The sequence below is a fragment of the Pygocentrus nattereri genome, chromosome 16 (genome assembly GCF_015220715.1).
Source record: "Pygocentrus nattereri isolate fPygNat1 chromosome 16, fPygNat1.pri, whole genome shotgun sequence".
Taxonomy (NCBI): domain Eukaryota; kingdom Metazoa; phylum Chordata; class Actinopteri; order Characiformes; family Serrasalmidae; genus Pygocentrus; species Pygocentrus nattereri.
In genome coordinates, this window is record NC_051226.1 from 8,425,913 (window position 1) to 8,553,700 (window position 127,788).

A 127,788-nucleotide genomic window follows, 5' to 3' on the forward strand; every position below is an offset into this window, starting at 1 on the left:
GGAACGGGGAAATTTGAGCATGAAGCTGGCGAATATCTGACTTCAGCATGGTATCACCAAAGAATTAGCGGTGGGCGATGGTGAATAATTGTCTTATAGCCCCTCTTTGAAGGCCTATGATGCCCTAAATGTAACTAAAGCCCAGCAGTGAGGAGCTGAACTTTACCCTCCTCTGCTGTCACTGAAGACGGACCCGGTCGCCTACAGAGCAGCGCTAGTAGCTGTTAATGAAGTGATGTTTCTTTTTGTTTTGTTTTGGTTTTTTGAGGGTCGTGCCATTTCGTAGGGCAAGATTTTAAGCAGCAACCTTTGCAACCCAGTTCCAAGGGTTTATGGTGACATGAAAACATGGGGTGGGAGTAAAAAGAAGAAATGGGATTGGACCTTAGTGTTCACTCTTTGTCTTTAATACAGCTTCCATTCTTTTTGGGGATCTTGCTTTCAGTTTTTCTGAGAAATCTGCAGGGATGTTTTTACAAATCGGTTGCAACTTCTGCTTCTCATGAGCTGAGTAATCTCAAACACAGTCAGTGAGGTCTGCACTCTGGAGTGGCCAGTCCATTTTTACTTCTTTTTACAAAAAATTCCATACTTTTTTTTTTTTTACAGGATTTGAAAATGCCCCGTGTCCAAATTCCATGTTGACCAATAGAAATGTTCTAAAATTACCAAAAAAAGACATACAAGGTTTAAAACAAGAAAGACTTGTACTTAATTCCGTTGTGTCTGGAAACTGAATAAATAAAAGGTGGACTCTGTACTTTTATGTGGGTGTGCACAGTCATTGTGCACACTCAAGACACACGAAGATCATGGCTTTCTGTTGTGTCTTATTTTTCTTTTACTCTCCCTTCTGAAAAGTTTACTCAGCTTTAGAATCACATCTTGCAGATGGCCAGTCTATTCGGGAAAGAGTCGTAGTCGCTCAGGGAAAATATTATTGCAGGCCTGACCTTTGTTTGAAAGAGCTCCCATCGAGTGTTTTGGTGATTCCTGTAGAAATAACCCCCCTGAGAAATTATCGATCTCATCAAAGTGGACCCCTGAGCTTCGCAAACCGCAACAACTAAGCATGACAGTACGCTTCATTATCTGTCTGTACTGATAACAAAACCAGCTAAATCATGCGCATTTTATGGAATGCAGAACCAATAAGCAAACAGAAACATCTCTGTAAAATGCACAGGGCCAACAAACGCACCGCCGTTAACTTAATGTCGTTAAGGGACGTCTAAAATGGAAAATATGTTCTTGTTAAACCTGTAATTGCTCACTATTTTATGCAGCCTCCGATAACAAAGAGCCTGCATTTGTCAAGTCCTTTCAACCAGGCTTTGTCCTGAAATACAAAAATGTCCATGTTTTGGCATTAGCAGATAAATGAACTGTCCTATTTGAGGACATGAAAGAGCCTGTGATGTTTGCTCAGAGAGGAAAATGTCCACTCGTGTTTGCTTAAGGCTCTGCTCAAGTGATGAACATCCGCTCACAAATTTACATCAAAGTGAGTTTTCAGATCGAGGGGCTTGGGAAGTATATTTCATTACTCCAGTGTGACAATCCTCTCTGTCTCAGAACAGAGGCTGGTGCGTGTAAGAGGAGGGGGGTTTGCTGTATTTTCTGGCGAAGCTCTAATTGGGCCTTCATTGTTTGTTATTACCACTCTTTGGTCCACATGTGAGTGGCCGGCAGCGCGACAGAGTGCTTTTATGATTTTCTCAGTAGTGTCTGTGACAGCCACTGCTGGCTGGGATTAAATGATTGATCCATCTTTGCACTGTGCCATTCCAGGTCTGAAGGGCTGAGCGTACGAGGTTGTGAGACGCTTTCTAAACGTCCCAGAAGGAAGGAGTCATTTTGTGCTGTCAGTGTAGCGTCTACAGGAACTACACGGTGCATTTTAAGATAACCTAAAAACGATCATCAGTTCAATAAAGGTTAACACAGCATGTGTGTTCAAAAATGGTTCCGGTGCAGTACAGCTGAATTGTGTATAGTAAACATATTATTGTAACTAAAACCTGTATCCAGAAATAGCTCTCCAAAGGAAAAAATGCTCTTTTTCAATGTTAACAGAAAGAGATTGTATTAGTAATGTTGGAAAATGTTCGCCAGGAAATCTGCACACATTAAGGGTGACTAGAGTTGCTGTCACATAAAATATACAAAAATAAATACACACACACACACACACACACACACACATTTTCTAAGCCGCCTCTCCCTCAGGGTCGTGAAAATAAACACATATTCAGTAAATATAAAGCCAGAAGAAATGACAGTGATTAGATTAAGTACAATATAATTGAAGACAATATTACACACTTACCACTGTATTTTTTTTACCACTAGTGATAGAAAATCTAAGGGAAGAGGTTCTGATGCGACTTCAGAAAAATGCTAGAACATAAGGAATTAGGAGAGTATAATAAGCATTATATACAGTTTCCTCCACAGTCAACAGCAAACAATATCAACACTGCCTGATGTACACAACCACGTCCACACTAATGTCTTTCTCTATTCAGCACGTTACGTTCTTTAGGCTCTTCTTCAGTCAGTCTGATTAGCTTAGTAAGGGAATTTATCCTCAACGCCAGCAGTGCTTCAGGATCTGCCCTGTCCTTACAGGTTCAATTGATCAACATGGCTCGGACCTTAAGTCATGCAATTTGGTCTGCTGTCACATGCAATCATCTTATGAGTCTCTAAACGCAGAGCAAATCGCCACATGTTCTAGCATGACATCTTCCCACAGTGCACACAGCCAGGTCAGAGGTTTACACAAATTGAGGAATAAACAGCTAAATATAAGCCTGGAGAAAACAAAGGCAACAATTTAAACAAATGAAGGCTGTTCTTTCTAATAACACTAATAACAATAATCATAATCATAGTGTCAAAACACCTATTATTAACATATTTTATATATATCCTCACAAATCAGTCATTTATCAATATAGTAGGAGTTTTACAGGAGACAGAAAAACATTCCTTTCTTTAATGTAAATGAATTTTATATTAATTAGTTTTATGTCAATTAAATTTGTCATACATATATTAGTATATTGATCATGAAATGTTGAAATGTAAAGGGCAGTTGTCATTTTTTGGACATGCTTAATCATGTCATGTTTAAACTGGACACAGTAAAACCCTTGATCAAAGCAAAAAAACGTTTTTGGTTAGAATAACTGCAATTAAATAGGAATACAATTCAAAATATTGAAATATTGAAAATATTGAAATTCTATCACCAGTGCACTTGATTTAACATGTCTACAAGTACTTGTTAGACAAACCAGGTACTGACTGATATCTACAATTAATACTGGACTGCCTCTGTGAAAATCTACATTATAATAATAATAATAATAATAATAATAATGCTGTATCTATTATCAGTAATTAAGAGCAATTTTTCAAACTCTAATGTGATGCACTGCACTACAACAAACTGTGTTTTACACAGATTTGCATTTCCAGTGGCATGGATGCATCTTTTCATTCGCCTTTGCTGGCTAAGCCATCCACACACTCAGAAAACTAGTGATTTACGTGCAGCAGTAGAATTCCAGAGTGTCCACACCTTACTGATAAGGTGTCAGAGAAGAAGGCAAAGAAGAAGTTGGTTTAACTGTAATACAGTTTAATGCTTTAATATGACTAGGCACTCATGATAATGCACACAGAGAAATGTAGAACAGGCTAAATATAAGGGATGTCTGACGTCTTGTAGTTTCTTATATATCCTATAGATGGCAGTGTAAGAAGTTGGTTCATAGGTGGTAGAGCTGTGGACATCAGAGCCACCACAGGCACGCCACTCAAGCCTGCGTCCATCAGCATCAGTATACAGCGTAATAGTGTAATCTGGCTCTTCTCTAGGCCTGCAGCCAAGGCACACCGATTTGAAACGCATAACACAGAAATATGCGGAGACAATAAAGAGCACGGTTATTTCAAGGAAATTCATTTCTCACATTCAGTGTCAGAAGTAAAATTGATTTAGAGTAGTTATATTAGAGAAGATTGCATTAAATTTGACCTACAATAAATGTAGCTGAAATATGCAGTGATAATTCTGCAATGCATAATTTAAAAACACTATTATCTCCTCTGTTATTACTTGGAACAACATACCTCTTTGACTATATTGTATTACAAAATCTTTGTTTTCTATTATATTAATTTTGTTTTGCAAAGGTGTTTAGTTTCAGCGCTGCTCTTTCCTTTTAAACAGTTTGATTGGTTTATGATTGTTTTATATGTATATGTAGATAGACACATATGAGTGGAATACACTGGAAACATCTGTATAACAGTCTAAATAAAATATATAATAATCAATATAAAAATAGTAGAGCCTAATAGACAGCCTAACAGACACTAGAGACCAAATCACACGTTTTCAAAAAATTCAATGTGTGCATTAATACACATTAGTGAATGAGCAGCCCTTAAACGAGCAGCACATATTCAATATGAAAAATGCATCTGAAATATGTATTCAAAATATTTTACTGTAATACTTTCATAGAACCCATCAGTGACTGTACATTGATTATATTGACTAAATCTCATTCTGAACACTACTCCTAATAACACCTACTGTGAAAAATAACCTGCTGTTGGCAGCAGTTGTGCTGCATATAGACATTGCGGGGGCCTATTAACCTCCATTTAAATTCTCTTTACCCTCCCCTTTGAAAAGGCTCATGCAATTGATTTAACTTCCATGCATGCATTGCTTACCCTGCGTGGTTAAATAAATGGCTAACAGTTTAAGACTTAATTGATTTTCCTAGCCCCCCACCGCCCCCATCCCCACACCCCCTGCGCGCACACTCTTCACTAAGGTGGTATTGTACGTAAATCCTATTTCAGAAATGTAATAAATGAATTAAAATGCAAGGTGACTTATATGAGTTTAAGTGTCTGGCCAGAATGAGACTTAAGTATAATTAGTCACATGTTTAGACTAATGATATTAGGGGCAATCCATCAGGGGAACTGGAGGGCGTTTCTAGGGGAGGGCGTATGAATGGGCAGAAGGGGATATGTATGGGGAGGGAGAGCAGCTGCTGTGCCATGGGTTGACTTAACCTCTGTCACTTTGATGGCCTTTGTGTTCGCTGCCAAGCCAAAGGAAGAGCAGATGTCTCCGAGCCCCCCGTCCACACCCCTACAGACCTGAGGTCCACCCAGACGCGCACACTCATACACTACTGACACATTATAAAATCCTAACGCATCTTCTACCGCTCCATCACTCCGTCTGATTTTCAACCAAATTATGTGAAAGTACATCGAGAGAGAGAGAGAGAGAGAGAGAGAATGAGAGGGAGCGCAAAGAGAAAGGAGGAGAAGAGAGAAGAAAGAATGAGAAGAGGGGGAGGACAGAGAGGAGAAGAGAGAAAAAGAAGAGATGGTGGAGAGAGAGAGAGAGAGAGAGAGAGAGAGAGAGAGAAAGAGAGAGAGAGAGAGAGAAGAAAGAAGAAAGAATGACAAGGGGGGAGGACAGAGAGAAGAAGAGAGAGAAAAAGAAGAGATGGTGAAAAGAGAGAGATAAGGAACGAGAGGTTAGAAATAAAGAAAAAAAAACATAAATAAAGAGAAAAAGGAGGAAAAAGGAGTGAGACAGAGCGAGAAAGAGACAGAGAAAAAGAGAGAGAGAGAAAGCTGTTTATGCCTGTTAGGAAGCAGAGTGAGCTAGGTCCATCGATATAGCCCTTTAAATGAAGTCTGGGTCTCTGGAGTCCACAGACATTGTATGTTATTTCTTTGGCTAAATTAAGAGTGTGTAATGAATAGGGCACATTAAACCCCCCCCCCCACCACCCCACCGCCCCTCCTCCTCAACCCCCCTCTCTCCCCCACATCCATCAGCAAAAGAGAATCCCCGCTCTAATGAATGTTAACTAGTCATGAAATGATCGGATCTAAACAGTGGCTAAACCGTAAGCCAGGGCCGACTCGTGTTGAGACCCACTCAGGCAGGCTGTCATTTGATGGAAAAGTTTTTAATAGCCTTTTGGATATGCTCCGCAAACAGACTGGATCCAGACACATGTGCCAACTCTCAGCACAGCAAAGCAGCTGTATTCACACGCTTAAAAATAAAGGTTCCTAAAGGGCTATTGGCTTTAACTTTTGAACTTTAAAAAGATTTGTTACACTCAAACACCCACATTTAGCAAAATTATTCTTTACAGCCACAACAATCACTGAGGGAAAGGTTCTTTGGGGAACGAAAAAAAAACACTCCTCTATTTAGAATGAAAAATATAAACGTGTATTTTTTAAAAAGCAAGTCAGGCGTTCAGAGGTAGTGTGACATTTACAGAATGAAACATTGCAAAGCCGAGGCTAAAAACAAAGCTAATCAACTGATGTTTCTAATAAACTGCAACTGAAATCCTAAAGAATTAGGCTTTAAATGAACAGGAAACCAAAGTTTTAAAGTCAGTTTTCAGTAAAGTCTGCCGTTTGCTCAAACAAAGAATTAAATATGCCTACACACTTCAAAAAAAAAGATGAAAAATGGTTATTTGGTGTGATTCTGCAGAAGAAACTCTTTTGTTTCCCTAAAGAACCTTGACATTTCTTTAATGAACCAATTGTGGAAATGAGACTGAGTGAGTGAGCATAGAGAACTTTTTTTTAAACTTTGGAAAAATGTGAACAAAATCTAAAGATTCTGTAGCAATCTCCTCGAACCATGCATCTGAACCAAGAACCACTTAAGAACCCTTATTTTAAAAGTGTCTTATTTTTGACTGTGATTTGATTTTGACTTCTAATTTTTCCTGGATCAAGACAGAACTGCACAGGCCTACACTCTTTAAAAATGAAGGCGCAAAAACTACTAACCGATCAGGAATTTAGCCAATCCCAGAACCTCACTTTCTGGCTTCAAAGTCAAGAAAGGTACTAGACATGCCCAGATGGAACACGTTATTCTAATTCTCTTGATGATGCTTCAAAAAAGCCTCTGTCATTATACTTTCATGACACTCGTCTAAAGAATACGTTCAGTCAACCAGCTCTGAAGGGATAGTGCGAACTTATGAACCCCAGACAATGCCGGTGTACCTGACTTCACAGCCCTCTTGGGTGGTCTTCACACCAGGCAAGGGGGTGTGCACAGGGGAGGATGCCTAAGACAAAGGGGAGGGAAGCATTCATTAAGCAAATCAGCCTTACAGTAAAGACATTTGAACAGCTAATTTCTTTCTTTCTCTCTTTCACGCCGTCCCTCTGATAAGCAGGAAATGTCATTTGCATTATTTCCTGTGTCTCATTGGCCGCTGCACTCGCTCATGGATGAGGACCATCTTCTGCTCTCTCAGTCAGGACTGCCATGGATTGAGTGCGCTTACTGCCCATTGGCTTGTAAATGATTTCTGCTGAAGAGGACGGCAATGATAATTTGTAACTCTGAGAGCTATAATGGATTCCTTTGTGAAGTGTAATGTCCCACACTTGCCATTTGAAACTCAGGGAATCCAACACTTTAAAGCTTACATTTGCTCCTACACGTGAACAGAAAGCACTCAGAGGTTCATTCTGGTTTATTGCTGTAGGAGGGAGCTTGTTTTTATTTTAAAACTGGCATTGTTTGTGTCATTTACACAGTGAATCATCTTAAAGCTGAATATGCAGCTGGCTAGGATTTCAAATAACACTACAAGACTACATCCACTTAATTCTCACTCTTTAACTCTTTCATTTGAACGTACCGATCTTTACAGTGGTGGTGGTCACAATGTCTACAATATAAATATAGCTTTTTTTTTTTTTTTTACTATGCAAAATGACCAGAAAATCTACACGCTTTTATATGCAACCCTAGTAATAGTAAAATAATAATTAAACAATAAAGAATGAATCTCCAAGCATGAAGTGGAGTGGCCAGTGGAAGACTCAGGGTGTCCTTTCCAACTCTAAACACATTTTCCAAGACAACCTTATCGCAGAAAGTGTCTCAGAACATCAGGTTGCATGTAACCATTTTGTTCATCAGCTTTTGATAAAGTAGCTTTTAGAGGCACTATACACTCTGGATGTCTGGTTCCCATCATCATCACTGTGAACAATTCTGACACGGTATATTTCTCTAGAACAGACCTTTTCACATCAAACCACTCTGTTTAACACTTTGTTTACATTGTGACAATTTCATTATGCAGAATTTTTCATGTTTATGTAACTTTCAAAGTGGGCTACTTTTTAAAATCTCAATCATGCACCGTGCAGCTAGCAGCCCAGTATTTTGTACTGTGACAGGGCTTTGCAAAAACCCTCTTAAAAATGAAGGTTCTCAAATGGTTCTTGGCTTAGACATAATTCTAGGGGAAAAAAACTGACTGGCATAGAAATACTGTATGTAGAAATTCTTTCACGTTTAAAAAGATTCTTCACACTTACACATTTTTACACATTTACTGCTGCTGTAAGAGGAAAACCTTGTATCCCCAAAATGAGAACTTTACAGGAGAAGGAAAAAACCTACGTAACTTTAATGTAAGTCTATGAAACCAGATGGTTTTTTTTGGGTGATTCATTATGAAATGTACACACAACGTCAAGGAAAACAGGCATGTTCAAATTATGTCAAAACCTAAAAAAAAAGGACAAAAATAGAGATTGAAGGTTTCCTTCCGACAGCAGTGTTTTGAAGATGATTTCCTTCACAGAACCAGCCACTGAAAGATTAATAAACAAACCAAAAGGTGTTCGTCTGTGGCATGGCATCTTTCCAAAAAACACTTTCTAATAGCTTTATTTTTGAGAGTGTAAGGCTGGAAGACCACGAAATGCATATTTTACCATGATGGTAAACTCATAACTGGTCATCACTGGCTGTCTTTGGTGACATTTAAGTCCTGAAAGGGGTTTTAAAGTAATTTCAGTATTTGTATTAAATAACTACTAGATACAGTTTTAATTAATATTGTAGCACCATTGACAATGTAACAAAGGCCACTATAACTGCTGCATTTAACAGATTCATGTCTCACTTTTTATTTTATTTTTTTCAAGGTCAATTTGTAATATCTGTGTGGGTTTATGTACCAAAAAATGAAATTTTGGATCAAAAATGGCCAAAATTTCTTTTGCATTTAAATGTCAAATTATCACACATATGAGTAGCCTAGGTGTCCTGAAAAAAAAAACAACATATGACATGTGTCTCTCAGGTAGATGCTATTGTCCAAAGTAAAAAGAGTTAGAATTAAACTGTCTTTGTTACTGTGCCTTCAAAACTGACAATAAATATACTAGGTACTGACTGGCCGACATGCATTGTGCCCAATTCAAATAGCAGTTTGGGCTGAAACACTCCATATAACTTCAGCATAAATGGATGAAGTAAACTGCTGTAGTACATACGTGCAGATACAGTTTATATGGTGAATATATGTAGAAGTGTTTTTTTTGTGACATCACAAAAAAACCTCAAAACATGCTGTTTTGAGGATCTGTATTTTGTGTATATTTCACTATATTTTGCGTATATTTTCTCTAGACGTGTATATATTTAATATATTTAAATGTTTAATTTATATATATATATATATTTTTTTTTTTTTTTTTTTTTTTTTAACTTACTTATTTTATTTTATGCATTTCAATGCATAAATGTCTTGACATGTTCTGCAAATGACAAATAAACTTGAAACCTTTGCAGCTTAGTTTTTATATAAGGATTTCATGCACAGGCACAGGCCCTTTAAATCTAATGTACATGAATATTTGCAAAGACAAGCATAAAGCCTCTGTACATGACAGGTCTGAATATCCACCACAGAATAACAAATATCTGCAGGATTACTGCCAGCGCTGCCCACGATAAACTAAAATTCTGACGTGGAGACTGGACCATATCAGACACGTGTCTTTGTAATTGCTATTGTTATGTATGAGCTGATGCACAGTTTTGATAAAATACAATGGAGATCTGCAGAACGTGAGCTTTACAAAACAAATGGATGGTGGTGATATCACTGCTACTAATAATTTTTATTATTATTATTATTATGATTATTATTGGTTTTATTACTATTAATAATTTTAAAAATCTTTACCAAATAAATAGAGAAATATAGACAGGATGACTCCTTTGAGGTTGGGTGTTCTGTGGTGGCTGAGTTCTGTATCGACACAGCAGTATAGCATGTGAAAAAATTAAGTAATAAATTATCTGGCTGCCACCTATGATTAATAGTTGCTTTAACATAAGAGTTAAATGCAATAATAAAAGAGCCCATCATTCACTTTTCATATGGCCTCCTCATAAAATTAGTCAGGACATAAATCATCATAAGAAACCCATTTTGAATTGATATCAATTACTTTTGCAGGTACACAAATATGTACAGAGGAAAACTGAGCCTTAGACTGTAACATGACATTTGTGTCTATATGTAGGTGTTTTTTTTTTATTTATTTTTATGAATGACTCAAGAAATAAATTAACTGATCATTTTAAATAATCAGAGGCTTCACTGCATTAACATAAATAGCAGCTTCATGAGGCTTCTTGAGAGAATATCTGCTTTTAAATGCTCAGAGAGAATTTGGCTTTTTGCTGAGGGAGGCTGGCTGGGCATTTTGCTAAAGTGGCCCTATAAAATTGACCTAGTAAAAGGTTCCCAGACAGCAGGTCAATCTGAATGGACTGAACAAAAAAATTCTTTCATTCATTTAACTGTGTCAACAAGCCTATCTGCACAGTTTTCAAAGTTACCTTGTTATAACCAGAAATTCAAGATTATTCTTTGCTTAGTTTACATTGGCTTCTGCGAGGTCAAGGTCTTGCTTATAACACTTTAAACTGTTAATGCCCTAGATGTAACATGATTTATCTGTTGAAGCACTATAGCTCGTCCAGAACACTTCTCTCCGCTGAGATAGGTTTACTCAAACCTCGTAAAAACCTAGTATCACTGATAGCTCAGCTGGTGGACAATCATTTTTATACAGCTCATAAACTCTTGAATATCATTCCACAGACTATTAGGAATGCAAGCTCCACAGGTGTTTTTAAATCCAGATTAAAAATATGTTTGGGCTAGCAGGTCTCACATTCTTTAGGCAAAACAAGCTGTACTGAAACATGAATGAATATCCATCCATTTTCTAAGCCGCTTCTCCGTCAGGGTCGTGGGGGGGTGCTGGAGCCTATCCCAGCAGTCTTCGGGCGGAAGACAGGATACACCCTGGACAGGTCGCCAGTCCATCGCAGGGCAGACAGACAGACGCAGACAGTCACTCACACCTAGGGGCAATTTAGCATGTCCAATTGGCCTGACTGCATGTCTATGGACTGTGGGAGGAAACCAGAGAATCCGGAGGAAACCCACGCAGACACGGGGAGAACATGCAAACTCCACACAGAGAGGACCCTGGTCGCCCGGCCGGGGAATCAAACCCAGGCCCTCCTTGCTGTGAGGCGACAGCGCTACCCACCACGCCACCATGCCGCCCTATGAATGAATATTATTTTCCAAATTCAAGCACTGTGAGATGGTCATAGAAACAAGTATGTGGCCACATATATAAGACAAATCTGACGTTGGCTTCTATTCAAATTTCAGTATTTAGAATTTGATGTCAGCTTCAAACATTTGGAACAGGGTCAACAGAAGAGTCTCCCAGAGATGCTGAGTCTTTCAGAAGTAAAGATGGGGAGGGGTAAATAGTGCAACAATTCAAGAATAACGTTTCTCAACGTAAAATGGCAAAGAACTCATCATCTATGGTAGAGAACAGCATTAAAAGAGTCAAAGAATTCCAAGAAATTAGTAAAACAAGCACGATTCTCTAGTGGAAATCACTGCATGGGCTCAGGAACACTTCCGAAAACCATTGTCTGTGAACAGAGTTCAACTGCATCCACAAATACAAGCAAAAATCTACCACACAAAAGAAGAAACCAGTATCCAGAAACGCTGAGCTTGAGCTCATATAAGATGGACCAAGGCAAAGCAGAAAAGTGTCTTGTGGTCCAGCATATCAAAATTTTGGAAATCATGGACGCTGCATTCTCCAGGCTAAAGAGGAGAGGAACCATCCAGCTTGTGATCAGTATAGAGGTCAAGTAGTGGGGGTACATTAGTGCTCATCTGTGAAGGCACCATTAAAGCTGAATGACATATAGATTTTGGAACAAGACATGCTGCCATTCATATGATGTCTTTTTCAGGAAAGGCCTTGCTTATTTCAGAAAGACAATGCCAAACCAGATTCGGAACAGATTACAGCAGCATGAATCTGCAGTAAAAGAGTCCAGGCACTGAACTGGCCTGACTGCAGTCCAGATCTGTTTCCCATTAAAAACTTTTGGCACATTATGGGGGAAAAAAAATATGAAAAAAGGAGACCCTGAGCAGTTGAAATCCTATATCAAGCAAGAATACATTTTTGCCCATACCGCCCACTACTAGCAAACACATATCTAAAAGCACAGTAGCTCGTTGCAAGCTCTTGCTGCTTGCAATTGTACTTTTATTTTTATTTTCATTCTGAGTGTAGTGTTTTTATCTTTTAACGTTCCTCCGTTTTGCATTTAGAGATTTGAGATTTTGTAACTACAGTAAAAAGTGCTACGTAAACATTTATCATATCTTTTATCCTAACACATTATCTTATTTATTACAGCTGTAATGTTTAAAGATTATTCTTAAATAATTAATGCTGTAGCTTAGATAACCATTTGACTACACTCAAACGTGTGAATGCAGAATTGTGAACACAAATCTCTGGGGAAATGTCTCTTCCACTCATTCACACCTGCAGTTGGATGGGATAAGGATTTGATGAGGATTCCACATGTCAAACCTACACTCCGTGACTCCATGAATTTATACAAGGATTCTCCCACTAACACGGAAACTCCTTATAGTAACAGCCGTCCTGTATGGTGTGTGACTCAGTTGGATGCGAGGGATATCTCAACACTCTAACACCTCATTAAAATAGCAGCCACACTCACAGCAATAAACTGTGCAGTTTGTGTTAGGTGATAAGGCTCAATAGACTGGAATAACTTCAACTGAATATCTTAACTACTTGAACTAATATTATTGCAAGGCATTATTGTTATGTGACAAGTTGGTTATGGAAGAAATAATGGCATGTCAACCTCCCTCACTCATCTTAGAAACAAAAGCCTGCATGCACTAATAATCCATCAGCACACCAGGCAAAAGCACAAAAAATAACTAATTTGCAATTTCAATGCAAGAACCATTTAAAGTTCCCTAAAGAACCTCTTTGTAAATGAGAGATCCTAAGGTTTAAAGCACCCCAATATAATGTGAAGGTTCTATAGAAGTTAAATGTTTCTCCTTGAGCCAGTCCAACCCATTTAGCAACCATTATTTTTTAGAATGTAGAGCATATTAGAACAGATATTTTTCAACGATATTTCAACAACTACTTTAAGATGCGCAATGATATTAGAATAATATCAACATCAGAAAGACATTTAACATGATCAATATTTCAAACTGATATGTAGTGATGTATTTACTGCAGGGCTGCCTCCAGCTTTTTGGGGGCCCTAAGCAGATTTTTTGGGGCCTCCATCTTGCTAGATGATTGTATTGTATTTATAACTGGCTAATTGTAACATGTAACATTTTACACTATGCAAAATTTGGAAATGTGTGGAAATGTGTAATTGCACTCATATGTGCAGCATCAGTTGTGCTTCAGATCCCCACAAGCAGACGAATCTCATGACTGCAAGCAAGTTGAAAGAGTATTCAAACAGAAGGTCGTGTCCTTTCAGGATGTGAGTGAATTATCTACTACTATCATCTTGTATAATGATGATTTTGCATTTGAAACCTAAGCATTGAGCCAGATGTTCCTTTTGAGTCTGTGCTTCAAATCAAATCAAATCGTCACGCATTTATTGTCACGTCATATTTACGCACGTGGAAAGTGAGTGAAAATCTTAGGTGTGTATGAAGTTAATATGTAAAGACATATGGTATGGTTTGAAAAACTCCTGCAAAATCTGTCGACTCACTAATTCTACTTTTTTCAGTTTTAAGAAATCTTCAAAAAATTGATTCTAAAAGTCGATTCTGAGATCCTAATTCTCACATTTTATAAACAATTACATAACAGCACCGGCTGATATGAACAAGTCTATAATGTTTGGAAAATTTTGGAAAAATAGAAAGATTTCTATTGCTTTTTTGAAATGAAAGAGTATGTAAGCATTATTTAAGTTATTATTCAAGTCCATACAGCCCATATATGAACATTACACTGCAAAAACAGCTTGTGTTGAATTCATTGTTGATGTGAAGTCACAAAAACCAAGACATCTACATATATCCACTTGTTCATCTTGCAGCAACTTAGCCTACACTCAAGTCATACACAGTATCTCAGCTCAGATTGCTTTTTGAATGAGCCACAATATAATGCAGGCAGTCAGCTTGTTAATTCTAAGGGATAAAGAAAGACTGGAAATAATCAATTCCATACATTTTCAAAGCATATGAACAGGTAAGTTGTTCTTGCATGGAAAGAGTTCCATAATGCAATGTTACAATATACTTGTGAGAACTTGGAAAAAGACCCACAGAAAGTGAAATGACTCAATTAGGTTACAAAATACAAATTCGTTGAGCTTGAGAATTAATTGCCTAAGTGCTCATTAAGCATTCCATCTGGGCAATTAGATTCCCTTTAGTGAGACAGAATAAATGACTTCCTGGTAATAGGAGTTAGCGGCCAGCTAGTACCTGAAATGAACTACATTGTGATGTCTCATTATAATAAAAGCATCAAATAAAAATTAAAAGGAGCATGAATTAGCTGGAAGATGTGATTGTTATCTTAAATGTGTTGCTCTGACTTTTTAAATGAATTCAATTATCTGGCTCTAAACGAGATTAAGACAAGAAGAAGGTTCTCTCTACAGTGATGTTTCTTTAAACTCTTGTCCATGCACTGAATTAAAAAGGTAAAAAATGTCAAATAATTGTTGCCCTTTTTAAATTAATTCCTACAACATATGTTGCATTTTTGCTTGATGCAGTGGATGGATGAAAGCTGTCCAGACTGGCAGATAACACAGGGAGATATTCTGTACTTTAATAAATGCCCAATGAAGATCTGAATTTGGCTGAGAACAGAAAATCCCTTTTTCTTTTACCTTGAACTATGTAAAAGAACATGCAGTTGAAGCATTTTCCAGTGAATTGATAGTGAACTGATTTATGGCCCTTATTGCACGGTATAATTAATTTTATGCATATGACTTCCGTTACAATTACCATGTGGGGCGATTGGAGAAGTTCACTGCTTATATGAAGCCATCAATAATTGTGAATTCATCACTAAGAAGCCTGAATGTCGTCATGGAGAGAAAATGGGGGGAAAAATCCTTTTTCAGGACATAAAAGAATCTGTTAAAGGGCAATTGTCTTGGGTTGACTACATCCCTTAATGAAGTGAACGTCACAATTTTGAAGGACTTTTTAAAGTCTGTGATATGGGTACAGGGAAACAAATCTTTCCACAAGCTCTTTTCTACAGAAAGCTAAATATTCTGCATCTATCAAATGAAGCATGTCATGGAAAAAAAAAATTTACTTGATTTGTTTTTAGAATAAAAAACTTTTACGTGATATGTAAACATTGTTCAAGTCAAGTCAGAAAGTGTGATTTATTTAGACATCAATAAATTAATTAGATGTATAACTGATTTTATCTTGCACACCAAACATAATTTTGTGAAAATACACAATTTTATTCACCCCCCATTTGATTTTTGCAAACTTTCCCACGCGACAAGTACTCAGTCAAACAATCAGGGTTGCCTCCAGCGCTGACATGGCAACAACAAAGCTGACAGATCAGCTGTGTCCCAGCAAGTAGAATATTTCAGTTTTTTCCTCTTGGCCAAATGTGGACTTATAGATAAAAGATAGAGTCACTAACCTACATAAATGTGAATTGTCATGAGACTTGTAATGGGAATGTAACCCGTGCTGTTGGCAAAATTACTGCTAAAGCACAATTCCAAAGCTTTGTGCTGGGTCAGCTGTGCATAGTTTAACTGTGACAAAATTGCATTGGAATATTTCACATTGCCATGTTATTTATTTGCTTCACATTTGGTACGTAACAGCCTTCATTCTCCAGTCTACACAAACTATATAAGGAAACATATATAGTTTCTCAGAAAAAAAACTCGACATGATTGAATGTTTTTGGCACATCAAAACACACGTAGGTACCATTTTCTTTTACAGTTCTAGGTAAACTGGGTAAGTGTGAAAACTTCATCATACTATGTGATTCCTGTTGGGTAACATGTAGATAAGGTCCAAGATTACCCTGAAATCCCAAGGCAGCCTTACTAATTACACTGAAATGCTTTACAAGTTCTAGCACATAATGGACATACTAAAATATCTCAGAATCCCTAAGTAAATGGTAAGGACCTGTGGTAAGTGAAACTATAGTAAGAATCACTGCTTTCTGTTACAGCACAGATTTGGTTTCATTTCTTGGTAAGAAACAGGTACCTACTATGTAAGACCTGCCATCTTTGTGGCAACTTTTCACCCCATATAACAACCTGGTACTAAGAGGCGTTTCCAATGTACTTTCCTGGTTAAACTTTGCCGTGAAATTTAATACGGGTTTGTTCATACTTGCCACTTTATTACTTGAAATAATTAACCAAATGAGAGATATTTTTGGAATATCCTTTACCAGCTTAATAGCTAGAACCTGTTAGTCATGTTACTGCAATTTAGTTAAACTGTCTTAGAACTCATTATTTTACCTAAAATAATTTCCATGTTTGTACCCTTACACTTACATATCTAGAAGAGAAGGGACTATAACAAACGTTACACGAGGTTGTAAGTGTACTTCAGAGAATAAAAACAGCTTAAACTGGAGATAAATAGTAGCATTATTAATATTTGTTTCTAATGATCAATACAATACAAGCTAACGACTAGACCACATTCAATTTTAGCTTAGCATATGATGTAGAAAAGTGGAGCGGTCTAGGGAAAATGCTCTCTCATTCTGTGAGATAAAGTGAGAGAGGCAGAAAGAGAGAGACAGGGCTGTAGAGAGAGTGGACAGGTGAGAGTGATGCGTTGAGTTTCCCCATCAGGTGTGTGTCAGGCTCACAGGGCAGATGATTGGAGCTGAAGCACATCACCCACACAACTGAAGTAGCCCAGTCACGACCAATTCTGGGCTTGTTTTACTAAGTGACTGATGACCAAACTGGGGTCAGGAGTAATGAAGACTACTGAAAGCACAGCTAGAGGCTGGAAGGCACAGAGAGAGAGAGAGACCCAGGACAGGTCTGAACAGGTCTGTCCATGGGGAGACGCCTCAGAAGGGACAAAAGGGACAAAGGTGTGAGAAGCTTGCTCTGACACCAGCAGTAGATTCAAACAGATCTATTAAGCTGTAGGGTACAGGGCTGGGTGACATGAATGACACGTATGTGAAGCTGCACTGGCAAGCCTGGAAACACTTGTTTAAAGCCAATAAGACACAATAATGATCTAATCTACCTTCTCTTCAGAAATTCGTGGAGTCTAACGCATTTCTTTCATGATTAACATCAAAGTGCCAGAAAAAAGAGCTTTCTGAATCTCTCTTGCAGAAATATCATGACCTACCTTAGACTGTCATCTGCAGTACAGATATTAATAAACATCCAGTGTTCTGTGCTTTGTTCCTGTCACTTTGGCCTTGAATCAATTGAAAAAAAAAAATAGTAATAAAACAAAATAGAATTAAAAAGTGAGCCATATTTATTACCACTGGGACAACATTAATGAATTTAGACACAATAACCTTAAAGTATGTCATTTCTTTCTAGAATAAATACATACAAAAGCATGCACATTTACAGACTAAAGTCAAACTAGTAATTAATTGGACGCCCTCTATTTCTTTATTCCAATATGTCAACATAAAGCCAGAGGTCGACTTATTTTATTGGTTTAGATACCAAAAGAGTCATAATTTACTGTTACATGACCATTTCCCAATCTCTCTTTTTGTTGCTATGACTGATATATGTAAATGGTCTCTGTTTTCATTGGCTGCCCAGACCGAAACACTATTACAAGCAATGTAAAGGGCCACAGTTCAAAGGTTGGCTTCAAATAATTAGTACGACACTTGGAAGCTGTAAATAAAAGAAATATTCAGTGTGTCCAGATGTGGTAAAAGGTGCTTTAGAGGACAGACAGAGGATGCTGTATAACATTGAGAATGAAGTCATAATAAAACTAATATGCAGAATTCATTATATTTGTGTGGAGATAAGTTGACAAGAAAGAATGTAAATAGTAGATACAGTAGCAGTACAGTGTTGTTCACAGAATTCTTTAAGTACTCAATAAAATACCTAAATATACTTTTTGGTAAACAGCATGTAATATTTCATTGCACTTTATATAAGTTATAATTGTATCTAAAATAGCAAAAATTGTGTAAAAACATCCTTGCAGTTTCGTTTCCATATGCTACATTTGATTATATCCTAAATCAAACTCTTTTATTAAATCCTAGAAAAGTCAAATGTCCCTTATATGGGCCCTTTAATCTAAATACAAACATGAAAATCTGACTCCATACGTTTCTTCATTACATTGCATTATTCACACATTACTCCTGTGTATGAACTGCGGTCACCCCCTCCTGCGGCTTACACACAGCACAAAATGAGATACTTATACCACTTAGATCTGTTCTGTAAACAAAGCTTCTGCTTGACATATGCCATCGTCATGTCTATCAAACATAATTGAAAACCCTTAAGGCCTTTTCTGCGCTCAACAGCTCATCACCTTTGTATGTCTGTAAAACAGTGACATATAGCGTATACCAATGCATTAATGTCAACACATCAGCATGTCATTGAAAAGCAGTCTCTGCCAGCTTCCAGGCCTGGGCTCAGAGATCTATATTAAAGTGAAATGAATGCAGAGGAAAACCCCTGTTAGATGTATGACCTCCGCCAGAGAACACATTTTGACTGAATTGATCTGGATGATATGAATAATTTAGGAGACACTAAAGGAGGCAATATAAATGCACACATATATTCTAATCTTTCAAGCAGTGTTCCGTAAATGCTCTGTTTTCAGCTCCCTCCATCTCGCGGGCATGGAGCGCCCGTTGGCTGCCCCGGGGCTAAATTAATCCCGAAATGTATCCTCTCCTCTATTCCACATTCAAAGTTATTCACATATGGATGCATAATAATTATTTTGAGATTAAATCCAGCCTGGAATTTGTGTCCACTCTCTTTTTGCGGAGAAGCAACTTTTTTTTTCTTCTTTTTTTGCTCCTGACCTTTAGCTTGCCTGCAAGAACATTTTGTGGGTAATTCGCACAGACGTGCCTCTACTGCTGTTGTCTACAGCTAATCCTGCTGACAGGCCCAACTTCCTTGTTAGACCTAGTTACCTACTGCTTGAAAATGTGCCCTCTTAAAAGAGCCAAGAACCACAGCAACGCTTACAGGGGCCCAGAAACACAGCACTACAGTTTTACTTGTTTTGCTAGAAGCTTTTTTTTTTTTTTTGGTTTTGTTTAGGTTTTAAACGCATTTCTGTAACACTCTTTTTACAAAATCAAATGGTTTAGTTGAGATGGTTCACTATTTCAGTCCATAACATGGAGAAACCTTGACGGTAACATATAAAGACCAGTATCAAAGAAAAGAACACTATTTTTTTAAATAATCAAATACCATTAAGTTGTCAATAGTGCAAAGAGATACCACTTCTTTTCAGACACTAATTCCGAAAGCTTGAGTATAAGACAATACGAGAGCAAAATTAAAATCTAAATCTAAACAAAATATCTCCAAAATAGCAACTTTACAAGAGAAGGCAAAACATTTCACTCCAAGTTATTGTAAAATGTTTCATTCCAAGTCCATTTGGAGCATTTCTACTGGTTTATTTATCTCGAAATGTTCTCACAATGTTAAGAACAGGTGTTCTGTTCAAATGATGTAGAAAAATAAACATTTGAATAAACGAAGATACATTCCTTTTTTTTGGAGAGTAACAAAATGCATTCACACTCTTTAAAAAGGCATTTGAACTGTATTAATAACATTAGGAAAGATCACAATATTCAAATGCCAAAAGGGAAACAGTGGTTCTCAGCTGCACACGCATTCCAAGCCGACTGAATTTATCTATAACCTGTAAAAGCGAGGCCACATCATGCTAAGCAGAAAAGCCTTTAACTTAAAAATGAGAAAATGTTATAGAACATGTGGCAAAGTATGTTCAAACTCTGTGAAAGTTAAAAAGCCGACAACATTACATTGTTTCACCTTATCTGCTAAAGTAAGAACAGATATAAACTCTTCAGGTTTCACGGCGTTTCCGCTTTATGTGCTGTAGTCGCGCCCTGATGGGTTACAACTTATACACAAGCGTTTAAAATGTAAACATTTTGATTTACACTGCAATTCCTTTAGCCGATTACTGTAGGAGCACCGATCAGAACTGCATTTTTAGCCAACTATCAACAGAACCACAATACATTGCCCTCAAAAATTAAACTGGTAACTAAACAGTGATGATGAAGAGACAGAGCCGGGCTGCATAAGGGTCAATACAATGGACCGAGGAGAAAATAGACAGGACGCTAGTAACAGATGGTCCATAGTAGTGCGTTCATTTGGTCACAAACAAAGACCATGGCAGTGATTTAATCATCATTCTGAACCCCAGCAATGATTTAATGATCATTCTGGCCTCACCTATTATTTATATAGACATATAATCAAGTGAAAAACCATCTTTCAGCCACAAACAACAAATGCCAAATCCAGACCTCATCAGTCATGTAGCTTTGTCAACACCAGTCATAAATAGAAACCGCAATGCTAGGTTTGTGTGGCGCCTCCATTCCTTTTATTACAGTTTTACTTTTACAATATTCATGAAGTAGCTAATAAGAATTCATTGAGAGTGGTTTTATTCAACATAAAATACACAACTTCAATTAAACTTCTCATAAAAATTCAACCCTCTGACAGGTATCTGCCTGCTGCTCGATTCACACATTTAATCTGCATGGTTGACCGGCATTGCGCAATAAAAATTTACGATCAACCCCTCAGTGAGTTCTTGTACAATGCCTAAAACACACTTTAGCCTTGTTTGTTGTGATAGGAGACGATGACAACTACAAGCACCCAAACTGCGAGATAACGAGAGGCCTGCGCATCATGGAGCGTGGCGCGTGGCATAGGGGGAGCCCAGGATCGACCTGAGATGCAGGTTAATTACTGAACTGATCCAGGCCAAGATAAAACGACATGAGGTACCAGTCCAACTGGAGCAGCAGGTCGCAACACTGACAGATGCCCTATTACAATGTTAATGATACCAGAGCCCTGGACAAATAATTACATTCAAAGCTTTTCCTTGTAAAGCCACAATGAGCAGCACGTCAAAGATGGCTTTCTTAGATGAGGGGCTAACGCAGCTGGGAACATATGTGGCACAAGCCAGGGGAGTCCCTCAGCACCACCTAAGCCGCCTTTGTCCCTAGCCACTGTACGGAGGAGGCGCGTGTCCCTGACAAACAGGCAGATTTGAGAGACTGATAGGAGAGAGATTGCTCCATTTAGCTCTTCAGCATGTGCCTTGCACGCTCATCAAGGGACCATCTCAAGCCTTTTAATTTTCCCCAGGCTCTGAAACATCCACTCCTCCTATTGTTCTGCTCTAGCATGGTTATCTTCTGCTTAGGTGGTACCAGGTGGTGCATTAAGATCTAACTCAGGATAGCGCACAAATTCCAAACAGACCTTACAATGGTTAAAACAGTAATGTCCTTTAAAGCAATGCCATAAAAAAACATTTGTTTCTTTGAAGAGGAAGAGAGAAGGTTTTTTTTTAATGTTTTTGAACACTAGATGTGTAACTCTTTTTAAAGTTTAAAGAACTTTTACACAATAAATCTCTACGCCAGTGGTCACCAACCAATGCTACTCCTGGATATGCACCTTCCTATAGACTTTAGCTCCAACCATCCACTACCTGATCCATCTAATTATTATCTTCAGAAGTCACTGATAGGCTGAAGGTAGTGTTTAAGATGTGTTTTGTAGGTAAATGTGCAGGAAGGTAGATCCCCAGGATTGGTGACCACCGGTGTACACCAGTTATTCCTTGAACTGTATGTTCAAGCCAAAAACTACTTTGAGACCTGTATTTTTAAAAATGTGAAGTGCCACTCCAGCCACTCCAAATGAAAAATGTTTACCATCTGTTTACACCTGTAATAATCATGTCTACTCATCTCTTGCAGCAGTGTTGCAATACTAGGAAAAGACTCTTCTAATGGTATATATTGAAGGTGGGAGAACATTGTAAAAGGCTAGGAAGGCTACTTAGGGACCATGCAGTTTGATTTTTTAAATTGTTTCTTTTGTTTTTACGTGGGTGATGTCACTGGGCTAGTGCAGAAAAAAGCCAGAGAGCTAATGTTATTGCTACAAAATCACATTTAATTAACATGGAAAGTTTTTCATTCACAATCTACCTTGGTGGATATGCAAGTCATTGAATTTTCTGATCCTTCTGGTATCCCCTGCGGGTTTAAATGCTGGATGCACAATCATAAACAATGCTTTTCTGTGACATATTAACATCTTTTCCAATGATCGCCAACCACTTTCTGCAAAATCCAACATGTTGAGGATATGGTAAAGCATATTTATCATACACTTCTACCCAGACAGATTATAGTGCTGCAAGAATAAAGTATCCATGGCATTCCTGTCTGGATATGGAAGTGAGCCCAGTCTCCCATGTGACAGGTGTGGGTGTTATCCACTACATTAGCCAACAACTTTAGCTTTAGCATTCACTACACTTTGTATTTTCCACACCTTAGGATGCTGGACTCTGAGATTGGAGCTTCACCATTAATGTTTGGAAGTACCATGGATGTGTTTATTAGCCGACGGTCAGGGGCTTGGCTAGCAGTTAGGATTGGTTGAGTGCCCTAGCAATTCTTAATGTCTGAATAACCTATTTGTGTAATGTGAGAGTTAAAATGAGAGTAATGGATGAAACATGAAACAATACAAAACTGTGAATTCTTTCAGGCTGATAAGGGTAAGTGCTACACTACAAAACAGTATGAAACATGTATGGAACAGTGCAACACTACAAAATAGTATGGAACAAGACAAAAACATGTTAAATGGTCATTTTTGCTGCTATGCTCTTTTAAGAGAGTAAAGAAATAATCACATTCCACTGGAATCATATTCAACAGCAGTGTAATAGTATAAATCTCTATTTCCAGGAGGCTCATATTTCAAATGTACATTAGGAATGATTTTGGTCATACATCGGCCGAAAAATCATTTGGAAATCACATAATCATATTTCCTTACCAAATCTCTACAAAACACTAATGCTTCATGTAGAAACTTGAAATTCCATCCACCACAAATCACTGACAGACACCGAGTTTGAGAGCTGAAAGAGAAATGATATGAAATATTCCAGTCTCTCTCTGATGATATAGAGACATATCAAATAGGCACTGAGATGAAGGCATGAGAGCCCAAAAGCTCATTAGAGCATGCTGATGGGAAAGAAAAGTGCTCCACATGTAGATCACAGTAACTGTGTGTGGGGGGGTCACCTCTGAAAGGCTACCGTCATAATTCAACTGACCTCTCCATGCTGTCACCTCACATCCTGAGAGAACTAATCAACAAAAGGTAAAGAATGGGGTGGGGAGGCCAATGGCCCAAGATGGGGAAAAATGAAGAGAGCAAAGGAAACCAAAGAGCCAGAACGTGCGGGAAATTTATTTTTTAACCCCTGTCCTTGCAGCGTATTAATCTTCCAATGACCTCCTGTTCAGTGAAGTGTCTGAGAGTGATATTCTCCATCTTGCGCTGCTCACTCCCTCTCACTCTCACCCAAAACATTAAATATCACCTGCCGTGATTAATCCCAACTTAATTAAACCCATCAGTGAAACAATGGCAAGGCAATGAGCTATGTAATCATTGAAATAGTAAATTAAATGATGTAAGGGGCCCTTAGCTTGCCTTATTGACAGTGATGGAGGGGACGTAGGGGGGCCCGGAGAAGCAGAGAGCCGGAGGTTCCGCCTGACCACGCTGGCCCGGCCCCCGCTGCACGCTGGGGAACTTTCCAATCTGCCGCTCCACACCGGACACATTTGAATTATTCGGAGCCCTCTCCTGGCCTTCCCCAATGGCCCCCGGTTTCTTATGGATGACTTCCATTTAAAAGCTGTTATTACTAGTGTGTGGAGAGCGTATCTGTGTCACTGAGCTAATCACATGGATGCTGTTCACACGTGTCTCGGAAACACTCCAGAGCTGTCCCCTATCTATACAATCTTAAAAATAAAGTTGCCAAAAACGGTGATAGAAGAACTACTTTTGGTTCCTATAACTATATATATCCAAGCCAAGACGCATTAAGGAACCTTTATGTTTAACAAGGTGTTGAATATACTCTTAAAAAAGGTGCCAAAATGGGTTCTTTGCATGACGCCACAGGAGAACCAAATGGTCCCAACTTTCAATGGTAGCAAATTAGATATTTAGGACGGAGAATTGGTCTTTAATGTTTAAAGGACCCCCACATAATGGAAGGGTTCTATGTCAGTCTTTTTTTTTCTTGAAACTGTATGTCCATACCAAGAAACATTTAGCAACCACTGTTGTTAAGAGTGGATGCATGTTATTCAAAAATGCCAAGAAGTGTTCTCATGCCATAAAAGAATCTTTTTTTCAGTCCCTAAAGAACCTTTTTAGTGAACGGTTCTTCAGAAAACTATTTTCCTAAATGAGACGAGCTGGTGTGAAGAATCTTTATGTTCTTTAAACGTTTAAAAGGTTGTTCGGTAGACTTTTTTTTTTTAAAGAGCACCGATTTGTAAAGGAAATCTTTATGAACATTCGAACTGGGAAACCAAAAGCCAGTTCAATATTACAGTGGGAAACACAAACCATAAAAACTGATCATACTCATGTTATTAGTAGGTTTACTTTTTCTGTTAAGATGTATGCTGACCATTAGAAGTGCTTTGAGATTAAAGATTATTCTGACTAAAGCATTAGTGTATATATAAAAAGTTCTCAATGACTTGACAAGTAAACATCCCTTCCTGCGCTCTGGTATAAACAGGGTCAACACTCAACCTTTCCTGGCTCTAGAACCACAAGGTAAACAGCTGTTCAAAGAAAGAACATCTCTCATTGATCAGTATGCAGGTGCTGAACTCAAATGGTTGACATCAACCTGTGTGCACTTCCAATTACTATGTATGCGAGCGCACACACACATTGTCATAATGGGCAAACATCAGCCACAGCTGGGATGTTAATGCCAGCAAACAGGATTATCCCCAGAAAGGATTTCTCAACTAAGCATTTCCCCTTAATTAGATTTCTTCATCTCTGGAATGAATTGCTTTTTAGCAGCAGAAGCTGTCACAAAGCGAGCTGTTAGCTCCTTATAACTGAATTAAATGCATAATTAGTGATACAATTATATTAGCGGGGAGGGAGGGGATTCTGTGTTTGGGCATGTGAGAGAAGAAGAAGGAAGGAGGAGAAAATGTAGAAACAATTTGCTTTGTGAGTCCACAGTCAATGGTTTGTATGTGCTCATCTTCAAATGACATTCAACTAAATACCACTTAAAAGCAACTAAACAATAAACTGAATGTAACAGATTGTCATCTGGAGATGATATCTCCAAAATGGTAACTTCACAGGAGAAGGAAAAAACATACTTTACTTTTAATGCAAGTCAATGGAACCAGACTTTTGGACTGTTTCTTTTGGTCCACTCAATTTACACACAATATAAAGGCAAACCGGCATTTTCAAATTATGTTAAAAAACTGAAAAATGACAAAAATTGAGATACAAGGTTTTGCTCGGACAGCAAGACTTCTAAATTCAAGTCTTATCCATTCTTAACATGGGCCATATAGGGGTCTAGTAGGACTACTAGATGCAAAACATCAATGGAAAACCATGACGGTCACAGCTACGTCTTCAGTTTGGGCCATAAATTCCCATAGACAAGGGAAAAGGGAATCTACAATAATGCTAATTTCTGGGATTTCAGTTGCATGTTAGAACTAAGCTAATGCCAATTCACACAATGATTTTTTTGGCCATTCTAAATTAAACTCAAATATTTGTGAAAGACTTGTTCCATGTTTTACTTGAAGCTTGCAAAAGTTCCATTAACAACTATTTTACCTTGAAGCAGTTTCACAGTTCATACAGAGCCCTAAAACACACCAGGCTACCCTTCACATTCATAGCTAGAAAGGCCAGGGCGGCCTTTTTTCCTTACAAAATCAAAACCTGACTGGTTGATTCCTGTTTCAGTTCTTAATTATGCTGGTAGTTAATTTTATCCTTAAGGCATTCAGTTCAGCTCCTGAAGTTCTATCCAGTGGGAGAACTACCTTGGCTTTTTTCCCATGGAGGGAAAAAAATCCTGATTGGACAATTTTCCAATAGGCCTCTCTGCAGGCCTTGCAGGGTATTTTAGTCAATATATTGAGTATTTCTTATTTGGAAAGTGTTCTAAAAATCTTATAAGATTATATAACTGTTTTCTGAATGGTTTTCTTTTTAATTTTAAGCAATTTTATTATATAAAATCTCATTCCAATGGCAGATGATAAAAGGTAACTGTTTGATAAAACAGGTGTTTTCAGTACAAGCAAAATTACTTGTGATTAGAAATACACAATTTCACTAGTTAAATTTACTTAAATATATAGAACTTAAAAAAGTCACATTCTTATAACAGTCAAAATGAGAAATATTAGATATAGTAACAAGATTTACAATCATTTAACTTGCCAAGATATCATTTTTTGCAGTGTGTCATGCAAAGGTATGTGAGGACAGTAGAGACAGAGCTCCAGGCCATGTAGAAGCAGCATGCAGTGCAGTAGCCCAGTGGGGTTGGGTCAGCTGTGATTAGGCCTCAGTGTAGGCCTCAGCGTGGGCCTCAGCTGGCATGGGCAGGTCTAAGAGAGGAACGAGTGAGAGAGGTCCTGCGCCTCTCCCCACGCCGCACCACCCAGGCCCATTCATCACCCAGCTGCCGCTGACAGTGACGGATGGGTCAGACCCAGGACTGGCACCGCACCAGCGCCAGAATCATACGGCCCACGAGCCCACTGACAGCTGGAGCGCTGTGTCAAGTGGCGGAGAGACGGCGGCCATTAATAATCCCCGTCACATGGTCCGAGTGACGCACTGACGGCAGAGAGGCCACCGTTCAGATGGTGGCCCGGAAGGGAGATGTCACGCTGGGTGGAGGTGACAGTCATGGAGGCCTACTCTTTAATCAAGTGAGCCGAGAAGGAATAATGAATAGATCTGGCCCAAATTGGGAGAGGGCAAAGATGAGGTGTCTAAATAAGAACTGTTTTTTAATAACCCAGTTGTGGTTTGTGGTGAAGGACTAAACACCGAATGCTTACGTGTCCAGTTTTAGAAGTGGCAGAAGACGAAATTCATCATGGATAATCATGCATGGGATAAGAAAGCCAGAAACGACCCTCAACAACTATAAATAATTGAAGCAAATTTTTCCAAATTATTCCATGTCATTATAGTCATTATGAACGCTTTCATAACACATTACGGAGCAATTACAATACATTACAAACATACCGACAACTACTTACATGCCTCACACTTTCTAGCCATCGTTACAATGCATTCTAAATTGTTAATATAATGCAGACTGCATAGTGTATTAAGACCTGACTAATTATAAACAAACTATATAACTATAAACAAACTATAAGCCATGACATTATTTCTTTCAATTAAGCACAATAATCAGTCAATCTGAATGTTCTGTAACATGTCAGCAAGCTTCAAGTAGCGTTTATATATTTGTCATTATGGGTACAGATTATGACCGACAAATACTCGCTTTCTGAACAAAACCTTATAACAATCTGAGAGTGCCATCTGCCTTTTAGGTGTCACAATTTTATAAAAAATGTCTATTAGAAAAGTAAAATGACTTATAATCTCACTCCATTATCCTACATTGAAAGTTTTTTCCTTCTCCTGAAAAATTACTGTTTTGAGATACAAGGTTTTGTTCCCACATTGACAATATGACATTATTATCTAATTATAAGGACTTTAGATAAAGTGAAATATTTTGCACTGAAGGACAGTTTACTTGCACCATGGCAGTCATGGCATGGTTCAGTGTATGTTTATGAATTGGTAGGTCATAATGCACTATGCAACCTGGGACTGACAATATAACGGTTATGAATGACAATTTATAATGTTTAATACACATGGCTATAAAGTGTAATGCATGTTTATAAATATTTATAGACACATTTAGAATGCTCATATGAATGTGTTCATAGTTTCTTAGAGACACGGTATTCAAAGTACGTGTCACCACAAACTGATCTAGATGTGATTTAGGGCTGGTTTCCTGGACCTAAGTTGCAATGCCAATAATGTGTTTCCATTAAACATGCACCTTAGTCTGGATTTAAGCTTAATCTGGGTCTGGGAAACTACCCATTTAAGTTCAAATTGTTGTAAATAGTCTGATTTAATGCAAGAATAGGTATGGCTTGACAAGTGGCAGACTTAAGAATTAGAGTGGGGTTTTAATCGTCTTTCAACTCTCCTTGTCCTGAGGCATGCAAACTATGCAGATGTATTGCACATGCTTAAGCCATTTGTTCTTTTGCAATGTTACGGAATCAGGAAGATCCTTTAATCCAATTTAACACAGCAATCATACAGGCACAAATCAAGCACATAATAACCTGTAAAGGTGCCAGCCAGATTGCATGTCATTACTGAGTGTTTTGCAGTAATGAAGTTTCTTTTTAATGAGATTCCACAAAGCTTCCTAGCAAGGTATGCATCCAAGCATCGACACTAATTCAGTTGAAAAATAATTCATTGCAAAGACACACAAGAAAGAGTGAGCAATCCCTAGAGAGTTTTGTCCTCTAGGAACGGCCACCTTAATTTTACCCTTGAGCCAGAGTCTCTTTTCGATGAGGGAAAATATCATTATCTATATCAGTGCTATTAAGGCAGCATGCATTCAGCCAAAGAATGATTAACTGGGATGTCCTCCATAGCGCAGACCTATAAACACAGTTTTGGCTGATATTAAGACTAAAGGGCTCAAGTCACGTTAACAGAATTAGTCCCTGGGGCACACAGTCAGTACTAGAGCTGGTCTTTGCTACTTTTGTGTAAGTGAAGACACTACTGAGTGACAAATAACTGATAAATGATGTTTAGAACCATCTATCCTAAAGGAAAATAAGTTCATTTTAAAAGATCTTGCTTCCCTAATAAATAATATTTCACCAGACTAATTTTTTGTGTATTTACTCTCTCATATTTACACCGAGGCAATGGCTGCTGACAAATCCAGAAAAGGCTAATGACTTTTAAATGGCTTTTTTCAAGGCCTTACAATTCATAAGTCAGCACGGGAGCAAGATTAGGGCGTCTGTTTAACAGGCAGTAAGTCATAATAACCACGTTTATGAAGGACTTTGGCCACAGATCTACACTTTTAAATGACCTATGAATGCTGGGCTGACAGATTAGGTCCATCAACTTGAAGAGTGGGAATGAAGGAGTACACAAGATTGATGCAAAATACGTACCTCACTGATCAATTTCTTTACCCATTACTTACGACAGTGAAATTACAAATCGGCTGTGGCATCATAGAAGTGAAATACATTAACTATTTGATTTGGAACCTGTAAATTGTTCCCGTTCCCATTAATATTCCGCCTGTGCATGGCATGTAAAAGCAAATATGGTTTCAAGAGAGCAGAGGAGGTGCCATGAGGACTTTGTAAATTAAATCTAGCTCAGAAGAAGCAATAACTAAATTACTTGAATCTAAGCCTCCCTAAGTCTCCACACCTGAGATCAGCCTTTGCTTCATTTTGAGACTTCAGATTTGTCTGCATTACTAAAGAGGCTATGCAGATGAAACAGTCATGTATAGATGTCCATCTACACAAAACCAGCAACCTTGTATGGTGGTATATCTCAGTGGGGTAGGATGAGGAGTTTGTACATCCCCACTATAGAGTGGTCACAGGCCAAATCAGAAACAATGCACCTTATACAGTTAGACCCAGAAATATTTGGACAGTGACACAATCTTCATGATTTGGGCTCGGCATGCCACCACATTGGATGTGAAATGAAAAAACTGAGATGCAACTGAAGTGTAGACTTTTAGGTTCAATTCAAGGGGTTGCACAAAAATATCCTATGAAATGTTTAGGAATTGCAGCCACTTTTCTACAAAGCCTCCTCATTTCAGGGGCTCAGAAGTAACTGGACAAATTAAGTTTACCATAAATAAAATGTTCATTATTAATACTTTGTTGAGAATCCTATGCAGGCAATGACTGCCTGAAGTCTGGAACTCATGGACATCACCACACGCTGGGTTTCCTCTTTTGTGATGCTTTGCCAGCCCTTTACTGCAGCTGTCTTCAGTTGTTGCTTGTTTGTGGGTCTTTCTGCCTTAAGTTTTGTCTTAAGCAAGTGAACACAGTTGAACGGGTTGAGATCTGGTGATTGACTCAGCCATTGCAGAATATTTCACTTCTTTGCCTTAAAAAGCTCCTGGGTTGCTTTCGCAGCAAGTTTTGGGTCATCGTCCATCTGCACTGCGTCCGATCAACCTTGCTGCATTTGGTTGAATCTGAGCAGAAAGCATTTCCCTGTACACTTCAGAATTCATCCGGCTGCTTCCGTCTTCTGTCACATCATCAGTAAACACTAGTGACCCAGTGCCATTGGAAGCCATGCATGCTCATGCCATCACATTGCCTCCACCATGTTTTACAGACGATGTGGTGTGCTTTTGATCATGAGCCATTCCAAGCCTTCTCCATGCCATCTTCTTCCCATCATTCTGGTACAGGTTGATCTTAGTTTCATCTGTCCAAAGAACACTGCTCCAGAAGTTCCAGGCTTCTTTAGATGTTTTTTGGCAAAGTCTAATCTGGCCTTTCTATTTTTGAGGCTGATTAGTGTTTTGCACCTTGTTGTGAATCCTCTGTATTTGCTCTCAGGAAGTCTTCTCTTTATGGTAGACTTAGATACTGATACACTTGCTTCCTGGAGAGTTTTCTTAGCTTTGGTGGATGTTGTGAAGGGTTTTTCTTCACCATGGAAAGGATTCTGCAATCATCCACCACTGTTGTCTTCTGTGGATGTCCAGGCCTTTTTGAGTTCCTGAGCTCACCAATGAGCTCTTTTTTCCCCAGAATGTACCAAACTGTTGGTTTGGCCTCTCCTAACATTTCTGCTATTTCTGATGGATTTCTTCTTTTTTTCAGCCCAATGATGCTCTGCTTCACTTCCATTGAGAGCTCCTTTGACTGCATGCTCTGGATTCACAGCAACAGCTTCCAAAATCAAATGCCACACCTGGAATCAGCTCCAGACCTTTTACTTGTCTAATTGATGATGGATTAATGAGGAAATAGCCCATGCAGCCCACAAAATAGCTTTTAAGATAATTGTCCAATTACCTTTGGACCCTTGAAAAAGAGGCAGCTACATATTAAAGAGCCGTAATTCCTAAACCCTTCCTCCAATTAGGATGTGAACACCCTCAAATTAAAGGAGAGAGTCTGCACTTTAAGCTCATGTTGATTATACAACTGTATCTTGAATATGTTTTGGTAAACAGCTAAAATACCAAAATTTGTGTCACTGTCCAAATATTTCTGGGCTTAACTGTATAAGTGTTTATTCTTAGCCTCTCTGGTACTGCTCAGCATTGAATTGTAACTCAGAATGACAAAGCATACATCTTCTGAGAGTGTACACAATACTCTATAAAAGTTAGTGACCACCCATGTCAACAGCTAGAAGCCTCAACAAATAAATATTATACCAAATTTTTCAGTATTTATTGTGTCCACACTTCGTTTCTTTTCGGGAGACTTGCTTTTAGGTTTTTAAAAGAAATCTGCAGGGATGTTTTTCCACACTTCTCAAGTTCAATCTTAGTTGTTAGAAACTTAGAAAGTTGCATTTTCTGCTTCTCACAATCCAAATAATCCCAAACACACTCAGTGATGTTCAGGTCTGGACTGAGGTGGTCATTTTATTGCTCTGAGAACACCAGGAGTTTCTTTGCTTCATTTACAATTTCTTTGAAGGCTTCTTGACAGCTGCACATCTTTTTAGACCCATGGAAATGAGTTGTCCTCTCACAGTGAAAGGATGGACAGAAACACCTGTGGAATGTTTCAAGTCTGAAGTTAGAAGCTTGATTTTTTTCCCACCTCCAAAAGATAAAAACTTTAAGTACAGTTTAACTGATGGTGATTGTTTTGGCGGTCTACCAGGTCTGCAACGTTCACAGGAATAAGAATAATTTGTACTTAATGTTTGTTTTTGAGTGGATATTAAACAAATAAAGGGTTTAAATGATCTCTTAACACAGTACTGTACTTTTGTACATTGCTTACTATCACTGTCATACCAAAACCTCATATCTTCAAAACAGTGACTTTATAAAAATTTAAAAAAAATCTCTTAACTTTACACTGTTTAAAAAAGACTTCAGTAAAGTCAATGGTTATATGTAAGAACCATGATAGCTTAAAGAACCATCTAAATGCTAAAAGTTCTATGCATGGTCAAATGGTTCTCTATTATGATGGAAAAAACTATTGTACATGGTTCCTTAAAGAACCTTTCAAAAATGTTACTATGTAGCGGCAAAAACCACTATGTTACATATAACCTTTTCTCAGTACTACAAAGAACCTTTCTTGCTAAAAGTGTGTTAAAGTACATTTTTTATTGCCATGTATTTTTTTGGACCATTTTTCAGTTCATTAATCATGAAAAGTTCATACAGTGTAAAGGCAGCAGGCATTTCCAAATGGTGCAAAAAATCTAGGTTTTATGATAACAGTGACATTATAATCTTGTGAATGTTACAGAGTTGGAAAAGCAGCAATCTTAAAAACATAGAAACCTTTAATTCAACCTCTAAATGATGTGATGGTTCTTCAATGTTCTTAACCACCCATAGAAGGTTCTTTAAAAGAACGCGTTTTGCTACCTTTATTTTTAAGTATGAATATTGCTTAGTTTCCAGAGTCTGAGAATTTTCAGCTGGGCTTAATCTACAGTCACAGTCGTTCCTCTACAAAATTACAATGGTTTCATTAAAGTGACTGAGTTGTTCAGTGCATTTGCACTCTATTGCTCCTCTTTATTTTGGAGGACACCTGCAAAGGCAGACGGCCAAAGCAGTGGGCTGGTAAAGACTGGGCTGGGGGCGGAACTCTCCTTAGCTAAGGAACACTGAGCTCTTTTTCCCTAAGACTCCCATCTGTTGAGAGCTTATTGTGTGTAAAGTGTTACAGCTGCAAAGGAGCAGTCCTACATTCTGCCCAGAAAAGCCTTTTTAGCATATTCAAACCTCCTCAGCCTATTATGCCTCTACTGTTACTAGGCCCTAATTTATTCATTGGCTTTCGCCTCAAACCCAAGCATACTCTCGCTGTTTAAAACTTCACCCATTACCCCTCCCTGGGATTTACTCTTTACTCCAGCATATCTCTCTCTCTTTCTCCCTCCCCTTTCTCTCTCTCTCTAAAAAAATGCCTCAAAAGTACTGCTTCCGGGTGGACTAGACATCTGTTTCTTGCGCCCGCCCAGTGATTCTCTGATCACATCCTGCTTGGGAATTGTTCACCCGTTCACTCTGCTTTTGTGGCCAATTTCATGCCATGTACAACTTTGTGTTCCTGTCCTTCATGAAGCTGTCAGCCGCATAAAAGTGGCCCTGCCCGGGGTCGCGCTATGAGTGGTGGGAATGGGACGTCAGCAGTGCTGCTTGGAGGCAGCCCACCCACAGTCCTTTGCTCCGCAGGGTTTTAATTTGACTTCAATTTTTATTATGCAGGCCCCCCGAGGAGAAAACACTTTTACAAGGCTCCGTAAAGCCCCTTTTAATAATGGGGCTGAGGGGGCAAAGAATAGGGCCGCCACTGCTGTTTGACCGCTCATGGCATGCTCTAATAAAGTGCGCTATTCATCCCTGCTCCCTTTCACTGAGTCACTATGGGGAGAATTTAGGGTAGGGTGCTTATGTATGGAGTGCCAGGGAAAGCCGGCGCAATAGATTTAATGGATCTCTTGATTCATGCACACATATCTTAAGATGGCTTTTCTCTCGCCACTTCCTTTGCCTCTTTTCCCTCCCCTGTGCTTTTGTAAAGGATCTGCTGGTGGTGAGATTATGCCTGAGTGTCTAGTTTGAAATGGTGCGCTAAAGTGCAACAGAGAGGGGAAACAATGAACGTGATTTTTTTTTTCTTTTTCCCCAAGCCATATCTAACAGCATGGAACGATAAGTCATTTCTAAAGAGCCTAAAAGCCAAAGTATTTCCTTTAGGAATCCTAATAAATATATAAGCATTCCTACTGTGCTCAAGAAAATAATATAAAAATATTTATAAAACATTATTATATATTGAAATAGCTTTTGGATTTACCAACTATTGTTGTCATTTTCCTCACAGTGAAATTATATAGAAATGGCAGAATGAAAATTGGGTTTGATCATCAAGAAGAAATTCTAGGTTCACAGCTGCAATTTGAATATATTATCTTACTTCTCCAAAGTAAATGAGAAGGAAAAAAAATCAAGTGAAAATATGTTAAAAATGTAACTATTTCTTTTAATTCTGATACTTAAATTTAGAATTCCAACTAACTTGCAAAATCATGCAAAAACCCAACAAAATCAAAGGCAAATTATTCCCCATTAACCCACTCTAATGTGTCTTTGATTGTACTGCACTCAGAATTTTAAATAACGACACACACACACACACACACACACACACACACGATACACTGTTACAAACCGCCTGAGGGGTGTTGTTAAACCAGCCAGTCAGACTTAATGCCACTATGTGTTAACAGATTGATTCCCCTAATCTGTTCAGCTACACCAACAGTCAGCATGGGGCAGCTGAATTGTCTTAAGACAGCCTGGTGTGCTGTGTGTTAACAAATTTCACGGCCATCTGTCACGCACAGTTAAACTTTGCACAGCCATGTTTATGGGAGGGAGAGGCCCCCGAGGCTGACCCTAAGAGAGACAACAGGGGCAGGGGCGAAGAGAAGAGAAGAGAAGAGAAGAGAAGAGAAGAGAAGAGAAGAGAAGAGAAGAGAAATGAGAAAAGTAAAAGACAAACAGAGAAAAGACGAGACGAGAAGAATGAAGGGTAGAAGATAGAAAAAAGAAGAGACACGAAGAAACAAGATGAGAAAAGAAGAGAAGGGTAGAAGGAAAAGGAAGAAGAGGGAAAAAAGAGAAGAGCAAAAGAAATACAGAAGAGATAAGACAAAATGAGAAAAAAGAAGTGCAGGAGGTAGAAAAAAGTAGAAAGGAGGGCAGAAGACTGAAAGACGAGAATAGGAGAGAAATAAGAAAAGACAGAAAAACAGATGAGAACAGATGTAAAAGATACAAACTGAGGAGACAAGACAAGAATAAAGAAGTGTAGAAGAAGAGAAGAGAAGAGAAGAGAAGAGAAGAGAAGAGAAGCTACGTTGCTGTGCAGAATTGATCCTACAACAGGCTGCGTAGCCTCAAGTTCATTCAGAGCACCGCAACCGGACCAGTGACTTTTCTTCCTGGCTAATTATGTGGAAACGACAAAGACAATAAAGCATCTGGTGGTCTTTCTTCCCCGTTTCAATTTTTCTCAATATTGTGACAGGCTAATGCATTGTGTCTGAATCGCCCAACCCAGCAGGAGGCTCTCTGAAAGGCCGGGTCAGGAGAGAGCAAATAGATGAATTTATAACTTTGCCTTTTCACATTAAAGCGGCGAGATTGTTTCAGTGGGACCCACTCCGCCCCCTCCCGCTGTCCCTCCACAGAGACCAGCACCCTCTCTGAAAACATGTTTTGTCTATGCCACCCAAACTGAGTCTGGCCTTGCCTATTCGGAGGGGCCTGGGTCAGCAGTGTTGGCCAACCTCCCTTATTCCCTCAAGGCTCATGACACAGAGCCAAAAGAAAGGAGACGACAGAGACAATCCAGCTAGCTGAGCTAAGGACAGCAACCAGTAAAAGAGTGGAGGAAACCGTCAGCACCGCTAGCCGACTGGCAAGGATCTGTACTTTTTATTCATATGATGTTGTATTGTAAGTAATTCCTGCATATAAAAATAACGATGCCAAAATGAGTTATTTGAAGCGATGCCACAGAAGAACCACGTTTGGGAACCTTATGAAACTTCAAGTGGAAGAACCATTTGTGTAAATGAGATAAACAAAAAGGAAAGTACTTTGTTGTAATGCTATAATAAAGGTGCCATAATAAATACTTTTCTTAGAATCGTACAGCCAAGCTAAGAATTCTTTAAAAACCTTCAGGTGTATACGAGTGCAGGGAATGCCACATTCCTTTGTGATAGTTTTTGCTGCCTTAAATTTAAAATTCCTTGTACACTGTTTAAAATTCCCAACATATCTAAGACGTTGGAAAACAATGATCTTGGCCAAGACAGTTTAATGACAATGATCTAGTGATCTGATTTTTCTCTAATGTAAAGCAAATGATTTGCCAGTGCATTCAGTACCAGTGCTGAGAAACTATGGGTGGAAAAAAAGAAGAGGGCACTGAGAGAATCTTCCTGCACACCCGATCATATCCAAGTCATCGCTGATCTTCAAGAGCCCTCCATTTCCCCTCTTTTCCCCCTTAATTAAATGTGCACTTCATTAATGTAAATTGGGGAGCTTTAATGCCCTTGTTGAAATTCTGAAGAAAGTGCTGTGGCCTTGCGAAATGCTCCAGCATCATTGCAAATTAGATTAGGGACCAAGAAAGGCAGTAAAATTAGAATGATAATGGTTGATATGGCTGCCTGACAGGCATGACTATTCAAGGATCAATGGGACACAGAATGCCTGGTGAAGCCCACTCTCAGAGGCTGGGACCCGCGTCAGCCTACAGATGTGCCTTTTGGAAGCACTTTAAATTAGTTTAATTTGGTAAATGGTAGGGATTTAGAAGCTCTTAGCTAGCCTGTAACAAGACAAGAATACATTGAAATGTTTTGCCATCCTTTTATTAGCATAAAATGGGATTGAGGTGATTTGCATTCCCAACAAGTCCACCTTTTTTCTTCATCATTTTCTTTCTGTTTTTCCCTTTTTTTCAAAAATGTTCAAGATAGCATTTTCATCCATTTCTCATGCCCAGTCTTTCGAATGAACCCTTTTCCCAAGCTGCTTTTCATTCTCCTTAATCCTTTTAAGGGAGGGAATGGGGGTTTATTTTATTCAAACTAATCTAATCAAACACACCAATTACAAGGTAATTTTGATTAAAAACCGATGGCTGAAAAAGGCTAAGGACATTTCATTGCAACTTAAGATTCATAGGCGTCTTTGTTAAGCAGCTCTGGGCTCATCTGTCAAAAGCTCCTAAAGCTCGCAGAAGAACTTAAAGAGTATAGTTTAGGGCACTTGCTCACCAATGCCCAGTGAAGTAAAAGGCACAAAACCATCAGTGTATCTGAAAGCAACATGAGGCAGGATCGCGGCATGTGGAAGCTGGAAGGTGAAATTTGGTTTCCAATAGGAAGGCATGTATGCACATGTAAGGCACCTTTGATTTGGACCCCATTCTTCCTATAATCTGACATCACTGACTTAATAAGTTTACTCTCTTGGTAAACAGCACAGCACAGGCTGCTTTGAAAGAGAAAGAAGGAAAGAGGGAGGGCAAGGGGGGAGCTGGGTCACAGGAAGTGACTTTTAACTGCTTTGCTGGTTCAGCCACTTACCAAAAGCAAAGAGAGGGATTAGAAAGGAGCAGTGGAGAAGGGACTGATCCCAAACACAGAAGCACTAATAGGTATACACATGAATTAACTTCAGCAATTCTTGTTTTCAGACTTTTTAAAAACTCATTCAGGGTCTTGTTCCATTCGCAGTTCAATGAAACTAAAATAAAAGTTCTGCTGAAAGTGCATATTCTCACTTTTCAATGGATGCTGCATGTGTGTTTGTAAGTAAAAGCAGAGATATTTTATTATGATATGAATCTGACGAAAAGGTACATATAGTCTTTTTCTGCTTTGCAGAAAATAACCATCCTTTACATTTCGGCCAAGTTTGTCATTTCTTGACAGAAAATGCCAGAAGTGCAGCTCCATACTGCATACAAATAATTTTACAATTATTATGATTATTATTATTATTATGATTATTATTATAACTCCAAATGCAAACAAACATGTTATTATATGTATTATGCAATTACATTTTAATAGCACAACAACAGAAAAAAAAACAAAGATAAAATGTATAAATTTGATGTATTTAATGTTTCAAACAGGCCAACAAAAAACTTCTGGCACTCCTACATCATTAATGGGAATCCGCAAGCTTAGTTGTTAAATGTGTAGAATACCTAAGGCCAACCCATCAAATCTGACAGCATTTTCAGATGAAGCAGGGCTGGAAAATTCTGGCCCTGGAGATCTATGAGCCAGCAGAGTTCAGCTTTAACTCTAAACGATTACACTGATACAGTTAATGAAGACATTCTGAGGCATCTGAAGAATGTTAGAGTCAGATATGCAGAATCTGAGCTCTCCATGATGATAGATCTCTAGAACCAGTATCGGGCATCCCCCCATCCAACCCCATCCCCGTCCTAGAGCATCCAGGACAACTTCCAGCTATCCTCCACCTTAGGCAAGAATCTGCTGGTTACAAAGGTCCAAAGACCCCATTAATATTCGAGAGCTTACCCCATAGAGGGAGGGGTTCATAGCAGCTCATCTGTAGGGCAGCAGGTCAGCACAGTGTTAGAAACAGCCTGAGTCTGCAGAAGGGGAAAATACAGAGCAACAACCTGACTACGAGATTTATATAGAGAGAGTCTGTATATATCCAGACACCTGTAGATAACTTTGACCACTCACACTACATTTCAGGTAATGTTAATTCATATTACTGCATATACATACACAGATATGTAAGACACATACATTTAATGTCTGTAATAAATGTAATTTGGTTATTTGTTGACAAAGCTTAATATTTTTATACACTGTATGTATACAAAATTATCTAGGCCTTCTAATCTGTGTTTTTTGCTATTTTAAGGTGCACCCACTGCTGACACAGGCATTAAGTTGGGCACTCACAGCCTCTCCAGAGAAAAGCCTTGCCAGTTGAATGGGGCACTCTGGAGCAGCTGCACAGGTGCCTAAGGTTACCATGCCCACTACCAAGCATCAGTTAGAGAGGTATAAAGTGTCCCAGCACTGAGTTATAGAGCAGTGGAACTGCATTCTGTGGAACTAATACCATTGGGATGACTTGGAATGCAATCAAATCCTCATAGTTATGTTCCAACATCTTGTGTAAAACCTTGTAAGGACAGTAGAGGCTGTTTCTGCAGCAAAGGGGGCACAAAAGCCCTGTTGACATCACTGATTTCAGACATTTTGAATATGCAGGTATCTAACTTTTGGACATCTAGAAACAGTTTCCTAGACGTGGATTAAGCCTTAATTGTGAATCTTTCTAGTCTTGTCTCAGGATTAATTTGGATTTGGGAAACTAGCCCACTAGTGCATCTCTAAATACTCAGAAACATTGTAACTATGGCAAATGCAATATTATTCAAGCAATAAATAATAAATATAATACCTGAAATCAATGTATAAGATGAATGAAATCAAGGTTTGTGATTGTGATTATTATAAGGTGTTATGTTTCTAAAAGCTACTGTAACTATGCCACTTATATAGTTCAAAGAAATATGAAGTTTTTAATAGTGTTATTGTGCTCAGGGAAAGTGTCTGTTTGCTTTAAAAGGCTGGCAGAAAACTAATGAGGCTCCTGGAGCCACTGGATGCTCTATAATTAATCAGCTTCTCCAGTGATTATGGTGTCCATCAACAAGAGGCACTACCTTTTGCACCAACCGGAAAAAAGCTTTCGATTGGATACTAGGGTGAAATGCTCAATTGATTTGTCAAGTGTTGAGAGTATTACATTCCTTCAGGTAAAAGGAAATCTTTCAATATAAATGTTAGCAGGCTTACAATACAACTGAGCTTGTAACGCTTTTAGTAAGCTTCTCTCTCTCTCGTTCTCTCTCTCCTCCCCTCCTCTGGACACTATTTGGCAAGGATGCATGTCCTCCACGAACCAGGATCAATGGTAAAAAGTGGAATTAGTCATTCTAAATCATGCAGCCGTGGTCGAAGAGATGGTCTCCGAAAATCATTAGACAATCATGTATTCCTATTGATTTATTCAAAATACCTGGAGGAAAAACAGATTAAAGAGAGGGTAAAAGGAAGCTAATGCTGATTAAATGGCTCTGAGATGGGAGGTCCGTGGGGTATGTTTTTGCCCTAATCAGTAGGAAACAACACTGGTGCAATCAGCGGGCCAAGCAGGTCTATTAAGGACACTTTACTTGACATATTTATGTATTTCAAATACTGTGGAGCACATTAAATTGAGTTTAGTCACAGCACCTTTGCATCTTGTTGTAAATATCTGACAAGCTAAGCACGAACTGAACAATTCTGAGCCCCTATGGGATCTTTTTATTGATGGTACAACTTTAATACTGGATTCAATTAGTTAATTCCGCCACAACCTTTTCTGAAGCTATTAAAATGAACCAATTTGGTAAAACATGGCATTAATGAACAGGGAGACTCTTAAAAATGATGCTTTACCAGATTATTATGTCATTTTGGTAACTACAAAAGGTGTAAAGATTCACAAAATACATTATTTGATTCAATATGACAACCGGTGTCTTGATTCAATACATCGATACAGTGAAAATGAAAAAGCATTCTTAACTCATAGTGGAAGTCAATGTAACGTGAGTACTTATGGACCATTTCTACACTATAAAACATAATTACTAGTCCTCAATGAGTGAATACACACACTGCCAAAGAGACTTGAGTCTGCAGTCTGCAGAAATGGGTGACTCCTGTCTAATCCATTACTTCACTGCTTTATGAATAAATGGATAAGACGATATGTAACCACTGGATGGACAATGTGCTGCAGATCATTCTATATAGAACTTGTTTGAAAAGGGATCTATACAATACCAAAAAGGGTTCTTCTACTGTTATAAGCTTGACATCGTGACAATAGCAGAACCCTTTTTAGTTTTATACAGAACCCTTTTCAAAAAGTTTCTATACAGAGCCATCATTGTCCATCAGTCTGACGAACGCCTTCACTTTGCAAAGAACCCTTTAATCGTGCAAGGGGATCTTTAGGTGTTTATGATTCTATATGATTAGAAATGTTTCCATTGCCTTTATTAAAGAACTCTGACCACTGGATAGGCAGCCATTTGATCATTCTTCAATCCACTTAGAAACATTTGTTTCACAGCTGATACCGATGCACTGCACACAGAATATCTGCAGCAAAGCACAATTAAATGAGAATAACCTAGCCAGGCTGATTCAAGTTAACCTAACTAAATCAAGAGTAAACAGAACCTGAAAAGTACCTCCAGCTAAAAAGCAGAGTACTGAAACTATTTCAATTGATTAGGCCTTTAAGTTTGAACCTATTAAGTAACTTAACTGTTTTTTTAGGCCATATGTTTGCATGATATTTGAAGCAAAGTCAACTGATCTAAGTTTACAGTGTATTGGTCTATTCAGCAAGTAATTTAAGCACAATACTCCTAGTTAACACACTTGCACGCTAGAGTGTTGATATGATGGCATTGAGGCTCATTCACTAACCATTCTTGCTTTTTCTTAAGACCTTTCTCAGGAATATATTACAGAAAAAACTTTGGAAGATATTGGTGAATGAGGCCCGTTGTGACCACTCACACGCCGAAAACCTTCTCCCTCCTGAGTGACTTTTGTCTTGCTACATAATCATGGCAACAATATCTAACAAACTTTCAAAAGTCAATAAAATCAGACAGACTAATCAATTATCCAGTGCATAAATATCATACATATCATTAATGCATCCCACATTTCCACTATATTTAAACATTTTTAAAAATACGTGGCTGGTATGGAGCTTATAACAACACAAACTTAAAAAAGGTGGTTCTATAGGGTTATTTAGTAAAGAAAATGGCTCTATATAGAACCGTGAACACTCAAGGAACCCTTTGCATGATTATTTCTTTGCATCATTATGGCTCTTCAGATTGATGGAGAATATAGAACAATCTATAGCACAGAGAACTTTTTGAGAGAGAAAAAAAGGGCTCTTCTATTGTTACAAGCTTGACATCGTGACAATAGCAGAACCCTTTTTATATAGAACCGTCTACCGCACATTGTCCATCAGTCTGAAGAGCCCCTTCATAATGCAAAGAACCCTTTAATCATGCAAAGGGATCTTTGCGTGTTTATGGTTCTATACACTGTTAAAAACAAAGGTACTATGCAGGTACATGATTCATTCCTCAAGGTACAAACAATGTACAACAGTACAACAGTGGTTTTATTACATGAGCTTTTCCTAGTGGAAAAGTAGATATTTGTACCTTTTCATAAACAAACGTTTTAAATCAGAACATTAAAATAATAAGCCTGGGGGCGAGACGGGGTGTGTGGAGTCATACAACTTAGAAAATATACTTCAAAGCATTCTGGTGCAATTATGTTCCCTGACTAAAGGTACTGGGACGTACCCCTGAGGGTACCACCACAGTGACAAGAAGGGTACTGCCCCAGTGACAGTGTCATACCTTTTTTTCTGAGAGTGTATGGTTAGAAATTTCTCCATTGTCTTTACTAAAGAACCCTAGAACCACATTTCTTAAAAGGTAGAGAAGGAAATATCTCAATCAAAGGCTCTTCACTGGACTAATCCACTGCAGTGATAACAGTAATTATGATTTAACAACGGTGGACAGCAAAACTAAACAGTCCCAGAACAAAGCAAAGGCTTATTGTAACACTCGTGCAGTAGAATTGAGGCAGTCTTATATTTAAACAGCTGTGAGTCAACAGTGTCCCATCTCTGGTATGAGCTGTCTTCAGCACTATTTAACCAATCCCTCCAAACCACACAAAGTTGTCTGACCCAAACAGAGAAAGTAAGGTCTTATTTGAGTTCCCCCCCCCCCCCCCTGTCCTTTTTTAACACATCTTCATAAAGCTATGTGATGGGAGCTGAGCTGCTGACCATTATGCATTGATTACTGATTGGGAGTTTAAAGGCCATGGTTCAGAGAAAGGGTTCAACATGGCATTATAAATACAGTGTATCATGTGGAATATGTTTCAAATCACTGTGTTCGCATCCAAAAACCTTCCATCCCCATTTTTTTCCTCCATTGTTATTTATTTATATTTTATTTTTTAACATCATTCAAAAATGACAGCTGCCCTTTACATTGTGTGAACACGACTTAGAATGAACTTGGAATATCCACTAAAGTAAAAAATATTTTTTTGACCTACAAAATAACCAAAGCAGACAGACAAGGTTTTCTTATGATAGCAAATATTAAACTGAATGATTCATTTGATCCAAATGAAAGTACCAGATCACACTATCTCATTAAAAAACGAAATACACAAAAAAGAAAAATCTTTTCAAATAAAACAAAGAAGCTGCTGCCACTCTCAGAACAACCATGACCATCTCAGAGTCCAAATCTCACATAACCGAATATGTTTGGAATTTTTTTGGATTGTAAGAAGCATAAAATGCAACCAGCTTCTAAGACTGAGCTTTGGAGGTATGGAAAAATATCCCTGCAGATTTATTTGAAAAACTGAAAGCAAGTGTCCCAAAAAGAATAGAAGCTGTAATGAAGGTAAAGACTAGATGCTCTAAATACTAAAATAGTTGTGTAATTCTGTGCAATTTCCTATTATATATATTTTTGACTTTTTTCTGATGCTGATAAATGAATAACTTACGTACATAAGCGTCAATTTGACTGAACATGAAGGTTGGATTTTTGCACAATATTACACGTTTCATTGTCATCAATAGATGAACTGATGTCTAACGATTAAATGTACAGCATCCTATGGTTTTAACTGTCCCTATGTGTGAAGTAATAGAGATTCTCCAAGAAACCTCCAATGTCTTATCTGACACCAAATGTTTTCCATACATTATATGCAACTTTCGGATGTGCCTCACTACCACTGCACTATTGTAATATTTAAATGGTGAATAATACTCCTTTCTAGGTTCTCCACTCAAAAAATGATTAAGGAAGATTTATAGAAGTCTTGAATGTATAACTGAATGTATGTATATAACTAACTGCCATCAGAATACCACATGCCAATTCCACAGGATCTTTAAGACCTTTTTTTATTGTACAAGTGTGTGCCAAAAAAGCATTGTAAGGTCTTTATTTTGATACCTTATTATGTTTTAGCTCTTGAAGAGTCCACCATGCTTGTCAAGTGTCTTTCATACAGCTAACGGAGCAGCTCTCTGCATCCCATTCAGCGAGGGAATCCAGTTCATCATTGAGCACAGCAGAAGTCAGTCCTGTCATTTATCCTTTTTGCCTCCTACATCACAAACAGGCCTCTGAGCCTCACAGCAACCAAGCCCTGACAAATAAGGAGAAAAGAAAAAGTCAATTCAGCTCTGAAGAGAGCTCAGGTAACTCAAAAATGGTGTCATTTTGAATGTGAGTGTGTGTGTGTCTGTGTGTTAAAACAGGATTTGATGTAGCATGGTTATGCTGAAGATCGACTCTGAGCACAGACTGCTTGTGTCAAGCCATTGCACTCAGATCGATACTTCTTCGGCACAAACACACAAAATAAAAGCTCATTCTTGGGCTCACGAATTCTCCTCTGCCTTAGCAATCTGCATTGACGGCAGAATTGAGCGCTCTACTAGGTGGATAATCAATGAGGCTAGGGGTTCAGATCTACTGATTCACTCCAACTGTAGGTTCTTTAAGTATTAAAAAAGATGAGTTTTATTCACGAGGAATTTCAATGCAAACCACCAATAATTATATGCAAAGGTTCAGAGCTGAAATCACATGCAAAATTAAGTGCACAATCTCTACTTATTTTCATATTAGAGAAAAAATAAAACATCAAATGTGCCATAACCTTTGTACAGAACATATTTGTTGTGATATTTCCCCCCAAAATATGCTACATTCAACAAATAAACCACAATTTGCATTAAAATGTGCATAAGTGTGTTCTTTGTTGAGTATGTATTACTTTTCCTTAGAAAATCAACACTTGACCAAGGGTGCCCAAACCTTTCCATATGACTGATATTTGATTATGTACTTATTGTATTCCAGAAGAGCAGAATGTTTAGACTATTCTGTTAAGATTTTATTGCATTTGTGACCTTATACAAATAAATGTGATGGGCTTTTTTTCTGCAGTGGTAATCCAGGTCTATTTAGGCCTAATTTCTGCATTTTATAAACAATTTTGTTTATAACCTTTACCTGCATTGGTGTCAGCATCGGCAGGTACATTCGTGAATATTACATATGTCTAATATCGGTGTTAACCCACAATTGCTTTATCAGAGCATTCTTACAAATAAATTTCATGTTGTTACTATTTCACTAAGCATGCACAGTTCCAACTGTCCAATTTGCCCTAAATCCAAAGCTACTCAGCTAGTATTTAATCCTGGAATAGAAATTAATCCATGTATCTATTCTTTGTTTTCCTGTCAGGATCCTCTTTTTAATTTGCCACTGGTGCCCTTTTGTTGACAAAGGTAAACTGATAGCAGTTAAGGAAAGGCAGCACTCAGGCTTGTTTTAGAGGCTGAAAAAAGGTCTGTTGACCCTTCTTAGATTGAATTTAGCACCATGCGGGATAGCAGTTGTAGACATGATGGATTATTGTAATGACCACCTCTATGGCCTTTTTGTCATGTTTAAATGGCAATAAATTTAACCTGGAAGAGGGCAATTTAACAATGCAAAGCGGAGAGGGAAAGGTGTGTTTGAGTTGTAAATAAAATGCACCTCATTAGAGATGCACATATTAAGGTCTTGCTGAACTGCAGGATTCAGACTGTTAATATTTAATCTGCATTAAAAGGGGTCCATCCTGTCCCACTCCAAGTGTTAAACGAATCACTACACAATAACCACACAAATTCACACAGTACTTATCTTCTGTGCTACAAGGAAGGTAAACGTGAAAAATGCCAGTGCGGCAGGTGAAAAGAAAGCCTTTTGTAAAAGGGATTGCTCGGTAGACAGTAATAAAATGTTACTGAAGCAGGGTAAAGAATGGCTTGACTGAGCTAGAGTTTACCTTCAGCACTATGTTTGCCTTCAGACAATTTGTCATGGGGTGGAATCAGCAGCCTTGGAAGATGGCTGATACGGGACATGGTCTTGTGAGAAGCGCCGCAGCTGTCGTCATTTAAGAGGTTGCTGGTCGATGTGCGGAGGTATGAGTCTCCATTGGTCTTATCTCTGCCCTGCTCCATTTTAAAACACCAGTGATTGAGTAGAGGGGATTAGACCCTCAGGGCACCTTCTCTCACACTCCCTTACTCACTTTCAAGCACATACACACAATCGCTGCCACATAATATGAGAAAACAGCAAAGCAAAAAAAAAAAAAAAGAAAAGAAAATTTGTAAATTTTATGTGAAACGGACAAATACAAATGGTCCAAAATAATAAACTCAATGTATTGACTAAGGTTAACTAATACATTAACAACGATTTATTCTTCTGCTAAAAAGGTCTGGAGGACATGAGGAGAAAATTCAACCAATTTCTAAGGCTAAACTTTGGAAGTGTGGAAAAATATTCCTATAGATTTTGTTAAAAAACGATCTCTCCAAAACAACGGAAGCTGTAATAAAAGCAGAGCTTAGATATACTTAAAAAAAAAGAGGAAAAAAAAAACATTTAGTTGTAAATTTCTGTTAAATGGTAATTTTTACTTTTTTTACTCATGCTAAAAAAAATTATAATTGCATTTAATGGTTGTTTAGACTGTAAGTTAACCAAATGAAGTGTCTATGATTATTGCACAGCACCACAAATAAATAAATAAATAAATAAATAAATAGAAATGGCACATTTAACAAATTGCAAAGCATGCTATTGTACTCTGGCCTTTGATAGTGAGCCAGTGCGGAGAGGCTGGCTGATGACAAAGAAAGCGAATGAGTGAGACAGGTTCATCTATTTGATGATGGACAGTCTATAACAGCATGTAAATGAAGTAGCCTGTGCCAACACACCAGCACTTTCTCTTTATCATGAATAAATATTGGTGGTTCTCACCACCTAACTTGGGCGCTTGCTCTCTCACAAAGCTTTGTCTTGCGTTACATTCCATGCTTCTTGTTGCTACACTCAGCGTCTTTATAAAAGCCCTCAAACGCTGGAGAAGGGAGGGATCCTTTTATCAAAGAACAGGTTAGGTGGTAAACACCAAGTCATTAACCTTATGACCCTAATGAATTTAAGGCCAGAGAAACACTGCCTTGCCATCTGATTGTTTAGGAAAGAAATTCCCAGGAGCTTTGGAGGTGTCAAATAAAAATGGTGTCATTTAAAAGATTTTAGCCCAACACCAACACTGACAGTTGTTAACCTACATAAATTCCCCTTCACAATTTGTATTACAGCCCAGGGAAGCTGCTTTCTGGTTAGGCAGCCTGGTGCTGGCTACTGTTAAACAGCCATGTATGTTTATAACTTTACAGAGACAGAAAGAAATCTTAAAGTTTAATCTAAGTTAATGTAACCAGATTTTATTCCAAGTCATTGTGGACATTTTCTTTTAGGGATGCACCGATTACTTTTTAGGGCTGATACACATTAAACAAATATTTCCAGTATCTCTACCAACAAACGTCACAATATGAGTAACATTATTAGTTCTTTACTGGGCTGAACTGACAAGAATGAGATGCTTATTTATATAAGATATTAGTGCTACATCAAAAATAGGGTGTTACCAGCTATTGAGCACAGTGAACTTTCATAATTATGCTGCAGCATTTTGGCAAAAGTTTGGGTGCCCCTGCTCAAATTACATGGACTTTGTTGATTAAATTAAAATAAGTACACTTTCTCTATAGAGAACACATATCTGCACATTTTAACACAAAATCACTGCACACTGACTTTGAATTTAACAAATTGGAAAAAAAAATAAAACATAAAATGTGGCCACAAATGTTATGGTACATTTAATATTTTATGTTTTATTATTTTTCAATATGTTAAATTCAACAAATAAACAGAAACTGGGCACTAAAATTAGCAGTAATTTGCCTGGAGGTGTTCAAACAATGTGCATGCACTTACCTGACTCGTGTAATTTATATCACAAAATTGCAACACATTTGCCCACATTAAAATAATAAATTGCCTGACTGCCAGGACCATTTGCTTATTCAGATCTTCGTCCGTTCCTCATGAAAAGTTTCTCAGGATGTTAAATTCAGTAGATAAACACTGCATTACAACAGGCAGAAGAGTGTTCTCTTTAGACGACAATCAACAGTGCCCAAAGTTTGCATATGACCGTAAGTTAAAGTATCAAGATTTTATGTTGGACCAATTCTATTGATCCTTTCCTTCCGGAAGGTTCCTACTATGTTACACGTTCAATAACAGTATAACAGTGCAACGTTAACATATTTTGCTTCTGATGTGAAGTTAAGTTAATGTAACAATATTTCATCACGAGAAAACGTGGACCATTTGTTAAGTTAAGGGCCGTGGGATCTCGACGTGGCCGTAACGATACAACTCGTCAAAGTTTAGATAGTTAAGAACAGAATATGATCTGTTTTGCTGAGAAAATTTCAGGCACGACAGGACATAAAACAAGGGCAAAAGCAGGGGACACCAACACAGTCCACTAAGAACATGATGAGACAATAACCGGTACAACTGTGTGAGGAGCTGTGAGCTGTGTGAGATTGCTAGATGTGACCTAAACGGGCAGACATTTTCAGAAGCTGATTTGAAGCAGTGTCTCTGGTGACAGAGCGCTGTCTCCTTCACGCTTTGGTATAAATGGTTCTACTGTCAGGGGGGAATGGGTGGAATAAACTTCACTCTCCAATCCCCAGGCCCATTTAAACAGCAGATGAAAAAGTGGACGGACAGGCAATACATGTTACTCCTCCTTCATTCAGCTCTCGGCAGCTGATAAACAAAACAGCAAATATCCAGTGCATTTTTGACAGCCACTTTTCACCTGTCACTCCACATAAAGAGACAAGCATGGACTTCACACATACACAGCTTTCTCTATCACTGTTTCTGACACCAGCCTCCCCAACGAACCTCTATTTCCCATTCTGCATAGTCTCTCTCTCTCTCTCTCTCTCTCTCTCTCACTCTCTCTCTCACTCTCTCTCTCTCTCTCTCTCTCTCTCTCTCTCTCTCTCTCTCTCTCTCTCTCTCTCTCTCTCTCTCACTCTCTCTCACTCTCTCTCACTCTCTCTCTCAGACATGCATGCAGGATTAATTCCAGCGAGCTGCTGAAAATAATTATTGCATTATAGGAGCGGTAATCATTATTTAGAACATGATTAAATATGTCTCCATCTATTGACTTCGGGGGCCCTGTGATTTATGCATTTGTTTAGTCAATAGTCTGATGTAAATGATGTAATTAATTATAGATGGTGGTGTCAGGTCATTGATGAAAGGAAAAAGACACGCCGCTCTCATGTGTGACAGATGTAAAAAGGTTGGATAAGAGCAGTTGAGGGAATTCCTCTGTCCCCAAATCTATTTCTTCATCCTTTCAATCCCTTGTTCCTTTTCCCTCCTTTTTTTCCACCCATCTCTCTCTCTCTCTCTCTCTCTCTCTCTCTCTCTCTCTCTCTCTGAAATGCTTGCCATCACAAGTGATATGCGTCCGTCAGCGGGCTTGTTCATCATTCTTCTCATCAAATTGAGATTGGAATGGAAGGCGCAGTCGAGCTCTCCGAACAGAAACGACAGAGACGGAGAAACGACACAGAGGAGCAGGCAGTCGTCAGCGGGGAGGGACTTTTCATTTACAGCTGTGTAAAAATTAATGCGTTTAAAATGAAGCTAGATGAGCACACATCTGTTCCAACCGTTCCTCCTCCGCTCCGTTATGTAGCGATCCGGGGAAATGAAGTGATGTCATTGGTACAAAGCCTATGTTCTACTCTAGGCAGTTAGCCATATGAATTATCTCAAACACAATTATATTACACATAATCTATGCAGAGTACGAAAAAGAATTAAAGATCCTAATCATTTACTTCAGAATTACACTCTTAAAAATTAAGTGCAATGTCATTCAACTATCTTACAATGTGTGTTTCTTTATAGGAATATTCCAGTGTTTTTCAACCTAATCTTTGTCTACCATATCAGCAAAGTACGGCAACAATAATTTAACTGATGTTCCTTGAGCTTAGAAAAGAACAACTAACCTATTGCATAAAGACACCACACACTGACATCTATTGCAAGTGTGTTTTGAGCCCACAGGTTTTCTATGCACAGGTGAAAGTGTCTAAATTACTGTTGATGGTAAACGACATACATGCTACAGATTCAACTGATGAAAATATGGATGAAACTTACTGCACCATGCAAAGTTACAGACTTATTTCATTACTAGTCAAAACAAGGTTTTATCAGCATCAGAAGACTCAAAAATATCATTTCGAATATTTCAGTACTCAGTGTGTCCACTCTCTGCATTTAGTAGAGCTTTGAGTCTTTTCAGCACACTTGCTTTCAGATTTTCAAAGAAATCTGCAGCAGTATTTTTCCACATCTCCAAAGTTCAGTCTTAAAAGTTGGTTGCATTTTCTGCTTCTCATGTTTCAAGTAAAACCAAAGACATTCAATGATGTGGAGATCCGGATTCTAGGGTGGACAGGGCATTACTCTGAGAACAGTATCAGTGTAGTTGATTTGCAAATTTTCTTGTCCATTTCCTTTTCTCAGTAATGACTTTTTGGCTACACATCCTTTCAGACTCATTGTGTTGAGGTGTCTTCTAACAGTGGAAGGATGAACAGAAACAGAAATGGATTTTCTCACATCTGAAGCAAGAGTGGAGCTTGAATTTACATTTACAGCATTTAGCAGATGCTCTTATCCAGAGCGACTTACAAGAAGTGCTTTGTCTATCTAGAGAAAGTATCTTTGCTAGTTACCAATAGGTTAGAGAGAAAGACAGTCCTGAGCTCAGATACTGCTAGAAACAAAGAGTCACTGTAGATACCCAGAAAAAAGAAACACAGAACTCTGTGCCATGCAGCGCCATGCAATACAACACAATACAAAACAATAAACTACAAAACAGAGTGCAATACAATAAAATATGATTTTTAAAATTCATAAAATATGAATTTCTCAAAGATGCAAGCTTTATGTACTGTTTATCTGATAGTGACAGTTTTGGTGGTCTACCAGGTCTCACATGGTTGTTAAGAATCCCACTTTCTCTACAATTTTAACGGTTTTTAAAATCTTTTTTCCCCCTGTGACTTTCACCTTCTTATTCAAGTGGATTGCTTTTACATCTTATCTCTGCAGAAAGATCTGTACTGTACCTTGAGTACACCTTTAAAGAACCATGCATTAAAAGGGTCTTCAGTGATCAACAGATCAAAAGATACTCTTGAGGCATCACTCTAAACAACCATTTTAAAAATTCAGGTGCCAAAAAGGAGTAATCTATGGAGTGAGTTCATAGAAGAACCACTTTTAGTTCCTTTCAGAACCTTCGGATGTATGGTTCTGTAATGAATACTTCGGCATTTTTCAACATGTCCATCTGCTGTAACTGTAGCATTCAGTCACTTACCATAATACTGACAATACTAGGAACAGAAAACACACCAAATCAAAACAGACTGTCCATTGGCTTCTATTAAAAGTGTGATTGGGTTAATGTTTTTTTTTTTTTTTTTACTAAGTACAGGGAAAAAACGTCTATTGTAAGCAACGATTTATTAGGAAAAAAAACCATCCATTAGAACTTTGGTTCAGAAACCAAAGCTGGTTCTCCTACGCCATTGCAGTAAAGAACATTGTTGGCACTTTAAGAGTGGAAGAGTCATCCTCAGCCGACTGTTTGAAGGATTAAGTGATATTGGAAAATTGAGTTTGTACACTCCCGCCTCCCACAGTGGAGAAGAAGTGTCATCCCCAAGTGTCACGTGAGTCTCCTCATCCCTCCCTGAAGCTCTCTCTGGTCTGCTTCATGACTGTCTCCCACTCTGAAGGATCATTCGGTCAGTGCTTGGTCTCACTGGGAGGTCAGAGGTCATGTGGAGTCCCTCGTCAAGCTCAAGAGAAGTAATTTCCATTTTAATGTCGCTCTCCTAATCTATCAAAGATGCAATGTACAAGACACAAAGGCATTAAGTGATCTTCATATATCACCGAGCCCTTGTGCTTTCACTCCTATAATCGTCACTATTGCTCTCCATATCTCACTATCTATTGCCCCCAGTGCAATAACAGAGCTACTGGGCCATAGCTGTCAGCCTCTAAGGAGACTGGAATTTGCAGTATGTTTCCATTCACATTGCATGCGCTTCTTGCCGCTGGGGGAATGAAAGAAGTTAACCCCATCCACTTAGCTGTGTGTCAATAATCTGCTCATTTGGGATTCCTCTAATGGATCTATATCCTACTAAGATGTTATTCACTAACCCTAATCATTATTGTCATCCAAATAGCAATGTCACTATGACTGTTAGGATCATAAACATGTAAAGACATCAAGTAAGATATAAAATACAGTAAAAGTCTGCAAAAGTCAGAGACCATCCTTCATTTATGTCATTTCCATACAACAAAATACAACTTCTTCATTTTTCAGTGCCAGGAAAAAATGCAGAAAGCATCAAGAAAATCACAACAAGCCTCAACAACTAAATATATCATTTTTTTCAGTATTTAGTCTGTCCATTCTTTGCCTTTATTGCAACTTCCATGCTTTTCAGTAAACTTGCTTTCAATATAAAAAAAATGTTTCCATCTTTCCAAAGTTTAGTGTTAGACGTTGGTTGCACTTTAAATGCATAAGACCGAAACACTGTGGAATCAGCCTTATTACATTAAACAACATGCACAAGCCCACAAACCAAATAAAAGAAAAACAAACTTCTCAGGCACACCAAAATAAAATCTGAAGAAAAATATTAAAGGTTTTTTTTCTAACATCAGGAGCGACTGAAGATTATATGCAGAGTATATGTTTTGAGCACAGCCAATGTAGCAGAAAACTGCTAGGAGCCCATCTGGATCACGGTCAAGTTGTGCCGCTGTACATGCCATGTCTGGGTGACTGCTCGCCTGGCCCGCTGCGCACCATCATTTTTCCCTGTCAGGGACACTGGGGGGTGGAATTTGCGGAGGAACCCCACCATGGAATGTTTATATTTCATAAACAAAATGATGTTTTCACCATTGGCTGCGATGGGTGGTTCCAGTTGCTGAATTCCCCCCAATGCTTGACGTAGATTATTAATGCGCTCCAGTAACTGTTAATTTCACTTTGGGGGAATGATTTATGGGCAGGCTAAGAAGAGAGGCATAATCTAATTGAGATCAGAATAGCTGTTTCTCGCATATTCACAGCACTGCCATCCAGATGGGGCACTATGATTAATGCCTAATGAGCAAATAATCCATGAAATTAATAAAAACAATTCTTCAACAACACGCCTCACTTTAGAAGGAATAAATAAATAAAATCGAGATGGAAGTGGTTTTGTCATGTTTTTCATCACCCTTTGTGTGCGCATGAGTGTGTGCGTGCATATGAGAGAGGGGGGAGAAAGAATGGCTATTGCTATGAATAATCAGACTGAAGAATCATGTCGCACTCGGTCCAAGATTGGATTATCTGCTTGCTTGGTTTACAAACACCACAGAATTTCATCCACATCTAAATGCCAAAATTTCAAATGCCGCTGAAGCCAACCATAAAATAAACCGAACAAAATTACTCTCCTATGAAACAAGCTCTTTTCTTAATAGCTATGTTTCACATCTCACACAAAAAAGGTTCAATGGGGATTAGATTTTTTTCTGCTTTATGCATTTTACACATCAATATGCATAAAGAAAACAATAACTGAGATGGCAGATGTTGAGAAAATTATGTAAGAGCAGATTTGAATACAGAGACATGAAAATATATTGCCAGAGCCACAGATGGTTAAACTTAATAAACAAAGTGCAATTCTTCATAGCTACGTTTAAGAACAGACAGGCAGGGTGGACAAGCTTTAATACATCACTACTATATTACATATTATATAGTATATGGTAATTAAAAATCCACACAAAAGCAGAAAGAGAAAAATATTGCAAAAAAGTAAAACCTGCATTACAACTGTGCACGCTTGTATTAAGACACTGATATTAATGTCGGAAAGATTTATAATCACTAAATGCTGACATGTTGCCAAGCCATTGCCAATATTGATTTTTATATGATGGTGTCATCTGTAAGCATTATAACATACAATACAGCACCGTTTGCTGAGCTGCTTAACTGAGAGCCATTGAAAGCACTGGGTACTTTTTATTCCACTAATGCTTCATTAGTGAAATGGGGTGTTCCCATCATTCAGCTGGGCTGCTAATGAGGTGCAAGCTGAATTTGGAGAAACAGAAAAGTCTCCTTATACTATTACGTCAAGTTATTTATTTGCCTAGCAGCAGCCTACACCATGCAGGCCTGCTTAGCTTACATTGCGCATAGAGTATCACTGGTTTATACAGCTGGACGTTTGCCTTCGAGTGCTGGGAGGTGTTAGAAGTTCCCACTGGCTAAGTTTCCATTCTTGCTTTTTATCAGCGCCAACTTTTACTTGTCAGATATTTGAGGAATTGGACTTTTCTTGCCAGGTTTCCATTTTGTGGCGAAAGCGGAACTGTCCCCCACCCATCGCAAGGAGAAGCTAAAGAATCTGCCTATGCAAACGATGGTACATGCATACGAGGCACGAGAAGATACTACACCGTGATGATGTGTTAAGTGAAATGTGCCATAAGCATGTGCCATTTACTGATCACACTATACCACTATCTTCTGTCTGAATGTTGCCTTTGTTATGGGTGAGCAGCGTTCAGAGAACATGAACCTTTTTCAGCTTGCTTAGAGACCAGCCTGCATCTCCCACTCTATAAATACCTGTGAATTAGACTCGACACTCTTTAACTGACTGGCTATAAATGAGAGTGACTTTAAGGTCACAAGACTTTACAGACCCATTATAATGTCCCTGTGAAAGACCTGCTGAATAAATTTTGCAAAAAATTGTGCAAAATATTGCAATGTCAGGCCTGTAGGCTGCAGTGCTTAAAACAACAGTCACTGTCCACAACACATAATTCTTGCAAAATAATTTATTTTAGGTGATTATTACAGTTTTTTAACAAACGTTGGCAAAACTTACCAAGCAAAGCAAAATATTTTTGGCCGGCAGCTGAGAACGTAGAAACTTTCAGAAATTTCCTTCAAAGATATTGTAACTTGATTGTCTGATTAACTGAAAGGAAAATATTGGCACTACCAAAAAAATAAATCAATTTAGATGCAAACGCTTATTAGGTAAATGGTAACCAAACATGTTTTAAAGAACATACAAATCCACTTAATTAAAAAAAAAAGAAATATATAAATAAATAAAATCACCATTCCACTTACAGGTTAATAAATTCAGGACTACTGTTGTATTTGCATGTACGACTTCTACCATTTCAATTTTCAAAAGATCTATTTATCCTATAAAAGGAAAAATATAAAATCTTGCTTAATAAAAACGAAATCTCCAGTTTCTATGTTTATTTAGCTTCACTTATCCCAAAATGACCACTATGTTCTACAGTTGTAAGTATTGAAAAAAGCAGGTCAAACATTTATTCAGTTTCCACCCAGAAGCCATCTGTAGGCTACAGTTCCAGACTTGTAAAACCATGAGTAAGAAATAACATCATGAATATGAAAACATGTCTGTTTTTCCATATTCCACAAACTGTTTACTTTATGTGTATGATTTAAATGCAATTTTAATCTAATACACTCCAGACATTTTCAATGAATTTCTTAAACATATGTTTGTCTTCATGTTTAACATTAGTAAATTATGACAGTCCTCATAAAAAATGTTTTTTTTCTGAAATCACATCATAAAAACTGGCATGACGTCCTTAAATACTGCGATCTCAATAAATTAGACCTGAAATTTCCTGAGGCTCTCCGAAACAGTCACACACAGAAGAAATTACCTTACATTCTCTTTTATATTTGACTTTAAGAGCAGAAACGGACAATTTAAGTGTAGTATGTAAGCTACTGCATTCACGGTGCATTTATGTACATGAGATTTTAGCATGGGGTCTCTGCAAGACAAGACGGATTGATCCATAAGCTACTAATTCTATAATGGTTTGCTTTAACATTGTCTGGACTGCCTCCCTCTAACCCATTTTCATTATAATTTCTTCATCATTATATTATATATTTCCCATCTGGGCTTTACTTGGCATGGTAATTTAATTACCAATCTTCAGACTCAGTCTTTACCCCAAACAGCATTGTTCTCTTCATTCCCCAAGACTTCTATCAGGCTGTGGAATTAAGCTGAAAGCCATAAAGAAGGCAGCAATAAAAAGGGCACAACAAAATAAAAGTTGATTTGTCTGTGCTCAAAGAGAAAAAGACACATGCATATTCTTGCCCACTCACTTGATTTTCCAGCAGTCTGTCAGACGAAATTGGTGTACAGATTAGTATTTTTTTATTTTTTATTTTTATCTTGTTAGTGCTTGCTGAATTTTTTTCTTCTCTTTAAGATGTATCCATGTATGTTCTCCAACTTTTTCCAATTTTCGCGTTTAAAGTGGGCAAGCTGCAAAAATGAACTTCATACATAAACGAAATTTTTTAAAAAGTAGTAGATACATTTATATATATTAAAAACTTAAAGAACAAACGATAACGTAACCACAGCAAGAACCAACAAAGGATAAAACAGGGAACAAAAATGTCAATGACTACTACTTACCATCATTATCAGTGCTACATACTATCATGTAAAAGGCTTTCACCATCTCAGTAGTATTTTTTAAATGAATACTCATGTGGGTCAAGTTTCCTTTTTCTTTCATTTTTTTATGTCATATCCAATCTATTGTGTTCTTAAAACATTTAACAAAATCCCTCTAGTAATCGCCTTATTTCTCAAACGCGTTGGTAATCTGATTACTGTAGAGTGGATTAGTATTTTTCATGACTTTTTGGCGTTAGGAGGCTAACCCCTATCCAAGCCATGTGCAGTGAAAGGTAAAGGCAGGAGGGGATTTAGGCCCCTTTACCAGCTACTACTGCTGTGAAACAAATTGTTACAAATTGTGAATTTTCCACTTTACAGCATTACAAAGGGACCCCATTGAGCCTTTATTCACAGCCCTGACACACACTCACAGCAGCAACAGGAAGCTATGGCGGTGCTTAATGAACAATGCAGCTCAGGGAATTATCTGAGTGACAAGCATTGTTGTGAGATCAGACCAACAGCACGGCAGAGAGAAACCTCAAGGAAGAAGGCAAAGAACTGAGAAAAGTTTGATTGCGAAAAATTAGGCCTTTCACAGTTATTGCATATATAATATATACATATATTATTGCATATATTATCCATAATTCCAATTATTGAGCTGTTCACAACTATTAAAGCAGATCATTTTCAATATTTTCCACAGTTGTCAGCCTTCACAATCATACGATAACACTTCAATGAATAAAATGTAAACTGGTTACATTTTAATCAACAGGGTTGGGGCAAATAATGGCAAATAGACAAAGCGGAAAATATAACTATGGAGACGCAATCAGTCTTACTAAAACAACGTTATTTCTAACTGACGTGCTAGAACATGTTTAAAGGGCAGCAGTGAGCAATGTTTGTTTATTTGAGCGTGAGCTGTGTCTGCTTCATGCTTTAGTACTTTAATAGCTGCATACACTGAACAAAAAAGTCAATTAAACTGTTAACTGCTATTTTGTATATGGCAATTAATTGTCATGATCATGACAAGCCTGTGCACAACAGTATGCAATAGCTGGAATTACTGTGAAGAAGCTGAGTAAAACGTATTATAAGACATTAGCAACATCTATGAAAGAAGAGCAAATTCAGTGGCAGAAAAAGATTTAATAAGTTATACTCAAAGTTTAGCTGAAGAAGCTCTAACTTTCATTCTGAGACTTTTAATCTACTGTTTATTTATTTGTCATATGACTACACTGTAGTACAACACCATGAATCAGCCACAACTCCAAAACAGCCTGTTTTTCTTACAACAATGTCTGTGTGGTTCAGCCCCGAACAGGTTAGTGTTTGCACTCACAGCTGTCCCACTAGCCTGCAAGAATTGGCCCTGCTTGTGAACAGACACAACTTGTGTAGTCTACAAGTGCCAGAGGTGAGAGAGAGGCAAGACCCAGGAGAGCTTGATTTATGGCCACACTCACCAGAAAATGGTCTTTTATGTACCTAATCCTCCCTGGGAAAGTTGGTATACATGATAGAAAGTTGTCAGGTCCACGTAGATAGGGTGAACAAAACAAGGCTCAAATTGTGTCGCCCCCCCCCCACCGTCAATTTGCTCCCAGGCTATAATGCTATTTTCCCATGCTCGCCAAGGCCCTGCCGTTTGCTTAGGGATGTCGCAATTGGGTGTTAATGCCTCTTTAGTTATGTCACCCCAATCTGCAGAGCAGCTCCGGAGGCGCCTCTGTCTCTCTGCTCTCAATCCAGGACTGTTTCAGATAGGGAATTTCAGACCGTGTTACCAGGAGGTCAGGAAAGGACAGCTTAGGAATCTGCTACTTTCCACAGAAGAATCTAACTAATGCTGCTTCACTCGTCTTTCTCCATTCATTCATTCCATCACTACGTATATGGATGTTAAAACTCAGACAGCACCTTGCGTTTATTTAATTTCCAGAGTCCAATTCCAGTATTCCAATTTGTCTTTTCCACCATCAGGTAAAACACATATTTAACACAACAAATATATATAGTATGGATTTTAGTATTTAGTGTGTCCATTCTTTGCTCCTACCACAGCTTCTATTCTTGCTTTTAGCATACTTGCTTTCAGTTTTTCAAAGAAATATATAGCGGTACTGTGCTACACACACACACACACACACACACACACACACACACACACACACACTACAGTGACGACATGGAAAAGATTAAAAATAATTACAGAAGAACTAAATATTTCTTTGAAGCATTTCTAAAATGTGCACAATACAATATGTTCAGACCAGGTATAAAAACACATATTTCTCCATGTTCACTCACTGATAGAAGGACAGCATAACTTTTATAAATATTTCTAACCGTTTATATTGTTAAGTCCTCACCATTCCATGTGTAATATAAAAACCGTACCTCATGTGCAATAATCTATGTGAATTTCAGGCAAAATATCCTTACAATGTAAATATCCTAGCTTTTTATTTTTAACTTTTTTTTTTCTTTTTTTATTTCTTTATTTTGTTATTCTTTGTGAAGGATAGAGTTCATATTTTTTATCTTATTTTTTATGCTTAGTTTTAATATATATTGTCTATATAGTAACAAGTAACAAACCGTAAAAAACTTTGTTAAGTAGTTAACAAAGTTAAATACTTGCCTGTTAATTCTCTTCTGTTACTTTTTTTTTTCGTTGCTGCTCTAACACTGAGAATTTCCCCATTGTGGGACTAATAAAGGATCATCTTATCTTAACTACGGGTCAATACAGATGTGTTATAAATTTATAGCTGTATGTGACAGGAATAGACCTCCAGTTATAATAGGTCTGTGCATTGCTCTTACCCAAAGACACCAAGATGAACCCTCTCTGGAGGCTCAACTCTTGACCCCTAGCCACAGCAGGACCCTGCCCAGGGCACCAGACTGCCACTCACTGTCTCTGAGCAGCGTAATGGCCCTCATTTCAGAGGGATTCTTCTCCAGTGTAAACAATAAGCCTGATGCCTCATCCACATTCTCCTCACACACTCTGAGACAGGTCCCAGCCTAACCTGTTCCACCAGGATAGTTGACCATTGTGTCCATAGCCAGGGAGGTCTTTCAGTGGAAGGAGATTTTATTATTCTATGCATTTATTAAATGAGCAATTTGAGCAACACTTTACATTGGACTCTGGCCATCTTTCCATTAGTTTGCAATAGAAGATCAATAGCTTATAACAATAATCTAATTCTTATCACACTAGATGAATAAGCAAAAATTATCCTGAGTTTAATTTCAGTATATAAATGCCAGAATCAAATGGTGCCATCTAAAACACTCCATTATGTTCTTTGAGACCAGTAGATAGTACATTTCATTTGATATATGTTGCTGTATAAAGGTTTTAGATGTATTAAATGTTATGCAGGACTGCCTGTTCCTGCAGATATTCTTCATTGCAAACAAGCTACACTGGTTTTGAGAAGGTACTTGGTTTACTAATAAACATAGACCAGTGTATTTGCGTTGAGTTAAATAGATTTTCATTTTTCTTTGGCAGACAAATAACAGAAGTGTCTTATTGAAGATTTTTTAGAGTTTATCAGCTTGGGGCATCAATATGCTTTAAATGGGCACATACAAATCAAACAAAATGAAATAAAAATCAAAATGAGACAACAAAACGGAAAGTAACTTATCAGGGAATTAATAAGCAAGAGCTATGTCTGTTGTGTAGCATCACAAAATATTTACCTTAACAGCGTTGTTCTCCTGTCCTGCAAGCTTTAAAGGTCTCACTCACTATTTCACCATGTTCATCTTCACAGTGAATCACCACTTGTAACTGGAAAATTGGAGCACAGAACATTATGTCAATCCTTGCAAAAAACATAAAGGTCACTCTGACAGAGTATCAGACGAGGTTATTTACCATTCAGGACACAGATTTAGGTCACCGTAGAGTCAGAATCTTATCAAGTCCACCTAACCAGAATAGAGACACACACGCTTAGTTTTCCTGTACATTTAGTCAATAGGCATGTAGTTAAAGTGGTAAATGGGCTAAGGCACAGTACAGAGTGTTTGCTGGTATCTCTAGGAGTCATCAAAGATTTTCACTGTTTTATAGCCACCTTAGCAATAAATAACATTATGAAAAATGTGCAATGAGAAGAAGGACCTTAACCTGATGAACCTGAGGTTCACGGACATTTATTACTGCAGTACGCCTGACAATGTGACAGGGCTAAAACATTGATTAAATACACATCAACACAACTTTGGCAGGAGCCTATTTAATTAGTGCAGCCTCATTTAAAATGTCTCCCCCTTTAAAAGAATTTCATTCTTTTATGTATATACTCTGTTCTTCAGAGATTAAATTAAGGCCCTACAATGTTGATGGCGAGCGACCTCAGGTGGAACATTTGACCTCTGACTTTTGACAGAAAGAAACGTCTGGGACACTGGTCATGCAGTGAGCCAGAGTAAAGAGAGCCAAGAGGTCAGACCAATGCACTTAAGGCCTGCTTTCTCCACCGTCTTACCTCAGTTTGCTTGGGGCCGCATCCTTTGATTTGGCATTCAGATCAATACATTTTCAAAGATTGACTTCATAAGTAGGTCATAAGAAGCATTTTAGATATTAGCGCTGGCCGGAGAGAGGCTGCTCCAGAGTTCATGCTCTGGCCTCTCACTTAAGCTCTCACCCCAGCAATAAAACACAGCAAAATATACATGAATCATCCAAATTCAATAGGCTGCTGGAGAAAAAGAGGGAAATGGACAATAGTTCCTGCTATGGACAATGGTTAAAATCCAGGAATTTCAGCACTGCCACATTTACTCAGCTCTTTCTTTTTCAGTGTGCTTATTGTTATGTTAAGCCTAATGTTTGCAAGTATATACCTTTAAAGGCATACACTGAAAACACAACAGTATACCTCTATCAGTTGAACCAAACAAAAAACAAATAAAAGTAAAATAATGGGTTTTTTTTCAAACATATAAAAGGAAAGGGGCTTAATTTCTCCCTAAAACCTTTCTTTGTAGGGTGTGCATGGCAAAAGAGCATTTTCCCAAACTGTGATGATGTCTAAGTTCACTTCATCATTTTTCATCAGGCGCAATATTTAATGCTGTTAGTCGGAATGCACTAGTGGTCACAGTGAAAACCCTGTCAATGGCCACATGCGTGTGTCTCTCTCTCTCTCTCTCTCACACCCACACAGCTGCTATTGAGTGAGCTGTCTCTGTAATGGAGTGACGAGCTGGGGAGAGACACCCCCTGAAACACATTTGGGTAATATGCCAGGGCAGTCCCTGTTTATCATGTGATGCATTCATGGGCGGGCGCGGTACATTATGTACATAATTCACTGCTTACATTTGTCAAAACATGGGTTTGTATGAGAGCTAATGATCCGCATGAAATTAATGACGCTATAAAAAAGAAAAATCCACCGTTCATGCAGCCATGACAGCATCCACTGGACTTGATAAAGCGTTAAACGACAGAGAATTAAGGCAGAGGAGTAATCAGGCCCTGTGCGCCTCTGGCCCCAAAAACATACAGCATCGAGCCAAACATCCACACAACGAATTCTACTAGGAGTCTGTCACACCTGATAGCTGATTGCCACACTGAGATCATAAAGCACCACTCGCCTTCTCATATCTCATGCTGGTCCTTATTGAGTCACATAACATCAGGAAAAACACAACACCGGAAGAAAACAATACAGAACAATTAGAAAAGATCATTGCTGTCATATTAAAAACCTTCTGACATTAAAATGACTGTTGCACTTGACATCGTGTGAACATTTCACGATGAATAGACCATTAAAAATGGTCCGACATTACTTGGAATAAGACATTAACATTAAATTAACTTCTTGTTCCCCTTTAAAATTAGCATTTTGAGATGCAAGGTATAGTTATAACTGTCACGCTATTTACGAGCAGGCCTGTTTGGATGCATTAGTCACAATTTGACACTTTTTGCACCTTCCTAAGCACATATATTTGAATACACATTAAAATACACTCAATTATAACTTGAATGCTCCCGTTATTCTGCAAACTTGGAAGCAAGTTTCAACTTGGCTGAAACTTCATGTCCTCTAAAAGCCGTAAGCCCATAAGAGGCTGTACATCCTCTAACAGCACCCCCTCCACTGACATCACTATCGCTGAATGATAGGAGTCGACAAACCGGCTGCACTGCTTTAATTTCATTAAAAGACATAATACATTCAGAGTGCACTTTATCACCTTTTTATTGTCTCTTTAATTCATTGCACTGCTACTCTTTGTGGCACCCATAACTTTTCTCCTGGTGAGTGAGGGCTATGCATCCTGCCATGTGATACAGGCCTAAATGAATGTATAATAAGGCTTTGATTTCAATGGCAGGCCAGGCCTCCACAGCAAGCCGGGGAGAAATCTATTACTTCACTGCCATTTTCCTAAGTGTTTGTACCCCGCCATGACCCTGCCACTTTATCTGTTGGTTTTTATTTTCAGAGTGCATGCTGTCCATATGTTACTCTAATAGTTGCTATAATTCTTGCCCGATAGGGCTCATGTTTTATTGGTCTGGGATAAAAAAAAAAGAAGAGGAGACAAGAATGCATTTTAATAAAACCCCCTTTAGCAATACACTAATGGGCTGACACTGATGTATTTGCATAGAGATGAATTATACTGGGCCGGCTTGACGTGACTTTTAAAATATGATTGAGGAGGTTATTATTGCTGCACTATGATACATGTTAACAGGTTATTTTAGCACAGCTAGTGCTAATAAAATTCAGAACAAAAGACTTGGCCGATGAGGGCAGTTTTTTCATGGCTGGAGTCACCTACTGAAGGTGCTCATTTTGTCATTATTTCTCCAACCTTATCCCCCACTCCCCCCAGCTCAAAACGAGGGCAAATGACAAAGTCTTTATAACAAACTGGCAACAGCAGGCGAGAAAAGCCTTTGAATGAGGCCTTAGAAAACTTTAGCTTTCTCATCAATCACATAGTTTATGGAGTATTTTTTTTTTCCTCCATAGTTGCCAACACCACTGACGCAAATGAACAACGAAGCTCCTTGCAGACTAGAGTAAGATCAAACTCTTTCCTTTGTTCCACAAACAAATAATACAAAGCAGATTAGTTTATAAATGCTTATCTCGGGTTATTTACCACAATCATATCTTCTGAATCCATCTGTAAGCCACTAGGACTGTGGGCTTTGACAGGGTAAGAGAGAGTATCATTAGAGAAGATTAGAAGAGATTATAAACACTAGAGTGTGTTCATCCCACCATGGGTGCCCAAAGCATCAGCCTACAGAGATAAGAGCCCCCCCTCAGACACTGATACAAATATCCCCTCGTGACCACACACCAAACACTAGCGTTTAGTCTCGAAAACCTCATCACCTGCATCTCACCCTCACCTCCACCTCCTTCCACATCCCACTGGATACGCAAATGATTAACCAAGTCATTCATTTGCTTAACAGATTAGGCTAACAATCTTTAATTAAGTTCATACAGCCTGAGCACATGCTCATTATTGTTCAACACGCCAGGGGCAAATAGATTGCATTCTTATATCATACAAAATGAGCATGAACTGTGCTGTTTTCACCCCTACTATGAGAAATGGAAAGAAAAGGAAAAAAATACCGCATAACAAAGTCTGACTAAACAGAAAACAACCCAGAGAGCCGGTCCTCTGAGGTGACCGATGAGACGGTTGCCGAGGTATTCATAATAGGGGATCCCAAGGTGCTCTTTATCAGAAGCCTCCAAATGGGCGTGAAACAGATAAGGCTGCAGGCATATGTGAGGCAGGATCATTTGCTGGGCTTGCAGCATCCTGTGACACACGGCCCTGTGTAATCTCTTGTAGTACATGTTCAACTGAGAACACATCAATGGGCTCTTTATCCAAAGCACACGAAAGTCACAGGCGCCTCGCTAAAAGCGATATCTCAGAAGTGTTGTGAATACGTGGGAGAAGAATCTCCACCATTGACAGCAACCGTAAAGAGGATTTTTAGGGAACTACTTTTCCTCACATCACCCATTATGTGTTTTAAAATAGATGTTTCAGACTCTTAAAACTACAGCAAAATAACATCACAACAAAAACAACAAATTATCACATGAAATTGTTATGAGCGTATTTGTAACCATTTCATGTAACAGCTTTCGGAGAAGCAGCTTTTAGATTCATCACCGCCACGATGAACATTTCTGATCCTGGTAAGTTTCACATTAAACCCTCTGAATGAATCTGTTTACACCTTAACAGTAAAAGTAGCAGGAATTTTTAGAAATCTGTGGAATTCCCCTTTATAACCTACAGAGGCAAAGTGATAATGTTCATAAAGCAAGCTATTATAAAAACTGCAGATCTTGCCATTTGAAAACTTGTGATTTTGATATAAAAAAATATTAATCTTTTAGCTATAACCCAAAGAACCAAAGTTAAATAGTTTCATCTGGAGCCGAATTAATACAGCTTTTTGCGATTACTGTGCCTGCACAGAAGACACGCGAAAACAGGTGATAAACTATGCAGGACAAGCCTTCTTCTGAGGGTTCAGAAAAGCAGGGTAGTTATTTTTCGACTAATTAACCTCACCTCCAACAAGTGTGTGATGGGACAGCAGCGCTGACCCAGGAGCATGTGGCCATCTGCAGCTCCGTGAGCGTGCCTGGATGAGTGCAGTCACCACACCAGCACTGCAGGCACCCAGCAGATGCTACAGCCAGTCCCCAAGGTATGCAGGCCATGTTCACCACACCTGGATCACACTGATGTATCACTGTTCCATTGGCTTCAGAGAAATAGCAGCCAGGAAAAGCTTTTTCAGCCATAAATACGACGTCTTCCAATCTATTTCATGGTCATTATAGTCAAAATGAATAGTGCAAATTCTTCAAACAATCAGATGAAATGTACTAATCATGCCAAAAGGATTAAAAACAAATAATCTAGTAAAGACAGCAATGATTTAACTTAATTTCCCATATGCAAAGTATGCACAAGATTAACAGAGAATCTACGTTTAATATGAGCTACAAATCCATTTAAGCATTAGTGGTTTTGACGTAAGACAGTATTATAGCAGTGGCCTTAAGTAGAAATTGAAAAGCAGCAGCTGCTAGAATGACAAGCAGCAGACCACAAGGACCCAAGTGGGAACATGATGCCAGTTACACTGAGAAGCTATCCGTTTAACATGACATTGCTCCATGTTCCTCCCATCTGAAGCAGTTACACTAAGTGTAACTTATAGCAGCACTATGAGTGATAACACAGGTCGACCAACGAGATGTGTTGGCAGAGGGGTTTGTGAACCAATATATGATAAACTGGCTTCATCTATTTATTCTCCTCGCTTCCGATTTTTCTTATAACTGGTGATCCCATCATCCATTCTATGGCAAAACAGATGTACCCCCAAACACAAGAATATTTAACAAGTATAATAAAGGAGAACATCTGTTGAAAACACAGGACTATTGCAAGAACATGTCAAGTTCAAGTTTGAAAGACTATCTTCCCTTTTAACACGTAACAGTAGTGAGTAAGGATGTAATAAAACACAAACTTTGAATTTCAGTTACAAAAACAAATGGTAGCGTCTCAATTCGATGCTCCTTATAACTCAGCAAAAATAAAGCACGGCTAAAAATCTGCCAAATGATCACGTTAATGTTATTACAATATGAGAACAACATTTTATAATAATGTAGTAGCCACAAGCTCATATATGTTCATAAGGAGTGTGACTATTTCTCAGCTCTCTATTTTGAGGGAAATAGAAAGCAACATTTTCAGGGGAGCGGGGGTCCACCAAGGAATGATTCGAGGAAAATCATATTCTAATTTTATATATATATATATATATATATATATATATATATATATATATATATATATATATATATATACATACATTTGTACTTTATCCTATATAATGTTTTTTGTGTGCCATGTGGCTATACAGACTCTAGCCGTAAGCTATAAGAGTAACTATAGTAAGCTATAAACTTACTGAATAACCTTTCTGAGTAGCCCTAAGAAATCAGGTAAAAGCAGGTACTTTGTATTTTGCTGGTTACTCAGTGCTGAGCAGACACAGCCCACTTATTGATGAACCGTCCTTTGGAAGTTTGGTAGATCTGGCTAAAAAAAAAAGTGGTATGTTTGGGAAATGCGGTTTTATCTGAAGATACATTTTAAACATTCTATACCATACTTTCGGTAAAGTGATATCAAATGATTTGCTGCTAACATCACACAAACACACCCCTGCCACTAGTGATGATCCCAGGTTAATCAGCCATGATATCATCCCATCAGGACACGACAGCATGTCCTCAGATGAAACAGCTCTAGTTACAATGTTAATGAGCATGCTAATATAGATATTAGAGTTTGAAGCAATCATAGATTAATTATTGCAGATAAGAGTTCATTAACTTCTCACTCAAAAGTAATTTGATACCTTATTGAAATCAGGTCATTGGCCTACATATGTAGCCAAATAAGGACAGATTCATTAGAATTTGACACGCTGAAGAATATCGTTACCTCCTCACTGCTTGAGCCAATGACTATCAGATAATAAGCATGACATGGGGCTGCCGGCGGTTAAACTAGTCATAAAGTCTGAAGTCGGTGGTGCTTTCGTGTGTTCGTGGGGCTAATTCAAAGTCCTGAGTGTGGACAGAAAGCAGACAGAAGCAGGGGCTGGAAAGGTGCAGGGAAAGCGCGCAGGGCGGACGAAAGGCGGACGGTTTTAAACGAAAAAATCTCTTGTCGACGTAGCTTCATGCTAATCCAACTGCCAGCCTGAGGCGGCAAGCTATTCCAAAAGCTTTAACGGGTGAGGCACCAGCTTTCCAGCCTGACTGGCGAAATAAACGATTTCTCTGTGTGAATCTGCGGAAAAAATAACAGACATTTTGGGAGAAAGGAACTACCTGCGCCGCTCAAACAGGCGAACACGCCATATTTCAGCCTGATGGAATCTTCTTGAAAGAAATCGCGCGCGAACACGTCACGTGCTCATTATTTTGAGGTTAGAGACCGTTGAATTCTGGGTACTCCGATGTATAGTGGCCTTCTAATTAAACTTGCTGGTCGTGTTCTAGAATTGTTTCAGTTTGCTGTAATAGACGTTCTAGAATGGTTTCAGTTTGCTCTAATAGACGTTCTAGAATTGTTTCAGTTTGCTCTAATAGACATTCTAGAATTATTTCAGTTTGCTGTAATAGGCGTTCTAGAATTGTTTCAGTTTGCTGTAATAGACGTTCTAGAATTGTTTCAGTTTGCTGTAATAGACGTTCTAGAATGGTTTCAGTTTGCTCTAATAGACGTTCTAGAATTGTTTCAGTTTGCTCTAATAGACATTCTAGAATTATTTCAGTTTGCTGTAATAGGCGTTCTAGAATTGTTTCAGTTTGCTGTAATAGACGTTCTAGAATTGTTTCAGTTTGCTGTAATAGACGTTCTAGAATGGTTTCAGTTTGCTCTAATAGACGTTCTAGAATTGTTTCCGTTTGCTGTAATAGGCGTTCTAGAATTGTTTCAGTTTGCTTTAACAGACATTCTAGAATGGTTTCAGTTTGCTGTAATAGACGTTCTAGAATTGTTTCAGTTTGCTGTAATAGGCGTTCTAGAATTGTTTCAGTTTGCTTTAACAGACATTCTAGAATTGTTTCAGTTTGCTGTAATAGACGTTCTAGAATTGTTTTGGTTTGCTGTAATAGGCGTTCTAGAATGGTTTCAGTTTGCTGTAATAGACGTTCTAGAATTTTTTCAGTTTGCTGTAATAGACGTTCTAGAATTGTTTCAGTTTGCTGTAATAGGCGTTCTAGAATGGTTTCAGTTTGCTTTAACAGACATTCTAGAATTATTTCAGTTTGCTGTAATAGGCGTTCTAGAATTGTTTCGGTTTGCTGTAATAGGCGTTCTAGAATGGTTTCAGTTAACTGTAATAGACGTTCTAGAATTGTTTCAGTTTGCTGTAATAGACATTCTAGAATTGTTTCAGTTTGCTGTAATAGACGTTCTAGAATTGTTTCAGTTTGCTGTAATAGGCGTTCTAGAATTATTTCAGTTTGCTCTAATAGACGTTCTAGAACTGTTTCAGTTTGCTGTAATAGACGTTCTAGAATTGTTTCAGTTTGCTGTAATAGGCGTTCTAGAATTGTTTCAGTTAGCTGTAATAGACGTTCTAGAATTGTTTCAGTTTGCTTTAACAGACATTCTAGAATTATTTCAGTTTGCTGTAATAGGCGTTCTAGAATTGTTTCGGTTTGCTGTAATAGGCGTTCTAGAATGGTTTCAGTTAGCTGTAATAGACGTTCTAGAATTGTTTCAGTTTGCTGTAATAGACGTTCTAGAATTGTTTCAGTTTGCTGTAATAGACGTTCTAGAATTGTTTCAGTTTGCTGTAATAGGCGTTCTAGAATTGTTTCAGTTTGCTCTAATAGACGTTCTAGAACTGTTTCAGTTTGCTGTAATAGACGTTCTAGAATTGTTTCAGTTTGCTGTAACAGACGTTCTAGAATTGTTTCAGTTTGCTGTAATAGACCTTCTAGAATTGTTTCAATTTGCTTTAATAGACGTTCTAGAATTCTTATAACCATTTTTTTGTAACTAGGATGCTGAGCTGGTTCAAACAGCAAGAACTCTAAGCATTAAGGGTGCTTATTGGAACGCAGCCTTTCTTGATCAGTGAACCTGTGCTGCACTGACTCTGAAATACTTCACTCTGTGGACAATATAGAACCCGGCCAACTATAATCCTGTGTGGCCTCCCTTAAAATATCTCAGATTCAAGTATCCGTTACAAATGAAAAAAATATTTAGAAGCACTTCGAAATTTGTAATTTGTAGGATTGCAAGGAATGGCTGATTGTAAAGAAAAACATCAGCGTTACAATTTAAAATAAATAAAAATATAAAATTTAAAACTTTGTGTTGTGGCCATGTCCCTTGAATTAGCCTGAGATTAATTCTAGACCATTTGACCATCTAAGGACCCAGGAGTCTGGCCCACTTAAAGTCATTCATGCCAAAGGCAGGTTGCCTGCTCCTGGTGTTTTTCGAGAATGAGGCTAGATTTAGTGGGGAAAGGCTGCTTCTCTGGTGCTCTCCTCTTATAATTGAATATCTTGTAAGTGAAAATAACTCGACTGAGTGGTTTCCAATTTTCAGAGAACACGCAGATCTAATCATGTGAGACAGACGCAGAGAACTTATTCCAACATCAGCTTACGACCACTGCACTGTTAACGCCATCCGACCTTCACCTTATACAGTCAGGCTTTTTTTAAATCAGATAACAGAGGATAACTGAATGAAGGACAACCTGTTTTGCTCAACTCGTGATGTACCCTAATGGTGTTGTGTATTGCGTTCATATTGATGACATGAACTGATTAAATCCCAAAGAGATCCTGTGACAGATCTGTGTGAGGTTCCTGTGACAGGACTGTGTGAGACTCCAGTGACAGGACTGTGTGAGGTTCCAGTGACAGAACTGTGTGAGGATCCTGTGACAGGACTGTGTGAGTCTCCAGTGACAGGACTGTGTGAGGTTCCAGTTACAGGACTGTGTGAGGATCCTGTGACAGGACTGTGTGAGGTTCCAGTGACAGAACTGTGTGAGGATCCTGTGACAGGACTGTGTGAGGTTCCAGTGACAGAACTGTGTGAGGATCCTGTGACAGGACTGTGTGAGGTTCCTGTGACAGGACTGTGTGAGTCTCCTGTGACAGGACTGTGTGAGTCTCCAGTGCCAGGACTGTGTGAGGTTCCAGTTACAGGACTGTGTGAGGATCCTGTGACAGGACTGTGTGAGGTTCCAGTGACAGAACTGTGTGAGGATCCTGTGACAGGACTGTGTGAGGTTCCAGTGACAGAACTGTGTGAGGATCCTGTGACAGGACTGTGTGAGGTTCCAGTGACAGAACTGTGTGAGGATCCTGTGACAGGACTGTGTGAGGTTCCTGTGACAGGACTGTGTGAGTCTCCTGTGACAGGACTGTGTGAGTCTCCAGTGCCAGGACTGTGTGAGGTTCCCGTGACAGGACTGTGTGAGGTTCCTGTGACAGGACTGTGTGAGTCTCCTGTGACAAGACTGTGTGAGGTTCCTGTGACAGGACTGTGTGAGTCTCCAGTGACAGGACTGTGTGAGATTCTTGTGACAGGACTGTGTGAGTCTCCAGTGACAGGACTGTGTGAGTCTCCTGTGACAAGACTGTGTGAGGTTCCTGTGACAGGACTGTGTGAGTCTCCAGTGACAGGAATGTGTGAGGTTCCTGTGACAAGACTGTGAGTCTCCAGTGACAGGAAAGTGTGAGGTTCCAGTGACAGGACTGTGTGAGGTTCCTTTGACAGAACTGCATGAAGTTCCTGTGACAGGACTGTGTGAGTCTCCTGTGACAGGACTGTGTGAGGTTCCTGTGGCAGGACTGTGTGAGGTTCCTTTGACAGAACTGTGTGAAGCTCCTGTGACAGGACTGTGTGAGGTTCCTGTGGCAGGACTGTGTGAGTCTCCTGTGGCAGAACTGTGTGAGTCTCTAGTGACAGGACTGTGTGAGGATCCTGTGACAGGTCTGTGTGAGGTTCCTGTGACAGGACTGTGTGAGGCTCTTCTGACAGGACTGTGTGAGGTTCCTGTGACAGGTCTGTGTAAGTCTCCAGTGACAGGACTGTGTGAGGTTCCTGTAACAGGATTGTGTGAGGATCCTGTGACAGGACTGTGTGAGGTTCCAGTGACAGGTCTGTGTGAGGTTCCTGTGACAGGACTGTGCCAGGTTCATGTGACAGGATTGTGTGAGTCTCCTGTGACAGAACTGTGTGAGGTTCCTGTGACAGGTCGCTGTGAGTCTCCAGTGACAGGACTGTGTGGGTCTCCAGTGACAGGACTGTGTGAGTCTCCTGTGACAGAACTGTGTGAGGTTCCTGTGACAGGTCGCTGTGAGTCTCCAGTGACAGGACTGTGTGGGTCTCCAGTGACAGGACTGTGTGAGCTTCCTGTGACAGGACTGTGTGAGTCTCCAGTGAGAGGACTGTGTGAGGTTTCAGTGACAGGACTGTGTGAGGTTCCTGTGACAGGTCTGTGTGAGTCTCCAGTGACAGGATTGTGTGAGCTTCCTGTGACAGGACTGTGTGAGTCTCCAGTGAGAGGACTGTGTGAGGTTTCAGTGACAGGACTGTGTGAGGTTCCTGTGACAGGACTGTGTGAGTCTCCAGTGACAGGATTGTGTGAGCTTCCTGTGACAGGACTGTGTGACTCTCGAGTGACAGGACTGTGTGAGGTTCCTGTGACAGGTCTGTGTGAGTCTCCAGTGACAAGATTGTGTGAGGTTCCTGTGGCAGGACTATGTGAGGTTCCTGTGACAGGACTGTGTGAGTCTCCAGTGACAGGACTGTGTGAGGTTCCTGTGACAGAACTGTGTGAGTCTTCAGTGACAGGACTGTGTGAGGTTTCTATAACAGGACTGTGTGCGTCTCCAGTGACAGGTCTGTGTGAGGTTCCTGTGACAGGACTGTGTGAGGTTCCTGTGACAGGACTGTGTGAGTCTCCAGTGACAGGACTGTGTGAGGTTTGAAAGTCTAGACGATCTCACGCTATTATTATGATCGTTGTTGGTGTTGTTATTGTTGATGACAAAGGCTATATATACACACACACACACATATATATATATATATATAAATTTGCTAATGAAAATCGGTACAACAACAACAATAGCAATAATAATAATAATAATAATAATGATAACAATAATAATAATAAGGAAAGTAACATTTGTCAACAAATAAAGGCCGGTTCATAATAATATTCGTTTTTTATTAAATAAAAGTGCAATACACACGAATATGCAAAGCGTCTGCATTTCAAACACTGTTACAAACTGAGAAATCTCATAAATTAAGTGTGAAAAGTAAAGGGAACGTCATTCTATCATTATGAGGCGAACACTATTCCTTATATTACAAATATAGTTTCGTTGTTAAACGGCGTTTATTCTTTACATTCTCAGGCCACAGCAGTGGATGAACTCAGTTTGGACTAACTGGACCGTCAAAATGTAGCAAAACAAAAAAAAAACCGAAGAGAAATCATACATTATCCCGTGATCTCAACGAGCTGCTCTTTTCTCCTGAAAGGGCTGAAGCTGTAGTCTGGAGTTAAAGCTGAGCCGCTTATTGGAACAGACTCAGTGAAACGGCCCGCAGAGGAACATCAGCACGAGCCGGGAGCAGAAACGGAAACAGAAAGAGTTCGAGTTGTTTACTTTACAAAAAAGTTGATATTTTACACATAAATATTCACAGTAATATAGTTTCTGTGGGACACCGCTCGCGCTGCTACTGTACACGTCCAGCTCGCGTGGAGCGTCTCTATTGCTGAGCTCCTCCGGAAGAGCGCGCGAGGCTTCAGCTTCAGCTTCGCGTCCTTTCTCACAAAAACACGCGCACGCACTCTTTCGGAGCTGATGGAGAGTGAGTGCGGGTGATAGTTCAGTCACTGTGTGAGAGGCGGCGGCCTCTTCTACGAGCCCTCGCTGTCCGCCGTGTGCGCCAGCAGCGCCGGGTTCGCCTTGTGCTTCTTCAGCAGCTGCGTGATCTTCTCGTCGTCGGAGTTCGGGTCTAACGGTTTGTTGTAATCGTCATCATCCTCCTCGTTCTCTGAGGCCCCTTTCAGCCTCTCTGTCTCCGAGTCCTGCTTCTTCTTAGCCGAAGCCATTTCCGCCGCGTGCCGCTTCCTCCACTTAGTCCTGCGGTTCTGGAACCAGACCTGCTCAGACCAGAACACGAACTGTCATTAATAACCCAGACCTGCTCAGACCAGAACACGAACTGTCATTAATAACCCAGACCTGCTCAGACCAGAACACGAACTGTCATTAATAAAGCAAAAAAAATTATGATTAATAAATCAGATCTGCTCAAATCAGAGCAAAAAAAAATGATTAATAAATCAGATCTGCTCAAATCAGAGCAAAAAAATGATTAATAAATCAGATCTGCTCAAATCAGAGCAAAAAAATATGATTAATAAATCGGATCTGCTCAAATCAGAGCAAAAAAATATGATTAATAAATCAGATCTGCTCAAATCAGAGCATAAACAATTATTAATAAATCAGATCTGCTCAAATCAGAGCATAAACAATTATTAATAAATCAGATCTGCTCAAATCAGAGCAAAAAAAATATGATTAATAAATCAGATCTGCTCAAATCAGAGCAAAAAAATATGATTAATAAATCAGATCTGCTCAAATCAGAGCAAAAAAATATTAATAAATCAGATCTGCTCAAATCAGAGCATAAACAATTATGAATAAATCAGATCTGCTCAAATCAGAGCATAAATAATTATTAATAAATCAGATCTGCTCAAATGAGAGTATAAATAATTATTAATAAATCGGATCTGCTCAAATCAGAGCATAAATAATTATTAATAAATCAGATCTGCTCAAATGAGAGTATAATAATTATTAATAAATCGGATCTGCTCAAATCAGAGCATAAATAATTATCAATAAATCAGATCTGCTCAAAGAATAGCAAAAAATATTAATAAATCGGATCTGCTCAAATCAGAGCATAAACAATTATTAATAAATAATATCTGCTCAAATGAGAGCATAAATAATTATTAATAAATAATATCTGCTCAAATGAGAGCATAAATAATTATTAATAAATCAGATCTTCTCAAATCAGAGCATAAATAATTATTAATAAATCGGATCTGCTCAAATAATAGCAAAAAAAATGAATAAATCAGATCTGCTCAAATGAGAACATAAATAATTATTAATAAATAGTATCTGCTCAAATGATAACATAAAAAATTATTAATAAATCAGATCTGCTCAAAGCAGAGCATAAATAATTATTAATAAATCAGATCTTCTCAAATCAGAGCATAAATAATTATTAATAAATCGGATCTGCTCAAATGAGAACATAAATAATTATTAATAAATCAGATCTTCTCAAAGCAGAGCATAAATAATATATGATCAACTAGATTTGCTGAAATCAGAGCACAAAGTCATTTCTAATCCAGAAAACAAAAAGACTCATTATTAAACCGCAACTGCTTAAATCAGAGCAAAAATGACTATTAATAAACTAAAAAAATCTGATTTTCAATTCTTAACTGATTTATAATGATTAATAATCCATGTCTGCTTAAATAAGATCAAAATTCATTCAACATCCAGTCACTAACAAACCAGACACCTGAAAAAATCATTACAAATGCGGTCAATTCCACTGTCGATATCGGATAATAATAATAATAATAATGGACATGTTTGGGCTTTGTTGTTGTTATTATTATTATTATTATTATTATTATTATTATTATTATTATTATTATTATTATTATTATTATTTCATTTCTCTAATACCTTTAAAATATTTTTGTTTTTATATTTTGTTCGTGATCATTTAGCTCATATTATTAGACACGACTAATCTTCATTTACTGGGTTTATAATCGAGCTGTTTTATTAAACCTGTTTATCTGTTTATCTGCTTGGTTTAGTTCACGCGGGAGGAGTAAACAGAAGCCGTAGTTTAAAGTGTTTCCGTCTGAAGACATTTGGACGCGGATTCCGGCTTTTGCTTTGATGTATTAAAGCCCATTTATTCCGCCTGCGCTGCGTTTGATGGACACTGCGTCACTGAGCTCGTGCAGCGGGCTTGTTCTCGTGCGGAGATGGTCACCTAACCCGCTGCTGTTACTGCTCTCCCTCTCCCGAGCGCGCTCAGGTGCTGCTCTCTCACCTTCACTTGGCTCTCGGTCATCCCTAAAGAGTAGGCCAGGCGCGCGCGCTCCGGCCCCGCTAAATACTTGGTCTGTTCAAAAGTCTTTTCCAGAGCGAAAATCTGCTGTCCTGAAAACGTGGGCCGGGTGTGCTTCCTCTTCCCGTCCTTATCCAGCAGCACCGAGTTCTGATCTGAACAGACAGAGAGGGAGAACAACATGAGCAGCGTCTCCACGTTCAATTAATAACCATTAATCATTAATAAAATTAATAATAATTAGTAAATAAAAATCAAAAATCCGTGTGAAGCACAAGCAGAAGAGCAGGAGGGCGAGATGGACAGAAGACGTGACTGATGCTGTCATTTCTGACCCCCATTCGTCTTAATACTGCGCAGAGCGAAATAGATTAAAACATAAAAGACGCTTAAACCGGGAGGATTCAGGCGTTACGGGGGTCGTCAGGCTGGAGGGGTAATATGGGACACACATCACAGGCCGTTAATGACAAATAAAGATTTGATCTCCAAAGAAGAGCTTCCTCTATTATCTGATGGCCCCGGGAAGCTGGGGGGCTTCTCGTGTGTCACTTTCTTCATTATTTTTGCATCTTACAAAATTGCACTTTTGTTTACTTTAATGCGCTGAGTGCAGGTAGTAGGAGCCACAGCTAACCTGCAGCACTTACAGACACACCGGCCAGTGGCGTGGGAAAGTTGGTAAAACCGTGGCAGGACCGGCCTCCTGAGTGCTGGCCCGAGGCGGCGTGTCTCGATCACAGACTGGCACTTTATTTACTCGCTATATTTATATTGCGTTAAATGTAGTCAGTAGAATTTTCCATGATGCTTTTATAATGAAGCCAAGAGGAAGACAGCCGTCCCGGCGTCAGCGCCGTGGAGCGTAATTGTCATTGCTTTGTTTATGTGTTACATTATCATCGCCCGCTCATTTATTCTAAGAGATTTACAACAAGAAGTGAAGTAAATCAGCTTACGGGGTGAGCACGTGAACCTGGCATCCCTCCAGTGCGGGCTCTGGACCACCCCAGGCCAGAAGATGGGGGTCCTTGGGGGCAGCTCGGTCAAGGGTTTGGGGTAGCGGCCCACGGCCACCGCTGCTGCTGCCGCTGCCGCTCCGGGGCTGAAGTAGAGGCCGGGGGGCGGAGGGGGGCTCAGGCTGCTGAAGCGCGGGAGTCCGGTGAGCAGGCCGGCCGGAGAGGAGGCTGCAGGCCCGGAGGAGGAGGAGGAAGGGGAAGAGGAGAGCACGGAGGGCCGGCTGAGGATGTCGTTTATCCCGTGCGGGGTGCCGAGGGGGACTGACTGGGGTCCTGTGGGGGTCTTGGAGCCCGGAGAGGAGGCAGGAAGACCGCCCGGGTTTGGGGAGGCCGAAGTGGGGGAGGCTGAAGAGGAGGAGGAGGAGGAGGGCAGAGGGTACGAGGGGTACAGCGGCGCCTTCAGCTCGGTCATGGTGTGCAGAGCGGCCAGAGGAGGGGGGCCGAGGAGGAAGGAGCTCTGACGGGACCCGTCCATCTGACCCACGGCGAGCATAACCACTAAACTCGGTGGCAAGTAATGAAATAAAAAGGGGGGGAAATGAAGAACAAATCAAAGGAGCACACAGCGCGCGGTGGGGGGCTCTGGGGGGAAACGTGGCGATTTTTAGAAAAATATTCTTCTGCAGGTTTTCGCTCGTAGGAAGGCAGGAGAGCCGGGCGGAGGAGCGACGGCAGGTTGTTCTGCATCAGAGCGGAGCAGAGCGAAGAGCGGAGTTAAGAGGCATCGCGCCGACCGAGAGTCATACAAAACAACGAAATAAATAAATAAATAATATGTTGGGGGGAAAACAAAGGAAAAATAATAAAAGCAGCGCCGCTTATTATTCAAATCAATATTTCGTTGTTGTTGTTGTTGTTTCAAATTCCCAGTCAGTCGGAGCGGCGCGGTGTAATCATCCTCACAGGCAAAATCCAGTCAGTTCGTTAAAACACTGCAAATCTTGAAGGTGAGGCATTCTTCTTTTACTCGCACGTCAGATGGAGAGAGAGAGAGAGAGAGAGAGGGAGGGAGGGATAGAGAGAGAGAGAGAGAGAGAGAGTCGGAGAGCTGCCTGAACGCAAACGCTGCCATTCAGCGCTGTGAATCTATAAATAAAGGTGCAGTCTGTGTCGGTGGTCCACACGGAGACCCGCGAGATAATAAACCATTTTCATCAACCCGCCGTCTTTTTGCTGCGAAACTCCAAAGTTTGGTGGATGTGGCTGAGAAAGTGGAGGCGCTCAGAGGGGCGCGATTGGGCAAAAGAGAGCCGTGACGTGTACCGGGGCAGAACTGAAGTACACCCACCACGACCCCCACTCCACCACTGCCTTCATTGGTTCTCTATATTCACCGCGTTCATTTGCACATTAAACCGGGCTGGCCGCCCGCTGTTAGGCAGAGAAGAGAAGCACAGTCGAGCTGAAAAAGGGACCGACCTGCTTCTGCGCATCTGGACTGATGTGCTCAAGTGGGAGACTCACCGCACATCTCAGAAAGCCAGACCGAGCCCAGAGCTATGAGCCCACGAGCGCTCTGTGTCTTTATTTTATAACAGTCTGTTATTACAGCAGCAGAAATAACATCTGCCGCTCTTCTGCGTCACTGTCACCGGTTGTGGTCTAAGCGCTGGGCACCAGCCGGGAATGAGGCTCAGCTGCAGCCCCTTGCGTTGTACTTTATTCCTTATTAACGTCTCTGCAGCCCGTGCTCTCTAATAAGAGCCATTAAGCCAATCCCCATTAGAAAGCAACACCATCAGGTTTCACTCCTAATGGTTCCAGTGGTGTTTTGTTTTTTCAGCAGCAGCCTACCTGTTAAAAATGCACACCTGAGGGGAAAAAGTGTTTCCTTAAACGCCATCAAACCTACATCCTGTGCCCAGTCTCGAGCAATGATCAAAGTTTTTATTTATTTTTTATTATTATTTATTGTTTTTGTGTAGTGCTGCTCTAAAAAGCGCGCGGTCCGCGTCCTTAAAACTGGAAAGTCGTCACGAAAGAGCCTACACGAAAACAATAACCTATAAACCACTCTGTGATTATTTATTAGGCCTTAATTCGTCTTTAGTGAAGCCTTTCAGGCTCTTGGGAAAGTTATTAAACCACAAAGTACCAGCGCTCCGCTTTTTCAGACGGCTGTTCCTGAGAGTTTAAGTGCAGTGAACGTGTTTGTGTGAGAACATCTAGTTTGTGGAAAGTTTTTCGGCAGATAAAATAACATTTCACTCCGCCAAGCGCTTTAAAATATCCAGATTCAGACTTCAGATCCAGTATTACACACAAATACACACGCAGTTCAAACCGCGCCTCACAGCCAGCCTCATTTTCAGCAGCACTTTAGCGCCCTCTGCAGGAGGATGAACAACCATCTTTCCACGAGGCCGATATGCACTTGCCAGTTTATCAGAAACCCCGACTTTGTACGCTCATTGGCCCTTTTGTCTGGTTGCCCTACCATACAGGTTCACGATGCCTATAGGATAACTCGGGGGAGTAACTAGTGACCCCTCCCTCCCCCTTTCACGGCTCATACCACTAGTAGCATGAAAAGACACTCGCAGCTAAAAAGCTATTACTACGTGAACTTGGTGTTCAAAGTCCCATTATCTCTGCTGCTTCCCATACATTTGTACCAGAACAACACATCATCATCTCCAGTACCAAGCTCTCCCTACGACTGACCTCGAAATGCTAGAGCACCCAAATATATGGTCAGCGGTGGCCCAGGGGTTGGTCCCTTTGCACTGATGGGCAAAAACGGTGAAGATGGGACACTCTTAAAAAAGAGGGTTCTTCAGTGGAGACAATGGCTCTTTATAGAAACCTTTGCCTGATTACATGGTTCTTTGCATAGTGAAAAGGTTCTTCAGACTGATGGAGAATGTGTTGTACATATATAGAACCTATACAGAACCTTTTTGAAAACACCACACAAGGTTCTTCTGTTGTTACAAGCTTGACATCGTAACAATAGCCAAACACTTTTCGGTGCCATATATTCAGAATACATTTGAACACGTTGAGAAGACACAAATAAAACTTGTGTGGCACGTTTGTGTTTTACTGCTTGGCAGGTTTTCTTTGGTTCTCATCACCTGCTTCAGAAAACTGCTGCTCCCATAATCCCACTGCCACCTTATGAACTAATCAAACTAGTCACCCTATTCCAACAATAAGATTACATACATTTCACTAAGTTGGGTAGCTGTGTGATTCAGTTAATGACATGTGTACCAGACATATCCAGCACACCACCATCCCTCGTTGGGCACGTCCGCTACTGAGGAGACGCTTCATTTCCATCCACTTTGTTTGATCAGTCTACTCAGGCTTTAGGGGGGAACCTCAGTGTTAGTGAGTTCTTCTGTAGTGTATGTCCTCAGACGCTGTGCACTGATTTTAAAACACTTCAACAATCACAGGTGTTTCTATTAAAGATGGTACTTTTTTACTCAATTTACTCAAGTATTTAATTCTAATAGTATTCCCCCTAACTTGGACTAAACACCGATTCATTTCTGTATACTTTCTCCAATACTTGAATTCCACTGCATAGTACGTCCTGCAAATGTTTAAGCCTACAGCAGGTTTTCCACTGTCTACACCACATTAATACAAACCACCCTTAGACCAGACGTTTACTTCATTCCACACCACAGACAGAGCACTGTGTTGCCAGTAGTGACATTTCCAGCTTTGGTTACTATTAACTGTCTGGCTTCAAACAGTTCCTAATTGGTGTTAATACTAAACCCGTGGAAGAAAAAGTAAAAGGTGATGACCCTCCATGGCGTATACTCAATTCTTACACCTTTTATGACAGATGTACTATGAAAATAACGTATTGAGGCACAATTAGATGAACAACACGCAGCTGACAAATGCTACCAACATCTAAACAGATCAATAGTCTGTTAAATAAATAGGATTAAATAGGATTTAACGCATGAATAATGAACAATAATAATACAGACCTTAGGGGAGGGCTCCTACCCTAGTGGCAGCACATAGGCAGCCAGTAAGTGGCCTAGAAAGACTGTCTTTTATTTAACCCTTCCTCAACATGTAAAAGCAGTGAAACACTGCGTATTGCCCGTTCTGTCCACATCTAAACATGCAGTAATTACATTTACATGCATGTAAACTAAAGCCCAAACTAAGTTCTAGTGTTCTAGACTGAGAACAAAACATGTTAACAAGAGCTGTAAGAGATTAGGCCCTTAATCTGATTTATGACGACCAACACTAACGCTTTGAAAAGATGTTAAGTCTTGACACCTCACATCTAAAGACAACACGCCTCCTTCACTAATAACTTCCCAAGTTTCTTCTTAAACATGTTCTTGATCAAGGTACTAAGAAGTCTACATCAGATTCATGGCATTCTTGGATTGCACTTCTACGGTTTCATAGATTCTGCTCTTACCCAGGAACAAATCGCAAAGAAGACACCAGCGAAGGTCAGAATCTTCATAACCTGAATTCTTCTTAAGAGGAGTTATGAAATGAGGCCCAAAGTCAAAGAGTTTTCAGCTTATACTTTTTCATGGTGACCATTTGCAAGATTTTGAGATTTCTCATAACGCACCCGGTGGAAAACCACAAGAGTAACTCTTTTCCTTCTGCACTCAATGGCAGTACAAACAAGAAGATACATTGGCTGAGCATGTAAAGGTCAGGAGCTCAGCCCAGTCCACGGTACAACTGTATATTCCGGCATATCAGCACCCAGTATTTTTAAAATGTACCTGTTAAACATTCAGTGACATTAATAGAAAAATTCATCAAAGTCATTCAATATTATGATCTCATTATTCTTCAGTAGTTTGATTCTTATAGTCTTGTGCACTTCCCTTACTTTACTGTTACATGCTCAGCAAGCTTGAGATATCAAAACAGCCAGTTTCCATTTTTAGATTGACATTTTTTAAATAGATTTAAGCCACATGCATACATTTTCTCCCTTGCACTCTCATGCCATGTGCATGCACCTTAGTTTGTCCACATTTGCCCCCCAGCACCTTCAAGTGGGCATCTTTATTATTTAACATTAATGTCAATTTCCAACAAAATGCAACAAGGACAACCTTTCCGCAGAAGCCTGAGCCTTGTTGCGGTCACACAGTCAGTGGAGCAAACCATCCAGCAAGCACTGCCCCCACAGACACATTTTAATTGCAATAAGCTTACCTCAACTATAACCTCAGTTTGACCATGACAACTGTATAGCACTGTGTTGATAATGGTTAGAATATAGTCAAACTAATCAAAACTACTGATATGCATGTAATGGTAGTTCATTAAGGGCAGAGGCTGATTTGTACCCATGGGTGAAGATTAAAAAAAAAATGCACTAGAAGTTTAGGGTGAAAAAACTGGTAAATCAGAGAAATAAGACAGTTCAGACCACAATTGGGTACGAATGTTGGAATTTATTTACATTTACTCCCGGGCCATAAGTTTCTGCTTTTTCAGCTTCTTCTGAGAAACCTACAGAAAAAAAGGAAAATTAAATGAGGTTAATTGAAAGGCAAATGAAACCAGTCATCAGTCCTTCTCCTTCTAACTCACATCTGACCGGTATTAATGGACTGACATCAAACAAGTGGTTGCTCAGAAAAGTCAAAGTTTTTTTCATCATTAATCCAAAGGTGTCCTAAGAGGTCATCATTACAACCACAAGTAAAGATTTGGGCAGAGAAAGAGTCGAACGACAAGGCAAAACGTTACCTTTTTCTTCTGAGCAACCTCCTCTTCTGGTTTGGGAACGATCTGCTCTTTCTCAGTGAGGATCATCTCAATGTGACATGGGGAGCTCATGTAAGGGTTGATACGCCCATGAGCGCGATATGTACGCCTGCGCATCTTGGGGGCCTTGTTCACCTGGATGTGCTCAATCACCAGAGAGTCCACATCCAAACCCTTAAAACGCAGACAGACAAAATCACTCATGTGAACCCACGTTACAGCAATAATGCACCATTTCATTTCAACTCCGAGCACTGCATTTCTCCTTACGAGTCTTGGAAACATGACAAGCAAACAAAGGGTTACTCATTTGATATTCAGTGTTGGTGATTTCCCCCACTACACTCCATGTGGTGGTCACTTGTGCGACAAAAGTTTACACACTAACTGAACTTCAAGTACAATATTCTGAAACTAACCTTAAGTTTTAATCATAGCACATCAGAAATCAAGCAGACAGGGAAAGTGGAGACCATGATATTCCTTAGAAATCACAGCAGTAAAATACTGCCTAGCTGCTTCCATTACGGTAACACTGGAATTATAGTGTAATGTAGTTGTACTTTAAGAATGCACAACAAAAAAGACACACAAACAAACTACAAGGACTGTCCAAGGTGGACCCCAACTGCTGGATGTAAATGCCACATTTACATTTAAAGCACAATGTTTAACCTCAACCTTGCATGAGTTCAAATACCTTAAGTTCAGCATTACTCTCTGCGTTCTTCAGCATGTGGAGGAGGAACTCTGCGCTTTTCTTGGGCCAACGTCCCTGGGTCCAGTCGTGCTGCTTGGCCTATGAGGAGCAACACACAACACTGAAGGTTAAGAACAGAACTTTTACACGTGTTCATAAAGAAACAGGAGATCACTCAAATCATCAAGGTGTTTTCATGTTAAATTCACCACCACAACCTGAACTCATTCATCAGAAGAACCGACTACAAAACTCAATCTCACCTGGGCACAACGGCCAACGCCACCATTGTAACGGCGGAAGGGAACGCACTGGCGCTTGACCACAACGTCCTTCAGGTACTTGGTAGCCTTGCGAATGTGCATGCCTTTAATGGCCTGGGCGGTCTCACGAGTGTTCTAAAGACAGAACAGAACCCAGTTAGACGGCAACTTAAAACAGGATCTCAGGAGACAAGCAAGTTTTTATAAAGACCACATTCCACAATGAGAAAGCTGCCCTAACTGATGATCATCGCAGCTGCTGTGTGGTTAGACACATTGTTGGATTCTTCAGCCTGGGCCACCAACCATAAATATCAAGCAACCCCATCAGCTGGCAAACTAAATATTGACACCAAGATGTTTAACATGCTCAGCAAAACAATTGTGAATAGAAAAACCCAATACTGGTATTTGTGTACAGCACCAGTAACATCTCAGTACAGTAACATCTCTAAATGTTACTCTAATATTTGCAGTATCGACCAACTTGAGTTGATTTAACTTCAGCAATGGAAACACAGTGAACTGTTCAGGACTTGTACACATATCCAGTGACGAGCAACGGCAAATATCCACATCAAAGACTAAAATCACCTGAAATAGATCAACAAATGTATAAAATGACAAACTGTACCTTGAAGTGAACACGGAGGTTGGAGCCCCGTGACTTGCATGCTGTTGGAGAAACACACACGACCAACTTGTAAGTACAAAATAAAGCCCTTGATGCACTTTAACATTGACACTACTTCCCGTCATACTGACCGATTAAAATGACCCACATAAAACCCTTTACTTCACACTGGGGTTCAGCCTTGGTGATCTAGCGCTCTCTGACTAACCCCTGGGCCCATATACATAAAACTTTAGAGTAGGGGTGATAATCTAGGACCAGATACAGCTCATTTAAATGACTGGCACAGCTCCTACTTCAGCACTTTGATCATCTGTGTGAAGGCCTGTTACAGTAAGTCTTCTAGAGCACCCAGCCAGACATTGGAGCCTGGAGTGGAAGCAAGTACTCCAGGGATATTAACCAGCCAACGCTAGATCTCCCAAGGCCACAGACGAGCACACCTACTTTACACGGTTAGACAGTTCATCTTAAAGGTACTCACACTTGGTCGGGTTCTCGGGGTCGAGCGAGTAGCGGACCATCTCTGCAGGTCTGGAAACGGAACACAAGCAGGGTCAATGAGTAAATAACAACAAGCATAAGCTGCCAGACACTGCCGATCAAAACAGGTTGCTCAGATTTCAAAGTTGTTTTCATTATTAATTCCAAAGGTGTCCTAAGATCGTCATCACAGCAACCCGCTTCACTGAGCCGCTTCAGGGGACACGCAGCCGGGCGGCCGGGCGGCGCCAGCAGGCGAGCTGCACCGCCGCCAGGGTCAACATCCAGCGGCTCAGCCCGCCGGAGACCGGCTAACCACGCATAGGCTACCATGTCGGAGAAGCAGCGCTGAACCGATCGGCGTTAACTCGGCGATTTAAACCGTTTATACGGACCAGAAAATCCAAGAGCCGCCGCGGCTACAAATGGCAGCCCGGACAGAAAACCGACAGCATTTCTCTAAAAATCCTCCTCTATACTTCACAATAATCGCGTAAACTGTCGAATATAAGTTAAATAAGCGCGTAGATGCGACCTCTCAGTATAAAAACTGAGGATTGCAGCGATTTTGCGCGGATTATGCTGCGTTTTATTTCCGAAGCTCCATATCAGACACTTACTCTCTGAGGCCGCAGAAGGGAAGAGGAAGCGCTAAGCATGCTGGGAGAACAAATCGACTTCTGGCTTCTGCGACAAGAAAAAACAGACAGCGCCGCCCAGTGGCGGGATGCAGTAACATCTGTCTATGTTAAGCGATACTTTATTAATCCCACAAATTTAACCCATCCGTGAAGTGAAGCTCCACATACACACTAGTGCATATACACACACACACACTATTGGGCAGTGAGCACACTTGCCCAGAACGGTGGGCAGCCCAATCTAGGCACCTGGAGAGGTTAGGTGTCTTGCTCAAGGACACCTCAGTTATAGACTGTCAGCCCTGGGGATTGAACCGGCAACCTTCCAGTCACAGGGCCGGTTCCCTAAACTCCAGCCCATGACTGCCCCTGTTTGCTAGATCTATCTTTCTATCTATCTATCTATCTTTCTATCTATCTATCTTTCTATCTATCTATCTATCTATCTATCTATCTATCTATCTATACAGACATACACACACACACATATATATATATAGTACAAATTTAATGCATTTTAATCAATACATTATTTACATTCTTTTATTTGCGTATATAATTTATTCATTTATATATAGTATACATTACTGATTTACAGTCATTATATTACTTTGTGTAACATATCGCCGCTGTCGGAACAAAACCTTTTATCTCCAAAATGACAACTTTACAGGAGAAGGAAAAAACATATTTTGCTTTTAATGTAAATCTGTAGAACCAGAACTTTTTCCAAGCCATTTTGGGCTGTTTCTTTTGGTCCATTCATCATGAAATTTACACACAATGTAAAGGGTAACAGGTCAGAATTATGTCAAAAACTGAAAACTGGAGATATGAAGTTTTGTCCCAAAACTGTGATATATAATTACATGAAATGCTGTCATTTATTATAAATATATAGAGAGTGTCCCGTATGGACATACAGTGTAGAATAAAAGTCTTAGGCATCCATGAAAACAGTTTACAGCAATTTATCATGTCAATAAGTGTTTCTGCCAGTGAAAACACTAGACAACATGAGAGTAAATAGAAATTAACAGACATACACTCTAATGTTTTTTTAGTAAAGCTAATAATATATTGATTAGAAAATACGGCTAAAAGATCACAGACGTTGTGCTTGAGCTCTGTCTGTACACTTCAGCAATCACACAGGTTTGCTAAATTCCATCCGCAGCAATCCTGAGTGTGCACATTAAAGTAAGTCATGTTTTTTACCCTAGATTTTACCTGCATTATCACAATTTCGGAACGCCTGACAGTGAAACGTGGATTCATCGGAACACTATACAGTTTATCTGGCTGTCCTGGATACCCCATTTATTCTATAATCTGAATAATTTTATTCCGGCAAACAACCTCTTATAGGCAGGAAGGTTGTAAGCATTACAAATATTCCACTTGTTCAAGTGATTAGACGGCTTTTCTACTGAGAATCACCACTCACTGTACAGTTTAATATGGTTGAGCTAATCAGCAAAATAAAAGTCCTCTTTGTCTCTGTCTCAGAATGCTGCCCATTTCCTATGTAGAGTCCTATGGCTATGAAGAGGCTATGAAGCAAAGGCCTCTATGCTGCATTATGTGTCTAATTTAAAGCCATTTATGTTCAGCCATAAGCTGCCTGACTCCCTGTCTATCATTTAGGGCACTATTTGGCTAATTAATCATTTCCTATGACCTATGAAGGTGCACCTGCCACATTACCCCACCTATCTGACTGTCACCTCATTGATCCCTTTCTTTCTTTCTTTCTTTCTTTCTTTCTTTCTTTCTTTCTTTCTTTCTTTCTTTCTTTCCTTCTTTCTTTCTTTCTTTCTTTCTCTTTCGCCATTATACACCCTTTAACTCAACGCTTTAACTTTAGATTCAGATTCAGATTTCTTTATTGATCCCAGGGGGAAATTGCAGTTGTTACAGTTGCAGCCATTTATATAAAATAATAAACACCTAATAATTTAAAACAATATAGAGAAATTTGCAGTATGTACACCAGATTTAAGTACTTATGAATACAGTAAAGTGGCAGTGATTGTGATAATAAATATGAAACATCTGGTATAAAGCAGTTCAGCTATTTAAATTATTTAAATTAAGTTAGTGTCCCTCTGAGTTATTGCACACACAATTGCTGTTATTGCACATATGAACAGTTTGGTATTGAGTTTTGTGAATCACACACCGAGGGAGGAGTTATAGAGTTTGATGGCCACAGGTAAAAAGAATAAAAATATGCTTTCATAAATGTAGGCTCAAAGAAGAGAGTCCCTAGTCCACCCACTAGATGGCAGCCATGTACAAACAAAAGAAAACAAAAAAAAGACGTGAGCCATAAAAAGGCCTATTTAAAAATGTCCTGCAGCCCACAATGTTTTACTGAACCTGAGTCACACCATTAGATAATTATCAAATCCTTTCTAGGACAAACAAAACACTACAGGACTGGAGGTGAGAAACACTGCTAAACATCTGCACAGGGGTTTCATTTACAGGCCTATTGTTAGGTCTTCATCGAAAGGCTTTCCACTATGTTTTGATGTTTTCAGCTGAATGGGTGACAACCTTTCACTTTTGCCACATTTTGTACAGGGCCTCTATTTTAACCAAGGCATATTCCCATGAATGATGACAGATTATGTATCTGGAATGTCAACAGATCCGGGCATTTCTAACTTTAAACAGCCTTCATACTACAACCTCATATAGTTTATTACTGCTATTGTTAGTTTTACAACTGAGTTACGTAGATGACAAAGACTTGTAGTAGTTCAAATAAAGATAAATAATTGATGCTGAAAAACCAGGGTCCTGATTTAGTCTGATTGATGCTGGATTGTGGCTTTGCCAATAGGGTTTTGACCAGACAAGCAGAAGCCAGGCAATGCGTCAGCATATCGGAGTACCTGAGGGGGGCAAAAGGCATTTGGCATGAGCTCAAAAATTCTTTCAGAGTGATCCCACTGGAGCCAAGATCTCAATATCGCAGCTTTCTTTCCTGTCAAGAGAAAGAATAGTGCAAACTCTCTCGTTTTCTCTGCGTGAAATGCTGATTGGGGGAATACTGCTCCACGGCTTGCTGCATCAGTCACAGGCAGCACTGTCTACTGTTTCCTGCCCCTTCCTGTCTTCAGAATCCCCAGCCTGTCTCTAAAGAGGATCATTTAGGGCCGGGCAGAGGGATTCAGGCCAAAAGTAGGCCCTGCTCTGACAGGTAAGCATGGATACATGCTGTTCTATTTTGTTCTATGAATGGTCCCCATGCCAGCCTTTACTTTGCCATTCTTGTCTAACAAGGAGGTTTGTGCTGCTGCACTGAAACTGAAGCCATATCGAACTGCTTTAGTGTCCTGCCCGGAAATTTGCTGAAGCCGGTGGGTTGAATTACGACGCCCCTTGAGAACAACCCCAGAGCACCTCAGGACAGCATTAGCGCCGCTCCTGATCAATGTGTGCGGGGCCCCTTTCTGACAAGTATTACATTACAGCAAATGCGTTTGCCTTGCAAAGGCTTGTTTCATGTGAAGGCAGTATACTGATCCATAAAGGCAGCATTCTTATCACTCTTCAGCATTTTTATTTGCAGATATTAAGATCCATATAATAGAACAGCTCTTGGGTCTCCATCAGAATCCCTGCATTTGCCTTCTGAATGACATTGACATGAGTGTAGCTTGGCTCTGTCCACTGTGGCTCTGTCCACCACTTTTTGCTTTTTGCTGACTCATGGTCTTGCCCTGCCTTTGCACTGTCCACCCCAGCACTGGCCAGGCATGTCATTTGTTAGATTTAGCACAGCTTAATATGTTTTCAGTACGGCTCTCCCTGCAGAGCACTAATGGATGAGTCCTTGGATGAGTTTCTGAAGAATTGAGTAATCCATTTTAATCATGTCTCCTGAAATACCTTCAGCATACATTTCCAATCCTGATAGCCCTAGCCTTGCTGCTAATGCAATTTGGCCTCACACACACACACACACACACACACACACATACACACACACACACACGCGTACGCACGCACACACGCACACGCACACACACACACACGCACATACACAACTCAGGCACACTCTATGTGATCACTATTAAGCTGAGTGATGTGCAAGCTGAAAACGCTGAGAACGCAGTGAACTCATCACTATCGCTATCTTACTGTGTGGAGCTGCTGGTTTATTAAGGCACACTAACTGATGAAGGTGAGAGAGTGTGAGCAGAGTGAGTTCTATTATATCACACCTGGCTGGTGTGGTTGCTAACTTTCATTCCAACAACAAAGGAGCACACACGATCAGTTGTTGGAAGGCAGAGAAGTCTAAGCAGATGTGCTTCTGCTTGTTTATAAGGAAAACCTGCAGCCACGCCAGCCCTTTGCAGATAAGGTCTGCAAAATAGTTTTGAAAAGCTTCACTGAATCACTTCAAAACAGCTTTGCTGAATCAATCCTAAAGCTTTACCAAACCACTTTTTAAAGCTTTACTGATTTTTTTCTAAAAGCCATTCTGAATTATTTTAAAAGGATTTTCTGAATTATTTTCAAAGACATTAATGAATAAGTTTCAAAGGCGTCTGAACCACTTCTAAAGGTTTTTCTGAATCTTTAGTCACTTCTAAAGTCACTTCTAAAAGCTTTTACTGAGTTACTTGTAAAACATTTATTCAGTAATTTCTGAAGGATTCAGAGAATCACTTGAAAGGCTTTTCTGAATCACTTCTATAGTCAATAAACTTCACTGAATCACTTTTAAAGGCTTTGCTGAATCATGTATTAATAACTTTTAATCATTTTAAAGGCTTTTTCTTAATTTCTAAGGGCCCTACTGAGTCATCCTAAAGACTTTACTGAATCATTTTGAAAGGCAATACAGAAGTGTTACTGAATCACTTCTAAAGGCTTCACCGAATCATTTCCAAAGGCTTTACTGGGGCATTTGTACAAACTTTACTGAATCACTTAGAAAAGCTTTTCTGAGTCACTTCTACAGGCTACAGGTTTTGCTGAATCATTTCCCTTTTAATCACTTCTGTACTGTACTGAGTAACTTCTAAAGGTATTACTGAACCATTTTAAAGCTTTACTGAATCACTTCTAAATGCTTATAGAATCATTTCACAAAAATAATTAACCCGTACACAGCTGACTGTATGTATGGGTCAATTAAAGCTTTAACTTCTTAATATTAACAAACATTTGGGTCGGTAACATTTTGCATGTGTACTAAGTGAATAATAAATTTGTGTATGGGCGTCTATTTTAAGGAGTCAAGCCCTAGGCTTATTATTCAGTTATTCTTTTTAAGGCTTATTGTCTCTTAACTACTGTAAACTATTTTCTAAGACATAAACTAATATACTAATATGTAAGTTAAGTAGGTATGAGTGAGGATTAGAAATCGGCCATGGGGGGCTTACAGTATAAGAGATTATATGATGTAGTCAGCTACGTGGTGTCTGTCTGTCCGTCCATCTGTGGGTCTGTGGGTGGGGGACTCTCATACAGTGCTGCAGTAAGCGTCACTTTTCCTCTCAGCAGCCCTCCCCCTTCCTCATCCTCCTCCTCCTCACTGCAGAGAAGCAAAGAGGGGAAAAAGAGGAGGGGGGAGAGAGTGGAGGAAAGAGAGAGACTGCAGTACTGCAGAAGCTGGGCGTTGGCTCCAAATTAAAGAGAGACGAAGAGAGCAGGAGAGAGAGAGACAGAGAGGGAGAGAGAGTCGTACAGAATGGGGAACACTTATTGACAAGGGTGTTGCTTTAGAGGGACGGGGGACGGGGGAAGGGGGGGGGGGTGTAGTCAATATGACATTCTGGAGAGTTAACAAGATTGCTCGGGAGACGCTTCACTGCTCAGTGAACACATTTTATGAGAAATGTCACCTGCCATGCCAAAGTCAGAGCAATTATCATTCCTTGTTGCTGTTCGTTGATAATCGTTAATAAGGCAGGGAGAGTAAATGGTCAGTCAAAGGTACTTTTGCTACTGAAAATAGTGATAAACTGATTTTACTTGCTTCAACATCATTTCAATATAAAGAAAATCAGCAGAATTGTTGCCAAAGTAAACGTTTTTCCACGTACACAATACATTTTTGTTAGAACATCCAACAACAACAGACTCACAGGGAAAAGGAACTTAATGTGGGTAAAACTTTGTTCTGATGTTAATAAGACCAATAATGTATAATATCCAATCTAAATAACCAAAAGCATGTATTTCAACTTTGTCAGTACTTTTCATTTTATCTTCCTTAGCAGCAGAACTATGGGGAAAAAACTTCATTTGAAGTTGATTAAAGTAAACAAAAATAACATAAACCAATATTTCAGACTCATTATATTGGCTATTAATTAGTTATTCAGTAGAGTTAGTCCATAGTTTAGTAGATACATTTCACTAAGTAATAAGTATTGGTTTCACTAAGTAACAGTGATGATGATGAGATGTTTAATCAGTAATAAGTTACAAAAATTCGATTTTGAAAGCTTTTTTATGCTTCACTGATATTTATCACGAGCATATAAGATCTCCCAGACAGACAAATAAGTCAGAAAGTGTGGCAAAAAAGAGTGAGAGAGAGAAAAATGATCTTCCCTGTTTGCCAAATGGCCTTTCACTTCATACATTCTTTAATGTGGTTGCAGCACAATATTATCAGCTCAAAACTTTTAATCTCAATCATTTTCCTCAATGAGCAACACTGTGTGCTGTATTTCATTATGGCAGCTGCGCCTTTGATTCTTCCACTGTGTGAAATTCTAAAATCCTTCAAATTCCCTCAGGAGTGATGAAGCCCTCAGCTTTAGTTAGTCAGGAAAAAACAGGAAGCTAGATTACTAATAGCTGTGCTTAGAGTTTTAAATATTTAATGAGTGCAGTCTGCGGAGGCTGACTGAACGCTCGTATTCACTGGGATGCCACGGGACATTGTCTTTTTCAGGAACGCCTTTTCATCATGGTTTTACAGCGTTCTCCCGAGATTCAGCAACAGCTCAGCGCATACACAGTGCCCCGCCACTCCACCCAGCATAAAAATGAGTGCAGATGAGATGCAGGGAGCTCAGACCTCTCCAGAGAGACGCAAGCTCTCTACTTACACTGATGTTTCTCCCATCGTACAACAATGTGATGCACAAATCTCTCTCATATATGCATGAAAAAATGCGGCGAGGTGTCTACCTGCTTCAGCTGAAAAAAGAAATTTTGTTCCCTGAAAAAGGAAGGTAAATGCACTTCAGTGTCTTTACTATGTGTTGTAAACATATCAAGTCATATAATAACAGCCTCAGATTAAGCTAAGCAGTTTCATTTACTCAGTAGTAAAGTGAAATTTTAATAGATTTAGTTATATTAAAATTCTGAGAGGAAAGTAACCCAGATTTACTCCACAACACTTTACTCAGTTCCAGTTTAGCCATTCACATGGAGTTACTAATTCTGTGTGCCGGGGTGGGAATACAAGCATTGTGAATATGTATTCAGAACACAGGAAGTATCTGTATTCAGTTCAAGTTATGTTTTGTAAAGTCAGTACTCAGAATACAGGCTTTAGATTTCAGTCATTTTTATATATTAGGTTTAGATGTAATATATACACTCACCGGCCACTTTGTTAGGTACACCTGTTCAGTTGCTTGTTAACATAAATAGCTAATCAGCCAGTCACATGACCGCAGCTCAATGCATTTAGGCATGTAGAGGTGGTCAAGACAACTAGCTGAAGTGCAGACCGAGCATCAGAACGGGGAAGAAAGGGGATTTAAGGGACTTTGAATGTGGCGTGGTTGTTGGTGCCAGACGGGCTGGTCTGAGTATTTCAGAAACTGCTGATCTACTGGGATTTTCACGCACAACCATCTCTAGGGTTTACAGAGAACGGTCCGAAAAAGAGGAAATATCCAGTGAGCGGTCAGTTGTGTGGACAAAAATGCCAGTAGACTGATAATGTGATTAGTTATTCATCTCAGTCTTACTAAACTCCGCTAAAGCCTGAGTAGACTGATAAATCACTGTGATTAGCTTTTAATCTCAGTCTTACTAAACTCTGCTAAAGCCTGAGTAGACTGATAAATCACTGTGATTAGCTTTTAATCTCAGTCTTACTAAACTCTGCTAAAGCCTGAGTAGACTGATAAATCACTGTGATTAGCTTTTAATCTCAGTCTTACTAAACTCTGCTAAAGCTTGAGTAGACTGATAAATCACTGTGATTAGCTATTAATCTCAGTCTTACTAAACTCTGCTAAAGCCTGAGTAGACTGATAAATCACTCTGATTAGCTATTAATCTCAGTCTTACTAAACTCTGCTAAAGCCTGAGTAGACTGATAAATCACTGTGATTATCTTTTAATCTCAGTCTTACTAAACTCTGCTAAAGCCTGAGTAGACTGATAAATCACTCTGATTAGCTATTCATCTCAGTCTTACTAAACTCTGCTAAAGCCTGAGTAGACTGATAAATCACTCTGATTAGCTATTCATCTCAGTCTTACTAAACTCTGCTAAAGCCTGAGTAGACTGATAAATCACTGTGATTATCTTTTAATCTCAGTCTTACTAAACTCTGCTAAAGCCTGAGTAGACTGATAAATCACTCTGATTAGCTATTCATCTCAGTCTTACTAAACTCTGCTAAAGCCTGAGTAGACTGATAAATCACTGTGATTATCTTTTAATCTCAGTCTTACTAAACTCTGCTAAAGCCTGAGTAGACTGATAAATCACTGTGATTATCTTTTAATCTCAGTCTTACTAAACTCTGCTAAAGCTTGAGTAGACTGATAAATCACTGTGATTAGCTATTAATCTCAGTCTTACTAAACTCTGCTAAAGCCTGAGTAGACTGATAAATCACTGTGATTTGCCAGTTATTAATCTGAGCATTAGTAAACTTCAGAGGGATTACTGAACAGTGTAGTGGACATGTTCAGGAGTGATACGCTTAGCTTTGGTATTGTACTGGACTAGCATGTGTTCCATGGCAAGATACATAAATGTCATTAACTTAATTAAATGTCAAATCACACAGCTCCTGATTATATAGTCAGATTTTGTTATTGGCATATGATGGATTATTGGCTAAGGTCATGAAAAGGCAGTGGAATTATGAGAGCAGCAGCGGATTGAAGCAGGCAATGAGAGTCAAAATGACATTGAGAGGTTTGTTTTCATTTTTGTATTAAATTGAGTAATATTCTTTTTCAAGAAACATATTATCAGAAGAATAATATGAGCAAACCTGTCAACCATTAACAATGTGAATTAAATAAAAATGACAGCATAGTTTTTCCCGTGGACTTTATCACTGTGTATTCTGTATAGATTCTAAATGTATTCTGAATACATTACCTTTAATGTATTGTAATGGAATACATTACTGAACACATTTAGGACAGTGTATTCAGCATTCAGCAAAGTTTTTCGTCCAACCTGTCTGTGTGTTTAACTTCATGCAGTTCTGTTCATCTCTCATTTTCAACCTTCAGCATTTTAGACCAGTACGGTCACGATAAGGAGCAAATAGGGCCTAACAAACCTCATCTCCTTTGCTAAGAGATGCTGGATGTACTTAGATGTTCTGCTGCAGTTCTGAAAGTTACTGAATATTTAAGGAGTTGGGTTTTTTTTATTGCTTATTTTTTACTTCTGAGTGCTTGGCTACTTATTACTTCTACCTGAGTCATTACTTTAATGAACTAACACTGGTTTAACTGATATGTTCAAATGCATAGGTTTAGGCTACTATACCTACCTCTGTTAAAGGAACACACTGCCCAAAATAAAAAAAACATTAACCATCATTACTCTGTAAACATGCTTACAGTGGTGCTGCAGTAATCTCTGCTGCAAGACTTTCCAGTGCAAAGAAAACCTAGGAATCCTTATGGTGATGTATTGAGAACATGGAAGGAACTTTTAAAACCATTGCTTTGGAGTGGATTTCTGGGTGCGGGCTGTTTTTAAATAGCTTGCCGGTACAGAAAAAAAGGCAGAAAGCTAACGTTACTGCTAGGAAGCCAAATATGCTTTTGCAGTGGCATAACTGTAATAAGTGTCTTCCATTCATTATTGCAGTTGAAAGAAGGGATTAGTCAAATGGAAGAAATTACTCCCCAGATGAGGAGGACAAGAAGTTAAATGCTAAAAGTGCAAGGTACTTGGCTATCTAGATACCTTACCTCAGTCTGGCTTCTTTTCTGTGGCTGAAAGAGCAAACGCAGGTCTCCAATGTCTGTTTAGTGCTGATAAAATGTAGAACTCCGAAAATCTTTCTTTAATATTTTGTTCAATGATCAAGGTAAGAGTTATACTAATACTAGCTTGGTTGTATTTATTGCCTTTAGATCAGTGGCTAGGCTAGCAGTCAGCATTGGCATTGGCTTGCCACCACAGAGATTCCCAGTGGTTGTAAGAGGTATCTGCCTAATGCATGTTGGGTTTTGTAGTGAGTGAGTCCTGATAATGAAAACATGAAAATGATAAAGCCGAGGGATAATACAGTGTAAAATAACACAAACAATAAAATCTTAAATTCTAGTTGTAGGCCGAAATGATCCTTTAGCTTCAGCTTTTTTTCTCTCACTTTCTCTCAGTTCCCAGTGCAAGACTAGGCCCCTATAAGACCATGCTGTCATGAATCAAGGACGGCGAAGGCCCTCATGCACATCCTCTGATTCATGTAAAGTCAGCCATCTCAAACTTTCAAGCTTATAACATGTAAATCACCCTGATGTGGGAAATGCTAAGCTCTCAACTTATCTGTATAAGCTCACTGCTTAGGTTACGTTTGTGTATGCAGCTTAGCTGTGACAAAGAGGATGACTCTGTTATCTATTCTGTTTTAATGAGTATGTGACCAATTACATCCTCAAAGGCACAAAGTCAGAGATAATGATCTGTACTGTGATGAATCTGCTTCTCAGGTTGACAGGGTGCACTTTCCCTGCACTTCCAAGCAGCACTTTAATTGTGTCTTCCCTCATGGGAATGCATCAATACAGTTATTCTGATAATGGATTATGAATTTCTCCGCTGCTCCTTCGCCCTCTCCAACCATTTTCCCCAATATTTTGACTTTAAAAGCACAACAATGACATACTAATTGATCAGACATGTAACTAATTTTTCCATGGTGCAGTGGGCGCTTAAATATTAAAGCTGATGCTTCGTGCTTGTAAGCTGGTGCCTTCGACCTGCTGAATATTTCAGTCACATTTTCTGCTGTGAGTCAGTGGCCTTGAAGTCTGCTGTTCGTAAGAGGGTGAACTAGCTGTTGAACACTTTATAGAAAAGATCAGCAACATAGAACATCACCCTTTTCCCTTTTTCCCCCTCCCTGGTGTCCTTCAGAAAGACGGTGTTTTGCCCATGTGCTCTTGCATTGTAACAATGAATATGAAACTAATCAGCACAGTCAATACGACTCACATTTATCATCTCTCTTCCCATCCTGATCATCCTCCCCTCTTTCTCAGATGCGTCCACCCTCCCCTGGTCACACACTGTAAAGCAGTCCCAAGGTCAGTGCTGTTTCTATAGCAGTCCACTATCACGACTGAACAGTAACGGCTCTAACGGGGGAAAAATGAAAAGGCAGCCACCATAAACTGACTACATTAATGGAAACAAAGCCAAATTGACTCTTCTGCGTAGTTGTATCAGCATTATCCTTTCCCCTTAATGAGTCAGCACTTCAGGGATATGGGGGTGGTTGTTTCAGCGCATGTGTTTTTACTGCCCAACAGAGGGCAGTATCATCTCTGCCTCCACCACCAAAACAAACACAGTGCCCGGCACGCACACATGCAGGGTGGGGGAATGAAGGAGCTCTGCAGTGCAGAAACCCGCCTGCACCGTTATCAATTACCTCTCCATATCGCTCATCACAGATCAGCCAGCAGGCCTGCAGACGCAGCACTTTTTCCCCAGCCAGGAGCGCAGGGCGTATAGCAGAAAGCTGCAGCTTGCTGAGTTTTGGACGTTATAAAAGCACAGAGCCTGCCTGCAGCTTGTTAACATATGCCACACAGGCCTGCTGGGGAGAACAGGGAGGGCATTTTCTGAAATTAGACCCCCAGTCCTCAATATGAGGCACTGTGCAGTCCTGCTAACAGTCATGTGGACTTGCTAGGTGGTGTCTCTGAATACAAAGCAGGCTTGAGTTTGAAGTGGTGCTCCAGCCAGAGATTTATACGATTTCACCCCAAATGTAGTCGATCAGCCAAGACATGTTTTTGTTTGGCCTACCTCATTTTGTACTGGCACTATAAGGTTAAAGTTATAGGAGCCGATTAAGATAGTATCATCATACAAACTGCCTGCCTAAATCATTACTCATCAGCCCCTCAAAATCATGTTAGGTTCTTAAAGTTCAACCACAAACTCTTATTTATCATGTTGCACAGTTGACAGAACTCCCAATTTTATGTTCACTACTAGAAAAACCAGCACAGACCAGCATGGCTCATCACCCACGATATCACCCAGCATATCGCTGTTGTGGGAAGAAAACCTTGTATCTCCATTTTTTGTTGTTTTTTTAGTTTTTGACATCATTTGAAAATACCTGTTACGCTTTACATTGTGTGTAAATTGCGTGATGAATTGGCTAAAAGAAACAGCCCAAAATGAAAAGTCTGGTTCAATTGACTTACATTAAAAGTAAAGTGTGTTTATTCCTTCTCCTGTAAAGTTAGATACAAAAGATACAAGGTTTTCTTCCAGCAACAGCGATATGTTGTGCTTTGAAGCTCGTATGGTCAAGCTTGTTTGACCAGCTAGACCAAAAACCAGACCTGCATAGATCAGCTTAGACCAGCATGAATTGCTTGCTGTCTGCACTGTTCCTCAGTGTTTTCTCACTATCCAGCATGCATGATATGCAAATATCATACACTTCCATTGGAAATGCCTGCAGACTCATCAATTCTGATTGCTGGTCTAGCCACTGATCTGTAGGCCAACACTCAGGTTCGTGACCCCAGTCCTGGATCCCCTACCCTGCACAGTTTTGTGTTTTCCTGCTCTAAAGCACCCACTTCAACTCAGAAAGTGTTAATAAACTGCTTAGTTGAATCAGGTTTGTTTAGAACAGGGGAAACAATAAAATGCACAGAGCAGAACAGGGCAGAACAGGGGAACCACTGGCTAACAAAGCTAGCATTAGTGTAACTCTTACCGCAGTTCTCAGACAAACAAGTAAAGAAAACTGTTTTGTAGTTCTGCCTTTATCTGGCACAAAATGCCAGTGAAAAGCTTTTTACCCTCTTTCATTGGCAGAAAACAAACCATACTGAAAGAAAAAGATCTGGATAGTCAGATACTTTGCTAACTTTAGCTTGTAGCTTGTTATCCCCTTCATCTAATATGTCATTTCTGCTGTTTTAATAACTAATTCTCTCCATTTCAGTGATAATTTGAAGACAGTTTTACGGATATAAAGAGATATTTACCTTTTTAGCAATGATGTTAGCTATACTATAAAACTGTAAATTTGTATAGTTTCTTAATTCTATTTTTATTTTTTATATTTTTCTGCTAACAGATGCATTTATTTATTTCTATAGTATATCTTATATTTTGTATTTTGTATGATGCACATCCTTGTTTACTTACTGCTCTTTATCTGCTTACTGTGTATTCTGCTGTAACAATGTAAATTTCCCCCAGTGGGATAATAAAAGTCTATCTTATCTTATCTTATCTTATCTTATCTTATCTTATCTTATCTTATCTTATCTTATCTTCCTTCTGCATTAACTAGCTAACGAGTGGAGGGAACATTTAAAAACAAAAAGCCTGCTCCAAAAGAATCTAAAGTGGTTGTAGTTGGTTAAAAGTTTCTCACAAAGAGTTGTCCTGCTTTTTAAACTCTTAAGCTACTGCTGTAGGATGTGGGTAAGCACCTATAGAGCAACTATATAGACAGGCTTAAATATTGCTGCTACTGCTGCTCTTGAAGCCACTTAATTTTTGTCCATTTTTTATAAATAGTATAATTAACTATTTGCAAAATAGAATGAAGTTTTTTTTTAATAGATCAGAGAAGTGTATTTGAGACTACTTAACAACAAGTGCAGTTTGCGGCTAGTGTGCAAAGCTAAACTCATGGCTGTAGGCCTCCATTACCTTCATTCAAATCTAAAGAAACAAATTGTGTTGAGGTGTAAGCTGATTAACTGCGTCTTTTCACTATCACTGCAGTTATCCCTGCAGGTAAACAAACCAAAAGGTCTGTTTACGGAAGCTGTTCAACTCAGTTATGCTCTTCAGCTGTAATGGCACTGCATGTAATTACAGTAAGCAGTAAGCCTGATGAAGTGTTTTGCTGAACCACACGCTCGCATACATAAATTCATTTTCCCTCTGCAGGTGGAAGCTGACACATACATTATGTAAGCAGGCACACACATGCACACGCATAAATATATGCTTGCACCACTCTGAAGCCACACCTCTGCTGGCTGTTTAGCTGGATATTGGTGAGTCTGTTTGACGCTCTTTCTGACCACACTTCTTTCACGCTATTACATCATACCGTACTTCTGTGCGTCTGGTTCAATTTCTGTTCCTTTCGGTCTCTCGTCCTCCTGCAACTGCACTTGGTTAGAGTTATGTTACTGTAAGACAACTTCTCTGCCATGAAAGTATTAACACCCATATATCTGAGTCTGTAGGTGCGAGTGCGACAGAGTTACATAACAGCCTCTGATTAGATTCCACCTTCTCTATCTGCAGAGAGGGGAAGATAAAGTGAATGTGTGAAAATAAAGCCCCCCTTTCTTTCCTCTTCTGGTCTTCTACTGCATCTGCTTGGGTCATAATCCTGATAACGAATGATGCTGCCACCTCCCACATGCAACTCACTCCACTCCCCCACCCCCACACCAGAAAGTCTGCAGCAGTGTAACCCTCTTCCTTCCTCTGCTGTGTTGTGTTATCATTGCTTTCTTACGCACTGCTAAGCCTGCACAGGAAACATTCTGCACAGCACCGCCAGATAACATGATGTGAGTTTGTTTTTTTACCTTTTGTGTCAGCCCTTAAACCATAAGGGCCTGTATGTGGATCATACTTCAGTTCTTAATTCCCATAACTATGTAACTTGCATATGTGTTTTACTGAATATTTTATACCAAATGTAATAATCAATAACACAATAAATAAACCTAGGAAAAATATCCCAAGTTGGTACAGGCCAATGCAGAAACTTAAAATTGACCCCATAAAGTATGGGTGGGTAACATGGCTGGACATTTATATCATGATATCCTGACAATAATACTATAATATCATGATATATCAAAAAACAGGAACCCTCACAGCTTTCTAGAGGCCCAATTATTTCTGGGAACTAAAAAATACATTGTCTGTACTTTATAGTTAATTTTTATTTAATTTATTTTAACTCTGCAAATATTGTGGTAATATGTTTCATTAGGTTTTGGTTGGAAATAAAAATCTTGAAAATTATTTATTTTCTTCTTGGTATTCAGGCACATACAGTGGGTTGCAAAAGTATTCATACCCCTTGAACTTTTCCATATTTTGTCACATTACAACCACAAACATAAATATATTTCACTGGAATTTAATGTGAAAGACCAACACAAAGTGGTATACAATTGTGAAGTGGAAAGAAAATTATACATGAATCAAAACATTTTTTACAAATAAAAAACTAATAAGTGCGACGTGCAAAAGTATTCAGCCCCCCTGAGTCAATACTTTGTGGAGCCACCTTTTGCTGCAATTACAGCTGCAAGTCTTTTAGGGTATGTCTCCACCAGCTTTGCACATCTAGTGATTGAAATTCTTGCCCATTCCTCCTTGCAAAACAGCTCAAGCTCAGTCAGATTGGATGGAGAGCGTTTGTGAACAGCAGTTTTGAGATCTTGCCACAAATTCTCAATTGGGTTTAGGTCTGGACTCTGACTGGGCCATTCTAACACATGAATATTCTTTTTTTTAAACCACTCCATTGTAGCTCTGGCTTTATGTTTAGGGTCGTTGTCCTGCTGGAAGGTGAACCTCCGCCCCAGTCTCAAATCTTTTGCTGACTCCAACAGGTTTTCTTCCAAGATTGCCCTGTATTTGGCTCCATCCATCTTCCCATCAACTTTGACCAACTTCCCGGTCCCTGCTGAAGAGAAGCACCCCCAGAGCATGATGCTGCCACCACCATATTTGACAGTGGGGATGGTGTTTTCAGAGTGATGTGCAGTGTTATTTCTCCGCCACGCATAGCGTTTTGCATTGTGGCCAAAAAGTTCTATTTTGGTCTCGTCTGACCAAAGCACCTTCTTCCACATGTTTGCTGTGTCCTCAACATGGCTTCTGGCAAACTGCAAACGGGACTTCTTATGGTTTTCTTTTAACAATGGCTTTCTCCTTGCCACTCTTCCAGAAAGACCACATTTGTGTAGTGCACGACTAATTGTTGTCCTGTGGACAGTTTCCCCCACCTGAGCTGTGGCTCTCTGCATTTCATCCAGAGTCACCATGGGCCTCTTGGCTGCCTCTCTGATCAGTGATCTCCTTGTTCGGCCTGTAAGTTTAGGTGGACGGCCTTGTCTTGGCAGGTTTACTGTGGTGCCATACTCTTTCCATTTCCGGATGATGGATTGAACAGTGCTCCGTGAGATGTTCAAAGCTTGGGAAATCTTTTTATAACCTAAGCCTGCTTTAAACTTCTCCAAAACCATATTCCTAACCTGTCTGGTGTGTTCTTTGGACTTCATGATGCTGTTTGCTCCCCAATATTCTCTTAACCAACATCTGAGGCCGTCACAGAGCAGCTGTATTTGTACTGAGATTAGATTACACACAGGTGGACCCTTTTGAGTCATTAGCAGTCATCAGGCAACTTCTGAATGCAATTGGTTGCACTCAGGGAAAAGGGGGCTGAATACTTTTGCACGTCGCACTTATTAGTTTTTTATTTGTAAAAAATGTTTTGATTCATGTATAATTTTCTTTCCACTTCACAATTGTATACCACTTTGTGTTGGTCTTTCACATTAAATTCCAGTGAAATATATTTATGTTTGTGGTTGTAATGTGACAAAATATGGAAAAGTTCAAGGGGTATGAATACTTTTGCAACCCACTGTATAACCAAAACTATCTATCCTGTTGATTAGGCCTTCAGGAGCTGCACAGAATTCCTTACATGTTAGATTAACTACATACTTAAGAAGTGGAATCAACCAATCATGTTTTATTTGGGACCAATGAGTGGGAACAGTTTCCTTCTTGAAGTCCTAGATGCATCACTGTCTATGAATACTACAATAACAAAACCACTACGTTTCTCTCAGCTATTAGTAATGAAAAACTATTGGCAACACTTTTCAATGAAAGTGTGAAAGTAAACCACAAAGCACAATGTAAAATATGTGTTATTGCCTGTTACTATCTTCAAATGCGATATAAGGAATGGCATTTACAAGCTTTAAATAGTCATATTAAATCTACTGTACTGTGCCAAAGCATCCTTCATTTATTTTAAATTAGATATACAATGTATTTCTAAAAGTATTTGCTTATCTGCCTTCACACGCATATGAACTTGAGTGACATCCCATTCTTAATCCTTAGGGTTTAATATGATGTTGGCGCTTTGCAGCTATAACAGCTTCAACTCTTCTGGGAAGGCTTTCCACAAGGTTTAGGAGTGTGTTTATGGGAAGTTTTGACCATACTTCCAGAAGCGCATTTGTGACGTCAGACCTCAGACGTGACGTCAGAGAAGGCCTGGCTCACAGTCTCCGCTCTAATTCATCTCAAAGGTGTTCTATCGGGTTAAGGTCAGGACTCTGTGCAGGCCAGTCAAATTCTTCCACACCAAACTCGCTCATCCACGTCTTTATGGACCTTGCTTTGTGCACTGGTGTGCAGTCATGTTGGAACAGGAAGAGGCCATCCCCAAACTGTTCCCACAAAGTCGGGAGCATGAAATTGTCCAAGATATCTTGGTGCTGAAGCATTAAGAGTTCCTTTCACTGGAACTAAGGGACCGAGCCCAACTCCTGAAAAACAACCCCACACCATAATCCCCCCTCCACCAAACTTTACACATGGCACAATGCAGTCAGACAAGTCCTGTTCTCCTGGCAACCGCCAAACCCAGACTCGTCCGTCAGAATGCCAGGCGGAGAAGCGTGATTCACCACTCCAGAGAACACGTCTTCACTGCTCTAGAGTCCAGTGGCGGCGCTTTACACCACTGCATTCAACGCTTTGCATTGCGCTTGGTGATGTAAGGCTTGGATGCAGCTGCTCAGCCATGGAAACCCATTCCATGAAGCTCTCTACACTGACAGCTGACTGTGGAATATTTAGTAGTGAGGAAATCATGACTGAACTTGTTGCACTGGTGGCATCCTGTCACAGTGCCACGCTAGAATTCACTGAGCTCCTGAGGCTGAAAGGATGTGTAGCTGCCAAGAAGCTGTTAAATAAGAAAGGAAAATATCCCAAAAAAGAAAATTTGCCAATCAAATGAAGAAGCTGCTGATGTGCTCAGATCAACCCAGAATCCTGACCTCAACATCACTGAATGTGTTTGGGATTACTTGGATTGTGAGGAGAAGAAAATGCAACTTAAACTGAACAAAATAACAGTGAAATTGATCATTTTTCTGTCAAAGTTCCTTAGAAAGCAGATAAGGTGATATATAGCTCACAACTGAAATGCTTTTCTTTATTATGCCAGTGCTAACTGTTGCATACTAGTAGCTTCTTTGTGTGATTTTCAGAAAGTGAAAGAAGCTGCTGGTGTTTGCACCTTTAGCAAACACAATGTGGCAACATGCTCTTCATTATGTGGTAAAATCCATATCATGGAACGACAACATACTATTATACCAGCATTCCTCTCACCTCTGTCACAAGGTGCCTTTGAACTCGCCACACTCCAAATCCAGAGAAGAGGCACCTGGTGGGGTTTGTCTGTGTGTAAATGCTAATTAGAGAGAGGAGGATTAGCAGGCATTGAGATCAGAGTAAAAACGTCTCCTCTTTGTCCCCCTGATAACAGGCAGAGAGAGCTGAACAAAGTTTGAAAACACACATGCTGAGAACATTAACTGAACAAAAATAGCGTCTGCTCCACACTTTCTCTTCATCTGTTCAACTGCAACACAGTGCAATACAACTTAATGCAATGAAACACAACACAGGCTTATGCAATACTGAATAATACTGTACAACAGCACTATACAACGCAGATCAGTATACAAATGAGGTCCCTCATGATATGAAATCAAGGTGATAGGTGCAGAACCATGCTTTGTACATGTTGCGCAAGATGAAGACTACAGTTATCAAATGCAGTACACATACATCTGCTTGATTCAGTTACATTGTCATATTTGTATAGCACTTTTACAATAGGTATTCTCACAAAGTAGCGGTGTAGAAATCAGGGTCTGAGCCCCAAGTGTACATAAATACATCATCCTTCTTGCCAGCATTATATTTGGTTGATATCCAAAATAAATGCTGTTGTTATTTGTGCTTTATTGTTAGGGTTTCCAGAGTCGTGATGATGCATGCAAATGCTGCAGTAGAGGCAGTGTCCAAGAGCGATAAGGCTCATGGTACCCGAGCTGACCTATAAGCTCTATTCCCGAGGCGAGCATGAGCCGAGGCTCCCTGATACAGATCTTCAAGAATGCCTATAGAAGTGCAACTATTAAACATGCTGGCCATTAAGGCGCTCATTAAGCCTGAGGGCAAAACGCGGCGGCTCCAAGCCCTCCTTGGGGTCTATCTGTGCATGTACCTGTAGGGCCTGTATACCAGTTGTCACCAGCCCAAGTTCACAAAAACATAATGATGGACTATAGACTGAAGCCTCCAGGACATCCAGCTGAGGCTTTGATTCACATCAGGAGGCTGAAAGGCACATGCAGGTGAAGTTTTCAGGCACAGCAGGAGGGTCAACAGCACATACACATGGCTCCATAGTGGCTGAACTGATCCAGAGGGCATCTGCATGATCACTGCAAGCAGATATCATGACTGTATTTAAAGGGCCAGTATCATGATTTTGTCTTTTATTTTATACCTTTCGTACCTTTTTTCACTCTTGTATTTTTGCCGCTGTGCCTTTTAACTGATGCAAGAGACTTGGGCTCTGTTTTGATTGGCTGCCCTGTATTATACCTCATTCAGAAAGCATCAGAGGTGAAACATTCCTTATAACTTAAGCATTAATTGGGGGTATATGCAAAGGAGCTGATTCCTGTAACATCACAGAAATAATGGATTCAGAACTTCCTCTCCACTGCATTTCAAGGTAAAATATCTCACTTTTTACTCCACCGTGTTTTGCAAAATACTGTGGAGTAATATCAAGATTTTCCATAGTATATGGAAAAACACAATGCACTTTCACAAATAAATCCAATGGATCATATTGCACCAAAAATACTGAACGCCCAGTTGTAGTTTAGCAGCTGTAACTAAGCCCATGCACCTCTGCCTAAATTTTGGAATTCAAGAAAATGCCATAACATTGTGTTATATCCCTGGAACAATCTGATATCCCTGGAATTTGTATAGGAGAGGAATTTATCCATTTGCTAAACTGAAAACACAAATGGGAAAATGTTGGACAGTTAAAATATCTTGCAATACTTTTACTTTTCACATCTAAGTACGTTTAAAGTAAGTACCTTTTGTTCTTCAACCCCTTAAGTAGCCATGGCCCACCACCAGGCCCAAAGTTTTATTACACACATCTATGACTTAAAAATTGCTCAGCCAGTTTGCAGTGAAGTCCCTGTAGTTTTTGAATAATAGGCCTTTGTATGTAATAAGCCTGGGATTTTAAGAGGTTAACTGAAGTACAAACATATAGAGAGCACATATATTGTTACCAAGGGTATGGTTGCTTTCACTCAAGTATTGGTTTTGTTTACTTTCTGAATTAGTGTGCCACCATTTGTTTATGGGTGCAGGCTGACTCGGAATAAGCTAGACACTGACATATTACACCAAAATAAGAACTGAGGTTCTTAAGTGCATGTTGTGACCATCAGCAGGTGTGCTATTTACAGGCCATCTCTTGTTACACTGTTTGTTTGGTATCACCAAAATGTGATTCTCTTTCTCAGATTACCTTGAAAGCAGTTGCATCTTGTCACACCTGATAAAAAAAGGTACACTCTCCTTTGAAGCCTTTTGTGGACCGTTATAGGACTGAATGTTAAACCTGCAATTCATTCTACAATTGTGTGAGTGCTGTCACTCATGCAAGAAAACCTTGTATCTCTGAAATAGTAGCGTCATGAGAGACATTTATAACACTAATATCTGTTCATGCTGGTCAATTCAGCAAGAACTATTGACACAGTGTAAAGTGCAGCAACAGTTTTTTTTTTAAATTTGCTTTAACAGCAAGGATCTATCTCAGCATGCTGCTGTTTCAGAGCAGTGAATGAGAGGCCAGAGCAGAATAGAGCCTGCTCAACAGAACTAAACTCCAGAGGGACAGAGAACAAGAGAGGGAGACAGAGAGAAAAAAAGAGAAGAGGGAGCATGACTCTGCAGGAAAAATAAAACTGTGATGTGAATTTAGTGATCGCCAGAGAGCTCTCAGGAGTTATTGAGCAGCAGAGGTAAAGAGAGAGAATGAGGAAAGAAGATATAGATCAACACCTCTTCAACAATATAACCCCCAGATGTGTCCCAGTGGCTGTTTTTTTAGCTTTTGTTATTTGTCTGTATGGGATGAGAGCGGTGCTATTTATAGGCATCAGTGCTTTTAAGGTCTCTCAGAGAGAGAGAGAGAGAGAGAGAGAGAGAGACAGAGAGAGAGAGAGAGAGAGAGAGAGAGAGAGGGAAATAAGAAGCAGTGCATGCAGTTCAATATGTCCTTAATGACCCTGAGAGAGAGAGAGAGAGAGAGAGAGAGAGAGAGAACCTTTCAGAGTCTGATAGAGACTGAAGATACATTTATAAATAGTTGATTTAGGTTGCTGAGCACATTTTTGCAAACTCTGGTCACCTTTACTTTAGACTCTTCCGTTATGGATTAAACCTCTATTCTTGTATGGGAATAAAAACGGCAGAGCATTTTTCAAAAGTTTAAAATCTGTGGTCCAAAATGATCTCGTGGTGAGTGAAATGTGTTTACATCTAAATGTAATATTCTATTCTAAATGTTCTTCAGCCAAGCAAGTATACCTGCTAATGGAGTAAGATATCTCCTTTCACTAGATAGGTTTACCTTCAAAAAGGCTTTCTAGAAATGGGAGGAATAATCTTCTAATAGTCTCATAGGCATAGACATGTGCATAGATTCTGATTACAGCATTATTATATAGTTAGATAGCATTACATTTATTTTAGGGTTATGTGCAGGTTGGCCATTCCAGTCCAATTCCATGTTTTGCTGATTATCTAAGTGAAAATAAGTTAACACCTCATCTACAGAGAACATTTTTCTGCACATTTCTAATGCACAGGTTACTGTTTATTTGCTGTATTTGTACTATTGTGCCATAGTATTTAAACTTTTGCATACCACTGTAATTGTACTATATAATCATATAATTCATTTTCATGGTTAGAATGTTTTTGCATTTTAAATAACTTGCACTTTCCTAGTGTCACGTCAATGTTTAGCATAAAACACATCATCATATGATCATATAAAGGGTCAGGTGGTATGAGCATTGTGTCCCCCCTAAAGTTGAAATGAAGCCTACACCACTGAATATTGTCACAACAACCTCATAACAAGAAATATTCAATATATTAACAAAACTAAAAATCATTTTACTTGCCTAAAGATCTTTTTAGCAGAGCACAAAGTTGACATTGTACAACAAAAGTACTCTGCACATAATAATAATAGTAATAGTATTAATAATAATAACAATACTAATACAGTAGAACTCTGAAGTACAATGCACAGTTGACACCGAACAAGCTATAAAATTAAACAGAGAGGGAGGGAAATAAATCTTTTATGTGTACGTTAATGATTTATAAGCAAACTCAACTAAAAGCTTCAGTGAATTCCAACTACTCCACTGGCCCAGTTACCTCTAAACCTATATTCAGTCACCATTCATCCCAGTCACACACTCACAATAACTAGACACGCCCAGTGGAAAGTGTTACCAGCATGCAATAACAGACAACATGTGCTCTTATTGTAAACCACATGTCTGCGTTTGCTGTCCCGACAGAGGACTGGGCCTTTTGATCTAGTTACTTTCCTCACCACCCTCATTATATCCTTCCAAATATAAACTCTTAAGAGTGTCTGCTGCCATTTATGGTAAACACGGGCATCCACAGCGTCTATTGAGCAGAGCAGAGCTATATATCATTACTGCCCTCCTTTCCTTTGCAGGAAAAGGAAACAGTAATGAAAGACATTTGGTCCATTTCCATAGGAAGTTCCATTTCCATTTCCAATATTTTCAGACAATGTAAATAGCAGGGAGCGTTTTCATGTAATGGAAAAAGTGGATATTGTTGCTACTCTTAAAAAAGCAAAACAATATTATAAAGTATTTAAAAGTATCATGAATAAAGAACCAACACCTAAGACTGCAATGGAGTGGATATTCATTAAGATTTCATTGAACAACTGACAGTCTCCCAAAAAGAATGGAAGGTCTAAAAAGGCAAACGCACTAATGTACTAAAACGAATATTATATTCAGTTATTGAAGCTTCTGTATACTTTGACAGAAGTCATGAACTGAAAACAAATGGTTTTTGCGCAGAGCTGCACACGTAACTGAGTGCATATATGTGTGTGTGCGTATATATGTGTATATGTATGTGTCTGTATATGTGTCCAGTTCTGTGTCCATGTGTCTGTCACATCCTTTGCTGCTGAAAGTCATCCAGTATTGACTGCTCAGGTATAGAGGGGAAGCATTGCCATCCCCTGAGAGGCACATTGTGTTGACACCAACATCACTAATGTAATCATTCTCATTTATGACTCTCACCTGATAGGGGACTCTCGCTCTGATTGGTCAGCTAAGCCATGTGACTCCACAGCCCACCCGCACTGAGAGCTACCTCAAGAGGCCGAGATGATTCAAGGTCAAAAATATTAAGCTGTACCCCTCCCATTTCAGTCTGGATGACCACAGCTCTGTGTCCAATCCAGGAGCGCTTTTAAAGGAGAAGAGGAGGTTTGGGGTTTGGACTGACTGCTGTGAAACTTTTTACCTTTTCACCTGTACTAGAAATGCCATGAGAGGATTTTCTCAACAATTTTTTTGAAATAGAGAAAAGGGGAAGAAACTGAGCTTGGACTGATACACTGATGTGCTTGTTTTCTAAGATGCAATGCTGCAAAATGAATTTCACTGCATTATTTACAGATATCAATATATAAGAAAAGAGGAAGCGAGAGAGAGAGAAAGAGAGAGAGGAACAGAGCTGCTGATGCATTGCAGATAAACTGCAGATCCTGGGTAACCCCTCCCCTCCACTTCTCTCCCTCGCTCCCACCCAGACGCACCGTATGACATCACCGCTGCCTCCACCCTCGTCTCCTCACTCCTCCGAGCGTGAGTCACTGGCTCCCTCTGTGCCCCGGCCCAGACTAATGCCTCTAATGTCGCTCCCTTAATCGAGCCAGCGCTTCCACACATCTCTCAACTCTGTTAGCCACGCTCGGCCCAGCAGTCCCTCTGGAGCCTTAAATCATTTCTTTGAAGCATAAAGGTGTCCAGAATGTGCAGACTGAAAAGTGCTGCCCAGCCTGCCCTGACCGTGCACAGGTTTAACAAGCAGGCCGTGTTGCTGTCTCTTATTTTGACAGTGACTCCTATAAACTCCTTACGTTTGATGTTCTGATTGTCAGCCTGGTAGACTCTAATGCAATGCTGAATGCACCCTTGCATCATCCTTAACAGGGGAATAGATGAAAGCAGGAGTCTGCAGAAGTGCCTATGACAGGCAGAGCCACTCTCTCTTCTTGGTTGGAGACAAGTGCCACCAGAATGCACATTTGGACAAACTAACATTATTTTTATTTGGCAAATCAACAGGTTTCATTATCATGCAGCTTCTTGGAGCATCTGTTCAACAGCAGAGGGACAGATAATAAACAGATGTAGCAGTTTAACACAAACGTGTGTGACAGAGAGTGACATTGATGTAACATTGCACACCAGACAGCAGGCATACTGTCCCATATTATCTTGTGCTAATTATTGCAACATGTCAATAATGCTGATATTACGTTTGTTGTGCAGTGTCATGGCTGACATTGCTAAGAGGGAGTGAGCCTGACTCAGAGACTGAGAGAGGGAGACTAGAGCTGACATTTCAGGAAGAGCTGATATTTATGGCTGTCTGGGTCAGGGCACCTTCCTCACCACATGCACTTCGTTCTGTCCTTCAGCTTTATTCTGTCCAGTCATCTTTAACCAATCAAATTATAAGCTTAAAGTATCTATCCAGAATTAATGTGTTGACAATACCTTCACTGTCACAATAAAAAATTGAAAATATGATAGAAATGGTCCAAAATTCTTTGGATTACAATCTTATCACATTAACTAACATTAAACATTAATAATGTTTTTCTTTCTCTGCAAAAATGACCATTTCATTTTAAAGGTGGCAAAATATTGCAGTACAGTGGATAATTTGAGCGGTTGTGCTATAAATAAAGTAACATTTATGAAGTTAATTGTGTTTGGAAGCAAAACTAAGTTAATTTAATTTAATTTAATCAGGGCATTCTAAGACTGCATTTTTGGCAAAGTGTTCTTTAAAAAGGTGGCTGGTTTGTTGCAGATCAATATAATTTTAGAGTTTTGGATCCAAAATGCCTTTGAGTTCATGATCCACTAACAAGCACAAGCTCACCAACACCACTGTGAGACAAACAGCCCCAGACTTTGGCACAGTTAAACATTTCATGAAGTAACCCAGAGAGCTTATTTAAACTTTATTTGGACACTTTAAATGCTTGGGTTAATTTGGGGCCGCCGTATATCATCAGGGCGGCATGGTGGGTAACGCTGTCGCCTCACAGCAAGAAGGGCCTGGGTTCTTTTTGTGTGGAGTTTGCATGTTCTCCCTGTGTCCAAGTGGGTTTCTTCCGGGTTCTCCAGTTTCCTCCCACAGTCCAAAGACATGCAGTCAGGCCACCTGGACATGCTAAATTGCCCCTAGGTGTGAATGTGTATGTCTGCCCGGCGACCTGTCCAGGGTGTATCCTGTGCCTTCTGCCCGATGACCGGCTCCAGCAACCTTTCATCTTTGTGAAAAGGGAGAAAATCAAGCTCTACTGAAGTCCACAGGTGTTTCTGACACACACACACACACACACACTGTATATATATATATATATATATATATATATATATACCCATTCATTTTCAGGTGGCCCATATGAGGCCCATTCGCTTACATAGACCCTACTGTGTTTAAACACACAACGTTTTAGGCCAGAGTATGTTGCCATGTCTGTTGCAGTTTTCTTCTATTGGAGGTTGTCAGACCTTTTTAACTCTTTAGGCCATCGATCGATCGCATGCCTACGCACACAGTTCTGTGTAATGGAGTTTGGAGGCTGTCCATGGTATGGATCATTACCTCGCTCTGCTAGCATGATCCTGCTGGACTCCTGCATCGATGTGCTGATCATGTGTGTCTTCATCCAGAGGCCAGCCTCAGGGGGGTCCTGAGTCAGGCTCCGGCTATACATCACCACCATACAGCCCTACAGGGGTCTCTCTCTCTCTATCTCTTACATGCACACTCTCCCGCACACACATTTTGCCTCCCTCACTGTGCCTGTTTGAATGAATAAAACATGATCAGGGAATGATATGCAGCAAGAAAAAGTGACCTTAGTGAGCATATACTGAGAGGGACTTGAGATTACATGAATAAAAACAGAACAGATTATGCATATATTTAGCCATTGTATTTCCCAGCAGTGGAACACGTTACCTTTATTTTTGCTGAGTCACTGCATCTTTCTCGGATGGAGGCTAGAGAGCAGAACATACTAAGGGGTGATTTAGCAGAAGGTATTGTCCAGAGATTTGAATCAGCAGCTACTCTGCTTCGTGTTCCACTACAGTACTATATCATAAAGCCCAGAATGCTTACATTGCAACCTACAGCTCTCCACAGTATGACTGGGAAAGATTACGTTCAAGGAATCTCTCAGATTCATTCAGTTTTTTAATGTGACCACACATGTTTTATTAACAAAAAAAGGTTCTTAAAGTCTTTGTCGCAGCGGCCATAAAGTGCAATTTCCACCTGTTTTGAAAGTCCCTCTTTTTTTGCTCTCTGCATTTTTGTCTTCAGTAATGTTGAATAAATATATTTAGATGGAAAATCAACATTATAAGTGTTTAAATGCCAGTTTTATTGAGGTAGCTGTACACAATTTTATGAAATGAAGAAAGCTGCAGATGTGCAATCCATTTAATCGCAATGCAGCCATCATTATTTTTACAGCAGGGTGTTCTCATCCCTTCCCTTTTACTCATCACTGCTCACTAGCAGCTCAACCCAGTCACAACATTTCACACACAGAGATCCAAAAGTGTCCTAGTTAATCTGAAAACAGAGTTACAGGAAAAATTAATTGTTTAATTTTATTGATTAAAAATATCAGAGTCTATCTCCATTCTGCTGGGCAAAACAGCCACTAGGAGGCCTACCAGGGACGGACCAACTGGTAAGCTGCTATGTGTGTGGACCACTGAGAGAATGAAAAAGATAAAAATGCATGGTCATTTCTGATACAGTCCTATATAAAGTGTATTTAGACCACCTGGGATGAACAGCATGTGCCGGGAGAATACTGGACACGTTAGTGGGCCATGCATTCTCAGTTTGTGGCCCTTGTCCAATGCAAATGGTGCCAAAACGTTATGATAACAGTTGGGAAAGTTAAACCACTAAGGCTAGCTAGCAGAAAGTTACTTGTGCAAGAAATAATCAATAATTAATAATTAATTCAAAGAAATAATAATAAAAAAATTAAAACACATTAATATTTTGGATATCAGAGTGACAAACTGCAATGGTTTGGAGACTGTGGCTCTGTCTAAAAGACAGGAGGCTGAGCTGGAGGTGGTGGAGATGAAGATGCTGAGATTTTAGTTGGGAGTGACAAGGATGGACAAGATTAGAAATGAGCAGATCAGAGGGACAGTGAAGGTGGAGCAGTTTGGAGATAAAGCCAGAGAGGCCAGGTTGAGATGGTTTGGACATGTGTTGAGGAGGAATAGTGGATATATTGGTCAGAGAATGTTGGAGATGGAGCTGCCGGGTAGAAGGAGAAGAGGTAGACCTCAGAGAAGGTTTATGGATGTAGTGAAGGTGGACATGGAGATGGTTGGTGTAAAAGTAGAGGAGGCAGTGGATAGGGCAAGATGGAGGCAGATGATCCGCTGTGGCGACCCCTAAAGGGAGCAGCCGAAAGAAGAAGAAGTAGGGTGACAAACTGCAAGGCCAAAGTGCAGAAGGGGTAAGTTCGCCAGTTTACACAGTCTACACTTAGGCTACAGATAGCTAGCTTAACGCTAATGTGCTATGACATATTGGCTAATTAACTAACTAGCCAACAGTCACTTCAGTTCTCAGCCAAGCGTCTGTGACGTCTTCAGGCTCATGTTTTTTTCAACTCACTATAAGTAAATATGTTGGCACGTTTAGTCTTGGCCCGGGGGATGGGGAGGTGGGGTCGTGGTTTTTGGGGGTCACTATACTTGTGGTGGGCTGGTCTAGATTGAATTTAGTTTCTAGTCCAGCCCTGGGGCCTAAAGAAAGAGGGTAATAAAAGAACCAGTATTGGAAAACCAAAAGTGGTTGATCTCTTTAACCTAAGGCAGTGGTCAACAATGGTCCTTAAGGTCTACCTTCTTGCGGAGTGCAGTTCAAACCACAATCTGCCATTAATCTATAATCTCATTACGTGCAGATAATTAACTTCCTCAGAAATCCTTAACTGGCTGGATCAGTGTTAGGTAAAGAGGTTTCAGCATGTTAGATGCAAGTTGGAAATAACTGTGGGAAAGTAGAAAGGAGAAGGCTTGTTGAATTTAACATATTCTGAAAAATATACAACACAGAATTTAGCCTGTGCAAAAGTTGTGGCACATTTTACATTTTATATTTTTCCCCAATATATTTTACTCAAAATCAATGCATATTTTGTTTAAGGTTTTATACATGGCTGTATAAACTCATTAGTGTTTTCCTCTGTTATGAACTAATCCCCCTCCCTCTCTCAAAATCCCTTTTCATGTGCCATGAGCCTGCATTGCTCATGACAGCAATAAATCTGTGGCCTCTCTCTCAGCACTCTCCTCATCACTGTCATGCTCATCCTAAGCCCATATGTTTCACTGCCCTAAAAACACTGTAGCAATAACTCACGTGACAAAGGGACGTTATTGGAGCCTGGCTGCATCTACCATGCGTGCTTCTGCTGCAGTGCCATCTGAAACGGCTCCAAGTGCTCTGCAGTGCTTAGAACGGGCCTGTGCTGAATTTTAAAGCATGTCTCTCCACCCAGACGCAGCCACAAAAGCACCTTGAGCTCAGCCTCCCGTTCCGCCAGGCTGATTTACACATTTAAAGGGGGATGATCTTCACCCGAGGATGATGGAGCAGACGGAGCCGCCACTGAGGGGCGCACGGAACAACAGAGAGATGTGCAGCGTCATTGGTGCTGCTTTTTACTGCCCTGCATGAGTGCTCCCAGACTGCTTAGGCTGAAATGGGGCTGTGCTCTCAAGCACGTCAAGCACCCTCTCCAAAGGCCCAAAGATAACAGTGGAAAAAAATGCAACAGAAATAACTGAATCAAGGCAATGGTTTATGCGAAACATCTAATTCCATTACCCTCCGAGGGACAAATCCATTGTCCTTTGTAATGTCAGTAGTTATAGAGCACTGGTCAAAGCTTTTTTAACTCGATTTGGGTTTCTGGAAATATGATTAGTCTGCGCCTATTTTTTCGTACAGAATAGCTTCAGGAAATGTAACAAATTTGCACAATTACAGTCTGCACCAGACTTTCATATTTCAGGAGCTCTTGTCTACAAAGCACATGGTTGCATTATCTGCAGCAAGTGCGGTCAAAGAGTTTGCAATGACATCACACTGCAGTAAAAGCAATGAAAAATCAATAATGCTGACAGGAGAAGGTGGTTGCGAATTAAATGGTTAAAGCTTTGTCCATAAAGGTGCATGGAGTAAAAGCACCTCTTTGCTTTGTAGAGCTGCAGCTTTCAGCTGGTTTAAGTACCATCTGGTCAGTGTGTGTGCTGTATGTGGGTGTAGTGTCCATAAAAATGCAGCTTGGCTAAGAGAAAATGGCATAGCCATGCAATGCATGAGCCAGTCTGTGAGCCAGTCAGATGCGTGAGGCCCCAAAAGCAGTAAAAATAAACAAATAATAAGAAAAAAAGAAGAAGAAGAAGAAGAAGAAAAAAAAAACAAATATCAATATCTGTAGGTCAGTATTTATAGAGGACAATGGTAAACGGTTCTCAGGGTTTAAAATGAGGTCGTTGCTAGTATATTGAAAAGAACTTAGTCATAGTTTATATCGAATGCTCATACTCCCTTTAGCTTATACTACAGCACTGCAATATCTGTTAACATAATGTACACTCACCAGCCACTTTATTAGGTACACCTTGCTAGTAAAATGTTGGACCCCTTTTTGCCTTCAGAGCTGCCTTAATTCTTTGTGGCATACTTTTAACACAGTGTTGGAAACGTTCCTCAGAGATTTTGGTTGGTTATTTGAGTTCCTGTTGTCTTTCTATCATCTAAAACCAGTCTGCTCATTCTCCTCTGACTTCTCACATCAACAAGGCATTTTTGTCCACACAACTGCTGCTCACTGGATGTTTCCTCTTTTTTGGACCGTTCTCTGTAAACCCTAGAGATGGTTATGCGTGAAAATCCCAGTAGATCAGCAGTTTCTGAAATACTCAGACCAGCCCGTCTGGCACCAACAACTACGTCACGTTCAAAGTCACTTAAATCCCCTAAATGTACCTAATAAAGTGGCTGGTGAGTGTAAATCTATAGTATTTCTTAAGAAAGGTGAAAGACATGTTAAGCCACCATTACTTTTTTTAGAGCATACTCATATTCAAATAGCAGTTACACTTTACTACATAGCATAACTTTAGCATAACCATGTCACAAACATGTCACGGCAGATGTTCTGTGCTATCATGACAGATTATGTTCAGTAATATAACAGTGTCGTGTTACCACTAGCATTAATTGTCATGATAGATGATATAGTGTTTGATGTCAAACCAAGCATACTTTGGTCTTGTGGGGCCATGATTGGTCTCATAATAAGTAAATCTGGGGACAACCATAATAAAGTTTGGGCTAAATGTCAGTGTAAAAGTAGACTTGTTAATGTGGGAACAAACCGAAAGGGATGGAAAAGGATGCAATGCAATGCCTCCTGAAGAAGGAAATCAAAGGATTTGTAGAGAGGAGAACTCCCACTCAGTAACACCTTCTGGGTTTGTCAGACACTAGAGGGCTCTCCTGAGCGAGCTCAAAATGAATGGGCTAATATGGAACATTCTGGAAAGGCGTAGTTTGTAAATGCTCAAACATTTTTATATAGAACAATGTATTTATTTCCTGAACACAAAACAGCACAAAACATTTTAACACTGCTGTTATATTTTCTCTTTACTCAGCTAATGAGCTGCTTCGCTTGCCAACCAATCAGCAGGCAGTAGCAGTAATGGTAGTCCCAAGGCCCAAAACCCATTTGCTGTAAAAAAAAAAAAAAAAAAAAAAAAAAAAAAAAAGAAATTTACAGGTATGTTTTCTTTGCTTTGTTTGTGAAATGTATTCTTCTACTTTCCAAAATTAAAGAGAGGTCCTGGACAAGTGTTTATTTTTTTTTCACCTTCAACTGTTTAGGACTCACGGGAGCCCACTGGCATTTTGCAGTCATGTTGTTGATATAACTGAAGAAATAGGAAGCAGCCAGGCTCCTAGGTTTGTCAAATGCTACGGGATTCGCTCATTTTAGAGCAGATCCAAAAACAATGGGCTTTACTGAGCTTTTATGCAAAATCAGAGATTTGTAAATTTTTAATCAATTTAATATAGAACACATTGGTCAATTTTAAAACATTGAACAGCAAAAAAATATTTTTACACTTATGTAACATTTTAAGCAGTTTTTATTTTAAGTAAAGTTATAGAACTTTTATAGAACAGTGCCTCATGTACACTATATTTTCAAAAGTATCCACTCACTTACCCAAATCATTGAACTCAGGTGTTCCAATCACTTCCATGGGCACAGGTGTATAAAACTAAGCCCCTAGGCCTGCAGACTGCTTCAACTAACATTAATGAAAGAATGGGTCGCTCTCAGGAGCTCAGTGAATTCGAGCACTGTACTGTGATAGGATGTCACCTGTGCAAGGTCTGACCAGAACTGTCCAGTCATGAAATTTCCTCACTACTTAATAATGCACAGTCACCTGTCAGCGGTATTATAACAAAGTGGAAGTGATTGGGAATGACAGCAACTCAGCCACGAAGTGGTAGGCCACATAAAATGACAGAGCGGGGTCAGCTGAGGTGCATAGTGCGCAGAGGTACTCAACTTTCTGCAGAGTCAATCGCTACAGACCTCCAAACTTCATGTGGCCTTCAGATTAGCTCAAGAACGTGTTCTCTGGAGTGACGAATCATGCTTCTCCATCTGGCAATCCGATGGACAAGTCTGGGTTTGGCGTTTGCTAGGAGAACGGTACTAGTCTGACTGCATTGTGCCAAGTGTAAAGTTTGGTGGAGGGGGGATTATGGTGTGGGGTTGTTTTTCAGGAGTTGGGCTCAGCTCCTCAGTGCCAGTGAAAGAAAATCTTAATGCTTCAGCACCAAGAGATTTTGGACAATTTCACACTCCCAACTTTGTGGGAACAGTTTGGGGTTGGCACCTTCCTGTTCCAACATGTTCCAGCATACCAGTGCACAAAGCAAGGTCCATAAAGACATGGATGAGCGAGTTTGGTGTGGAAGAACTTGACTGGCCTCAACCCGATAGAACACCTTTGGGATGAATTAGAGCGGAGACTGCAAGCCAGGTCTTCTTGTCCAACATCAGTGTCTGACCTCACAAATGCGCTTCTGGAAAAATGGTCAAAAATTCCCTTTAACACACTCTTAAACTTTGTGGAAAGCCTTCCCAGAAGAGTTGAAGCTGTTATAGCTGCAAAGGGTGGGCTGACATCATATTAAACCATATGGATTAAGAATGGGATGTCACGCATTTTCATCTTACCATACATTTGCAAGACTACTTGACTTTCCAATTCTCTGTTGAATTCTGTCTCAGGTCTCAGGATCACTGAGGTCGTATTGATCAGGTTTATCATCCGTTATCCTCGGATTTCTGTGGAGAGACAGGAAGAGTTCAACTGAGGAGTTTAAGCTGGCATATCATATTGTAGATCTGTGAATAGTTTTTATAAGCCTCACAGCAGGCACACTCTGAACATTAAAGATGGCTTATCTGAAAGAAAAAAAAGGGTTGAATGAAATTTTCCCCTTTACACAAGCCGCTACGCAGGCCTTTATGATAGCGACAGGCTTAATGTCTGATATATGAAAGACAATGAGCACATTTTCCTGTAGTCAGAGGAGTCGTTCGTCAGACTGCTCAAATAGCCCAGATTAGAGTCTTCATCTGCACAAGGTAATTACAAGCTATTCAGCAGGATGAATCTTCCTGTCTTCCCCCAAGCCCCATCCAGACTGACTCTAATTAAAGTTGATACAATAACAGATGAGGCCAATGACATTCTGGCCTGTATGAACAGCCAGACTCTTTATACCTGCATTGCTAAAAATTATATCTGACAAGTTTTATCTGTATGTATGGATGATCTTAAGCATATTTACATCACAGCTAATTCTGCAACAGTGTATAGTGCTAAGCTCTAGCGATAGAGAAATTAAAGGCCATTTTACTGTACACTGTACTGTGCGAAAGTCAGAGACCATGCTGCATTTATTTAATTGCCAGCTAGGAGAGGACAGAAATTTCACAAACTGACTTGTGGCACGGGTGGAATGTATGGCAGTGCCATGTTTAAGATTACTGCGCTCATCAGTACGACCCATCCTGCTGTCAGTGTTTGTCTATTGACTGTAAGGTACCATTTATGGTATCCAGAGCGACTTACAATTTGATTATTGCTACACAGGTAGGCGAAGGCAGTGTTAGGAGTCTTGCCCAAGGACCCTTATTGGTATAGTGTAGGGTGTTTGCCCAGGTGGGGATTGAACCCCCGTCTACAGTGTAGAAGGCAGAGATGTTACCCACTACACTAACCAACCACCCCATCCAGCTGTTATCAATAGGTGTGGCTGAAACATCTGAACTCAACAATAAGGAGGGGTGTCAAAATACTTTTGTCCACATAATGTTTGTTCTCCCAACATATGGTGCATCACTAAAATCCAGCCATTACAGAGTGATGCGTTTAAACCCTGTATAATCAATATTAAACCAATGTAGCCTTTTACATTGAGCACTTTGGTTGTTTTGTACCAGCTGCAGCTATAGACATACGTACAAAGAAGAAAATAGTTTTAGTGGCATAATGATTAGTTGGTAGAGCATCGTACCACCAAAAGACCTGGGCCGGTTTGTAAATGCTCTACTTTTTTCTCTAATTTCTTTTCTCAGTGAAGTCTTCTTAACCGTCACATATACTGCCAGATCCATAGCACTGAGTTGTCTTCTCACACTTGAAGGATGGACAGAAACATTTGTGGATTTCTAAAAATCTGAAGCAAGAAGGGAGCTTGATTTTCCTTGTTTTAGGCCAGCCAAGTCTTGCGTGGATGTCCCATTCTCTTCATCTCTCTTATAATAAAGTTTGAACTCTTTTTATCTTTAAATAAGTTTTATCACTTATTTCCCTTTGAGTTTCTCCTTCCTTATGCAAGTGAACTGATCTTTTCAGAAATATATCCTAAAAAGGAATAACTTAAAAGCATGAAGAAAGAGTGGGCTCATTTTGCACAGTACTGTGCCTATGAGAGGTAAAAGATTTGAAATGTGATATTCCTTGTCCATCAACATCCATTTTCCAAGCCGCTTCTCCATTAGCGGGCCTTGTCCATCACAGTTTTACATTAATTTAGGGTTCGTTTAGGGTCGTGGGCTGGAGGTTAGGGAACTGGCCCTGTTGCCAGTTCAATCCCCAGGCCCAACAGCACATGACTGAGGTGTCCTTGAGCAAGACACCTAACCCCCAATTGCTCCCCAGGCGCAGTGGATAGGGCTGCCCACCGCGCCGGGCAATTGTGCTCACTGCCCCCTAGTGTGTGTGTCTGTTCACTAGTGTGTATGTGGTGTTTCACTTCACAGATGGGTTCAATGCGGAGGTGGAATTTCCCCGTTTGTGGGATTAATAAAGTATCACTTAACTTAATGATGCAAAGTCACAATTGGTTAACAAAAGTAAGTGATCCTTATTTGGAAAAGCAGCACTGCAAAGTCACCAAAAGACATTGTGAAATGTCAAAAGGTTTACATGGTCGTTGGAAAAAGCAAATGATATCATTGCGCAGTGATTTCCGCGCAGTTGAACTGATCATCGAAGACTTTCGCACTAATTGCTGCTGTAGGTGGTGCTAGGCATGTCTGTTTGCCGCTCTCCAAGGTGCTGAACGTATCAGGCTCCTTGATGCCTAGCAGGACTTCACTGCGGAACAAAACAGCGTCACGTATCTTCGTTTTGGCGCTTCTTGGTTCAAAGAGGACCGTAGGTATGTGATGATGCCATCAAATCCTCTTGTTCCTCGCTGTGCCATTTCTCTACATTCGGAGACGAGCCCACCCACATAGCCTCACCCCCCACGTGCTCCGCTTGACCATGAAGCCCGACCACTGATGAAGAAGAGCCTGCACGGAGCGCTGTATAGTCCCTCCCACTCCAGCGGATCAATGGTCCAGTCAGAATAGCCCGCCCACCTTTGTCGCTATAAAAAGTCCGCGCACGAGCTATCTGGGCGCTGTGAGAGCCACACTCACATACACACACTCTACACGCATATACATGCACATATACATACCCACACATATACGCAACGCACACCTCTAACTTCGCATCGCCCACTCCCCCCTTTCCCCCCTTTCATCTGCACCGATGAGTTTCTCCGTAGACACTCTCGGAAGCCCCTTCAGGAGGGTGATGGATACGAGGACGAGCTACAGCCGCAGCAGCGGGACCCCCAGCAGCGGCTTCCGCTCGCAGACGTGGTCCAGGGCCAGCCCGGGCTCCTCCGCGGTCTACAAGCGGAGCATTAACGTGTCTGTGCCCGTGGCGCGAGCCTACAGCTCCACGGTGCTGAGCACGGCAGACAGCGTGGAGCTGAGCCCGGTGGACGCAGACTACAAGCGCTCCAACGAGAAGGAGCAGCTGCAGGGTCTCAACGACCGCTTCGCCGTCTACATCGACAAGGTGCACTTCTTGGAGCAGCAGAACCGGCAGATCGAGGACGAGATCCACGCGCTGCGGCAGAAGCAGGTGTCGCAGTCCCAGCTGGGCGAGCTATACGAGCGCGAGCTGGGCGAGCTGCGCGCCGCGCTCGAGCAGGCGCACCACGAGAAGGCGCAGGTGCAGCTGGACACGGAGCACTTGGAGGAGGACATCCAGCGGCTCCGCGAGCGCCTGGACGACGAGGCACGCGTGCGCGAAGACGCCGAGACAGCCGTCCGCGCGCTGAAGAGGGACACGGGAGACGCGTCGCTCGCGCGGCAGGAGCTGGAGAAGAAGGTGCGCTCGCTGCAGGACGAGATCGCCTTCGTGCGCGGCAACCACGAGGAGGAGGTGAGCGAGCTGCTCGCGCAGGTGCAGGAGGCGTCGCATGTGGCCGTCGACAAGCGCGAGCACCAGCGCGCGGACCTGACCGAGGCCCTGCGCGAGATCCGCGTGCAGCTGGAGGGACACTCCGCCCACAACCTGCAGCAGGTGGAGGACTTGTTCATGGGCCGCTACGCCAAGCTGACCGAGGCCGCCGAGCAGAACAAGGACGCCATCAGGAGCGCGCGCGACGAGATCGCGGACTACCGGCGCCAGCTGCAGGCCAAGACCGTCGAGCTGGAGGCCGTGAGGGGCACCAAGGAGTCTCTGGAGAGGCAGCTGAGCGACGTGGAGGAGAGGCACGGCGTAGACCTGGCCAGCCTTCAGGTACCCAAACACACCGCATTCATTGGTTTACTGCTCAGATTTTACAGCAGCATGACTTTCACTGTGACTGTCGCTGCGCAGAACTGCTTATTGAATCATTTACCAGTTTACTAACTGCGTTAAAAACAAGTATGAATAATGAATAAACAGGTACATTTCCCTAGCTATACTTTTTTCTGGAAATAAGCATAAAATAATTAAAATATATATATAAAATTATCTATTTTTTTCCAATAATATATATTTATTTGACTATTCCACATTTTAATGCTTTTAAAAATAGTTATTTCACAATATTACTATACACATTTATTTACTATTCAAACGAATGTGTCTATTTTAGTTTATAAGGTCTCATTTGCTTAATTTAACTATAACAGAATATGTAGAGCATTTATAGAACATAAATTAGCAAAAAAAAGGCAGACTCATTTTTTTACCTACAGTAATGAGATGTATTTTAACCCAGAGCTGCAATGGGAAACTGCTGACACATCAAGCTTACTCATTTCTCCTTTTACACGTGTTACATAAATCTGCAGCTTTACAAACAGTAACTGTTACAGCTAAACATCTTTCAGATGATTAGATCATTCACACGTCTTCGTTTTCTCTTTACGTTATAAAGTGGTGACTGGGCTCACTATCAAGCCTGGCAAGTTATGACACAGTAAAGAAAAGGCACCGTGGGATTGGCTGTGGGGCATTAGCCAGATGTTTTCTGCAGAGGTGAATGCAGATTGCAGAAGAGGTGCAGTGCGGTGGTATCATGTTGCAGAGGGTTGAGAGGAGGCAGATAACCTTTTGCAGTCTCCCTCTGTCTCTCTGCGGTGCTTTCTCTTTGGATGTGTCCTGAACTCACCCTGAATTATCCAGCAGTTTTCAACGGATGCCCTTGAAACTGCAGAGTCAATACAGTACAGCTGCAATTGAGACGTTTGCTGCGTCAAAAGTGAGGGACACCACATCATAAAGGGAGAGAGAGTGTGTACGTGATAAAGACATAAATGCTTATGCTTCAGTGAGAGAGATAAAGACGAGCTCCTGGCAGTTATTACAGATGGGACACTTGGAGGGCGTCTGTATTGCAAAGAATAATTCTCTATTGTTTTCCTTTCTAAGGATGATGTCATTCTTAACAGTCTGCTACATTCTTGCTGCCCCTGCTCTCCTTTTTCCCTTGGTTTATATGCCCACTAAGCTGACACTGTGTTGTATTTGTACATCTAGGAAAACATCCACCAGCTGGATAATGAACTGAAGAGTACAAAATGGGAGATGGCCCGACACCTACGTGAATACCAGGACCTCCTGAATGTCAAAATGGCATTAGATATAGAGATTGCAGCCTACAGGTGACTAAACACAGAGGGCTTAGTCATGGAGAGTCGTTCAATGGATACAGTGGATACTGCATGCTGAGTCATAATGGATGCTGAGGCTGAGTCTGCATTCATTTAGAAATATATTCATTTATAAATGACTCCTCAATTCTGACATCACGTCTTACTTTATTCTTGATATGCACTTTAATCTAAACATATTAATTCCTAATCTTTTCTTGTAGAAAACTACTTGAAGGAGAAGAGACCCATTTCAGCACCTTCCCTTACCGTCAGACGGTCACCAAAGGCCCCAAGGTCAAAGCTGAGCCCCCCAAACTGAGGGTGCAACACAAGTTTGTGGAGGAGATCATCGAGGAGACCCGAGTGGAGGATGAAAAGTCTGAGCTGGATGAAGTCTTGGCAGAAGCGGCAGAGGAAATGGCTGCGGAAAAGAAAGAAGACGAGGGAGAGGAGGAAGGAGAAGGAGAAGGTGAAGGTGAAGAGGAGGCCGAGGAGAAAGAAGAAGAGGAAGAAGCAGAGGAAGGTGAGGGAGGAGAAGAAGAAGAGGAAGCTGTTGCTGAAACCCAAGCCAAAGTGAGTGCCAGTGCTCCATCTGAGGAAAAGGAAGGAGGCGATGAGGAAGAAGAAGAGGAAGGTAAGGCTGAGGAGAAGGGAGAAGATGAGGGTGAGCAAGAGGAGGGAGAGAAAGGAGAAGAAGCTGAAGAAGGTGAGGAAGGACAAGGACAGCAGGAAGAGGAAGTAGAGGAGAAGGTCTCAAGCGATAAGGCACCTGAGTCAAAGGCCTCACCAGAGAAGGAAAAGGCTGGAGAGGAGGCAAGCGTTGAAGAAGAAGAAGGAGGAGAGGAAGAGGCTGAGGAGAAGGATGAAGCAGTGGCAGATGACAAAGCAGAAGCAGAGAAAAAGGATGAGGACAAAAAGGCCAAGGATGAGGTTGAGAAAGAGGACAAGAAAGGGAAAGATGACAAAGAAGAGGCCAAGGCAGAGAAAGATAAAAAGGCAGAGTCTCCAAAGGCTGGATCTCCAAAAAGCGAATCTCCAAAACCTTCATCTCCAAAGAGCGAGAGCCCAAAGGAAAAGGAGGCACCCAAAACTGAGGCTCCAAAGGTAGAGGAGACGAAGAAAGATGCTCCAAAAGCTGAATCACCCAAGAGCGAATCTCCAAAGAGTGAAAGTCCCAAAAAGGAAGCACCGAAGGCAGAGCCTCAGAAGAAGACAGACGCGCCAAAAGCCGAACCAGCCGAACCAGCCGAAAAGGCCAAAGAGGCTGAGTCCAAGGAAAAGAAGACAGAAAAGGAAGACGCAGGAAAAGCAGACAAAGACAAAAAGGATGTCGAAAAGAAAGACGATGACAAGAAAGAAGTGATCTCAAATGGAGTGGATGAAAGCCCCACCAAAGATGACACCAGCCAGAAAGTGGTCATCACCAAAACAGTGGAGACCATCACTACTGGCGAGGATGGAGCTAAGCATGTCACCAAGTCTGTAACCGTCACAGAGACGGTGAAGGAGGTGGATGAGATGGTCCAGGAGAAGTTGGTGTCCACCAAGAAAACGGAGAAAGTGTCCACTCAGTCAGTGAAGCAGGTCACAGAAACTGAGTAAAGAAGCACTTAACCGTTACCGAAGAGGCGAGGAGCTGAAGAGGACACTTGCAATCAAATCAGAACTAACATTACAAAGAAAACATAAAGCTAGATAAAGATGTACTTAATTACGTTAACCACTGTCAAGATTTAACAAACAAAAAAATGTAAGCATAGAGAGAAGCCATAAGATGCGACAAGCTCAAATTTAAAATGCATGTTGAGTGACAGCTTCAAATTGGTTTCGCTGCAGATGCGGTTCGGGTATCGGGAGCTTAGATCTCTTTCTTTCTGTCTGCAATAGCGGGGGGGTTGGGGGGGGCACTGGGGATGCTGCGTCTGCATGCCAGCTCAGGGGGGGAGCACGCTCCCCACTCTCTGGGGTAGAAAAACAATCTGTATGTATGAAAGTAATATAGATTTGCACAGCTACAGAATGGATGCTGAGAGAATGAAACAAACGTTCTTCAAGTCAAACTAAATGCTTATTCTGAGGAGAACGTGAGTAGGGCAGTAGAGCAGTCTGTGAGGAGATGAGTTCCAACTAAGTAGCCTTACTGATACAAATGTGAGGACACCAACTGAGCCAAACAAAACCAACAATAAAATACAGTTGAGAACAAGGATGACAACGGTACAGTAACCCCATTAACCATATACATACAGTACATAAAGCAACTAAGAAACTCCTAGCCTTAAACATGCTTTTTACCGTCGTTAATTATGTTTACCTAATGAGTGCAAATGAAAATAAACCTGATTGTGCGCACACATACATTCTCGTATGCATAGGATGGACTTGAATTTAACTACTTAACATTAATGAGGTGCTACTGTTTGCAGTCCCATGTCTTTATTCATCATGATGAATTTCAGCATTTGCTCAATAAACATCATAATAAAAAATGTGCTCGTGCGTCCTCTGTACCTTCTTAACATGCATGCACTGTAAGACACAACAGCCACATTTGCCCAGAATAATTCATATTGTGCTATTTATAAATGTATGATTTGATTTGTATCTGAATTTGATTTGCTGGATTTTATACTTTCACATAGCAGGATTTAAATAGCAGGTGGAAAATACTTGAGTTTGTACTACAATAATTTGAATATTGTACTACAATATTCACATATCGTTTTCAAAAATATGTACTTTACACTTTACACAGTAACAAGTGTTACCGTAACTGAATACTTGTAGTTTTAGTAGTAAAGTACACGTTACAAATCCATGGAGGCCATAAAGGTCTTTTATCAAGCACTTATGCCTTAATTACTTTTAACTCTTAGATGCCTGAGTACGCTTAAATGCAGATGCTTTTTCACTTTCACTCAAGCATATTTTTGCCTCCAAGAATTAATTTAAGTAAGATTTGGACAAAGTACTCCTACTTTCACTTAAGTATTCTTTCTCTTTACTTTTCCACCTCTGGTAACAAAGTTGTGTATTTCACTCTATGCACAGCTTCAGTATGATATACCATACAATGTTCAAATCACACACTAATTTGTCATGAATTTATGATCATTTATTATCATTTTTAAAGGTTTTGGTCGTAAATGAAAGAAAATGAGGTACATGCAGTGCATTGTAAGGCAAAATGGTTCTTAAAGAAAAAAAATTAGATTTAGATTTGGCACTATTTTACTATTATCAACATTACATATGAAAACATATAGGTTCGCTGGTGGTTTTAGATGGTGATAACATGGCTGTATTTGTATTGTAGACGTCACGACCACCACCGTGAAGAAATCACAGCATACAACTTTGATAATCTAGTGCAATTCCCCTTTAAGAATGTTATTTTCTTCTCTTATAGTGATGTAATAAGTTACTGTTTTAGAGATACAAGGTTTTCTTATGATAGCAATGATATACATGATATAATACAAGTATTAAAGCCATATTACCCATTAGATATTACAATGAGATATGGTCAATAACTTAGCATATAACAAATATCTATATGTATATGTATACGTATATGTATGTGTATATGTATATGTATATGTATATGTATATGTATGTGGATATGGATATGGATATGGATATGGATATGGATATGGATATGGATATGTATATGTATATGTATATGTATATGTATATGTATAT

General features: G+C 39.9%; 3 protein-coding genes, 2 long non-coding RNA genes and 2 other non-coding genes across 8 annotated transcripts; 2 read left to right on the forward strand and 5 right to left on the reverse strand.

The window, feature by feature from the left end:
* Nucleotides 1–6,007: 6,007 nt before the first annotated feature.
* Nucleotides 6,008–68,273, reverse strand: LOC108437167. 2 transcript variants are annotated; one of them, XR_001858592.1, is made up of 5 exons: nt 68,177–68,273; nt 61,108–61,160; nt 60,930–61,020; nt 44,554–44,749; nt 6,008–7,160 (listed from the first exon to the last, which is right to left on the reverse strand). It is a non-coding gene; the product is annotated as an uncharacterized LOC108437167 (long non-coding RNA). The 2 variants fall into 2 exon arrangements; XR_001858591.2 differs by lacking the exon at nt 6,008–7,160 and having other exon boundaries at nt 44,472–44,749.
* Nucleotides 68,274–73,062: 4,789 nt separating this feature from the next.
* On the reverse strand, nt 73,063–78,213 carry nkx6.1 (NK6 homeobox 1). The gene is made up of 3 exons (XM_017713400.2): nt 77,003–78,213; nt 76,026–76,198; nt 73,063–74,013 (listed from the first exon to the last, which is right to left on the reverse strand). The coding sequence occupies exons 1-3, from the start codon at nt 77,553–77,555 to the stop codon at nt 73,768–73,770; spliced, it is 972 nt and encodes a 323-aa protein (XP_017568889.1). The 5' UTR covers nt 77,556–78,213; the 3' UTR covers nt 73,063–73,767.
* A 4,243-nt stretch (nt 78,214–82,456) lies between these two features.
* On the reverse strand, nt 82,457–85,563 carry rpl17 (ribosomal protein L17). The gene is made up of 7 exons (XM_017714104.2): nt 85,493–85,563; nt 84,874–84,923; nt 84,390–84,430; nt 83,756–83,890; nt 83,493–83,591; nt 82,775–82,966; nt 82,457–82,534 (listed from the first exon to the last, which is right to left on the reverse strand). Exons 2-7 carry the CDS (start codon nt 84,911–84,913, stop codon nt 82,487–82,489), a joined length of 555 nt encoding a protein of 184 aa, XP_017569593.1. The 5' UTR covers nt 84,914–84,923; nt 85,493–85,563; the 3' UTR covers nt 82,457–82,486.
* Nucleotides 82,653–82,720, reverse strand: LOC119265478. Its single transcript, XR_005131671.1, has one exon. It is a non-coding gene; the product is annotated as a small nucleolar RNA SNORD58 (small nucleolar RNA).
* On the reverse strand, nt 85,001–85,068 carry LOC119265476. Its single transcript, XR_005131670.1, has one exon. It is a non-coding gene; the product is annotated as a small nucleolar RNA SNORD58 (small nucleolar RNA).
* A 21,854-nt stretch (nt 85,564–107,417) lies between the features above and the next one.
* LOC119265452 lies at nt 107,418–111,010 on the forward strand. Its single transcript, XR_005131654.1, has 2 exons — nt 107,418–107,633; nt 109,497–111,010. It is a non-coding gene; the product is annotated as an uncharacterized LOC119265452 (long non-coding RNA).
* A 10,539-nt stretch (nt 111,011–121,549) lies between these two features.
* On the forward strand, nt 121,550–126,579 carry nefma (neurofilament, medium polypeptide a). Its single transcript, XM_017714118.2, has 3 exons — nt 121,550–122,740; nt 123,971–124,095; nt 124,308–126,579. The coding sequence occupies exons 1-3, from the start codon at nt 121,697–121,699 to the stop codon at nt 125,686–125,688; spliced, it is 2,550 nt and encodes an 849-aa protein (XP_017569607.1). The 5' UTR covers nt 121,550–121,696; the 3' UTR covers nt 125,689–126,579.
* Nucleotides 126,580–127,788: the final 1,209 nt, after the last annotated feature.

Bases quoted from the DNA above. Each gene is read 5' to 3' on its own strand.
- nkx6.1 (XM_017713400.2), bottom strand. From the start codon at position 77,555: ATGCTCGCCGTGGGTCAGATGGACGGGTCCCGTCAGAGCTCCTTCCTC. The intron at 76,199-77,002 runs GTAAGCTGATTT...CTGTCTGTTCAG, and splicing joins CAGGTTCACGTGCTCACCCC to ATCAGAACTCGGTGCTGCTG. The intron at 74,014-76,025 runs GTGAGAGAGCAG...TGGTCTGAGCAG, and splicing joins TGACCGAGAGCCAAGTGAAG to GTCTGGTTCCAGAACCGCAG.
- rpl17 (XM_017714104.2), bottom strand. From the start codon at position 84,913: ATGGTCCGCTACTCGCTCGACCCCGAGAACCCGACCAAGT. The intron at 83,891-84,389 runs GTACAGTTTGTC...TTCTGTCTTTAG, and splicing joins ACCTCCGTGTTCACTTCAAG to AACACTCGTGAGACCGCCCA. The intron at 82,535-82,774 runs GTAACGTTTTGC...TTTTTTCTGTAG, and splicing joins AGGTTGCTCAGAAGAAAAAG to GTTTCTCAGAAGAAGCTGAA.
- nefma (XM_017714118.2), top strand. From the start codon at position 121,697: ATGAGTTTCTCCGTAGACACTCTCGGAAGCCCCTTCAGGAGGGTGATG. The intron at 122,741-123,970 runs GTACCCAAACAC...TTGTACATCTAG, and splicing joins TAGACCTGGCCAGCCTTCAG to GAAAACATCCACCAGCTGGA. The intron at 124,096-124,307 runs GTGACTAAACAC...CTTTTCTTGTAG, and splicing joins ATAGAGATTGCAGCCTACAG to AAAACTACTTGAAGGAGAAG.